General features: G+C 36.5%; 1 protein-coding gene across 2 annotated transcripts; it reads left to right on the top strand.

The window, feature by feature from the left end:
• Positions 1-17,314: 17,314 nt before the first annotated feature.
• Positions 17,315-128,645, top strand: HEG1 (heart development protein with EGF like domains 1). Of its 2 annotated transcripts, XR_007951911.1 has the most exons (19): positions 17,315-18,097; positions 61,887-62,168; positions 65,211-65,534; positions 73,206-73,553; positions 75,156-75,497; positions 81,142-81,408; positions 82,054-83,412; positions 90,404-90,520; positions 91,481-91,600; positions 95,611-95,714; positions 98,345-98,403; positions 98,862-99,022; positions 104,947-105,081; positions 112,710-112,752; positions 112,863-112,900; positions 118,466-118,553; positions 121,440-121,614; positions 127,628-127,762; positions 128,175-128,269. XR_007951911.1 is itself a non-coding variant. In XM_051985471.1 (18 exons), the coding sequence occupies exons 1-18, from the start codon at positions 17,710-17,712 to the stop codon at positions 128,322-128,324; spliced, it is 4,500 nt and encodes a 1,499-aa protein (XP_051841431.1). In that variant the 5' UTR covers positions 17,315-17,709; the 3' UTR covers positions 128,325-128,645. The 2 variants fall into 2 exon arrangements, 1 of the variants encoding a protein (XP_051841431.1); XM_051985471.1 differs by lacking the exon at positions 127,628-127,762 and having other exon boundaries at positions 128,175-128,645.
• The last annotated feature ends 10,022 nt before the right edge of the window (positions 128,646-138,667 follow it).

Here is a 138,667-nt window from a genome sequence, read left to right as displayed (position 1 = left end):
CACATGACCCCATGTCTTTATTGACCCCATGAAATTTGTTTGGCCTTTCTCCTTAAATTTTCTTCCCTCAGATATCTCCCTACCTTTCCTTAATACTTAGGAGTTTTTCCTTTAAAAACCAATTAAGTTATTCCACCCTCCAGTTACTTTAGAATATATATATATATATATATATATATATATATACATATATATATATAATATATATATATATATATTGCTGTTCTAAAGTATGTGTATATATATATATGTATATATATATATATATATATTAACAAAACCACCAAATTTTTCATTTATTTCTTTCCCTGAGGGTCAATTCTGCATGCAGGTGGCAAGAAGAGAGGATCAGACAAGAATTTCCTCAAAAAGCAGTGGAACCTACGGGATAATCAGCATAGTTTGTACTTTTCTAGAGGGAAAAGGGAACAGCAATAATTGATATCCCCTAGATGCTCTGTTGACTGACTTAATATTGTGGATATAGATGTTCCCTCCACAATGTATTTACTTTGTGCAGGGGATCCCATCATAAAAAAGCTGGGAAGAAAAGTTGTCCCTCCCTGCTCCCCCCAAAAAGAAAGAAATAAAAATTCAGGAGCACAAATAAATGTCTCTTTCAGGATCTGGGTTAAAAAGTTGTAGGTTTAAGCTCTTGACTGTTATGAGCACACTTTTCTAAAGAGAGAAATTCTGCATAGGTCAGAGGAGCATAGATTTAGAGCCAGAAGAAACCCTGGAGGTCATTGAATCCAACTCTTTTATTTTATAAATGGGGAAACTGAGGCCCAGAGAGATTAAGTGATTTGTCCAGGATCACACAGCCAGGAAGTATCTGACACAGGCTTTAAATCTATGTCTTTGTAATTCTGAGTCCAATGCTCTAGCTTCTATATCACAATTCTTAGAAAAGAGGGAACAAAGCAGATGGTAGGAAGATTTCTTAATAATAATAATAATTTTAAAAGCCTAAAAATTTAATAAAAGTAAACCTCTCAAAGCAACCACTTTGATGAGGAGAGCACTTCATTTGTATGAATATCTATCTATCTATATATATTTAATTTAATTTAATTTTTTATAGCTTTTTATTTATAAATATATGCATCGATAATTTTTTAGCATTGACAGTTGCAAATCCTTTTGTTCCAACTTTTTCCCACCTTCTCCCCACCCCTTCCCCCAGATGGCAGGTTGACCAATACATGTTAAATATGTTAAAGTATAAGTTAAATACACAATATGTATACATGTCCAAACAATTATTTTGCTGTATTAAAAGAATCGGATTTTGAAGTAGTGTACAATTAGTCTGTGAAGGAAATAAAAAATGCAGGTGGACAAAAACAGGGGGATTGGGAATTCTATGTAATAGTTCATAGTCACATCCCAGAGTTCTTTCCCTGGGTGTAGCTGGTTCAGTTCATTATTGCTCTATTGGAACTGATTTGGTTCATCTCATTGCTGAAGAGGGCCATGTCTATCATAATTGATCATCATATAGTATTGTTGTTGAAGTGTATAATGATCTCCTGGCCCTGCTCGTTTCACTCAGCATCAGTTCACATAAGTCTCTCCAGGCCTTTCTGAAATCATCCTGCTGGTCATTCCTTACAGAGCAATATATATACATATATATGTTTTATTTCTGTGTAGTCACAGCTTATATGCCTATATTACTTTCTAATTGTTTAATGTGCTGTAGTCCTTCTTTCCAAGTAGATTGCAAACCTCTTGAGGACAAGCCCTATGTCATACACTTGAAAGGGAATAATTCTCCAGTCCCTGCTTGATTGCTTGAGGCTGATCACCAAGAAAGAATCCCAGGTACCTCTCCAGTTTAATAAGGATATTACACAAGCATGGCATGAATTGTTGGAACAAATGGCTAACCAGGGAGCAGTTGGGCACTGCTACAACCTTTAGGATGGGCAGAAGAATCCAGCCATCAGCAACCTTAGGCGCAGCCATTGGCACTGGCCTGTGAGATGACTGACATTGAATACCCACTGAGCCAAAGCTGATTATTTCTCCAGCAGGAGCACATTGGAGTTCAGAATGAATATGCAGGAATTCTCAGCTGAGGACCAGTCAAGAGGAAGAAAGCCTACATCTTTCTACCCCAGATCATCAAAGAGACATTTATTTCTACTCCTGAATTTTTGTTTCTTTCTTTTTTTGGGGAACAGGAAGAGGCAAATTTTCCTCCAAGTTTTTTTTTTTTAAATGATGGAATCCTTTCCATAAAGTAACCTCTCTCAACCATCCTCAATTCTCTTCTTTTTAAAGAAACCATTGGTTCCAAGTAAGTTGGTGAATCAACCATAGTTTTCCATTTTTGGGAACTCAAGTATAGCAAGAGGAAACACATCCTTTGGGATGACACCATCAAAACAGCACGAGTTTGTTTTGGCTTTGAGAGAAGGAAGAACATGGGTGGGAGCTCATTTCTGGTGCCCAGCCCATCTCTGCACGTTGAATGGTTAAGGGTTCCCATCAGCCACAAACAGCATGTTGGTTATAGCATGGAACACAAAGGACTCGGACCCTGTTCCATGCATCACCAGTTTGCTGTCCTATACCCTTCTAACTTCAGCTCAGTGTTCAGTGTCAGATGTTCTCTGGAGCAAAATGAGAAGAGGGCTGGGCAAGTTAGGCAGTGTCTTAGAGCAAATACACAGAAGATGCTCTGTGGGTGACACCTTAATACTCTCTATAAATAGCCTTTTTTTATTCCTCCAGATAACTCCATTGTCCAGGCTACATGGGCCTTTTATTTTGTGATAAGCCAAATTGTTTATGTTAGTGCAGACTATGTATAAGCATCTTGTCTCTGCTGTCCTGTAAATTACTGTTATTTAGACCAACGAACTTGAATACTTTGCTCCAAAAACTACTTGGGTATTCTAAAACACCTCCTGTGCCACCCTAGGGTGTTTGATTGAGTCATTTCTGTACTAGCTTTAATGATGGCTCTAAACTTACTCTTGGACTTGAGTCTAAATGAGGAAGCCAACAAGACTATCAAAATTCCAGAGAGAGAACCGAGAATAGATATGGGCCAAAGAGTAGACTGGCTCTCTTATCCAAATAACTCTCCCTTTGGGAATTACTAGTTCCCAATGATGTCACAACAATGCAAAGAAGACTCCAAGTCTGAGCCTTCTGAGGAGAGGTGGACACCACCAAGATCCTGGTTCCAGCTTTCTGGAGAGACAATGAGCAAATACATGACCTTGGGTCTAGAAAAGCAGCATGGGACTGAACTGTGGCAATGAAATAGGTCTGGATTGAGTCTAGAGCATAGGACTGAACTGTGATATGGAGAAGCAAATCTAGACTTTTCATCCATTGCTACTCTGAGTCACGCAGACTGAGCAGCTCTAACAGTAAAGGGCTGACTCTCTAGACACCACATGGGAAATACATCATTTTTGGAGCAACTCTACACCTTAGGCTGGTCAATAAAAACTTTTGTTGTCATTTAGTCATTTTTCAGCCATATCTGACTCTTTCTGACCCTATTTGGGGATTTCTTAGCAAAGATATTGGAGTGGTTTGCCATTTTCTTCTCAACTAACTTTACAGATGAAGAAACTGAGGCAGACAGGATTAAGTGACGTATCCAGGGTCACACAGCTAATAAATGTTGGAAGCTAGACAATTTGAACTTAGGAAGATGAGTCTTCTTAACTCCAGACCCAGAAATCTATTCAAAATGGAGAACAGTGAAGAGGGGAAGAGAAAAAACATTCACTAAAAAGGGGAAGAGAGAAAACATTCAGCAGAAGGTGAGAAGTTGACTTTTTTAACAACCACAAGAGCAGCACCTATAGGAATTTGTAAGTCACTTCATCGCCCTGAGAGAGAAGGAGGTATATGGGATGGATGAAACAGGAGATGGAAAACAGGAGGGAAGAGCTCTCCTCTCTCCAGCCCTCTGTATATATATGAATATATTCATAGGTATATGAACATGTATATGTATAGAAATATACAAACACACAGAGAAGCACAGACATGCAGAAGAAGAAGAAAAAAAAGATACACAGAGCTGAAAAGAGACATGAAAGAAAAGTCAAAACCTAAACAAGAGACAAAAATGAGTCCAAAAAAATTCCGAAATAGTAAGGTGAAGACTTATCCAGAGACATTAAGAGCCAGTGGGGAAAGGACTCTGGAAGAGTCCCCAAATCTACTGATGTGTTCCTGTCATATCCTGTTCTTTATTTGGACTGTGGGACTTAGTAAGTTAACACTGCCTGTTGTTACTGCCCTTTGAAATTCAGATGAGGTCTTCCAAGATTTAAAACAGACCTTTCCTCTCAGGGAAATTGGTTTTCTGCTTATATTTTTAAATTTTAAATGTTTATTTTTAAAATAAAAGTTTATTTTTTCATGATATTCTAAAGATTTTCCATGTGTGTGTATTAAAGAATGACTTGGGTTTTAGAAATTTGCTTTTAAAGCTTAAAGCTATTGGGATAATTTACTAGCAATGCCTGAAAGTTTCCCTCCTCTCCCATGTCATTCAAATACTGTCTGATTGCCATATTCTTGTTCTTTGAGAGATGAGGACTGTCTCATTCCAAAATACTTGAAAGTTAAATCTTGAAATCAGTACTTAGGATGCTTTGTTCCAAATCAAATCCAATTCATTTTTTCCTTAAGTGAGACTAATAAAGAGAAACAAAAACAAAAAAAAAATTGAGTTCAGTCCCAAATTTTTTATTTCTGAGTGAATTTTGTATCCCTTGTAAATTTTCTAATTTTTCTGGAACTCGCCTAATTTTTGTTTGTTTTGTTTTAATTTAAAAGATGAACTCCCATTTTGAGGGTTAAATAAATGCTTGTAGTCCTTGCTTCTAGGAAGGCTAGGGTTCAAGGATCACTTGAATTTGTGAATTCTGTGCTCAAGCCATTTCTGAGCCATCATCAGTGTGATGAGCCCTTGGGAGCAGAGGGCTACCAGACTGCCTAAAAGGAAGGAAACTAGCCTTGACTGGAAAAATGGAGTAATTTCAAGGTTTCAATGGACATTATACTTTGAGCCTGGGTCAATAGGGAAACCCAAATTTAAAAAAAAATTTAAATAATATAATTTAAATTAAAAAATAAGGTATCAAAATATCACTGATGTCTTAGTGTCTCAATTCTATAACCATAGTCTTATCATATTAGAATTATCTTAAGATCCCCTTGGACAACAATATCCATTGTGTCAAGAATAGGGATATCATTATACCAAGTTTTTTATCCAAGAGGAGAACTGATAAGTCAGTCTTGTCTGTTCTTTATCATTGGATAGCAAATGTTCCCAGCCACTATTGGGGGAGACATGAAAATACAACCTATGCATGAATATATATCTAAAGGTAAATTTTTTGACAGACATTTGCAGTGACAAATGACTGGGCTGGGAACGGTGAGACTAAGAACACGACTAGTGGTTCTCCCAGAGCTTTCCTCTGGAAGAGATATGCTTTCTGGTCTGTGGTGTTACCAAGTACTATATAAGCACCTCTTCTGAACCTTTTTTGTGTCATGAACCCCTTTAGCAGTCACTCTATACTTCTCTTCTAGAAGGGTGAAGAGTCCATGAGCCCTTCCCAGAATAATCTTAATGGCATACATCGGATTACAAAGTCACTTATTTTTGTTTCCCCATTTAAAAACTCCTGTACTAAATGTTGACCTACTTATAACAAAGCACAACATGTGGGGCCCGATTCATAGGATAATAATGAAAGCAATGATGAGACTTCTCAGCTTTCCCCTTAAAAGCAGAAAAAGTTCCATCTCCGATGTATAATGCTGTTTCCTCATCGGTATTTTTCTCCATCTAACCTTGGGCTCTTCAACATTTTAAGTGCTGGGGATACAAGATGTTTGCTTTGGATCCCATGGAGCTGTTTTAGCATTAAAGTTGGAGAGAGCAAAGAAAGGAAGAAAAAAAAAAAAAGATGGTTTTGGAGGAACTGAGCTTATCTCAAGGTCTTAGACTAGCTAGTGTTGGCGCAACATTCTTATCTGCCTATTCCCAGAACCAAGGGGGCACACACCCTTCCATCTAGACGGTCATTGGGAATTTGGACAGGGGCCTCTTGGCTAAGAAACATATAACTTAGGTTATAAAAAGTTAGAGGCATAAATAATATGATTTTATGTTTTTTGCCACAAATGCTAAACAAATTTGGATATATGCCTTGGTTGAAGGTATTTTGTATCACTTTTCCCCCACATAAAGTGGTGAAGGTAAAGTAGAAGATCAGATCTGCTCCCAACGAAGCAGAAAAAACCCTGAATTTGAAATCAAGAGAGCTGGATTAAAGCCAGATTCTGCCATCTCCTTACCCTGTGACTTCAGGGTAATCATTTCTCGTTGAGGGTAATGAGGAACTGAGGAGCCTTAGTGTGCTCATCTTTCCCTCTCTCCTTTTTTATGGAGACACTTGGGATTAAGTGACTTGTCCAGGATCACACAGCTAATAAGTGTCTAAGGTTGGATTTACACTCAGGTTTTCTTGACTCTGGGTCAGAGTCACTTAATCCATTGCCCTCTCCCACCTTCCCAAAGTTTTCTAGCTAATTTTACTAAATTGTGTTACCTACATCACGGGGCTGCTATAAGGAAAACAACTTATAAATCCAAAATACTAAAGAAATGAGATCAGTTATTATTTAGGGGACATTGAAATCCCATCTCCAACTCTCTAATAATCTCTCTTAGTTGGAAGCTCTATGCGAACAGTTCCCTTGTTTTTTAGACATTTTAATCTTTTTATTAGAAGCTATACCTCACAAGTAGGGAAGGAGAGAGATATATTCTGAAATTAAAATGATCTAAAAGCAAAAGCAATAATATTTTTAAAAAAATCAATTCAATACAACATTTAATAGAGAAGCTGTGTGATGTCATAAAAAGAGGGCTATATTTGGAATCAGACGTTCTGAATTTAAGTTCCTCCCACCCTCCTCTTCTCCCTTGCTCGTCTACTATTTACCACCTGGTCAAGTCATTTGACTTCCCTTCTACCTCAGTCTTCTTATTTATAAAATGAGAGGACTTGAACTAGCTGATCACCTGGTTCCCATCCTGCCCTAAATCTATGTTCTTAATTTTTTCTAGACATTGGAAATACAAAGGCAAAATAAGATGGATTCTCTGCCCTCAAGGAACTATTTATTATTGTTGTTCATTTGTTTCAATCCTGTCGGACTCTTCACGACCCCATTTGGGGTTTTCTTGGCAAACACACTGGAGTGGTTTACTGTTTCTTTCTCCAGCCCATTTTACAGATGAGGAGTTGAAGCAAACTGGATTAAGTGAGTTGCCCAGGGTCACACAGCTAGGAAGTATCTGAGTCTTGATTTGAACTCAGGGCTTTCTGAAGCTATCTACTACATTACCTAGGTAATGACATATTTTCCCTATGTATATGTAAATTAATGTCCACAGATCCTCTGCTGAGGAACTTCTACCTGAACAAGTTTAGTTGCATCTCCATTGGGATCTTACAGAGTTCCTTTTCGCTTATTTTAAGAACAGGCTAAGATTTAATGATTCCCAGGGTTATGTGCTCCAGAGAGAATGGAGGTGAGACTAGGGGAGGGGCAATCTGCTTTCTTGGCACAGGGCCCTGGTACCTAGTGGTCTGGCATGCTAGGAATTTGCAGGGCCTGCTATGGAAGGGTGTTCCACTCTGGGAAGACTTGGCAAAATAGACTTACTTAATCAGGCTCCTGTCCAACCTGGAAAGTGTTCCTGACTCATTGGTGTTTACTGCATATAATAGATTTTTATCAGAAAAATGTTCTTTGGAATGGTCCGCAGAGATGGGCAGACAAGACGCAAGAGAGGTCATCCCAGGATCCACTCTAACCAATGCCAATTGGAGCTCAGAATTACTATATGTGACCAGTAGGCCCATAGCCAAGCTCTGAGCAATCCTTCCTCCCTGGATGGAATCCTAGCTCAAGCCTGTGGCTGTTCCAGAGGGGTTGGGGATTTAAACTCTCATCTTGGTCCTCCAGGAAAACCAATAGTAAGCATTATGGAGGGGGAAATAAGAGTTTTGATCTAAAACTTGGAGAGAGCGGTCCAACTGAGCCTGAAATGATGTTCACTTTGAGTCTTAAAAGGAACTCTGTCTTTGTTCTAGATAGAACAGAAAAGAGAGACGCTGGCTTATTTCTTCAGTTCTTTTGACAAAATGCAAAGGCACTCTGGATGTCCTGATTTTCTCTTTCCCAGAGTTCTCCAAACAAAGACCAAATTATTATATTGGGGATATTATGGATATGATTCTTAATCAATTTATTAAATGTCTACTCTTGTCATGGAATGGGAGATACAAAGACAAAAATATGAGTCCTTTTTCAAGGAGGTTACATTTTAAGAGGATAAACATTATTATATGTATTGCTGTATTGTTGTTATTCAGTAGCATCCAATTCTTTATGACTCCATTTGGAGTTTTCTTTGCAAAAATACTGGGATGGCTTGCCATTGCTTTCTCCAGCTCATTTTGCAGATGAGGAAACTGAGGCACACAGGATTAAGTAACTTGCCCAGGAACACACAGGTAGGAAGTGTCTGAGGTTGGATTTGAACTCATGAAGATGAATTTTCCTGACTCCAGGCCTGGTATTCTATCCACAGTTTCACCTAGATGTCTTCTTATATGAATATTCTGTGAAAAATACACAAGGTAGTTTTTAGGGGCAAAACACTAGTTAGCTGGGCAGGAATCAGAGAAGGCTTCATCTGGGAAATGGTACTGGAACTGAACTTTGAAAGAAATCAGGAGTTTTAAGAAGTAAAAATCAATCGGTGAGGTACGGATTAGACTTCATGGCCTTCTAGATTCCTTACAGATCTATAATAATAACAATAGTAGACTTTTATAATATTGACTCATTGGACCCTTGTAACAACCTTGGCATGTAGGTGCTGTTATTGTCCTCACTTTACAGTTGAGAAAACAGAGGTAAACAGTGTTAGATGACTTGCTCATGGTCACACAGCTAGAAGTATTTGAAGCAAGAATTGAATTCAGGTTCTCCTAGACTCTAGGCCTAGCATTCTATCAACTGTATTCCCTATTTGCTCTCTGATCCTGCCTTTAGTAGTCTTTAAATTTTAATTCTACAGTCTTTTTAAAAATTTAGCTTACAAAAGTTTTAATTTAAGTAATCTTTAATATTTGTTAAAAATGAATTACTATTTAAAAAATACAAAGACATTTTCTTTCCTAAAGATAAAAATAGGAATATTGCAAGGGAATAGACATAAAATTCTTCCTACTCTTTGGGGGCTTCTTTCCCCATATATGCATGGCGTGGGGAAGATTTGTCTCCAACTTTTGGAATGGATCAGAAGCCTTTGTACCATTCAGAGGATGGTCTGAGGGAATCCTGTTTGGCTTGGACCTGGATGTTCCAAGATAACAGGGGAATGTTGGTGGACGTGCTCTACTCCTCCTTCAGAAACCTTCCTCTCCTTAATTGACTCCACCCAGTTCTAATCACCACACATTCCCTTGGCATATGGTACATATTTCACACCAATTTCATTCTTACTCGATTTGCCTGGGATTCCTGATTTCAGGCTCAGCACTCTATCTACTCTGCCATTTTATAACCTTATAATCCTCTTATAATAAAAATAATTTACATTTACATATTCAGTGTTTAACACTATATCTGGCATACAGTACATGTTTAATAAATCCTTGTTGCCTGATTGATAGGGCTCTTTAAAATTTACAAAGCACTTCCATCAGTTAATGCAAGTATTGTTACCATCACAAAGAGCCAGCTGTCAGAAGTTTAATGGTCGGGTAAGGGTTGGAGTTAGAATTTAAACTCAAGTGTGTCAACCAACAGCTAGTATGTAGTCAGGTGGTACAGTGGATAGAGTGCTGAACCTGAAGTCAGGGAGACCAAATTCAATTTCAAACACTTCCTAGATGTATGACCCTTAACTTCTGTTTTCCTCAGTTTCCTCATTTGTAAAAGATATATAATAATAGCACTTACTTCTCAGGGTGTTTGTAAGGGTCAAATGAGATAATTTTTGTGAGAAAATTCCCAAGTCTTAAATGCTAGATAACATTAATAATTAATGTACTAATAATTACTAATACATTCTATGTATTATTATTATTAACATGTCCAACGCTTTTGAAATTACACTAACTCTAAGGTCTGGCCCTAATGATCTGATCTGTTACTAGAAGGCAAAAGTTATCCATCCATTGATTCATTCAAAAATTATCTCTTCTATTTCAACTACTGTGAGAGTTCTATAATAAATAAGCCACAATGTCCATCCTCAAGGAGTTAGCAGTTTAGGAGAGCAGCTAATATATACCTACAAGCATGATACAGAATAAAATAAGGCAAGTACTTGAAAGTTATGGAGAAGATACTACAACAGCTCATAAAAGGAAAGGATCATCTCCCAATGGAATGGATCCTAGACTGCTTCATGGTGGAGAATTTGACCTTGACTTTGAAAGATGCTTAGGATTTTAACAAGTCAAAGGAGCTTGCTGATGATCTGATGATAGGTCATTAACTCCCAGGAGGTATGGATTTAGGAAACTTGACAAGTTCAGTGTATACAAAATACGGTGTTTTTACAGGCTTTTATGGTAGTAATAACATTTACATTGCCTGTGTGTGTGTGTGTAGGGTCTGAAGAAATTTCTCCACAGTGATCTCTTTTATATCTCCCAGTGATCCTGGAGAAGGCAAAAGAATAAAGAATGTTAAGAGTGCTGAATTTAAAGATCTGGGTTCAAATTCCAGCAAGTCACTTAACCTGTTTCCTCTTCAGTAAGATAAGATAGTTTACCTCTAACTTCCTTTCCTGCTCTAAATCTATAATCCTATGTTTATTTCTCTCATTTTATAGATGATGGTGTGGAGGTTAATTTCCACAGAAACTAAGTGATTTAAGCCAAGGTCACATAATAATGAGCTGGGTTAGACCCCAGTATGCTTTATACTAGCTAAAGCAGTACATAAAGGAGAATACACAATCAGCTGAATTGAACTGGCAAAAATAGCCTGGATGGTTTATGAACTTTGCTGATAGAAGGACATTTCATCCTTTCTTTTTTCCCCCACCTTCTCCCCCACCCCTTTTTTCCTTTCTGATTTCCAGGTGGGTGGTGAAAAATTCCATCTGGATTTCCAGTTCTGTGATCTCTGTCTGGTATTTTATCTTCTACCATTTTGGCATATTTCCACATATCCCTCTCTACCGAATTGGCAGCAGAGTGAAGCGAGATAGACTTCTGCTTCCTAGGATGCCCAAGGCCCAGGAGCATCAAGGGACACTTTAAAAAGCTATTTTATATAAATGTCTATATTTTTAGTGCCAGAAAATTTTGCTCTCCATAGCACATATTTATTTTGGGGCAAGTCATGTTGTGACTATGCAGGGCTATAATTTTTAAACCTTGCTAATGATATAAAAGTGACTTGTCCTGGCTGTGTCTCACTGAGGAATTAATGATGGCAGACTCTGAGGTATGCATACAATCCATTTTTTTCCTAAACTAGTAGCTCCCTCTTTTCTCTAATCTTGAATTATGGAACCTCAAGTCTAAAATGGAGACTGAGAAGTCATTCTATTTATCCCTTAACTACTTAGATACCTCTTAATCTCAACTTTCAGACATGAATTGTTTAGAGCTTCAAGAAAGGAAATCTCCTAATGTAGATATGTATTCCCTCATTGCAATCCTTCCCTGCAGTCCTCTAAAAGAGGAATTTTAGAATATATTTGGGAGTCAGTATGCATGAAGCCCAGTCCCATCTATTTTACAGATAAAGAACCTGAGACTCAGAGATAGAAAGTAAAAGGCTGGGAATAGAATTCAACACTTCTCATTTCTAGTTCAGTGCCCTTTGAAAAAGTTTTATTGATTTTTTTTTTTTTTTTTTTTTTTTTGCTGAGGAAATTGGGGTTAAGTGACAGTCACACAGCTAGGAAGTGTTAAGTGTCTGAGGCCAAATTTGAACTCAGGTCCTCCTGAATAAAGGGCTGGTGCTCTATCCACTGTGCCACCTAGATGCCCCTATTGATATTTTTTTCTTTTATCATTGTCTCTTCCTAATGGCTCCCTTTATCCCTAATAGGACCCTTCCTTGTAACAAAAAAATACAATCAAGCAAAAGAGATCAATCCATTATCCACATCTGAAAATGAATACCTTATTCTGCATCCATATTCCACCACTTCTCTCTCAAGAGATTGGAAGCATGTTCACCATAGTCCCTTGAAGTCAAGCTTGGTTACTGAATTGGTCAGAGTTCTGAATTTATATATATATATATGTGTATATATAATATTATCTTTTTTATATTTTTCATTTTATATTACTGTCATCATCTCATAATTTGTTTTCCTAGTTCTCCTTGCTTTGCTCTACATCTGGGCATAAGAGTTTTTGAAAATTCTTTGAATTCATAGATGTCATTTCTTATGGCATAATTATATTATACTCATATACTACAATTTGTTTGGCCATTCCTCAAATGATAGGAACTCACTTTCCATTTAGTTCTTTGCTACCAGAAAAGTAATATTAAAATACCATATAAATAATAAGTATATTGTAAATAAATATTTAAATCATGTATACATGAGATTTTCTCTTTTATATTTGACCCTTTTGAAATACACACTTATGGTGATATCTTTCCCTCCAAGACCCTTCCCACTATACAATGCTGCTTATCTTTGGGTGCTGTTTGAGTGTGGTTTATCTTATTATTTTCTCAGGCAAGATGGAGAAGAGTTGGCTTCTGTTTTTGACTGATAAATCTTCATAGAATCTTTCTGCGTCTCCGCACACGAACTCCTCAGATTAACTATACTTATGGGACCACCAAACCCCTAGGATTTACTATAGACAGGGCTATTATCCTTTGAATCCACTGTCCTTTACCTCAGATAACAGAAAGAGGATTGGAAAAATCTAAGCCTTTTTAATGCTTAATGGAGAGAGGGGGCAGATGGCAATCACCAGCAGTTTTATATACAACAATTTCTTGCAGCCTGGGATTTGAGACATTTTCTTCTAGAGGGATTTCTGAGTGTGTATCTAAAACCAGTAACTTATATGTTGTTCTGTCCCTGAAAACTATAGGATACTTCCCAGGAGCCAGTAGAAATAAAATGAAATTATTTATACTTTTCTATTTTGAGGGAAGGAGAAGCAATGATCTGAATCCTTGAATTTAGGGACTTGACATTTTAGGACTCAACTTGGACAGACTTGAAGAGGTTATTCTGATATGTTTGCTTGTGAATGAAGAGATGTAGATGAGGGAAAAGGGCAAAGAAAACTAAATTTTTCTTCCAACTTATTTGCAATGATGGTGATGTCAGATGTGGCCGTGCTAAGGACAGTGATTTGCACATACAGTAGACATTGTTCAAGGAGTATTTCTTAAATGAAGGAAAGAATCATCCTATGGATTGCATGGGGCATTGCTTTCTTACCTGATGAGTTTATGTCAGGGTTCTGGAATGTTTTAAAGAAATCTATTAAATCTCTTTCTTTCCCTTTCTTCTTTCCTACCTTCTCCCTTCCTTCCCTTCCCCTTCTCTCTGTATTGTTTGCTCTATCTACCTGTTTCTTTCTCCTCTTGTCCCCTTCCCTACCCCTCACTCCATCCCATGTTTCCTTCTGTTTCTTCTTTAAGACTTTTTGTGAAGAACACCCTTTATCTACTAGTAGATTTAAATTCATATGGCAGAACCAAAAATTGCAGCCTGTGCAGAGTTGTAAATTGATCTAAAGATTTCCTGAACCCCCATTCTGTTTATTCATGCATGCTAAGGCCCTTCTGCCAATGGTGGGTCATGGAATATCTGCAGACAGAAAGAATGACACAGAGAAAGAGACAGATGGCAGAGTTGTGAATTGGTCCAACGGTTCTGGAAAATAATTTGAAATTATGCAAGAATAATGATTAAACTGTTCATACCCTTTGACCTAATGATCTCATCTGTTAAACAGATACCCCAAAGAGGTCAAAGACAGAAAGAAAGAGGCTATTTATGCCAAAATATTTATAGCAGCCTGTTTTGTGGTAGTGAAGAATTAGGGACAAAGTGAGTATTGATTAGCGAAGTACAGAAGAAACTGTGGCATATGACTAATGGAATATTATTATGTGGTAAGAAATTATGAATATGAAGAATTCAGAGAAACTTGGAAAAATTTTTAGGAGCTGCTGCTGAGTAAAATAAGCAGAACCAAGAGACAATACTGTAATAACAATAATTGGATTAAGAAAGCAAAAAAAAAAACTAACTCTGATGAACTATAATGACTAATCTTAGTCCAGAAAACAAATGATGAGTCACATCTCCTTTCAGTCAGTCAAGAGGTGAAGGACTAACTGTGTAGAAAATGGCATTCCACTGACAGCTGTGGCCTCTTTGTCCATGAGTCTTGCCCACCTCCTTTCTTTGTTAAAGGGAAAGGCTAATGGGGGCAGAAATGATTGTAGTGACAAAACTGAAAGCATCAATAAAACCTTTTTTTTTTTTTTAAAGTAATAGAAATAGATCCTTATAAAACAAAGTAGAGATGACAAAGAGAAGTCAAGAAGATAGAATAATCGCCTGCAGTACTGCCCATTCCTGAACCTTTATTGTTGTAATTACCTTGAAGTTAAGTTGTTTGTTATTCACCTATTCTGTCCTATCTGGCTCTTTGGGACCCCATAGACCATAGTGTCCATGGTTTTTTTCTTGGCAAAGATACTGAAGTAGTTTTTCATTTCTTTCTCCACTGAGAGTGAGAGAACCATCTTAGTCTTTTTTGTATTTCCCCTGGGCCCCATATTATGCTTTGCATATAATTAGCATGTGATCAATATTTTTTAAATCAATGATTGGGCAAAATAAGGCTGAGAATCATTTCTCCCAAATGAGCTTCAATTTCTGTTTTGCCCCAGATTCTGTGAATGATTATTAATTTTGAATCATTCAAGCTTGAATATTGTGAACGGCTCATCATCAAGAGTTTGGCTGCAAAAGTGATAATTTTTCCCCAGCAGTGACTCAGGAAAGGACATTGTAATTTACAGAGAAGTTATTTCATACTCTAGCACCTGGCTAAAACTTAGTCTTGAGGGGTAGAGGAGAGGACAATCTCTAATTCCTTTGTCTGTGGAGCTGCTTTAAAAGCCTGGGGCCATTAACCCTTAATTTCCCTCGAATTTTTCTGGTTTCCTTGAAGCCAGTCTGTAAGGACTATGCACAGCACTGAGGAAATTATACCACCTGGACAATCACTCTAGGTCCCAGCCTCAATTGCTACCAGGGCTAGTTAGAGCTCTCTGTCTCCTGAAGTTTATATTTACTCAAATGGAGAAGCATCACTGATTTGTACATTAGTGGAATGAAAGCTCCGTGAGAGTAAGAGTAGTTTGGCCCTTGCTTCCTTAATGCCTAGCACAATACATTGCAGTAAGGAATATTTGTGGAATTTAACTAATTAGAGTCCCCAATTCCTTTCCCTCAAAGATTCTGAGCTCTGACAATCTAATTAGCACCAATCTCTACCTTTCCTTTCCCTCTTCATCCCAGTCATTCCCCGGGGTTATTCCTGCCTCCTTTTCCCTATCTTCCTTCCAATTTTTACATGCTCTTCTACTTTCCAAATTTTCTGGCTCCCTCCCTCCCCCCATCCTGTCTGTATCATTGTGTTCAGTTCTGGATACCGAATTTATAGGAAAGCCCTGGATAAACTGAGGACCTGGGAAAAGGCAACCAGAATGATGAAGGACCCTTGAGATAAAAAACCTAAAGATCAATTGAAAGAATTGGGAACATTCATCTTGGAAAAAAGAAAATTGGGGTTTGGGTCTGGGGAAAGTAATGCATGACAGATGAGTTTAAGAACTTAAAAAAAATGGTTGGGGAAAGATTAAATTTGTCCAGGGGGTCAGAACTAAGAGCAATGTGTGGAAGTTTCAGAGAAAGGAAACACTAACAATAAGAACTATTCAGAAGTGGAAAGGGCTCCTTCAGGCTGGCGTGTTTCCCTTCACCAAAGGTCTCCAGGCAAAGGTTGTTGGAGCATTTTTGTCTACTACTTTGTAGAAGGGTTTTTTGTTCTGGCTTAGATTGGACTTCTCAGGATTTTTTCAATTCCCAGATGCTGTGAAGTTGCCTGGTTTCATGGAGTGCTGGAGCTTAGAAGGAACCTTAGAAATCCAACTGCCTTCTTTATCAAAAGAAGAATATTTAGACTTGAAGTCATTACTGGGGGGAAGGGAGGCTGCAGAACTGGCACCTCTCCAACTGTCAGACCAGTCAGTAGTCTTTCCATAGTCACTCAAGTGATAGATGTGTGTGGGAAATCCAGGAATAGGCAATAATCTGGTACAGTAGAAAGAACGTTGATTGTGGAGTCAGAATCTATACTTAGGGCCAGCCCCATCTGGACACTGTCATGCCATTTAATCTCTCTGGCACCCAGTTTCCTCATCCCTAGAATGAGGGAGTGGCTGAGGTTGATTGAATTAGATATTCTCTGAGGTTCCTTCCAGAGTTCTAGATATAGTGATATAGTTAAAAATTTTCTCCTATCAAAGCCTCCTATCAAATAATGGGAGAGAGAACCATAACCTAATGGCTGGAGAGCTGGCCCTGAAGCCACCAAGATTTGGATTTAAGTTCCCAGCTCTTGTCCCACACCGGCTTACAGTGGGACCCTAGGCAAGTGAGTTAAACTTTCAGTGTTTATCTTGAAGCAAATTTAAAATTGCAGAGAAGTTACCGGGGAGTTTTTCCACATTCAGGAATTCCTTACACCAATGAAATCACAAGTACTGTGTCATTTCTATTCCTACAATCACACAAAGCCCCTGCCTCCATTTCATGCTCACTTGTCTGCTCGAAGAGAGCTTTGAATTTCGGGACATTTGCCTTGGAGGGGCTCCTTCCCCAGCAAGTCTCTAACACTCGTCTAGTTCCAATATTTCCCGGGGGAGTGGGGGTGGGGGCTGCAGTAGGTGAAAGTTACATTGTCAAAAAACCTCCTTTATTTACATCATCAGCATCATTCCAAAGCCGGGTGGTGTGTATAGGGAGTCCCCGGGCGGGGTAGGGGATGGAGAAGAGGCCAGCCAGACTGCTTCCACACAGCCCCCCTTAACCCTCCCCCAGCCGGGGCCGGGCTCTTCCCCTGCCCTCTCCCCGCCCCCTCTATGTCTAGGTCGGGCTGGGGAGAGCTGGGGCCGAAGCAGCCCGCCCCGCCGCCCGAGTGATGTCAACCTCTAGGAGGAGCTGGGCCGGGACCCTGGAGGGCTCCGGCTAATTAGCATGTAGCTGAGCCGGGGGCCGCCTTTCCTCTGTTCCGTTGCTCTCCTAGCCTCGGCCCTTAGCTTGTCCCGCTGCGGTCCGGGACAACTTTTGAAGCGGGAACGGTCCTTGTTCCGCCTCTGCAGCTCTTCCTTCTTCCCCGGGACCGCAACCCCTCCTTCTCATTCCCCCCCGCCCCCCCCCCCCCACTTCCCTGCATCTTTCTCCCTTTCTCTCTCGCACACACGCACACACACCCGGACACACACGCTCGCTCTCTCTCTCACACACACACACGCGCGTGCACACGCCCCTGCCCCAGCCCCAGGCCGGTTCGCCTGGGCATGTGAAGCTTGGGCGCCGGGATCATGGCCACGCCGTGCGCTCCGCTCTGGCCGCGGCTGCCTCCGTTCCTGCTGCTGCTGCTGCCACCGCTCCTGCTGCTGCTTGGGGTCTCCCAGACTCGGGGTTCGCCGCCTTTGCTGGTGCCCAGCGCCTCACCCTGGGGCCAGCTAAGCGGAGCTCCCCTCCCAACGGCGGAGCTGGAAGCCCAGCGGGAGCAGGAGCCGGACCTGGAGCCAGAGCCAGGCCCCCCTCTCAGGCTTCCACCGCCTCTGCTGCCTGTGTCCTGGGAGCGGGAGAACAGCACCCGGGCCCCGGCATCCCCCGGCCCCGCCGACCCTCCTCCCCGCCTGGGAGCTGCGACGCCGCGGGGAGCGCTCAGGCGAACCTCCAGGGGCCGGAGCGCGAGCACGGGTGAGTGAGGGAGCGCAGGGGCATCGGCGGGCTCCGGTTTTCTGCTTCTCCACTAATGTTTGGGAAGCGGAGACTGGCCGGGGAGGGGGGCATCCCTCCGCATCTCCGAGCCCGCGGCTCACTAAACTCTGGGTGCAGCAGGTTGCATCCTGAGCTGAAGGTCACCCATTCAGAGTTCATTTTATTTGTGGCAGGACTGGTCTGGTGGGTCCCAGGAATGGAAAGTGGAAACTGGAGAAACCCTCCACAGCCCCCCACCCCCACCCCCACTCTTTGCATCGGAGTACTTTGGGCCAGTGGACCCCAGTGGAGTTAGAGTGGCTCTACCTTTTTAGACATTGCACTTCTATGGAGGCAGCTCGGTAAAGTTAATCTGCCCGGGGTAGGTGCCCCCTTTTTGCTCCCAGAAGCAGTGAAGAAACTGGGAGGGGGTTTGTTCTTGTTCTTTATGTGTTCTATTTGGCAACCGCTGTTACAGTCTTTCCAAGGTCACTGTCTTTAAGCCATAGACCGTTTGACTTTTTCAGGCCACATACAATTTACAACTGATCCTTTTGAACTGGTCTTTAAATAGTTTTGAATTCAAATGTTATATGGTGCTAACATGTTACTACTTACAAATTGTAATAGATGAGGTTATTGGAATTTGAGAACGGAACTTGTTTTGTTTTAAAAGTGCCATTTAAAAATATACATATATAATTATACTTACATATAATACACGTACACACATGTGTTTATCTCACTAACTAATTAGGAGATTAGAGGAATTAGGAAAGAGTTGAAAGGTTGAGGTTGATCAAAATAACCCTGTCGTCATAGGGGGATTATACCTCCTTTGGGCCTCCCCATCTATCCTCTACAAACTTGATACTTCTTAGAGATTGTTTATCAGCTCCAGAAACTGGAAGGTAGAAGGTTTTGATTTCTCTCCTCAATCACATCCCAGATCTCTCTTCCCAAAAAGAGGCATTCATTTTTCTTCATCCATGAAACTTGAAGGAGAAGTTGCCAAACTGTAATTTCAAGTACTTCAAACTGGGCAATAGTGTTCAATCAAGCAAACTGATGGCCACACAGCACATCTCATCATCCACATATGGGGGAAATACAATTATTCACTTAAGCCATAGGTCCTCAACAAAAGGCAGATGTTCAAATCTTACCTTTATTCAACAAACATTGCTTTAGCATCAACTGTATGCAAAACATTGATGGAAGAGACCTCGGAGGTCCTTTAGTTCAGTCCTTACCTGACAAGAATTTCTGGTAAAGCAGAGATGATTGACTTTCCCTTCTTCCTACTTTCTGCTGTTTATCTACTTCCTTCCTCTGTCTGGTGAAAAAATCTGACAGTCATGGTTCTTGGACTCTAGTGATTACCTATCCTTTGAGACTGTCATTTCCCCTCTACTCCCTGGTAATTTCAGCTTCTCCATCCATTAACTATACCTTTCTCTTTCTTGCCCACAAAGGAATGATATGTAGGTAAAATGGACATAAGAATGGGCAGGAGGTGCTTTGAAAAGGATGCAAGGGAGTTCTACCTAAGCTTACTCAACTTTCCTGACCTGCCTAAGTATCCTTCCTGTGAGTGACACATCTCTTACATTTATGTAGCATTTGGTGAATGATTGGAGTACTTGTTGTAACATTGTGACCCTTTTAGTGAAGGTAAAACTCTTATTTGTCTCATTGAGGCTCATTGTGCACTCAACCTAAACTTTTGGGGTTTACCTGACCAAGGCTATATATAGTTCTTGCCTTGGATTAAATAATAAACAGTAGTGTTTCTTTTATCATGATCAGGCTCTCAGCAAAAACTCTCCTATTTGAGAAACTCTTTACCCTAGGCACTGCAATGTATCTTGTTATGTGAGAAATAGTATAATATAGTGCGAAGTATAATACAGTGCTAGAGTTTGAGTCATCTTACCTCCTATAATGACCATATATAAGTCACAGAATTTCAAAGATGAAAGAGATGTTAACATTGTAGTCCATCATGTCATTTTTTTAATTCCCTCTATAACACACCGGATAAGTGGTCATTCACCTTTTCCTGGAAGAGAATCTACTACCTCCTGAAGTTGCCCACTTTTTGACAGTTGATTGTCAGGAACATTTCTCTTTTACTAAATCTAGTTATCTCTTTGCAACTTAAATCCACCGCTCCTGATTTTATCTTTTGAGGCCAGAATGGAACAAGTATAAATATATCCTCCAAGACTAGGTGATAGTCCTTCAAATTCTAAAAGACTGTTATCATGTGTGCCTAGATAAACACAGACTGGGCAGAAAGGAAAGAGAGAATCAATGAGGAAGCCTTTATGAAACATGAGCCTTCTTTTCCACATATTTCTTTCTTTGGTAATAATAGCTCCTATGGCTTCAGTTTTCACCCATAGACCTATCTTTTCCAAATTTAGCTAGCCAGACCCTTTGCTCTAGATCTATATTTCTATCTGCCTGTTGGATATCTTTACCTATATATCCTTGCAACATCTTAAACTTAATAGAACCAAAATTAAATTTATTATCTTTTCCCTCAAATCTTTCCTTGGTCCATTTAAAAAATTATTTTAGTGATACTATCATCCCCTCACTTTCAGGTTCAAAACTTTGGAGCCATCTTTGACTCTTCCCTTTCCCCTAAACCCCTTGTGTTTAATCAGTTGCCAAATCTTGTCATTTCTGCCTCTGAAATGTTTTACACACACACACACACACACACACACACACACATGTATGTGTATGTATGTGTGTATGTATGTATATATATAATCTCACCTCTTTTCTATTCACAATGCTACCACTCTAGATTAGGTTCCATATGGACTATCTGTATGATCATAGTTAAGTCACTCTCTGTCTCAGTTTCTTTACCTGTAAAATGAGGATGTTGGATTAGAAGATTAGAAGATTCCTATGAACTCAAAATCTATGATTTTATGACTTTTAAGAACCTTCTAATTAGTCTTTATATTTCTAGGGTCTCTTCAGTATACCTTTCACATAGTTATTAAGGTAACTATTACATTATGATTCTTTTGATTCCCCCAGTTAGTACTGTGTTCTCCTCTTTGCCCTCATTTATTATCTTTGTTTTATATCTGTGATTCTTATTTAATATCACATATTATGATAATCTGTATTTGTGTCTTATCTCCTTCACGAACATAAGATCCATGAAGATAGGGAATTTGTATCATCTAAACTTTGTAACTCCCTAGTAGTTAGACACAATGTTTTGTACACAGTTGGTTCCAAAGTAATGTTTATTGAATAAAGATAAATTTGAAGATCTGCCTTTTGTTGGGGACCTGTGGTTTAAGTGAATGATCGTCTTAACCCACATCTGGGTGATGAGATCTATTGTATGGCTGACAGTTTGCCCACTTTGAAACACTTGAAATTATAGTTTAGGAATTTCATGTTAAAGTTTCATGGTTGAAGAAAAATGAACCCAATTTTTGGGAAGAGAGATCAGGGATGAGACTGAGGAGAGAAACCAAACCTTTTACCTTTTCATCTGATCTGAACAATTTGCTTTTGTGGCATTCAAACAAAAACTTGCTGTTCCCACACCCTGAGACTAAACCTTAGAGGCTCATTGTCAGAAAGGTGAGTCCAGAAAATAGTGGAACAGAAAAAGCACAGGCTCTGAAAGCAGAAAACCTGGGTTCAAGGCCTGGCTCCTCTTGCCAACTGAGTGATTATGGACAAATCACAACTTCTCTGATTTTAATTTTCCCTATCTATAAAATAAGGGGGTTCACCTATGGTCTCTCTAGGTGGTCCAGTAGAGGAGTCAGGAAGACCTGAGCTAAAAGCTGGCCTCAGGTACTTACTAGCTGAATGAGCCCAGATAGGTCATTTAACCATTATTTGTCTCAGCTTCCTTCCTTGCAAAATGAAGATAGCTGTAGCACCTACCTCCCAAGGTTGCTGTGAAGATCCCATTTGATAATAATGTTTGTAAAGTACTTAGCAAAATGTCAGAAACATAGTAGGCACTATAGAAATGTTAATTATTATTATAGCCATCATATAATGCTTATGTATTTATCCCCCTCATTAGAATATGAGGGCAGAACTTTAAGGACAGGAACTGTATTTTTGCCTTTCTCTGTGTCCTATGTTCTTAGCACTGTGCCTGGCATATAGTAGATGCTTAATAAATATAGGTTCAATTAGTGCCACTTTTTAACCTATCTTGGATGATTTGGTTCCTCATGGATATCCTAAGATATCCAAGAGCTGGCCAGGGCTCTTTCTACTTGGATCCACTTGGATCACTGGAAGGGGTGCTTTGTGCAAGCACCTTATGAGATCCTCCAATTTAACCTCCAAACCAACTCAGGAACTATTGTCAAAACAGTGTCTTTGATGGATGATCACTTTCTTGTGCTTGAATTTGTTCACTGTCACACAGTAGGTGCTTAATAAAGGCTTGGTTTACTGATTGTCAATTTTATCAGCAGTATAGGATGCTAGTTTTTAGGCCTGTTATAGTAAGTGCTTAATAAGGCTTGAATGACTGATTGTCAATATTATTAGAAATCTAAGCCATAAAGGATGCTAGTTTTTAGAGTTTGGTGGCTTTGTCTTTGAAGACAGTTTAAGCATGAACTACCTTGAAGGAAGATCTGAATAAGCTGGTATTTGCAGTCCCTTTTGCTCAGTTCCCTCTGTTGTACAAGGAAGGGATTGGAGTATATGACCAGTAAGAATGCTTACAGATGGAAAATCCTACATAGAGTAATAGATTTAGAGTTAAAAAGGACCTTGTATAGTGCCCATGCATTTTACAGATGAGAAAACTAAGGCCCAGAAAGGCTAAAACCTGAGACAGGATTAACAGCTCTTCCTGACTCCAAGTCTAATTCTCTACCCACTGCATCATCTAACATAGTACCTATATGTATCCTACAAAGCCAATGTGATTAGATCTATTAGAGTTTAGAGCAGAGTATGAGCAGAAAGTAGGAATAAAAGGGAAGAGGAGAAATGTCAGTTAGGAAGAATGAATATAAGTACATAGAGTTGTCAGGTGATTTGAGATTTGATGAGTTGAAATTGCTAGTTCAAATGAAATGTTTGGATTTTCTAGATTGAGTCACCAAGTCAGTCAATATTTTACTGAGTGTTTCATGTGCAAGACACCATCTATTTTCCTTATAGAAAATAAGCTCCATAAAGAGCTGAGAAGGTATTCTTTCTCTTTTTTGCAAATATGGAAGACCATTAGCATGTGGTATCCCATACACTGTCAAACATAGTCATTCTGTTATTTGCTTTTGGTGAATTTGTCTTTGTTGTCTAATCTTTGTTTCAAGGAATGCTTCATTGGGTTTGTGAAAAGGGGGGGGATATACATGTACATATATATTCAAAATGAATAATATTAAAAACAAAAAATATCAACAAAAACATTTTTGTAAGAATATAAACTTTTTGAATGTGGGGACTTTATAATCTTTCCCCCATCCCCCTAAGAACAGTGCCTGGTACATTGTAAATGCTTTTATAAATGCTTCTTTAATTTAGTTGAATCGAATTGTGATTAAAAATGATCATATTTTCATTCTCCATTTTGAGGTTCAGCATCAATCTCAAGTAGGAGGTCTCTTTTAAATGTCCATTTCATAGAAATAAGATTTATATCAGGATTTATAGCAAAGGCAGAGAAACCTCGGAAGCACTTTTTTTTCTCCCCAGTTTGCATATTCTTGTGCTCTTTTCCTGCTGTTGGTAAAGTTCAAGATTTTCATTGTTGATAAGTAAAAATGTTCTGTTATTGTTTCCTTTTCCTCTGCCCCCATTAGGTTGTAAGTCCCTTTAGGGCAGGCACCTTGTTCGATTCAATTCAATAGAACAAACATTTTTGTGACGTTTTCGATCCACTGTACTGTGCTGGGCACTTAGTTGTTATTTCATTAATGTGGGCTGGAGCTACTGATGCTTCGAGATGATGCTCAATGAAAAAGTCTCCGTTTATTGTTCTGCCCTGCCTGTCTCTGTGCACTAAACATAAATGGGGTACTCCTTCCAAACTTCTCTAATTTCTGAACTTTGACCCCGGCTATCCTTAGCCTTGTTTGTTTGCGTGGGAGATCCCTCCCCCCCAAAGGAGACTGAAATCATAATAAGACTCTAGTGCAAAAGGAAAAAAAAAAAACTTTCCCACCCAAAAGGGAAATGACGCCGTGTAGCTGAACAGTCAGCCCAAGGAATAATAATCTTAGAAAAATGCAACTCCCTGGAGTAAAAGAAGCCGGCCCGGCCCTAGGCCCCTTACTGGGAAATCACTGTCGCCTGAATTGCTGCCTGCCGCTCTCCCGGCCGATTTACAGTCATTTGGGGCGCCTGCCAGGGCAATTACATGAAGCCGAGAAGGCATGGGCTGGGAGAGAAGTTGTCCCCTGCCAAGGGCGTGGGGAGGGGCAGCAGCTCTTCACCCCAAAAGTGACCTGACCTCGCTCCCTCCTAGCTAGTCGCTCAGGCGGGGGAGAGAACAGTGAAAGTCTTTGATGAAGGCGGGAGCCCCTAAATTGGAAAAGGGGCGTGGGGAAAAGAGCTAATCCGTGTTGGGTTCTTCCCTTTTGAAAGCCACATCCTTTTAATTTTAAGGACTTTTATTGCTTCCCTCAGCATGTACTGTACAAATGCTGAATTGATATTTTCTGCTTCGAGTACCCGAAGGACGAGGGTGCTGGGCGGGTGGGGATGAGGAGTGGGCGCGAGGGGAGAAGGAGAGGATAAGAAAGACTGGGGAAGAGGAGGGATTTAGAAGTCGCGGACAGTTAACGGGGGAAGAGGAGGGGGGCGGGAAGAAGGAAAGCAGAATGGATTCTGTGCCCAGATGGGTAATAACTATTTTTTCATATCCTGAAGAGTGGTATGGACGTTTGCCCTCCCAGTGATCCCTTGCCACAAGCACTTTGTTCTCTTTTCTAACAGCTGGGCAGGGCTGGCTGGGAAAAGTTGCCCCTAGGGCCAAGCTTGTGGTTACTTCTTAAGGACTCAGAAGGAGAAATGAGGGCCAGACAGCAATCAGACTAGAGAAAGAGTTACCACGATGCCCCCACCGTTGAGAAACTATTTTAAACTTTGTCTTTATGGATCTATCCTAAAGTTTTAGGCACTTGTCTGAGAATCTTACAGATGTCTGCTATTCAATTCGTAGGATCATAGAATCTGTCTAGAATTGGAACATTCCTTAAAGATCATTTAATTTAAAATCCTCATTTAAACAATACTAAGATAGTGTCCTAAGGTTCCCATTTGAGTCTCAGAATCATCCTTTGAGGTAGTTATCAACTTCATCTCACAGAGAAGGAAACTGAGGCTGAGATGTTAAGTGACATGTACAGGATTCCACAGTTGGCATTCCTCAATAGTAAGGAACAGAGATGAGATTGGGACTCTACAAGATCCAGTGATACAGAACTGAAGGACATGTCTACTGTGTAGCATGTTACCTCCATGTTCAATTTGACAAGAGTTTATAAGAGCCTCCTACCAATGAGGCACAGTACCAGGAGCTGGCCATACAAAGCTAAAGGGACAACTGTACCTTCATTCACAGGTGTTCTACTGAGAGGAAAACAACTTATATACAAGTTTTATATATAAAGTATATACAAAGTTTATACAAAAACATTTCAAGAGGGAAGGACCACTGGGAACCAGATCAATAAAAGTCTCATATAGGAAGTAGCAGCATTGTGTGTCGGGTATTGAAGGAAGCTAGGAAGGCAGGAGTGAGCAGGATCTGCTTCCCAGGCATGAGGCGATCAGTTATATAAGCCCTGCTTTTTGGGAGTTTTCAATGCCAGACCAACCAACAGGCTAACGGTGATGCATGTGGAAAAGACTCAGACAACAGAAGGTGAAGAGGTAGTTTTCTCTCAGCAGCATGGTTTGGTGGAAAGAGCAATAAATAAGTCAATTTAATTTCTGGTTTTGGCTGCCACATTCTAACTACCTTTATAACCTTGAATGAATCACCCCCCTCTTTGCAGTTCCTTTTCTTCATCAATAAAAGAGTCAGGGGGTGTTGGAAGCAGTGAAAGAATAATCAAGTGTTGAGCTTTGAGTTAGGAGGACCTGAATTCAAATCCTGCCTAAGTTATATTAGCCACATGAGCCTAGGTACCTCTGTGAGCTTTAGTTTCCTCATATGTAACATATAGATATATCTACCATCCAGTATTGTTATACGGCTCGAATGAGATAATATAGTAAAACTTTGCTCAGATTTTAAAGTAACATATAAATGTTAGCAATGATGGCGATGATGAAATAACCTCTAAGTTTGCTTTCAGCTTTAAAGTTTTAAGATCTTACAAGTTTGAGAGTGGAGGACAAGGCAGGATGAAGAAGTGCCTTTTTAGACGTGCTCCTGTCCATAATGGACCTTCTTCCAGCCTAACTAATGTATCTGTAGTGCTCTGTTCCCCAAAGGGCAAAAAGGAGGTCATTTGAGGTGGAAATTTAGCTTGCCCAGCTGCATGCTGTACATTAGGCTCCACGGTGCTGACACAGGTCTCGAGAAATAGGCTGAAGTAAAATCCTTTTATGGGGCATTCAAGGTGGAACAATATGGTTAAGCAGATAACTATGCCATACTTCAGCAAGAGAATCATGAAATGGTTCCTTTGCCATTTCTTCTAGGGTCTAAGGCCCTTGTATTTATTGAGAGGAACAATAACCATCTCTAAAAGTCTCTGCAAAGTTTGAAGTTAGATGAAGAGAAGGAAAGCAAGAGTGCACATGACATCAGCTACTTAAAGACAAATCCTCAGAAAACATGGAAAAAGTGATTAAAGACTCTTGGTATTTTTCTAATTAGTGAATGAGTTTTAGGTGACGTGATTAATGAAGCTGAAGGGAACAGAAGAGACTCAGAGCCAGCAGTGGGTGGGATGGGGGCAGAGATGGGAATAAGAAAGGAATATGAGCTAGAGAATAGTTTCTTAAACTGTGGATCTTAACCCTATGTGAAGGATTTAAAATTTGCAGAACATTTTACATATACAGAGTTTCCCAAAGGTCTTAGTGTAAGCCTTAGTGTAAGGCTTTAAAAGATTAGAGGTCTTCAGTTTAAATTGAAGATCCTAAACCTTATATCACCCTTTTCCTCATTTGGTTCATTCCACTACTCAATAATGTTGGGAGTAGAAGGCTATCATTATAATACCCATTTTAGAGATGAGTCTCAGTCTCTTGAGACTCAGAGAGAGGTTAAATGACTTGCCCACAATTACATCCCTAGCAAGTTTTTCAAGCAGAATTTAAACTTGGGTTTTCCCTGACTCCAAGATCTGTGCTGTCTTCACTAAGGCATACTTCCCTTCAGCTGTATTATTATAAACTAAGCTGAAAATTATAAATAGGACAGGTACTTGAGTGTTTCCTCATCCATTCCTCCTCCTCCACCCCTTCCCCTCTCCCTCAACAAGGAGTATTGGTTAATGATCTGAATGTGTTGTTATGAATACTTTCTCAGTGGGAAGAGAGATTCCATGGTATCCTTGCTCAAGTTTTGGGGAAGTTGCTTTATTTTTAGCTTACATGGATTGGACTTATTCTAACTCAGCTGTCATGTTTTTCTCTCCTTGCATTCATTAGTCTTACCTCAGTCCCAAACTGTTTTACTGACTTGAGAGTCAGAAGACCTAATTTTACATCCCATTTCAGCTATTAACTATCATTTCGTCAAATCACTTACTCTGGGTCTTGTTTTCTACATCTATTTAATGTGCAATTAAACTAAATTATCCCTAACCTTCAGCCCTAAAGCCTATGATTCTATGATTGCTTTATCAATCATCAATGAATAAATATATATCAAGTATGTACTGCCATGCAAGAAGGGGTGTGCTGGTAAATGCTTAACAACTAGATCTCTGAAGAGGCAATGGGGGGGAATAAAGGTAAACTGAACATACTTTTAAAGTTCAATCTGTATTATCAAAATATTTTCTCCAACTTTCTTAAGAAGAGTCAATTCATAAGACAAAAAAATCAATCCTAAATTTGTACCTATTTCAGATTTCTGTGTATAAATGCTCACACTGAAAATTTAATAGCTGGCTCTTCTGAACTGGCTTGAGCTGGCTCCAACACACTCCTAAATGCAAAGTATTTTGATGGGCACTCTATAGATACAAAAATTGTTAAGACCTAATTCCTGCTTTTAAGGAGGTTACAGGTTTAGGACCCAAAGAAGTTGGAATTTGAACCCATGTTTTTTCTTTTCCAAACTCAGCACTAGCTCTATCAGATTCTCTCTCTCTCTCTCTCTCTCTCTCTCTCTCTCTCTCTCTCTCTCTCTCTCTCTCTTCTCTCTCTCTCTGTGTGTGTGTGTGTGTGTGTGTGTGTGTGTGTTTGTGTGTGAGATGGACTCTTCTGGCAGTCTACTGAAGCTTATGGACTCACTTTCTAAAATAATTTTTTTAAACATTTAAAAATAATCTTCTGGAAAGTATTTCTGTAGGTTTTTTTTTAACCCATTTTGTAAATTTAAATCTAGATTTAAAATAAATTTAAGTAAAAGAAAATTTATTTTACAAAAAATTTACACAATAAAATAAATACATTTTTTTCTTTACAAAATAAAAGGAACCAGTTATATTGGAATATAGTTATTTATTCAGATATTCAAAATGAAACAAATTCATGGATCTCAGGTTAAGAATCCTTGTGCCAGATTATCCTGCCTCCTTATATCTTATATGGTAGCCCATACCATTGCTGAGATGTCTCTAAGGGTTTGGAAATTTCTCATATTGAGTTGAACTGTGCCTCTCAGTAACTACTCCTCCCCCATTCCCCATTGGTCCTAAAAATAAATAGAGATTCAGCTGTTTCTAACTGCTTAGAAAGATTTCAGAAGACACAAAACAAGGTTAGTAAAATGTTCCTAATTTTCCATTAGGCTTTAAGTCTGGCAAAGCTTCATCTTAACATGGGTGGTAGATTTAAAATCTCAATGCTGGGCTAAAGATGAAATATAACAGATCCTAGATCACCAGTAGCAAGGACACACTATTTTTATGAAAATTGCTGACATGAGAGGAACAGGTAGAGATTGTGTGTCCCATTTCTGAATCTTTGCTTATGGAAATATAGATGTCTCTGTAAATCAGTAGTGGTCACAGAAATGGAGTGAAGGACAGCTTCTCAATTTCATTCAGGACTGAGAGTGGTATGAAATGTATAAGACCACAGAATTCTAGAGTGGGAAGTTATTTAAATAATTAAGACAAACTTCTCAAAGAATCTCCTTCCAGCAAATGGTCATCCAATTTTTGTTTGAAGCCCTTCAGTGAAAGAGAGTTAATTATAGTAACTCCTGAAGCATGCTGGGTCAATTTAGCTGGGTCTAATAGTTCTAATTGTCAGGACATTTTTCCTGACATCCATCATAAGTGTGCCTTTTTTTGGTTTCACCTGTTTTTCCTAATTCAGGCCTCCAAAGCCAAGCCAAACAAACAGAATCCCTCTTCTAAATGACGTTCTTTTAAATCCTAGAAGATAATAGCTATTATCTTCTCACCACTCTGAGGTTGTCAGTCATTCACTTAATAATTAGCTATTATGCACCTACCTTAGACAGACACTGTGCTAAATGCTGGGGTTACAAATAAGGGAAAGAAAAGACAGTTCCTAGCCTCAAGGAGCTTACACTCTAATGGAAGAAAGACAACACAGGAAAGAAAGCTAAAAAGCAGGATTTATAGGGGTAGAAGAGAAAGGGAAGGCATGATGGAATATGCAGGAGGCCAGAGGTATGAGAACTGAAGAGATGGCTGGCTTAAAAGTCCTCCTTAAATAGAGGTTTGAGAAGGAGTTCGTTGCCTCTAAGTCTTTCCCATCTGAACATTGCTAGTTTCTTTAACTGCCTCATGTAGCATGAACTTGAGACCCATCACCACTATATACAATCTCAAGCTTATCAATGCCCTTCCAGTTGGTAAGAAGTCATCATTGCATAGGGAATGGGTTCCTGGACTTGGAATCGATAAGATATGGATTAAAATCCTACCTCAAATACTTTCTGGCTATGTCCTGAACATATCACTTAACCCCTCTGTGCTTTAGTTTACTTGTCTGTAAAACGAAGAGCTCGGACTTAGACTTTTCCAGCTCCAAATTTAGGATCTTATGAATAGATGATATTCTAAGCCACATGGCTCAAAAATTAGGATAAGACTATATGAGATATAAATATAAAGGAGAAAAATAAATTTTTGGATCATATTTATGAATTCATTATATAGGGAAATCCCAGTAAAGAAACTGCTTTTAGTGATGCAGATTGGCACCATCATTACAAATTATAGATTTAGAGAGTTGGGAGTGAGGGATGAGGTAAAGGTAGTGAGCCATAATAAGAAATAAAGTGACTTGCCCATGATCAAACTCAGTATGTATCAAAGGAAGACTTTGACTCCCAGCTATACTTCCTATTAATATGCTATGTTGCCTCACTTATTCAGGGTCAAATCTCACTAATTTATTATTCCAGAATATAATTACTGTTTGTACACCTTCTAACAATCCAGACTGAAATTCTTCCCTACCTGTGTAGGAGGTTTTATAAGTCACTGAGACCCCAAAATTCAAAAACTGGTGGCTTTCTGGTGATGAACCTTCTCAGTTAATCAACTTCGCCCTCAGGCAATAAGTATAGATAGTTCCATCCTTGGTCCAGGATTCCAAGTTTACTTGGATAATAAACAATCTTGATTTACCAGATTTTCAGGTTGCTTTGACCTGTGCTGAGTCTGCCAGGCTTTCAAGAACCAAGGGTCTCCTCCTCATTACAAAGAGGCATTTACGAAATAAATACTAATTCAAGAAAGCAATGTAAGAAAGCAATCCAGAGCAGCACATGATTAATTATCAAAAGAGTGGTGCAGTAGAGATTTTTTGATGATGATTTTGCTGTGTAGATCTAAGCAAGGTTGATCTCTAGTTTTGCTACCTGCAAAACAGAGGTGATGTTGAATAAAATTAGTATCCCTAACATCATGAACCCTGTATAATTTTCAGAAAATCAGAACTCCTTGGATTCTCCTTTCCCCAGGAACTCAGGATCTTAGAAATAAAGCATGTTATATTATTTGTGATAATCTGTGAGGTGATTAGAAATGGAGCCTGGATTCTTTGTTTTTAAACAAATGGGAAACCTGAGGCAAGTTAAGTTTGAGAAACATAGAAAAGAAATAAATATGAAAAAAGGATTCATAATATATAGGCATAAACTCTCCATATATTTGACCTCCAATTTCTTTCTCCTGGATCATATTTTCTAACATTTTCACTCACTTTTGCACTAAAGCCATTTAATATTAAAGCATATATAATATTCTCATATCTATTGTTTTGTTTCCATCAATCTATTGTTCATACTACAGCTAAACTACTCTATCAAAAATACCAATCTGTTCTATCACTCACCTACTCAAAAACTTTTAATGCTTTTCCAGCAACTACAAAATAAATCCCAAACTCTTTAAATTTTCTTTAATAAGATGTCTCATTGCACCCTTTCAAATCTCTTGTCAACTAATCACTTTTTAGGTTTTTGTTAACCCATTCAAATCAGCACACTCTCTTTCCTGACAAAGAATTTTTAAGCTTTTTCTTTTATTTGTTTGTTTTTTGTTTTGGGGTTTTGTCTCCACTTTTTGTTATGCCATTCCTTTAACTGGAATGGCCTCCTTTCTCGTCTTTTACCTATTCCACACTTACCTGTTCTCACTGTTAAAATCCTTCCTCCTTAGTGAAATCCTCCCAGACCATTCACACAACCTCTTCTATGAATAGATAGTAAATGATTTTCACCTTAGAAGAAGCTTAAGATCCAGCTTTAACTTCCCATCCAGCAAAAAAATTCCCTTTTATGATATAAGAAAACAGTGTGAATTGGTGAAAAAAATAATAGATTTGAAGTTGGAATACTTGCATTCAAATCTGAACTCTATTCCTTATTATATGACCAACAGCAAATTTTCCTGTAAAGTGAAGGAAATGGCCTAAATGACAGTTAAGGTTTCTAAGAACAATCTACAAAATATTGTATTAAGTCAAGTATGATGTAATAAAAGACTGAACTTGGGTAATAGTGAGGAGAATGGAAAGGAAGGGAATCGGCATAACAAATATCTCAAAGGACAAATCAGGACTGATTAGATTTAGAGTTGAGACTGAGGCAAAGGAGAAGGAATGAAAGATGATGGAAAACTGATGGTACTATTGAGAGGTAAGTCAGAAGTAGAGTTAATTTAGGGAGAAAAAAAGATGAGTTAAGCATTTTAATTTTCAGGTGACTTCTTCCTCATGAAGCACATCAGGGATCACGGTTAGAGTTAAAATATGGTAACTCTGTTTTTATTGTTGGAGGCAAATTTGTTATAAAAATCTTGACAGATCTTTCCCATTTTTCATCTATTGTCCTCTTTTCAGTTTCTTTTTTCAATGTCTCTAGGATGACTTGGCTGAATAGCATCTCTCACTAAGTTGGATAAAAATTTTTTTTTCTTTACTGAATTTTGTTTCATAAGGTGATACTGCTTACAACTTTCCATCATGCACCTTATAAGATTCACGAATGAATTTGTAACCTAGTGGATGAAGAATGCCTGCCATGCAGTTAGATATTTAGCCCATAGACTTGATCTCTGAATACATATATCATAGACAGACACAACAAATGGCTCCAGACTAAAAAAAGAGGAAGATGAATTAAATGACACTTGGGGAATTGCTTTTAATGAATGTAGGTTTTTCCTTGAAACAAATACCTCTATTTCTAACATCAGTATTATTCCTGGGATATTTTGTAATTGGGAATAATGTAAACTCATAACCTCAACAGTATTAGAATTGCTAAGGGGATAATAGAGGGGTGTGTGATGACAATGAATAGGTTGTAGCATATTATCAGAAGAGAACTATGCAAATATTTAAGGGGATGGGAAATATTTAGTGAATGGCATTAAAAAATTAAAGAATTGGCACTCAGAACAGAGATTTGGGCTAATGATAAAATTTGGGAGTCATTGGAAGCATGGGAATAGATAAAATGTTGCAAAGTAAGAATACAAAAAGAGAAGAACTAGAGGAGCATTCACATTTAGTTCATGGGAGGAATCCAGTCTAATGCACCAGGCACTATGATAAGCACTGGAGATACAATTAATAAAAAGAAAGTTCCTGCCCTCAAGAAGCTTACAATCTAATGGGTGAAACAATACACAAAAGGAATTAGGAAAATGGGATATCTGGCATGGAAACATTTAGTTCGATGGAGTTGAAACAAAACAAGGCAGCAAATGCAGAATGGAGTGAGAGGAAGAAGAAGAGCAGAAACTGAAGAGCTAGAATAACATAGTAGATGGAAGGTTCATGGAATTGTGGATTTAGAGTCAGAAGGAAATTTAGAGCCATCAGGTTTTACCCCCTCTTTTCATTATATCAATGAATAAACCAAAGCACAGAGAGAATACATGTTTTATGTGTTATCACACAAGGAATAGACTTTGAAGGGAGGATTTGAAGCCATGGTTTCTTGAATGCAAATCCAGTGCCTTATTTACCAAGACATCCCACATTTCCTGTAATGCCAACTAAAGAGATCTAAACTAATTAAGAACTCTGAAAACAAATTATTGTAAATTAAAATGTTATAAAATGGGAGTTATTATTGTTAGTTTTTAATTTGTTTATAATAATATTTATCATTAAAGGATTGTTAGTATTACAATATAAAGAACACTAGATTTGGAATCTGAAGACTGTTGACCTTGAATCCCAGTTTTGATATTTCTTGCTTATGTGTCTTTAACTAACTCCCTTTTCTTACTTGGTTTCCTTAGTTTCTCCTTTTGTAAAAGCAAGGGATTGACTAGATGAGCTCTAGGTCCCTTTCCCTTCTAAATCCTATGATCTAATTAATCTTCTTTGTTGGAAGATTAGCAGGAAACAATTATGAATGTCATCATAAGCATCACAATCATTAATGGTGGAAGAGGTACTATGAAGTGCTTCTGCAGAGCATTATATAAGTTAGAAACCTGATTCTGTCTGCAGATATGCAGTTCTCCCTGTCACCAGATAGCAAGATAATAATCAGTCGTTCATCCTATCTTGCTTAGATGGCAGCAGATACATTATAGACCACAGGGGTAGGTAGTATTTTAATACACTTGCAGAAAAGGAAAGAAATACAAAAGTGTGCTAGAAAGAGCTGAGGTGCAACATTTTGCTCAGATGTAAAGCTATTGTTTGCTACTCACTTGTTTTTAAGTTGTGGCCAACTCCTCATGATTTCATTTGGGGTTTCCTTGGCAAAGATGCAGGAGTGGTTTGCCATTTCCTTCTCCAGCTCATTTTACAGTTAAGGAAACTGAGACAAACAGCTACTTGCTGAGGGTCATACACTTAGGAAGTGCCTGGTGGCAGATTTGAACTCACAAAGATGTCTTCTTGGCTTCAGGCCTGGTACTCTATCTACTTTGCTACCTAGCTGCCCCTATGGCTGTTACATTTTCTCTATAAACTGTAGCTCCTTGATGGGAAGCCCTGAGCAGTATACTGTCTCTTCTGTTTTGTGGGCAATACTGAATTTTTATTTTAGATTTATGAGGCCAGATTACAGATAAATGCAGCTGATGAAGCCATTTTAGAGAATCTCTTGATGCTTATAAAGCTAAACAACAACAATAAAAACACTTTGTTTCCAAAAATAAAGGCAAAAATAATATCTTTGCATTATTTCTGGTACCTATATCTGGTTGGATTTGAGCTACTGAATATTGCAAAATGCCACCCAATATTACTTCTTCCATTATTGTTGTTGTTGTTAGTATTAATGATAATAATAAGTCTCACTCTCTGCTCAAAGACTATTTGCCTCTTTATCTGGGTCAGAATGAGATGTAGTATTAGTTACTCAGCAAATAAAGGCACTGCTTAGAGACCAAGGTGGAACCATTCTAAGTTATTTTCAGAATGGAGCCAGGAACTAGTGTGGGTGTATGAACACAATAAAAGTCAATTTAGACTGTAGCCCCGAAGTAAGGTATGACATGTACAATTCACATATAGATTTATTGAGAACACCATGGTGATGATGATAAAGTCATTCTGGGAAGACAGACCTTTAATAGTTGAAAGAGTACTGTTTTCAATGCAAACGACTTGAGTTCCTGCCTTGACTCTTAAGTATGTGACCTTAGCCAAGTCATTGAATAAAGTTTCTTCATCTGAAAAGTGAAAAGGTAGCTAGATATTGCAATGGATAGAGGGTGAAATCTAGAGCCAGGAAGTCTTATTTTCCTGAATTCAAATTTAACTGAGTGACCCTGGACAAGTCTCATAACCTTCATCTTTAAAATGAGGTGGAGAAGGAGCTGGCAAATCACTCCAGTATCTCTGCCAAGAAAACCTCAGAATAAGGTCACCAAGAATTGGACATGACTGAAATGACTGACTTTGGCTGAGCTAACACTTAAAATATTATATTTTATTGTATTATGTATATATTATGTTACACATGTTTATTATATTATAAAAATCATTACTTAGCCTAAAATCCAGGATCATAGATCTAGAATTGAAGAAGATTTTGGAGATCAGCTAGTCTAGCTCTTTGATTTCATACATGAGTAAACTAAAGATCAGAGAGATTAAATGAGTTACAGTTACAGTAGTATCAGAAGCAGCATTTCAAACTGAGGTTGTCTGACTCTAAAGGCTCTTTAACTATAGTAGCTGTATATCTGTATGCTTTAGGGAACAAGGGCAGTTGCAGTAAGGAGAGGACAGTGTTAGGTGATTTGTTGTGCCCAAATATAGTGGTGGCAAAGTCTGCAAAGATATCCTTGTCAGCTCTTTGTCTCCCTGGGGATCTCAGCTGCCAGACCATGCTCTGTTCAGTCCCCTCCCCCTATATCCTACTTCCCCATCTCTGGCCCCATTCCTCTACTTAAGATCTGGAAAGGCCATTACAGAAAGAGAAAAAAGAAACAATCCAATACATTTTGCTTGCTTTAAATTTAGTTCTAATACTACCTAAAGATTATGATACTATTCTGCTTAAAACAAGACGGTCAGCTTTCTAGACTTGGGTTAAGAACTTCATGGTCCCTGTAGAAACACAATGATAGCCTTGGTGAATAATAGTAAGGTAATATCTTCCATATGCTATCTCAATTTACAAGCATGACAACTCTATAAGGGAAGTGCTCTTATTACCCTTATTTTACACACATGAAAACCGAAGTTAAATAAGTTACTACCCTAATAGTTATCTGAGGCTAGATTTGAAATTCGGGACTCAAGTCTGGTCTCCAGCCACTATTGCCTAGCTACTTCTGGTGAGCTATGAACCCTGCCCCAAGTGACTTATCTGATTAGACAGAGAATAAACTCTAGGGAAAAATGCGAATTACAAGGAGATACAATAGATAAAAATAGGAATTATTTCAACAGCACCTCTGGCCCTTTTTGGATTGTGGGGAACAGAGCAAACAGTATTGTGCTTACTGAGCAATTATTAAGCACTTACTATATGCTACACACTATATCAAGCAGTGGGGATTCACACAAAGGCAACAATTATAGTTCCTGCTCTCAAGGAGCTCACCATCTCATGGCGGAAACAATATGAATGAATGAGCTATGTACAGGATAAATAAATCGGAAAGAATCAACAGAAGGGAGAAATCAGAATTAAGGATTCTGATCCTTTCAATTAAGGAATTGTAAAGGGCTTCTAGAAGCAGCTGGGACTGGAAGCCACAAGACCGAGGAGATAGCAAAGGGACAAACTGAAGGGAGGATTAGTGAGTTCAAGAGGGAGGGAGCCGGCTGGTAGGGATCCTTGTTGCTGTGTGTGTTTGCAGCTTAGCGATGATCTCATGTCAGGCTGATACTGAAGAAAGTGGCTTAGTTGCTCAGGATATCATTAGGCTGTTTTTCTTTCCCCTTTGGACTGGAGGGGATGGAGACTCTAGTGCTTCAGCTTAGGGAAGAGGGACTGCCCCGCCTCCACACTCCCGCGGGTCCAGCCGTGTGTGCTGTGGACTGACGGATGGCGAGGTTTGGTTGAGGAAATTGCAACGTGCTCATCTTCATCCTTTGCCAGGATGTGGGGGGAGGGGAACCGCCTGTGCTCCCACCACACCTAATCCCAGCTCTGCCTGCTGTGTATCCTGGTGCTTCCCCCAGATCTGTTATTAGAAAGGGCAACAAGTGTCAGAGCTAGTATTCAGACACCTACCTTTCCATTGCAACTTCATCTCTTATTCCTCCCATTTGGTTCCTTCCTCATAGCCATACTTCATTTGAAAAAAAAATTCCATTCCAGAGTTTAATATGAGTTTTGACTTTACTTCTGAGGTAGATTATCCAAACTTTCCCCTTTGTTTTCTTCTCCCATGAGTCTGTGGGGGTGAGGGAAACATCATGGAGTCATAAATTTGGAGCAAATAGAACCTTCAAAGTTAGCTAGTACAGCCTCCTTCGTTTAGCAGATGAGGCAATTGAGGTAACTTGTCTAATACAGGCAGTAAGCATCAGAGTTAGTGTAGAACTGTGAAAGGAGTATTGTGACTAGTCAGAGAACAACAAGGTTCGAATTCTGCCTCTGCTACTTTAATACCTTAAACAATACACTTAATCTCTATGGATTTCCGTTTCTTTATTTGTAAGATATTCATATAACAACTTACATTTTAGAAAGATATTTACCCTAGATGGCCAAAACAAAAAGTTTTGGCACTTAGAATAGTACATTTTTGTTATTTGGAAAAATCTCTTAAAACAGCTAACAGTGCCAGATAAATGAGGTGTCTGTAACAAGTGGCTGAGAGATTACTAAGAAAAGAAATGGGAAGGAAAAAGGGAAGAGACCTAGTAGCGGTCAGTTAATAAATATTTCTTAAGAATTTATTACATGCTAGCCACTGTGCTAAATGCTTTTAACACAAAAATGAAAAAGAAAGTTCCTGTACTCAAGAAGCTTATGATCTAATGAGAACAGTCAGAATTGGATCAAAGAAATATATCATTATTCTGAGGTAATACAGGATAGGGATTAACTGGACCTTTGTTTCAATTCAGTTCACTTCAATCTGGATTGAGTATCTGCCATGACCAGCAGTATGGTACTGAGCGAGCCATTGGGTATTAGTGGAAAGATCACTTAACTCTTTTTAAAAAGGTCTCTCTAAAGAGCTTTTTCTTTCTTTCATTTTTTTTTAAATTAAAGCTTTTTATTTACAGAACATATGCATGGGCAATTTTTCAACATTGACACAAAACTTTCTGTTCCAAATTTTCCCCTCCTTCCTCCCACCCCCTCACTTAGATGGCAGGTAGTCCAATACATGTTAAATATGTTACAATATATGTATATATAGTTATACAGTTATCTTGCTGCACAAGAAAAATTGGATCAAGAAGGAAAAATAACTGAGAAAGAAAACAAAATGCAATCAAACAACAACAGAAAGAGTGAGAATGTTATGCTGTGGTCCACAGTCCTCTCTTTGTGTGTAGATGGCTCTCTTCATCACTGAACAATTGGAACTGGTTTGAATCATATCATTGTTGAAGAGAAATCAAAATTGAAGATCATTTAACTCTTGAGTTCAGTCAATAAGCATTTATTAAACACTTTCCATATGCCAGACTAACCTTGGGATATAAAAATAGATAAAACAAACAAACAAAAAAAAACCCCATCAGTAACAGAAAACAATCCCTTACTTCACATTCTAATGGAGGAGACAATATAAGAGCAACTAAGTACATACAAGATACATACCAAGTAGATGGAAGGTAGATGGGGATGGATTCTGGGTTTTTTTTTAGTCTTAAATTTAGGATATTTTGTGCTGAAAAATTACATGCCAAGTGTTGTAGGAGATTAAAAATTTTTTTTGATGTCTCCCTACTTTAGAATGAGTACATAGAGAGATAGTCTTCCCTCACATAAAACACAAAGGTATTGTGGTATGTATGTATATGTATGTGAATGTATGTAGTATGTGTGTGCACATGCGTGTATGTGCATGCATATATATACTGGGTATATAGATTGATGAATTGGAAATCAAAGGATATGACAAATTAATTAGTCTTTCCTAATTAATACCTGCATAATCTTGAGTATAAACTCCCTGGTCCTCAGTTTCTATAGTGCAAAATGAAGGAGTGGCACTACATTACCTCTGGAGTCCCTTTTAGCTTTAAATCTATGATCCAGTAATCAAAAACAGAACATAAAGATTTACCAAATGATGCTATGATTTAACATCAGTACTTGCTATTCAGTCAGAATCATCATGATTCTATTTGGGATTTTCTTGGCAAAGATACTAGAGTGGTTTGCATTTCCTTCTCCAGCTCATTTTTACAGCTAAGGAAACTGAGGCAAACAGAGCCAAATGACTTGCCAGGGTCACACAGACAAGAAGTATCTGAGGCTTGATTTGGGGGAGTATTGCCAGGATCTCAGAGACAGCTTAGACTAAGGATTTATAAGCTTTCAGTGCATCCAAAGTGGTTTGATCCAAGGCTTATTTGGTTTGATTTTAAAAAGCTATGGCCTGAGTTTGGGTAACTCTCTTGTGGGTTTGATCCTGTATAGAGGAAGTTCCAGTAGACTGTTTCTGGACTCAGAGACCATCAGACAGCTGGGAAGCTTTGCAGATTCAGAGGTACAGAACCTTTGTTCTGATATTCCTACTCTGGTTATTCCACTATAGGCATTAGGTTGAGCTGAAGGGTACATGGGGATAGGTACCTTTCTCAGTCTGTCCTAGAACTGTGATCATTAACTGGGTAGTGACAAAGCTGCTAACTGGCACCTTTTCCCATATCCTTTATGAGGTCTTAGTGCCCCACTGTGATTGTGGGACTTTGCTTCATCCTGGTCTTCTTTTAGTCCTTGGGTGTTCTGCATAGGACACTCCCTACCAGACTTCCGTCTCATTATTAGAAGACCTCACTGTCTGTCTCAATATGCTCATCTGGACTGATTCACTGTGATTTTGTCTTGTATTTCTTGATCACAATTCAATTCTCTTTATCTCAGTTTTTCACCATTTATCTCTTTCTTTCTCTCTCTCTCTCTCTTTTTCTCTCTCTCCAGTATATTTCCCTAATAGCATCCTTTATTCTGTCTCTTTTAAAGGTTATTTGTCAAATATTTGTTAAATTTCCTTTATATAGTTCTGTGCACTTCACTCTCAGTCAGTTCATACAAGTCCTCCTAGGATCCTCTGAATCTGACCCTTAATAAAAACTTATTAATTGAAAAGTTAATTAACTGAAATTAAATTAATTAATTAAAATTAAAAAAATCAACTTTTAAAAGTAAAATACTATATCAGGAACTTTTCCTAGCAATAAATAATACTTAATGACCACCTGTTCCATGCCCAATACTGTGGGTAATTCAAAAGAAATACTCTCCAATCCTACTAAGCATCTCAGAAATCTTTGCAGGAAAATCCAGTTCTGATGTGTTAAATATGGCTCTAAGGTTATGAGGAACTTTACATGTAATAACTACTCTGTTCTTTACAACAATATTGTGAGATAGATACTATAAGCAATTATCATAATTTTAGATATGAGAAAACTTTTTTTTAAAAGCAACAATCAAGGTTGGTCCTAGAGGCAGTTATTTCCATTTTACAAATGAGGAAACTTTAACTTAGGAAAGCTAAGTGATAGTGGCCATAGAGCTATTAACTAGATTTTCCCCCTTCAATAATATTTTATTTTTCCAAATACATGTAGAGATAGTTTTCAACATTCATTTTTGTAAGACTTTATATATTCCAGCTCACTCCCTTCTTTATCTCTTTCCTCCCCAAGACAATAAGCAATCTGATATAGGTTAAATATGTGCAATACTTGTAAGCATAATTCCATATTTGTAATATTGTGCAAGAAAAATCAGACCAAAAGAGGAAAAAATCACAAGAAAGGAATAGCAAACAAACAAAAAATACTATGAAAATGTGAAAATACTATGCTTCAATCCATATTCAGTCTCCATTCTTTCTCTGGATGCAGATGACATTTTCCATCCCAAATCTATTGGAATTACCTTGAATTACCATATTGCTGAGAAAAGCCAAGTCCATCAAAATTAATCATCACATAATCTTGCTATTACTGTGAACAATGTTTTCCTGGTTCTAGAGTTAATAACTGTGAGTTGTGAGAAACTTTTATCTTTTCAGACCATGTTCAGTATAGTTTCTACTTTACCACATTTCCTGTATATAATTGCTGTGATTTTTATTTTTATAATATCTATCTACTTTATTAGTGGATATCATTGATAAACATTTATCCACAAAGGATAAATGAAAAGGATAAAGGAAACTTCTACCCCTCCAAAAAAATCAACTGTACAAGCCTATAAAAACTTCAGAAAGCAGACCACAGTTTGTTTCAAAGCTTCAGTATTCTTGATTCTTCATCTTATGATAAATGTCTATTGACATCTATTAAATGTCATTTTCTGTTTAACATCTTGTATCATGTGATTGGCTCCAAGCAGAAAGGGCTCTGCTTTTTTAACAAGAAGACTCAGTTCCAGCATAAGTAGAAATGAGTGAGAGGTAAAAAGTTTGCTATCAGCCTTTTGCATCTCCTGGAGGTCAAAGACAGTATCTTCAATCAATCAATTAATTAGCAAATATTTATTAGATACTTATTAGGTACTAGGCATTGTGCCAAGTGCTCAGGAAACAAAGAAGAAATGATAAGAAAACCTCAAGGAACTTACATTCTGATGAAAGAGATAATGTGTGTGTGTGTACTCTCTATATATGAAGTGAATACAAAGAAACCTTCCTTAGAGGGAAAAAAACTAGTAGCTTGAGGAAGAAGGATTTTCTCCAGAAGATGGTGTTTAATTTGAGTCTTCAGACACAGAATATAAGAATATCTTATAATGTAGCATACACAGTACGTGTTCAGTCAATATTTAGATGGATGGATAAATGGATGACACAGGCTAATGTTTGGCAGAACACATGGAAAATATTTGAAACTAGGAACTTGGATTTTCCTATATTAAATAAAGCCCTTACTATCACCTTATTATCATAGAATTTGTATTCAGTTTGAAGAGATAAGACCTATAATTATTAAATAATGTATAAATTATATATATAAAATGTATAAAAGATAGTGATTATAAGTCAACTAAGCTGAGTTTTTACTGGATATCTGTGTGATGACAGATAAATAATTAAACTTCTGAGCCTCAGTTTCTTCATCTCTAAAATGGGGATACTAATAGTTATACCACTTGCTTCACATGGTTGGTTTGGGGAAAGTCCTTTATAGATTCATATAATGCTTATAGATATATGAATAGTTATTAATGTTGATATTGATGAAGTTTGTTGCAGTGCAGAGAGTTGTGGGAATCCCCTTCTGGTCAGTGCAGGTCCTTCGTGAAAGAATTCACGGACCCGAAAGGTTTAAAGGGGAAAAAGGTAAGTTTGTTTTAGGATAAGAAGTCAGCTTTGCTAGGAGTCTGACTTCCTCAGTGGGAGAGAAATAACAAAAGGTTTTTTGCTGAGAAGAAAATGTCTTCATAGTGGACAGGAGTCCCTGACAGGCAGCTGTGCCCTATTCCAGACTTCTACAAGGACCAGGAGTTTAGAAATATCCTTTATAGAAATCTGAGGCTCAGGTTTCAGGATGAAAAGAAAGCCAATACCCCCAGGTCTAGAGGTTTATCAATATCAGGCCCAGATCTTCAATTGAATGGAAATCACTTTTAAGGCTTCCTGAATGAGGATCTGGCTATCAATTGGGGGAGGGGAGGGGAGAGCAGCATGCGGTTATTTGCCTTAGAAAAGGCCAGCCAGGAGGATACGTTCTCTGTCATAGACTCTCTGGAGTCTAGGAGGCCAAGAATCAAAGGGGACAGAATTTCAGAGTTTAACTTTATAGATCAAAAGGGGACAGTTTTTTTTTTTAACAGAGTTTACCTGCATCAATATTAATCATTATTATTATTTAAAATATCACATCTAGTTGAGTAGTGTCCCTTTCAAAGTAGTTAGTTGGAAGGAAACAAACATTTATTAGGCACCTACTATGTGCTAGGTACTGTGCTTAAGTGCCTTAGAAATATTATTTCGTTTGAGCTTTACAACAACCCTAAGAGGGTTATTATCCCCATTTTACAGATGAAGAAAATGAGGCAGACAGAAGTGACTGGTGCAGGGTCATACAACTAATAAGTGTCTGAATCTAGATTTGAATTCAGGTCTTTCTGAGCCCAGTTTTCTATGTACCAAATAATCTAGGAGTGTGTGATGTGTGATGTCTATTCTAGTACTATTTCCATTGAAAAGAACATTCTTGGAACTTTTCTCTGGGAATTACTTTGAGACCTAGTTTAGAAATTACATAAGAAAACAAATCCTAAGTGCTTCATAATCAACTCTTTGTTTTTTTAAATAAAAACTAGTGACAGATCCTAAAATTGCCTTTTGAGACTCTTCTCCCTGATTCTTATGATAGAAACCTTAGAGTCATCTTTAATTCCTTACAGGGAGAGAATCTGTTCAATTCTGGACATTAATTTTGAGCTGTCATTTGGAAGAGATATTAGTAATCATTCTGCTTAATGTCAAAGGACAGAACCAACAGCAGTGGATGGAAAGAGGCAACAATTGGGCTGCATGTAAGGAAAAGTTTCCTAATAAGTAGAGCTGTCCAAAAGTGAAATGGGATTTCCTAAGAGTACAAAGTTCCCCTTTTGGTCTTCAAGCAGATGCTCAGTTGTCTGGAGTGTTGCAGATAGGACTTTTTTTTTTAAGGTATGAGTTGGACCTTCCTCTGATGATCCTCCTAGTTATATTTATAAAATGTAACTTCTATCCCCTTTTTCTCTTTGATTTTTAAAAATTTGTTCATTTGAAAAATATTGTGGTATATGATTTGAGATTCTGGTTGGAACACATGCTTTGCCAAACTGTTTTGCCTAAGGCCATTTTTTAGTTCTATTCTCTATGACAATTTCATTTAGCCAATGGGGCAAATATTTTTTCAGTATGTAACATCCCCAAAGATATCTGTAATCATGAGAATGCAAAGTATCTTTAGAAAATTTTGGTTAGATGTAAAAGGCAAAAATATGGGGTGGGGGTAATCTCATGAAAGATTATTATTCTCTCTGGGTCAATGTTTCTGTCTGGAACATTGTTTCATCTGCATGTGTGTGTCTTCTCTCTCTCTCTTTCTCTCTCTCTCTCTCTCTCTCTCTCTCTCTCTCTCTCTCTCTCTCTCTCTCTTCTTTCTTTCTTCCTAACTTTCTCTCTTCTGCTCTCTCTTCTTTTTTGTCTCTTCCTCTCTTCTTTTTCTTCCTTCCTTCCTTTTTTCTTTCTCTTTTTTGTCTTTCTTTCTTTTCTTCCTTCCTTTCTTTCCCTTTCTTTCTCTCTCTCTTTTTGGTCTTTCTTTCTTTGTCTTTCCTTGTCTTTGTTTCTTTGTTTCTTTCTTGTCTTTCTTTTCTTCTTTCCTTCCTTTTTTCTTATTTTGTCTTTCTTTCTTTTCTTCCTTCCTTCCTTTCCCTTTCTTTTTCTCTTTTTTTGGTCTTTCGTTCTTTCTTTGTCTTTCCTTATCTTTGTGTTAGTTTCTTCTTTCCTTCCTTCCTTCCTTCCTTCCTTCCTTCCTTCCTTCCTTCCTTCCTTCCTTCCTTCCTTCCTTCCTTCCTTCCTTCCTTCCTTCCTTTTTGATTCGATTCGATCAGGTCAACAGGCAGTTATTAAATGTCTGTACTTATTGACTGAGTTCTAGACATTATGTTGAGTGCTAGGAATAGAATGACAAAGAATACTCTAACTTACATTCCAATGGGGGTAATATAACATGTATTACATATACAAATGCATGATCATTTGAGGGAAGAAAGAATAATAATAATTAGAATATGACTCATAAGCTTAACCTCAAAGGAAACCAGATATTTTGAAGAAGTAGAAGGGAGCAAGGAATGCTTTATAGTCATGGAGGATAGCTTGAAGGTGAACTTCATTGAATTTGGAAGAACAAGTAGGGCAGTTTTGACAGGAACATAATGTGGTTGATGGGGAGTAGTATAAAATAAGCCTAGAAAGGTAGACTAGAGCCAGTTTATTAAAAGGCTTTTAATAACAAGCTCAGGAATGTATGTATGTTTGTATTTTCTCCAAATGGTAATAGGGAGCATTGAATATTCCCAAGCAAGGGAATAACAGAGTCAAACTTTTTTTTAAGGAAGATTATTTTATCTCTTGATATGGTTTTTCTTTCCCTTCACCCAGCTTATTCTTCTGTTCCTCTCTCTCAATCTGCCATAGAACAGATTTTGAGAATATGTCTGTAACATATTATTTGTTATATTTAAGGCTATTTATATTTTTAGATTTTAATTTAAAAAACACATGGAGCAAAACTTTTTATATTTCTTTCTCAAAAAAATAAAAACAAATAAGCAAGGAAACCTTATCCTATAATAAAATAATCTTATCTTAGATCTATGAACTTTTAAGAAAAAATTCTTGATAGTTATATTTCAATAAAATGAGTTTTCTTTGTTATCCTTTGTATTTCATTTTATGCAATAAGATCGTTATTCTGAAAAGGAGTCCATAATCTTCAGCAGACAGCCAAAGGAGATACATGGCACATATTTTGTCTTGCATTTCCTGTGGATCAGATACTAGTCCTATTCTTTGCCTAGTAGAGAATTAGGGGCAGATTCAGGAATCTTTGCTCCAACTGGTTTTTTCAACCAATAATCTTTAACCTGAAGCCTTTAAGCTGGACTTCCATCCATTATGTATGGTTTTGACAATCATAAACTTTCTAAACAAATTGTGTTTCTATTATTTCCTTACAGTTACTGGGCCACTATTATGCAGAGGTCTGTGGAATAAATTAGCTTCAGAACTTATAAAAGTCTACTGCCAGAGTTGTTCAAATGTTTAAAACCCTGGACCATATTTCTCTAAATTCAACCTGCAGCTGCTGGATCTTTTTTTCTTTTTTTCTGCCTCTCAATCCTGCTCCTCCCCCACTCCTCTCATCCCTTCATTCCTCTCTCTCCTCCTCTTCCTTCTCAGAACCAGGATGTTTTTTCTTGCCTTTTTATTGTTTCACTAACCTAGTCGGTCTCCTCTGGTGGACTGCTGCCAGCCAACTTCCTCTCTTTGGGATGTAAGCTCAAGTTGAAATGACAGCACACAGGAGATAGTGGGAGCACTGCTCCCCTCCCTTCTTCCCCTGACAGCTCCTGGGGTGGAAGGTTCCAATGAGTGCTTTCTACCAGGTTAAAGAAGGAACTGCCAGGATTTTTGTCTTTTTTATAAAGCAGCAGGAGAGAACGCCTAGCTCTTTGCTAGTGAACTCTATCTTTTTATCTTCTTCATTGGCAGCCCCCCAGGGTATTTGCATGTGTTACTCCCCCTTCCTCTGTCCCTCTTCTGTCCCCCTCAGGGACCTCAGCAGGTATTAAATGGGGGGGGGCAGTGATGCAGTGCAAGACTGAACCAGTAAAAATAAGGACTCAATAAACTTAAAAAAATTTTTTTTTAAATTTATTTTTAATTTATGGAATAAAGCAAACATTTCCATGATATAGTACAATAAAAAAGGTGATAGCAAATGGAAGTGCAAATCTACCATGCACAATTTGCTATTCCTTTTAAACATACAATAAAATTATCATTTAAATTTCTTTTTTCCCTTTTTTTCCTCCTCTCCCACCCCTACCCCAGATGGCTATCATCGGACATAAATAGGTATGTGTGTAAATGTGTATACACACAAATATGTAAACATACATGTAACATTATTCTATATTTACTTCTGTTTATAAGTCCTTTATCTGGATGCAGATAGGACCTGGAATCGTAAAGACCTGAGTTTGAATCTTTCATCAGACATTTACTTGCTGTGTGACCATAGGCAAATTACTGTGGGTCTCAGTTTCCTTAACTGTTAAATTAAATCCACATTCTTGGACTCCTTTCCTTCCTCCTCTCCTCCCTCCTTCTGTCTCTTCCTCCTTTCTTTTCTTCCTTCTTATCTCACTTAGGCTGGAAGTTCAACGCCACTCATGGCCTGATCCCAATGCTGATTGCCATGGAAGCTTTAACCTATTCTGTTTTTCCATATGGACTAGTTTACTTTTCCCTAGGCAGCCTGGTGACCCTCTTCTTCAGCGTCTCATCATATAAGTGTCTGACTTCACATAGAAACTTGATCAGCTTTATCCCTACTGTAGCTTAGAATTTCGAAATCCAAGTGATCCATCAGCCTCAACCTACACCATTAACGAGGATTACAGGCATGTGTCACCACACCAGTAAACTTGTGTCTCTTGGAAAATAATCCTCTGTGGTTGTATGTATATGTGGTGTGTGTATATGTGTGTCTCTCGGTGTATATATATGTCTGTGTATACATATATGTGTGTATTGAAACTATACATATCTATATGTATCTAGGTACACATATATAAGCTCTAAGAAACTTTGACAAGCTCTCTCCTCTCTGTTTCTGTCTCTGTGTCTTTTTCTCTCTGTCTCTCAAACTCTATATACATATATGTATACATATAAAACTTCCAATAAATTGACTTCACATTAAACATAAATTCTTGAGCTCTCCTATCAGTAGCTGACATTTATAGAACCATTCCTTCTTTATCAGTGAAGCAGCCTCAAAAGAGAACTAAATGTGTCTGATTACATCCAGTAATCCCCTTGACAGAAACTTTGGATCCAAAAGAGCTGTTCACACTGGAAGGGACATTTGGAGGTCACCTAGTTCAATAAATTGAACAATTTATAAAACTGAATTTTATAAATGAAGCATTTCAGATCGGCTGAGGGTCCCAGTCAAAGTGACTCAGTTTCCTTTAACTATTAAATTAAAATGACTCATTCATAGCTAACAGTTGGCAAAGGTTCACAGGATCAGGACTGGAAGGGACTACTCCAACTCCTTCCCTTTACAGAAGAAGGTCAGAGAGATGAAATGATGTGGCTGTGATCACATTAGTAAGTGACAGTAAGTAAAGCAGTAATCAGAGCCTTAATTCTAAGCCAGGTCCTCCGACTTCAAATCAAGGGCTTTTCCCACATGCTTCTCCAGACAGAATGCTGTCTTAATCTTACCCTTTTCTCCTTCTCCAGCTCAGCTTTACAAAACTGGAAAAGAGCCCTGAATTTTTGGCAAGATGTTCCCTCCACCCCAGGAACACTACAGAAACGGGAGCTCTAAGATGGAGAGCAAAGTGGGCACCCAGTAGGCATTTAATAAATGCTTGTTTGACTGATAAAGCCTCCTCCTAAAGTTTGTACTTTACATTTTCAGAAGCTGCTCTAGGTTATGCTTTTTTTTTTCCCCAATCAGGGAATAAAGCCCCAAGTCTCAAATCTTTTCACATTCTTGACTTTTCACAGCATTGCTTCTTTGTAGGAGTAAGAACAAGGAAGGAAACTAGAATCCCAGAGAGCCCCGGACAGTCCAGATTGAGGCCCAGGCTTTTGTTCACACAAACTCACTTGGCTTCCAAACGTTCTCCACCCAAAATCATTACATCCGCAGCAGAGTTTCAAAACACACCAGAGCAGCGGAGCCGAGTGGGCGGCTGCCTGCACAGTGTGATTTGAGGGGCCCCCACAAAGCCCTGGCTGACCAAAAATGTTCTACCGGTTCGCCACCATGCCTGAAATTCCCATCATTTAGAGAGATGCTAATTTAGTCATGACCACACCAGAAGACTCCCAGTATAACATGCTTATGTCACCAGGAGGGAAAGAAGGGAGATTATTAGCACCCTTAACACATTAGAAGGGATTTGTTTATCAGATCTGCCAGCTGTTCCTCTGGAAAGCAGAAAATAGGACCCTAAGGGAATGGAATATGGGATATAGGGTGGGGAGGCTGTCTCACTAACTAGCTAGTGGTCCTTCGGGAAGTTACCTCTCCCGTCTGCTCTTCATTGTCTTCATCTGGAAAAAGAAAGAAGTGGATTAGAAAGGGATTCTTAACCTGGGGCCCTTATTTGGGTGGGGGAGAGGGAAGGGAAGTTCGTGTAAAAGGCAGGATCTGTGAACTTGGTTGGGGAAAACATGTACTTTATTTTCATCGACCCCCAAATGAAATTTAGCATTTCTTTTGATTAAATTTCAATAGCTGAAATTTAGCCAAATACCATAGAATTAGTAGTATCTGTGATCTGGTCACCTGTAGAAACCACAGATATTTTTATTTTATATAATATTGTAGATATTTTGAAATATCATTTATGGCCACTGCTACTTCAATAGCTGTTAGTCCCACCTCTGGATATATTACTATATCAAAATTTTTAAAAATCATTTTGACAACTGTACTTCAATATGATTGGTTTTCTCTGTGCTTCTTTGTATTTTATTTTATGAATTTAAAAATATGATTCTGAGTAGGGATCCAGGGACTTTCCCATCTTGCCAAAGGGATCTATGCTACACACAAAAAAGATGAATAACCCTTGGCTTCTATGATTCCCTAAAGCTTTTTTGAAATTTATGTTTCTAGTTTTGGTTCTAGGTAAGATTTGATGGGAAGCTATATAGAATGTGAAACGAGAGTAAGATGTGGTACCTGGCTGAAATAAGGCACATAACATCCCAGGACCTTTTATACCTCTTATCGCTCTGGAAATAATAATTAAATTAGTCACCACCATTACTACTACTACTGCTGTTGCTGCTACTATAACTTCTACAACTCCTCCTCCTCCTATTTCTACTGCTATTACCACTACCAATACTATTGCCATTATTTCTATTCCTGCCACCACTACTATTACTGCTACCACTCTACTACCACCACCACCTCCATTACTACTACTATGAGAGCTATGATACAGTTATAACCTTTGAGTTAGGAAGACCTAGGTTCAAATCCTCAGACTCTTAGAGTAGCTCTGCAAGTCACTTAACTGCATCTAGTCATAGTTTCCTCATCTGTAAAATTGGAATAAAAATACCACCTGCCTTACAGAATTGTTTGAGGATTCAATGAGATAACATAGGTAAAAGGCTTTGAAAGCTTAAAAATACTGGATCAATGCTTGCTGTTCTTGAAAATGCTAACTATTATGCTCATGGGGAATGAAAGAAAGTTCTTTTCCCAACCTTCCCCCTTCCCCACACCAAACATTAGCTCATTAATTGGCAGCACTTGGTGTGTTTTTCAGCCACAAATTTGATTGACTCCTTGTTACACTGTAAGGGTGGGGGCGGACCCTCTGGGAGGAAATTGTCTCTTTGGATGACACCATGCACTCCCCGTACACACCCACTCCACAGCTCAAAAACAATGCAAGTTAAAAACCCCCAGTCATTGGGAAGTGGCAAGGAGGTTGCCTCTGAGCAGCTGCTAATTAGGACATCCTATTCCCAGTCTGTGCTAACATCCCCGATAATGCTGGTGTATAAACAGATGTCTTGGCACATTAAATGCTGCAGACGTGGAAGTTGTCAACTTGAAAAAAAAATTGTACTCAAATTGTCCTGTTAATTTAATCTGCATTCATGATGTGAGGGGAAGTGAGGGACTGACACAAAAGACTGAGAGGTCCTAGAGAGGATGATATTTTCCAGCTCCAAAGATGCTGTAAAAAAGGGACTTTTTAAAGAAGCAATTAGCTAGTCAATTTGGAGCTTTGGATTAGAATTCATGAGAGAATGTTTCCTTTGGGGGGTGGGAACCATGTAAACAGAAAGAGTAATTTGTGAAAGGGAAGGCACCTGAAGACTAAGGGGTAGGAAAGAGGCAGTTCAAGGGACCCTATCTTCAATTGCCTAGTGGGGATTTTCTGTCCAGGAGTTTCTTTTTTCTGTTTCTTTTCCCTTTTCTTCCCATATCTAAAACTAACCTCTCTCATTTCCATCTTTTCTCTTGGAAGAAAGCACACCTGTTTTTGTTTGTGTCCCATCCTTCTAGAGTGAAAACATTGGTAGAAAAGGAAATATGGCACCCCTGAACTTTGTTTAATCTTCAGCTCCTAGCCTAATAGTTTGTCATAGAATTGTGGAGCTAGAGCTGAAAGTGACCTTAAAGGTCTAAATCTCTTATTTTAAAGATGGGAAACTGAGGGCCAGAAAATTAAAATGATTTGCCCAAGATCATACAGGTAGTATCAGAAGGAGGATATGAATATATCCTATATGCTATATATAAATATAGGTGTGTTATAAATATTTTTGTACATGTGGGTCCTTTCTCCTTTTTTAATGATCTCTTTGAAATATAAATTTAGTAGCAGTATTGCTGGATTAAAGAGTATACACAATTTTATAGCCCTTTGGGCATAGTTCCAAATTGTTCTCTAGAATGGTTGGAACAGTTCACAACTCCACCCAGTTTTCCCATGTCCCCTATAACATTTATCATTTTCTTTTTCTGTCATTTTAGCCATTCTGATAGGTGTGAGGTAGTACTTTGTAGTTATTTTAATTTGCATTTCTCTAATCAATGGTGATTTAGAGCAGTTTTTCATATAACTATAGATGCCTTTAATTACTTCATCTGAAAACTGCCTGTTCATAACAGGGGAATGTATTTGTATTCTTATAAATTTAACTCAATTCTCTATATGTTTTAAAATGAGGCCTTATGAGGCATTTAGAAACAAGACAGTAAAAATATTTCCCAGCTTTCTGCTCCTCTTGTAAATTTGGCTGCATTGGTTTTGTTTATGCAAAACCTTTTTAATTTAATGTAATCAAAATGATCTATTTTGCATTTCATATTGTTCTCTATCTCCTGTTTGATTATAAATTCTTCCTTTGTCCATAAACCTGACAGGTAAACTATCCCTTTCTCTCCCAATTTGCTTATAGTATCATCCTTTGGGTCTAAATCATGAACCCATTTTGACATCATCTTGGTATACGAAGTGAAATATTGATCTATGCCTAATTTCTGCCATACTCTTTTCTAGTAAAACTATATCATTTGTACCTACTGATCTTGGGTCTGTTCTTGAAATGCCACAGAATAAATCAAGTCAATTTCCTCTCTCTAAGAACTTCTAGTTCCTCATCTGTATAATGAAGGGATCAGACTAGATAGCATCTTTTTTTTTAAAAATTTAATTTTATTTAAAAATAACTTTGTATTGACAGAATCCATGCCAGGATAATTTTTACACATCATTATCCCTTGCACTCACTTATGTTTCGTTTTTTCCCCTCCCTCCCTCCTCCCCCCCCCCAAGATGGCAAGCAGTCCTATATATGTTAAATATGTTGCAGTATATCCTAGATACAATACATATTTGCAGAACCGAACAGTTCTCCCGCTGCACAGGGAGAATTGGATTCAGAAGGTAAAAATAACTCGGGAAGAAAATCAAAAATCAAATAGTTCACATTCATTTCCCAGTATTCCTTCTTTGGGTGTAGCTGTTTCTGTCCATCATTTCTCCAATGAAACTCAGTTAAGTCTCTTTGTCAGAGAAATCCGCTTCCATCAGAATACATCCTCATACAATATCGTTGTCGAAGTGTATAATGATCTCCTGGTTCTGCTCATCTCACTTAGCATCAGTCCATGTAGGTCTCTCCAAGCCTCTCTGTATTCATCCTGCTGGTCATTCCTTACAGAGCAATAATATTCCATAAAGACTAGATAGCATCTTAAAGTCTCTTGTGGCTCAGATCTATGACCCTATGGTTATATAATTCCTCTTCTACTTCAAATATTTGAAAATGTATTATATTTCTTCTATGTAATCTCCTTTACAGGCTAAAGAACTCTTTATTGAATAATATTTTGGGGTAGGGAAGACTTCTTTTCCATTTTTGTGTTCTAGTCTCTCTTTGGCAGTCTGGTGGATTAGCCTATGGACCCTTTCTGGGAATCATGTTATTTGATGTATAATCTAAGAGATATAGAATTACAGTGGAAACTGTTTTATTTAAATATGGTAATCAAAATGTTAATAATTTTAAAAACATTAATAAATAAGCTCACAAACCCCAAGTTTCAAGAAGTTCTCTTATAATGCAGGTTGCCTTTCTCCAGATTTTCACCAGTGGATCAGGAACCTTTTTATAATATGACATCCAGAACTGCACACAATGTTTAAGATGGGATCTGACCAGGTCAGTGTACATTGGAACTCTAGGAAGATCAAAGGAGGCCACAAACAGAGCCTGAGATTACAGTGGGAATTTTGGCTGCCATATAAACCTGTGGAATTGGCAGTTGATTTTTTGCTCTCTGCCTCCTTCTCTACAGGACTTTTTGTTTGTTAATTTTTAAAAATCAAGGCATTTTGGTACAGCTGCTCAATCAATGCTAAATTCACTGAATTATAAAGTGTCATCCAAAACACATTCTTCCATCTTTGTCATCAAGGGAATTAGTATCAGATGGTTGATTTCTTTAGGGGACTTTTTTTTTTTTAAATTGAACTCATATAGGACTAATCTAATCTCTTCCTGCCCCCTAAAGTCTTCACAGACTATGTTTTATGCTCCATTCTTGATGTCAGAATTCAGGTTATACAGTACCTATCTTGATACTGAAGAATTGCTCTCAAGAGAGGTGGTGGATTATAGTAGCAGAATAGGGTATGTGCTCTCAGAAATGGTCAAAGAGTTGGCTTGTTTTGCTTAGCTTCTGCATTACGTGGGAGGGTTTTGTTATGAATATTGGAAAATGACAGTAATGGGGAAAAGCCCTGATAAAACAAGGTTTAGGACTTTTTTTTTTTTTTAAGTGGGGAGGTGTTTGTTTTTAAGAAAAACATAGGATCCTTGATTTGGAATTAAATGGATCTTGGAGTCAAGAACTCCAAGTCCAACCACTTCATTGAGTAATGAGGAATCTGAATTACATAGCGGTTAAGTGACATGTATGGAGTCACACAGGTGGCAAAGGATAAATTTGAATTCAGGTCTATCTATTGTATGGCATTATCTCTCCAACAGAGGTCACTGGTAATGGGGATGTTGCCATTCTTTTCATTTTTCAAAGTCTCTCTTCACAGTGAGATTGAGCCTTTCTTATACAACAAAATACCGGGTAGTCAAAAACTGAGTAGTAATACATTCTGAAATATTTCTAGGAATTTCCTGAAGTTCATCATTTCTGGAATTTGCCTTTTTTCTCCTTTTTGAAAATTGGGACAACATTCTCTAACTTTGGTCTCTGACAACTCTCTTATTCTTCATAATTCCTTAAAGATTATTTATTTGCAGTAATTTCATGATTAATCTGAAAGTTTTTTCATTACCCTCATCCTTGAGATTTGGAAAAATTAATCTCCCTTGGAACTATTTTTCTTCTCTAAGAAGCTAGAGTGAAACGCAGAATTCCTTAAGCAGAAAAATTAGCTTAAATTTATATTAAGGATTGCCCTAGGCAGTAGAATAAATATTGCTCATATCCTATAAATTTTTCTTATACAATTCCCTTGGTGCCCTGTTTTTTTCAATATTTTGGGGCTGACTCTCACATCTTGCTTAGTAAAACTACTTGTTGTGTCCTCATTGAAACACTATAGTTTCTGGCATTTTTAAAAAGGGTTTCTTTCTTTCTTTTTCCTCTTGATTTAAAAAAAATATTTTCTTTTTATTCTTTCCAATAATTCAATTTTAATTCATTTTCAGTTCTGAATTCTATCCTTCCCCTCTACTCTTCCCTCATTTTTGAGACCAAAACCAAAACACACAAAAAGCCCTTAGAAATATATAAAATTGTGCAAACAAATGTCCACAAAAGTATCTAGAAAGAAAAAGAAGAGAAATATGCTTCAGTCTGTACTCTGAGTCCATCATTTTACCATTTGGAAGTACATAGCATGTTTCATTCATGAATCCTTTAGTCATTGTGTTGATCAGAGTTCTTAAGTCTTTCAGAATTGGTCATCTTTATAATAGAAATGTTCCTATAGAAATTATTCTCCTGATTCTGCACAATTCTTTCTTTATCAGTTTATAAATATTTCTGGAATTGTTCTCTTTCATAATATTGATGATATAGTACAAATTATTCTCTTGGTTCTGCTCATTTCATTTTATATCAGTTCACATAAGTCTTTCCATTTTTCTTTGAAATCATCTATTTCTTCATTTCTTACAATGCAATAGTATCTTGTAATATTCATATGCTACACCTTACTGAACAATTCCTCAAATGATGGGCATACTTTCAGTTTCCAAGTTTTTGTGGCCATGGAAAGAATTGCTGTGAATATTTTTTGTGTATAAAATCTTTTCTTCTTTCTTTGTTCTCTTGGGTATACGTCTAGTAGTGGTATTTTTTAATGTATTTTTTAGTAACTCTTTTGTGTATAATTCCAAATTCCTTTGCAGAATTGTTTTTATCTATTCACATGTCCCCAGGCCTCTTTTTCTCCTCTCACCCCGTTATAGATCAATGTGCCTGGTTCCCTACAACCCCTACAACTAAAAATGTATCATTTTCCATTTTTAGTCATCTTTGCCAACATGAAGGACATGAGTTAGAATCTCAGAATTTCTTTTAAGAATTCCCAGTTGGGAGGGAGAATACAAACAGCAATATCTCTTCTCTGATGCTGATCAGGACTTTGATGTCAAATCTCTTCTTTTCTTTCCCTCCCAACAATGAAGCTATAGGGGTCACAGAACCCTCACTGAACACCAAAGCACTCGCCCTACTTTGCTAGGGTCAGAAAGGTTACCTTCATAAAGCAAGAGAACAACTTATGTAGGTATTTGCAATTGGATCTTATCATGTGCTTGAGTACAAAAAAACTTCACCCTGATCCCAGCATTATCTGGAAGTAGCAGATCAAGTAATTGCAAAAATCCCCTGTAATTTTATGTTTATCATAGACCCAGATTGTGTAACTGTGCTACACATAAGTAGTAGATTTTTATTTTTTTCAGAAAGCAAAATAAAACAACCAAAAAGCACCAACTCTTCCCTAATACTCAGGTCCTCATCATTCACAGAATGGAAAATCATTGATATTTATCCTGTATATATATTTGTTTGCATTGGATTGTCTTTTGCTTTGTCTTTTGCTTCTTTTTGCATTCCTAGCACTTAACACTTGACACGTAGTAGGCACTAAATAATTGCTTACTGAATTCTAGACTAAGGGACATAGAGCTGGAAATGACCTCAGAGTCCATTTAGTCCAGCATCCTCCCTTCTGACTTAAAACTGAGTAAACTTAGGTCCAGAGACATGAAGCCAGTAGTCCAAGGTCACATAGCTAATATATGATACAACTGGGATTTGAGTCTATGTTCTATGATACTTTTCCTACTGCACACCCTTTGTGTTACTATGGAAGGACCCAAGGCTTTCTTAGCGTTCTGGGTGCATTGGCAAGAGAACTCCACAAAGGAAAATAGCCTGAAGCAGCTTTCACCTACTTAATCATCCACTAAGAGTGGATGGTCTTGGGGACCACAAGAGCATGGTCTAGATACAGTGGTTCTCAAACTTTTGTTTTCAGTATCTTTATCCTATTAAAAATTGTTGAGGATCTCTCCAAAGCGTTTTTGTTTATCTGGGTTATATTTATAGACATTTACCGTATTGGAAATAAAAACTATTTTTGAATTTGTAGACCCTCTAAAAGGGTTTCAGAGATCCCCAGGATTCTCTAGACCATACTTTGAGAACCACTGGGAAGCTGTGGATTGCAAATGGTGTCTTAGTGTTCTAAGAGGGACTGTTCCTTTCCAAGGGCCTCCCTGATCCCAGAGTATACTCTGCCTTATTACAGTGACTTGACTGGCTTAGAGCTCAAGTTGTAGACACAGCCCTCGACATTGCTCACGTATCTGTTTTTGGTTTATACATCCTGGGTAGATGGGTATCTTTTTCCTCTGTAATCACATAGCATCACCTCTTCCCAGCCTTATCTCATACAATCTTCTCAATCTACTCAACATTTTTATCCAAATATACTCTGTAGTTTCTACCTCCTTATCTTTTTTTTTTTTTTTTTGCTATTTCTTATGCTCAGAATGTCTTCACTATTTTTGCCTATTGAAATCTTACCCATTCATAAGCAAAACCACATAACAGTGTGATTGCTAGTGATAGCATGTGTCACTTTTCACTTTTGTAATTTATTGAATACCATGTGCTTGAGTTGGATCACATGATGCCAGTTCTGATTACTGTTTGTTGAAAGTTTTCCTCAGCCTCTAAGTGTTAGTTTTATTTCTAATCAGTCAATTAGCAAGCATTTGTTAAGTGCTTACTCTGTGTCTCAGACCCTGTGCTAAGCCCTAGGATGCATTTGTGTTGTTTCAGGTGTGTGTGTGTGTGTGTGTGTGTGTGTGTGTGTGTGTGTGTGAGAGAGAGAGAGACTTAGTCTAGATTTTCCTACATTGGGTTTGCTTTGAGCCTCAAGATCAGGTATATGTGTTGTATAGTTTATATTCAAGGTTTGTTGATTTCTCCTCTGACACGGCTACTCTCTTGTTCAGGCCCTCATCTCAAACCAGGATTATTACCATAGCCTGCTGGTGGGTGAGCTTGCCGGCCTCCAGTCTCCCCTCCCTCCATCCTTTTTTCAGTCAATAAAATGATTTTCCTAAAACGCATGTCTGATCATGTTAAATTTCAGGGACTTCCTATTGCTTCCAACATTAAATACAAAATTCCCTGATATTCAGAGCATTTTATAACCAATTTCCACTCTGTTCCCAACCCTCCCTCTGCCCCTTTTAGTCTTCTTATATCTTACCCCCAACACATATTTTCCAATCCAATAACATTGGCTTCCTGGCTATTTCAAGAAACAAATTTCTGGGCATCTCCTCTGATTGACCCCTATGCTTAGAATGCTCTCTTCCCGTTAAAGTCCCAAGAAGCCTTTCCTAATCCTTCTTAATTCTAGTGTTTTCCCTCTTTTAATTATTTTCTGTTTAACTTGTATGTAGTTTGTTTGTACATATTTATTTGTTTGCTGTTTCCTCCCTTATATTGTTAGCTCCATGTGGACAGGGACTGTCTTTTGCTTCATTTTGTATTCTGAATGCTTAGCACAATAACATAGTAGTGCTTAATAAATATTTATGACATTGTTCAAAATAATGAAATGGACATGGTACTTTTACATTATTGCCTTGCATTGACTTGCATGGAAATAACTGATATAAGCTCATAGAATCCTGAGATATTTATATTATATTATATTTAGTCAAAGTTGAGATCCATGTTATTTTTCAGATGACATCCCTTTAAATATGAAGAAAATCAAATTATTTGCATATCAAAAATCAACTAAGAAATGGATTTTGAATTTTTATGATATTTACCTTAGATGACTGTATAAAAATACACATTATAACTTAAGCTGTCTTGTAAATAGTTAATATGCTTTTAAAATTAACAAGTATAGACAAGATAGTCTGCAATGTTCTTCCTGTTCTTCCTATTCTTGTTAACATTTGTTAATCTGAAAGTATGGTAGATTGGTACTAGTAAATGGTGCAGAATTACAGAGCTGGAAGGGACCTCAGAGTATATCTAAATATTGCTCACTGCATCCCCCTATACCCTTGTCATGGCCCCAGGAAACGAGCATCCAGTTTCTACTGGAAGACCTCCAGCACTTTATTAGTTCTTTATAAGGTAGGCATCATTTCATTTTTAGACAAACTTTAACTATCAGGAGATTTTTCTGTAGGCTAAGCTAAAATCCATCTCCCCAGTTCTTGAGTGTTTACATTATTTTAAAATTTGATTAATTTCTTTGAGTATGATGGAGCTAAAGATAGTAATGAAATCACAGTGGGTTCATCCATAAGAAATATGATATTGAGCTAAGTCACTGTACGAAGCAAGGTCTGTGTCACAGATTGGCTCAGTTACTCCTTCATTCTGTGTCTGTATGGCTTTCAGGAAAGAAGAGATTTTGTAGTCCGTTGATAAATTGACTAAATGTGTAGAATCAGCTAGATATCTATCAAAGAAGACTTTGACTTGCTGACTAGCCATAGTGTGTGTGGGTCTCATTGTGCCATTTATCTTGATTCACCCAGTTCCCTTTGTGACAAATAGGGCAAATATATAAGATCACTGAATGGAAGGGAAAGTATTATCTGTTGCTGTAGTACTGAGTTTTTCATTTTGGAGTTGACAGGAGGTTGATACAGAGATTGAACTATGTTGAACTATACTAACCTGCTGGACACAGGAATCAGAGAGTAAAAATGGTGCTATGACTTTCTACATTATTTAAGTTAACTGTATAGTTGCAAAGTTTTTTTTTCCTTCTTGTTGCTAGGACACAACCTTATGGTCAGAGAATGTTGGCAATATGATCATCAGGCCCTGTGCAGAATAAATCTAGTGATGGTCCTTGGGCTATATTAATGGCATTCTTCACTGTTATTCTGAATAGACAATGGATCCTTTTGGTCATGAGGCCTGAGCTCCTGGCTGCCTCCTTCTTACTCTATTCTTAAAAATTTTGTAAACTCACATTTTTTTTCCTGTGGAATAATTTTATTTTGTTCTTGCTTTTACTTATTTTTTAAGTAAACATTTATTTTCTTTCCCTCTAAAATGTACAATTAAAAAAGAGAGAAAAATAAAACACTCATAAGAATGCACATAAAAATGCAAACAAATTCAATTTAAAAAACACTCATAAGAATGCAAAACAAATTCCTATATTAAACATGTGCAAAACTCTACATTTTACTGTGTATTTCATATGTATCACCTCCAGAAGGAGGATATCATGCTTCATCTTTATAGAACTATGGTTTATCAGTAAATCAGTCAGTCAACAAGTATTTATTAAGTGCTTGTGGAATACCAGAAAGTATGCTAAGCAATGGAGATACAAATACAAGCAAACTGAAAGACAAGCAAAATAGACTTGAAAAGTGCTTTCTGTATTTTATCTTATTTGATCCTTAAAATGACCTTGTGAGGTAGGTGCTATTATTACTTCCATTTTACAGATAAGAAATTTTGTAATCATTAGATAAATTGTTCCTTTGGTTCTGCTCACTTTCTTTTGCATCAAGTCACAGAAGTTTTCTCATTTTCCCCTGAAACCTGCCCATTTTGTTTTTTCTTATTGATATATTCCTATACCACAGTTTGTTTAGCCACTTCCCATGAGGTGAGCATAATTTTATTATCTATCTGTTATATTTTTATATATATGCTCCCCTTTTCTCTTTGATTTCAAATGGAGTTATTGCTGGGTCAAAAAGAATACACAGATGAATTTATTTGGGACATAGTTCCAGACTCTTGGCTTTATCAACAATGCTGCAGGGTTCCTGTTTTCTGTAGGGGGGATTTTTGATATTTCTTAGTCCCTAGTAAGGCTCAGGACTTCCTAACATTTTACTGGTTTGTTGGGTTAAATTGTATCCATTTTCCATTACAAATAGACAGTATTTTTGTTTTCTTAAACCCAAGTTGATAATGTCAGTGTGTTCCTTTGGCAGTACAGTAAATAAGATAAAATCTGAGTCATCTTTTACCCTCCCCTCCTACTTTACCTATTATTTCTAATCAGTCAATGAATCCTATTGATTCTCCTTTCAAAACATCTTTTCTCCATTATCTCTTAAAGGATCACAGCATGCTAAGATCCTAGATTTAGCTAGAAGGGACCTTAAAGACTATCTAGTCTAATGCTTTCATTTTACAGATGAAGATGTTGAGGCTCAGAGAGGATAGGTAGGGGACATAGTCAAGAACATATAGGTAGTATAACATGGCAGCAACTTCATTATTCTCCAGGCTTCCATCAAAATTAGTCTTCCTACAACATCAATTTTGTTGTAGACACAGGATGCTAGAGCAGGAAGCAAATTTAGTGGACAAGACAATATTGTCCCCTCATTTGATGGATTGAGAAAATTAGTTCCAAGCTGATCTTCAGTGAACTTCTTTCTGCTGTTGAAATGTTTCCACCTCCATTCTTTCTGTGGGAGAACTATATGGATGACCTCTCCCTCCTCCCATCATATACACTAAGAGGAACTTTGGTGCACCATTTTTGAAAGATGGTCCATAGAAGAGTTGAACCTAATTCTAGTCTCCCTCCACTGCTCAGTTAGTGGTACATAGGTGTCCACAATTTTATCCCACTTTTCCCCTGACATATCCCCTTTCCCCACTCTCTGAAGGTGTATATACTACAAATCCCTCCTTCTCCATGAATCCCATTTTGATTTTCCTTTCTTTGAAATCCTCTTGTATGTAACTATTGCTTTGGTATTTAATCATATTCATCCTCCCATAATGACTTAAACAATGCCATGTGTATTTATTCTGATATAACTTTTGTCTTTGTAAGATTTTTACAGAGGGAAGAGGTTGGATATAGTAGTAGGAGAGACCTGAGTTCAAATTCTCATTCTTTACATATAAAATAGAAGAAATCATTGTTCTTACTGTTTCACAGGTGTGTTGTGATGAAAGTATTTTGTAAATCTTGCAAAACCTTGTGTTCCAAATTTTTCTCCCTTCTTTCTCCCCATCCTTTCCCCTAGACAGCAAGTAATTCAATATATGTTAAACATGTGCAATTCTTCTATACATATTTCCACATTTATAAGACAGAATTTTTTTCACATGTAGCCAATACTTATGAGCAGTTTCATTTCAATAATCTTCTTTCTGAAGACTTATATTATAGACCTGCTGGAAAACAGAAAGTTTTCACTTAATTATTTTCTTATTCTTTCAGCTGCCATGAAAAGTCACAAGCCAGATAAAAGTGCTGAGCTCCAAGGAGAAAATTTCACTTCCTCCTCTCTCAATTACAAAAACATTTCAACTATGGTCCTCAAAGGTCTTGAGAAGTTTCAGAATTTCAACAGCAGCAGAACCACACTGGATGCCTCAGGAAGCACCAGTCTAGCATCGGAAATATCTGAATCCAGAGGGAGTACGATCTCCTCCAGTGAAATGAATGCTACTCTTTATTCAGAGACACCCTCTGTCCCATCCTCTCAGAAAAATTCTTCAGGTGTGTGCAAGATGTCTGAGTTATGTGAAAAATGGTACTGGGTGGAAGTGGGATTGGGGAAAGGCAGGGGAAAATGTTCTGTATTTAGGGTTATGAAACAATGAAGTGAACTGGCCCAAACTTAGGTGAATCTGCAATTTTATTTTGGTTCTCCCTCTCTCAGAGCTGATTTTAATTAGCTCCATTCCTTCTTCTCTTGTGCAATCCTCATCTATATTCTCAAGTTCCTAGCATGATGGATGAATTCCTTTTGGAGGACTTAGAGAAGGGCATGAACAAGAGGCATGCATGAGTTGTGATCTGCGTTGTTGGAGGGAATATCCACAGTGATGTGATCATAGAACCATTCAGCCATTTTAATTCTTCCTTCCTTATGCCCAATGTGTTAGAACCATTAAAGTTTTTAAAATAACTTGAGTATACCAAAGCTTCTTAAACTATGAGTCATGGCCAGGGGGTTGCAAAATTATGATTTATATCAGTAAATGATTGGTTTTTATACCTATTACTTATATACCTGGAGTTGTATAAAAATTTCTTGAGTGAAAAGAGGTCATGAGAAGAAAACGTTTAAGAAGCCCTGAAATATATCATTGATGCAAGCAAGAAGTTCATTGTCCATCTTTCTTTTTTGGCCATACTTGTCCTTAATGATGTCTTTCATGCAACTTCTCATGTGACGATCATTATAAATGATATACTGTAAGCCTTTTTACAGACATTGTGCATTTTCCCCTGTCCTTTGGGTCACTTGCTATTTTGATTTGTTTTTTTAAACAAATTTACAAGTTTAACAAAAAACAGTTAAACAAAAAACAAGTTATGGTGCTTCATGGCTCACAATCACATATTTATAGCAAGAACAATAACAGTATTAGTAATAAAATAACAATGTCTCATATTTCTGTAAGGCTTGAAAAGTGCTTTATGTACTTTATACTTGATCCTTAAAATGACCTTATGAGGTAGGTGCTATTATTACTCCCATTTTACAGATAAGAAACTGAGGTTGACTGTTTAAGTGATTTATCCAAGGTTACACAGTTGTTAAGTCACAGAATCAAGATTCTTTTGTTGAAGAGAATGAATTTTGTGGTAGCAAGTAGCCTGGGATCATTGAAAGTTCTGTACCATTTCGGAAATGTGATCCCAACTAATTTTCCTCTTCTATTCAACTTTGGATCCAACTCATTGTCTGCCTGAAATATCTAAGATACATACATGGATAGATGAACTCAATGAGCTGCATGTCCAGATTCATGTCACAGAAATGTACACTTTTCATCCACTTTGTTTTTTAGATATTAATAATTAAACTGATCTCTTTTGAACATTGGCTTAAATGAGGTTATAATCTATGACTGGGGCTTCCTTTTATCCATGTGCTACTTAACTGAAGCAGGTCTTCCAAACTGATAGAGCCCTCATATGCAGAAAGCACAGGTTTCAGGGAATCAGTAGTTCAGAGACAGTATATAACCCTAACTGCATTGAGACATCTTGCCACATGTTCTTTTGGTCTCAGAGGGACCAGATGGGAGAGTGTGGACAACCTGGGAAAGCTTCCAAGAATGTTCATTTGATTTTGTGTGATTGTGTTTTGTGATTTTTTTTCACCCCTTAAAGACAGCTTAAATGTTAACTGCTGGGAACATTGCCACAGAGATCTGTGACCTACACAGCTTGATGGATGTGGTTTTTTAACAAAGAATTTTGTCAAGGAAGCACTGAATGATGGGTAGGATTTGGATAGGCACAGAGGAATGGGGAAGGCATCCAAAGGCAGTAAGGATGGGGAATGGGGATACATAATAAAGATATAGAGGTGCTATGAAAACTTGGTGGTGGTGATGGTCCTTAGTTCTTGAAGAGGACCAGTGTTGAGTCAGAAATGTGATGTGTTTGTAGGAAAGTGAGGAGAGAAGCCTGATGACAAGAGCACAGTTAATAAAGAACATTTATTAATTAGAGAGTGTCCAGCAGAAGGTCTTTGATTTTATGTTCTTTGAAGATCAGTTGTAGGAATTGAGCATGTTTCTCCTTGAGAAAAGATTTGGAGAAATGGGAAAGATGTGCAGCCACGATACCCATATTTGAAAATCTAGTTTCTGTCTCTCTCGGTCTTGTTCTTGTTCTCTTCCTCTTTCTATATATGTACAATATATAAGTGTATATACATAAATACATATAGATATTTATATATATGCTGTATACATATATATATATATATATATAATATGTACATACATATATATGTATATGTGTTTGTATGTATGTATGTATAAAGAAGCTGAAAGAGGTAGATACTGAGCCAGAGAGATAGAGAGATGGAATGAGGAATATTTTGAGTGGGAATCATGGCAGCATCTACAGGGTGCTGGAATGGAAAAGGACCATATTTCATGTCTCAAATTATATATCACCTGGAAAACTGTAGCTGAAAATGTCCAGCCATAAAACTTTCTCTTCCTTTTAAAAGGCCCATTGAGTCAGTAACTTTCCTATATCAGAAGCCTCTTTGAAGGCTCTTTATTATTTCAAGTTTTGATTCCAGTAGCTTTGAATCATATATGACTGGAAGCAAGTTACTGAAAAGAAAAAAGAAAAGAAAATTAAATAAATTGAAATACATAAAAAAAGAAAGTTCAGAGAGGTTACAAAAAGGAAATTTTGCTACTACTTTGTTAATAAATATACTTTTTTTGAGGCAATTAGGTTGTGACATGTTCAGGGTCATATAACTAGTAAGAAGTAAGTGTCTGAGACCAGATTTTAATTCAGATCTTCCTGACTTCAGAACTGGTGCTCTCTCTCCACTGCAACATCTATCTATTCCAATAAATATACTTAAAAAAACAAATATGCCATAGAAATTTATTATTTCATATACAATCCAGATTTTTTTGTTTTCCTTTGTGTATGTTTGTGTTGTGAATAATTATTAAGTTCATAATAAAAAATTTCCAAAAAAAAATCTATCTGTAACAATTCTGGAGTTTTGGTAAGCTGCTGAAATATTCATTTTTCTTTATCTGATTTCAGCCCTGGAAAGTTTCCATCAGGCTTCTGACAGTTTGGAGTCAGATGGGCAGACCACCACCTTTGTGACTATCTCAGATTTTCTGACAAGGGAAAAAGAGAGGACATTGAGGTCTCTAACTGACATCACTCCCTCTATGGAAACTGAAAAAAGAGTTATTCCATCTACAGAAACATCCACTCCTTCCAGCTTGATACATTCTTCAACTTCTATATTAGAGACCAAAACAGCAAATATCTTCTCCCAGGGGAGAAATCATACAAAACTTCCATGGCCACATTTCTTCAGGACATCAACTTACCCATCTCCCTCAAGCAAGTCTTCATGTGAGTATTTATTATAGTCACAAAGAACCCACACTGCTTTTCCAAATCTAATTCCTAGACCCCATAAAGCCTTCTTGGACTAATCAACCCCTCAGTAAGTTTAATATATATTATTAGCAATTTTCTCCACCACTTTTTAAAGCCAATCAACAAAATAAACTATCTAACCATTATTAATAACATTTATCTTTCCCAGTTGGAGATGCTCATGTTAAAATTTAGTAATTCTCTCTTACAAGCCTATTTGAGTTTGCTTCAGTTTACTCCTGGTTGTAAAGCAGTAGTAACTACAAAGAAGTAATGTATGTTATTTTAAGACAGGTGTTAGGGTGGGGTTGGATCTAAATTTATATCTTCTGTATCTACCACAATGCCATGCACACAGTCTTTTTAAAAGGCAAAATCATAAGATTTTAAGGTAGACAGGATCTCGCACTTGGAAGGACTTTGGAGCTCATATAATCCAACCTCTTTATAATACAAAACAGAAAATTTAGAACCAGGGAAATGAATGATTTGCCCAAAGTCATAAAAGTTGCGAGTTCAAGAGTAGGGATTTGAACCCAGGTCTTAAGCTTTCAAATTTTAATTCCTTTTCATTGTACCCTGTTATTTTAATCTTGAAAGTACAGTTGGAAGGGTTCTGATAAAGGGCTTATTTCTAAAATCCTGGAGAACTGACTCAAATTTATAAGAATACAAGTCATTTTCCAATTGATAAATGATTAAAGAATATGAATAATTTTCAGATGAAGAAATTAAAACCATTTCTAGTCATATGAAAAAATGCTCTAAATCACTGTTCATTAGAGAAATGCAAATTAAGACAACACTATATACCTTTCAGATTGACTAAGATGACATGAAAAGATAAAAATAAATGTTGGAGGGGTTGTGAGAAAACTGAGACACTAATGCATTGTTGGTGGAGTTGTGAACTGATCCAACTATTCTGGAGAGCAATTTGAAACTTTGCCCAAAGGGCTATCAAACTGTGCATACCCTTTGATCCAGCAGTGTCTCTACTGGGTCTGTATCCCAAAGAAATCTTAAAAGAGGGAAAAGGACCCACATGTGCAAAAGTCTTTGTGGCAGCTATTTTTGTAGGGCAAGAAACTGGAAACTGAGTTGAATGCCCATCAATTGGAGAATGACTGAATAAGTTATGGTATATGAATATTATTGTTCGGTAAGAAATGACCAGCAGGATGATTTTAGAGAGGTCTGGAGAGACTTACATGAACTGATGCTGAGTGAAGTGAGTAGAACTAAGAGAACATTGCACACAGCAACAAGATTATGTGATGATCAGTTGTGATCAATGTGGATCTTTTTAACAATGAGGTGATTCAGGCCAATAGACTTGTGATGGAGAGAACCATCCACATCTAGAAAAAAGACTATTGTTTGCTTGCTTGTTTTTTCCCCCTCTTTTTATCTGATTTTTTCTTGTGAAGCATGATAAATGTGGAAATATTAGAAAAATTGCACACCTTTAACCTATATTGGATTATTTGCTGTCTAGGAGAGGGAATTGAGGAAAGGAAGGGAGAAAAATTTGGAACACAAGGTTTTTCAAGGGTGAATATTGCAAACTATCTTTCCATCTATTTTGAAAATAAAAAGTTATTAAAAAAGTATAAGTTGAACAGGGTCTAGAATAGTTGTTATCCATTTGACTCCCCTGTGACTGCTGAATAAACGAATCCCTGTTTTGTAGAAGAGATCTGATAACCTGCACAAAGTCTTAAAGTTAGTGTCTGGGACTTGAACCCAAGACTCCCAAATACAAATCCATTCCCTATTTCCCCTTCCTTTTGTTTTTGTACAAGTTTTACACATGTTATTGCTAGGTGCCAAGGTGGATAGCAAGTCAGATCTATAGTCAGGAAGATCTGAGTTCAAATCCAACCCCAGATACTTAGTAGCAAGTCTTGACCAAGTCATTTTAATTTCTATCTATCTCTGTTTCTTCATTTGTAAAATGGGGATAATAAGATTATTTATCTTCCAGCATTGTTGTGAGGATTAAATGAGATATTTGTAAAGCCCTTTGCAAAACTTGAAGTGTTATATAAATACTGTTGCTATTCATAATAAATTATTAATAATATGTAAAACAAGTTACTTAGCTATTTAATCTAGTTATTATTTATAAACGTGTTCATAGACTCTCAAAGGACAGTTCAGGAAATGGGCATAAAAGAAATCTTATACATTCTCTTATTTTTCTCTCTTTATGATAATTTAGTGGGAGGGAGTTGTGATGTGTTTATGTTTATTAGGCAGCTAGGTGGTGTACAAAACCTGGGTTCAAATCTAACTCTGTGAGTCTAGTAAGCCAGTTAACTATGCTCTGTCTCAGATTCTTTGTCTATAGAAAGGGGATAACACTATGACTTAACTCATAGGTCTTGTTGGAAGGATAAAATGAGATGGTTTTGTAAATCAAGAACCGTGTAAATGGTGATGATGGTATTTTTAAATACTTAATAAAAACAAAAAATAAAAAAAGCAGTATATAGAAGGCTGGGCCTAGAATCATACTCATCGTCCCAAATTCAGATTTGTCCTCTGACACTTCCTAGCTGTGTGACCCTGGACAAGTCATTTAACTCTGCCTTGGTTTTCTCATCTGTAAAATGAGCTGGAAAAGGAAATGGCAAACTGCTCAGAAATGACTATATAACAAACACAAGAATAATTAATAACACACATTTCCTAATGACCCTGGGAACAGAAGGGGGGGAATAGTAGGAAATATTATTGTGATGGGCTTGGGCTAACCTAGGTTTTGAGAAGATCTTAAGGTCAAAGCATCTTGAAGTGTGTGGGCTTTTATTAATCCTACAACTCACCTTCCTTGTTCTAACATGAAATCCAGAGGGGGCTGTTTTGCTCAGAATCACACAGGGAGAAGGTTCAAGAGCCAGGATTCATACCCAGGTCTGCTTTGTTCCAGTGTCCTGTCTGTAGAACCTAGTAACTTGGATTTACATCATCAAAGCAAAAAGCAACTGCTGAGTTACTTAACATAATGATTTGGTTTAAGCAGCTAGCTCCTCTCATATATAACTTGAACCTGCTGCTTCAGTTAAAGGGATAATTCTCTGATACCTTCCAGTCACTCAATGTGCATTTATTAAGTGCTTGGTTTCAGTCATGTCTGGCTCTTCATGATACCCTTCAACTACTAAAATGGTTTACCATTTGCCTTCTCCATTTTACAGATATGGAAACTGAGGCAGACAGGGTAAAGTAATTTGCTCAGAGTTACACAGCTAATCAGTGTCTGAATCTAATTTGTACTCAGGAAGATGAGTTTTTCTGATTTTCAGACTCCACACTCTTAATAATTAATGCTTACTATGCTTAATAATTAGTGCTTACTATGGCCAAACACTATTTAGGAGAATATTTTTACAAATTGTTAATAAGTAGCTTTTGGACTACATGATGCCCAAGGTTCTTTCCTCTGCTTTAGTTGTTTTGATTTCTAATTTATAAACCAATCTTATTATTACTAAATTCTGGAAGGGAAGCATTTGTTTATTGAGCTGTATTTGGATTCTGCTTTAGTTCACAAATCCTGGGATCATCATTTCTGTTTGCCTTTAGCCCATTCATTTGGCATGATTTTTTTTATTAAAGCTTTTTAATTTTCAAAACATATGCATGGATTATTTTCAACATTAACCCCTGCAAAACTCTGTGTTCTAGTTTCCCCCTTTTTCTCTCTCCCTCTCCCTCAGACAGCAAGTAATCCAATATATTCAAACATGGTAAAAATATATGTTAAATCCAATATATGCATACATATTTATACAATTATCTTGTTGCACAAGAAAAATCAACTCAAAAAAGAAAAAAAAACATATCTGACATGTTTTCAAATAACTTTATTTTGTATTCAGACAAAGCTCATAACTTCACTGAGTATTACTCTAGATTTCATTTGTACCTTTTGGGACTTACATGTGCACACACACACACACACACACACACACACACTCATTTTCTCTGTTTCTCTGTCTCTCTCTGTCTCTGTCTCTCCCTCCCATCCTCCTGGACCAAGTTTGAATCCTGGCTCTTTATAAGTAGCATTTCTAGACCATTTTAAGATTTATAGGGCTCTTAACATATATTATTTCATTTGATTCTCATACCAACTTTGGAAGATAAGTTCTCTTATTATCCCCATTTGACAGATGAGAAAACTGAGGTATATAGAGATGAAGTTACATAGCTAGGAATTGTCTGAGGCCGGATTTTTAATCAGGTCTTTCTGACTCCAAGTCCATCCCTCTAGTTGTATATAGCATTTATTGCTATATTTGGTGAATCACCTTACCTTTCTGCAATGTAGTTTCCTCATATATACAATAAAGGAGTTTAGATTAGACGGTCTCTGAGCATCACTTCCAACTTTAAATCTATAAACTGAAAACAAACTGTAAAAAACTGACATGATTCATAGACACTTTGAGGGTTAGTTCCTGAGGTTTAGCTCTTTAAAAGTCTCTCAACCACATTTTCAAAATTTTTTATGTGTGAAATGAGGGAATGCTTTCTATTTCTAATACCCTTATTGAAGATGGCCAAAATTTGGTTAGAAGTTTTGACCACAATTCTTGATTGTATTGATGTTGTCTAGAAATAGTGTAGATCCTTTCCTGGCCTATAATTGATAGCTATCTTAGAAGGCAGCTAAGTGGCACCATAGTGCACAGAGATAAGACTTATCTCCCTGAGTTCAAATCCAGCCTCAGAGTCTTATTAGCTGTGTGATCCTGGAAAAGTCATTTAACCCTGTCTGCCTCAGTTTCTTCATCTGTAAAATGAGCTGAAAAGGAAATACTAAGCTATTCCAGTATTTTTGCCAAGAAAACTCCAAATGGGATCATAAAGGATCATGCGTGACTATAAAAGAGATTTGTACTTAAAGAAAATTACTTGGGAGCTCTCTGTGGAAAATAGACTGGAATGGGAAGAGATTTGAGATAAGGAGGGCAATTAGGTGGATGCTATAATAAGGGAGATGAAAAAGATTGAGTAATTGGCTTAAAGTTGTTGTGTGGGAAAATTATCTAAGGAAAGTATGTTGTAGAGGTAGAAACATCAGCAATTGATTGGCTATGTGGAGTGAGTGGGAATGAAGACCTAAGATTGATATCGAGATTTCAATAGCCCAAGAGAAAAAGTGTTGAAGCAACTCTTTAAGACTGGAAGGTTAAACACGAGCCTCCTGCTTACATTGGCAGAGGGAGTTCTCCACATTAAGAAAATACTAGCTGGCATCAAAAAAAGTAGCCCGATGGCTTAATTTTGAAATGACACTGAAATTTTATATTTTTCAAAAAAAAAAATCAACATTTCTACAAGTTATATTTGATTTATTGTCTGTTGACAATTCTAGTAAGAGCATTAAGAATTTTTGAACAGCTGTTTTTTGTTTGGGCTTTTTGTAAGTAGTATTTTCTTTTTTTTCTTTCTTTTTTTTTTTGCAAGGCAGTTGGGGTTAAGGGACTTGTTCAGGGTTATACAACTAGCAAGCGTTAAGTACTTGAGGTCAGATTTGAATTTAGATCCTCCCACTTCAGGGCAGGTGCTCTATCCACTGTGTACTTCCCCCCCCCCCAATTATATGTAAAGATAGTTTTCAATACTTTCTTCTTCTTCCCCCTTCTCCAAGACAGCAAGCAGTCTGATATAGGTTATACACGTGCAGTCATGTAAACATATTTCCACACTAGTCATATTGTGAAAGAAGAAACAGAACAAAAGAGAAAAGACACAAAAAGATGAAAATAATATGAGTCTCTCTGCATTCAGATTCTATAGTTCTTTCTTCAAATGTAGATAGCATTTTTCATCATGAGTCTTTTGAAATTGTCATGGATTATTGCAATTCTGAGAAGAGCTAAGTCAATCATAGTTGATGATTGCACGGTGTTGTTAATGTGTACAGTATTCTCATTCTGCTCACCTCAGTCAGCATCAGTTCATGTAAATCTTTCCAGTTTTTCTGAGAGCATCCTGCTCATCATTTCTTGTAGCAGAACAGTATTCCATCACAATCATATATCACAACTTGTTCAGCCATTCCTCTCAATTTCCAAATCTCAGCCACTACAAAAAGAGCTGCTATAAATATTTTTGTACATTTAGGACTTTTTCCCCCCTTTTTGTAAAAATCTCTTTTGAATAGGTTTAGTAGTGGTATTGCTAGATCAAAGGATATGCACAATTTTACAGCTCTTTGGACATAGTTTCAAATTGCTCTACAGAATAGTTAGATCAGGTCATAGTTCCATCAACAGTGCATTAGTATCCCAATTTTCCCACATGCCTTTCAAAATTTATATTTGCCTTTTCTGTCATATTAGCCAAGATAGATGTGAGGTGGTAGCTCAGTGTTGTTTTAATATATATTTTTCTAACTAATAGCGATTTAGAATATTTTTTCATATGACTTTAGATAGCTTTGATTTCTTCATCTGAAAATTGCCTGTTCATATCCTTTGACCATTTGCCATTTAGGAAATGACTTATATTCTTGTGAATTTGACTCAGAACTCTATGTACCTGAGAAAAGAGGCCTTTTTCAGAGAAACTTGCCCTAAATTGTTTAAAAATCAACTTTCTGCTTTCTTTTTAATTTTTGTTTTTTATTTTTGTTTGATTTTGTTTATTAATGTACTCTTTAAGGGTGGGTATCATATCTTCTTTGTCTGCCCAGACATGACATCTTGAATTTATTTAAATGTTTCAAGAGATTTTTATTTCTTTGGCATAGTTAATCTCTCCAATGACACAGATATTAGCCCCTCCAACTGTGTTAATAGATTATGTTTGTTGATCACTCTGGCAAAAAAGAAGCTAGTACTTTTTGTTGATGGGCCCCTCTGCATTTTGCAAAGCTGGGTTTGTCAAATTCATTGCCTTGGGAAGACCTGCCAGTGCCAGGATTCGCTAGAATGTCTTATTGGATAAGTTCATTTGTATGCTAAAATGAACTCTCAGAATATGGTTACACACAGTAGATGCTTAATAAATATTTGCTGAAAGAATAGACAGTTAGGTGACAAAATGAGAAAAGTCAGGAAGATGTGTTTAAATCCAGTCTCATATGTACTCACTGTTTGATCCTACCACTTATCTTTTTTATTTGTTTTTGTTTGATCATCAGTAAAATGGGAATAATAAGAGCACTTACTTCTCAGAGTTGTTATGAAGATCAGATAAGATATTATATGGAAAGTGTATTGTAAATTGTAAAGAATTAAATAAATGGTAGCTATTACTTTTCTTTTTAAAATTATAGCTTTTTATTTTCAAAATATATACAAAGATAGTTTTCCACATTCACCCTTATAAAACCTTGTACTCCAAATTTTCTTCTGTCCCCCTTCCCCAGATAGCAAGTAATCCAATATATGTTAAATATGTGTAATTGTCCTATACATATTTCCACAATTATCATGCTGCACAAGAAAAATCAGATTAAAAAGGAAAAAAAAATGAGAAAGAAAACAAAAAGCAAGCTAATAACAATAAAAAAATGAATATGCTATGTTATGATACATATTCTTCTCTCTGGGTGCAAATGGCTCCCTTGGAATTGGCCTGAATCATCTCATTTTTCAATAAATTTTCCTTCTTTTATTTCAGCCCTTGAAATTAGGACAGAACCAAACAACTCAATTGCTGTAAATACTTTGGTTAGTCAGACAGACAGGACAAACATTTCTACCACATTCATCCAAGATGTCTCAGAGACTCTTCTGTCAACTAATAGAAGTTGGTTGGCAAATGGAACTGAAGACTCAACCAGGTATTCTGGAATGACCAGCTTTTTAGGCTCAACTCATGCTTCATCTTCCTTAGGGAAGGCCAGAAGAAAAAGTACAGTCACAAGGGATTCGAATGATGCAAAATTCATTAAACCTTCTACAGATGGCACACTTGGACATCCTTCTTCTGGGACCTCTGCTCTGTCTGTACAAAATGACTCCCCAAGTGAGTACCCAATTCATCACATGTTATAGAGCAAAGTCAAATCCAACTAAATTGATATTTCGGTAATAGATAGAACAAGGTATGTCAATGCTCATTCAGTTGATATATGTTAAAACTTGAGCCCAAGATTTCTTGGGCCAGCCTTCTATTCAATTTTGTGTGTCTTTGTATGTGAATATGTATTGTGTATATTTATATATAGCTACACACATGCATATATATGTATATATATAATCTATGTATAATATATATATTGTATGGATTATTTTTAAAAATTATTTTATTTTCAATACATGAAACTAAGCATTTTTACAACATAATACAGTAAAAAAGATGATGGCAATTAAACTACAAATCTACCATGTACAACTTGCTATTTCTTCCAAAGATACAACAGAGTTATCATATTCATTTCTTTTTTTCCATTTTTTTCTTCATCTCTCCTTCCCTTATCCCCCTCAAACCCCTCAGAGATAGTGTGGTGTAGTAGATAGAAGGCAAAGCCTGCAGTCAGCTGCCCAGACTTCAAGCTTTGTGTTAGACACAAACTATTTGTGTGACCATAGGCAAGATGAACCTTTCAAGGCTCAGATAACTAAGATTAAAAATAATAAGTGCCATTTGTATACTCTGCTAAATGCTTTATAAATATTATCTCATTATATTCTCATAATAATCCTGGGAAGTAGGTGCTATTATTAGCCTGAATTTATAATTTTACAGATAAGGAAACACAGAGAAAGTAAATGATATGTCCAGAGTCATAGAACCAAAAAGTATCTAAAGCTGGGTTTGAATTGAATTGAATTTCAAGTAGGTCTTCCTAACTTCAGGTCCAGCCCTTAATTCACAGTTATCAACTTTTCAACCTGAACCAGTGAAGAGAGTTTCTATACCAGGAGTTTTTCTCTGTGATAAAAAAAAAAAACAAAAAAATCACAGGTTCAAAATCTCCTTTTCCCTAATGAATAGACAAACCTATTTATCTATATGAGAAGCAGTATAGAATAGTGACTGGAGAGCTGTCCTGGAAGCTAGGAGAGCAGGATTAGTCTTACTTCTGACAGCCATTGATGATTTCGCCAGTCATTCTTTAGGAAGCTTCTGTATAAGTTTCATTGAGGATGGCAACTAGCATTGGTAGAGAATTTCATTACGGGAGTTCCCTATGGTAATGAAATCCTAGATCTGGTCCTTATGCCCCTTATACACACACACACATGCATACATATACATAAATATACATGTACACATATATACATGTTACATACACATATGTTGAAAGAGAACAAAATCGTTTCTAAGGAAAGCTTAACTAATGTTAATTTTTCATATATCCAGGTGATGCAGTGAACAAGATTCAATGAGATAGCTGATTTTTTAAAATAGTATTTTATTTTTCCAAATACATGTAAAGATAATTTTCAACATTGATTTTTGAGACTTTGTGTTCCAAATTTTTATACCTCAAGTCCCTTACTTCCCCTCTTCCCAAGACAGCAAATAATCTGATATAGGTTAAATATGTGTAATTCTTTTAAATGTGAGGCATATTGATTTTTGCAGGCAGGATTTATCTTTTCCCTTTTTTTTTTCTTGCAGCCTTTGAAGGAGATCATCAGCTGCCCTTTAGTGACGCAGATGTTGAGAATGATAATTCTAAGACTCAGACTGCGGCTGGGCTCTATCTTGAGACTTTTACCAGAGACGAGAAGAACACATCCCATTGGTCCATCACCAACAAAAGTGCTTTTGTGGATGTGAATGAAAACTCCACTATGTATCCTGAAATTATGAACCCTTTAGTCCTGACTCAGATCTCTAAGCAGTGGACAGGAAATCGTACAGGTCCAGATGATACACATCTCTTTGAGCCTTCCACAGAATCTTCATCAGCGTCTTCTTCAGAGATGTCAGATTCTTCATTGCACCATCATCCTTTACGTAAGTTTTCTTATCCTGAAATTCAGCTGTACACTTAACAAAGGCTGAGATTATTTTATTCAGGATAACTCTGATCTCTGCAAAACCTAGGTCTTTCTATAAAATCCATTTATCAAGTAACCAGTATTTATTAAACACCAACTCTTTGCGGGCTAAAAGCTGGGAATAAAAATACCAATTTAACATTGAGTTCAATTCCCATTGTTTTCAGGATTCCTTTCCAGATCCTTCCAAAACTAGTATCTTCTCTCTGATATTACTTTTCATCTATTCTGTATTCATTTTATATGTATTCATCTTATCTTATATTCTGTACTCATCTTATATTCAAGTTGTCTCTTTGATTAGAATGTAAGCTACTTGAGTATAGAAACTGTTTTTGCCTTTCTGTGTATACTTGGGGCTTAGCACAGTACCTGGTACATAGTAAGCACTTAATAAATGTTTGTTGGCTCTCTAATTTAATGAAATGACTCCCTGTTCATGAGGATCTTTGAGTGCTCCAGCTTGTTGGCCAGTCATCTGAGTCTCTCCTGGTCAGGGATTCCCACCAATACATGACAATACTTGACAATCATTCAGTTGCCTTACCTGGTAGAATCCTCTTGCCAGGACCTCCCTCTACCACCTTCCCTCTGTCACAGTGCCTCCAGCCTTGCTTGGTCAGTGCTCTTCCTCACTTGAGATCCTCTTCTTTGTGATCTCAAGACTTTAGGGTAGTGAAAAGCCCCAGAAAGTTGAAAACTTCGAATTATTTCTCAAGGAATACCTTCATTAACTACCCTGACATTTTTTCTCTTCCTTTTTATTTGTATGACAGCCCAACTGTGTTTCTAGCATGCTCATTAGTATAAATCAGAGTGTAGGGGTTGCATGTTGAAGCTATGATCTTAATCGTATAGGGAACTCCCAGAAGGAGAAAGCCTTTTTACCAGTGCAGGTTGGCACCTTCTCTGCAAACTAACAAATATTGCATAGAGCCCCTGAAAGGTTGGGTAACTTTCAAAAAGTCAGAGAGTTAGTAAGAGAAACAGAATTTGAACTCAGTCCTTCTGAGTCCAAAGTTAGCATCCTTTAGCACAATGCCGTGAGAAATTACTTTATCTTTTGTATTTGTGTCCCCAGCATCTAACTTATGCTGGCACATAGTAATGCTAGTTTGTTGATTGATGATTGACTGAAAGCGTCTTTACCAGAGTTAGCTCAGAGCTTCCCCATGTACATGTGTTTTGCCCCAACACCGGCTTGTTCACTCCTTGTGCCCATTCTTGTTGGGGACAGAAGTTTCAGACCCACAGTCTCAGTTTCAGATCAAAGCTGCTGCCTCTCCAGATTCCTAAACCTAGTCTGGTGGCTCCTGTGGATTCTGCCCAGCACTGCACAGTCAAATCTCAGCAACCTGACTCTTGTTCCTTACCTGCAGAAATTTGCTGAGTTGTTATTTTCTGCTTCTAAGGCTTTATTCACTTTCCTCCCACTGGTCAGTTAGTTGGAATTGCAGCCATCCTTCAACCTGATTCAATCATTCTTTTTTATGGCCCTTTAATCTCTCCAAAATAGCTTCTATGTGCTTGTGTTCTCTCTCTCTCTCTCTCTCTCTCTCTCTCTCTCTCTCTCTCTCTCTCTCTCTCTCTCTCTCTGTCTCTTTCTCTCTCTCTCTCTCTCTGTCTCTCTCTCTCTCTCTCTCTCTGTCTCTCTCTCTCTTCTCTCTCTCTCTCTCTCTCTCTCTCTCTTCTTTCTCTTCTCTCTCTTTCTCTCTCTCTTGTTTCTTTCTCTTCTCTCTCTTTTCTCTTTCCTTTCTCTTTCTCTCTGTCTTTCTCTCCTTTCTCTCTGTTTCTCTCTCCTTTCTCTTTCTCTCTTTCTCTCTTTTCTCTGTTTCTCCATCTCTGTCTCTCTGTTTCTCTGTCTGTCTCTCTTTCTGTCTCTCTCTCCCTCCTTCCCTCTCTCCTTCTTTCCTTCTCTCTCTCTTTTCCCTCTTCTCCTTCCCTCCTTTCTCTCCATCTTTTTCTGTCTGTCTCTCAGTTTGTCTTTGTCTGTCTCTCCTTATTTCGGTCTGTCTCTCTCTTCACCTCCTCCCCTTCCCTTTGTCATTCATTCCATTCCCAACCCTCTTCCTAGTTCTTACCTTTTAACTGCCAGGATTTATCACAGAAATTTGTTTATCATTTTAACTCATCATGAAAGGGCAGCAGTTCTCAAAGTGGATCTAAGACTCTCTGAGACCCTTTCAGGGCATCCATGAGGCCAAAACTATTTTTCATAACAATTATAAGACATCTTAATATCTAATAGGTCAGTATCAATAAATATAACTCACCTAAACAAAATCTCTTTGGGGAGAAGAGTCTTAAGTAGTTTTAAAGTGTATATTAGAACTGTTAGGACATGTATGTTTGTATTGTATTTAATTTATACTTTAACATACTCAACCTGCTATCGGGGGGAGGGGATAGGGGGAAGGAGGGGAAAAATTGGAACAAAAGGTTTGGCAATTGTTAATGCTGTAAAATTACCCATGCGTATAACTTGTAAATAAAAAGCTATAATAAAAATAAATAAAATATTGATAACAAAAAAAAAGTGTATTGGGATCCTGAGACCAAAAAGTTTGAAGACTAAGATTCTCTGAGACTTTTTCAGGGCATCCATGAAATCAAAATCATTTTTATAATTATGCTGAGATATTTTGATGTCTAATACAGTCAGTATCAATAGCTTCCACAAAAGCTCTTTGTGGAAAAGTACCCTCAGGAATTTTTAAGAGTAAAAAGGTTAGTTAGACCAAAAAAATGTGAGGACTGCTGAATTAGTGTATCTAAGTAAGTCTGCCTCAGTTTTCTTACCTATTAAATGAAGATAATAATCACTCTTACCTGACAGGTACTGTAAGGATCAAATGAGGTAAAGCACTTTGTAAACCTTTAAATACAATATAAATGTTTATTGTTATTATTAGCTCTAATCCATCCTAGATTGTGTCCCCAGGTTAGTATTTTTATTTGGCTACTGAACAATATAATCAATCAATCAATCAACAAACATTAATTAAGCACTTCCAATGTGCCAAGCTCTGTATAAGGCAATGGGAATAAAACGATAAAAATGAAACTTTCCTTGTCCTCAAGAAATATAGAGTCTATATAATTTGACTGGACAGCCCTGACCCATATCAGTAAGCATATGCCTTAACATAGTGAATTTTTAATTGTAATTTTAAGTAGAAACAAAAATATGCATTTTTGTAATAAAAATAGTGTTTATAAAAATAGCGTATGATAAAAATAGCATTTCAAACTATAATGTCAACAGAGCTTCCTTGTTATCAAAAATTCACAGGAATTACTTGTAAGACTTCCAGCTTTCAGTGTCTTGTCTGTTTTTGGCTTCTCTCTTTCCTGTACTTTTATTCCCCTACATAGTCACATTCTTCATGCCCCAGGCAAGACTCAAATTCTGAGTTATTGAGCAGGTGCTGAAGTGTATTGGAAGTGAGAGTTTCCTCACTGTCATCTGTAAAACAAGGGGATGTGGTGATTCCAGAGGACCAATAAAGAACATTGCTGTACACTGCCTGCCTTAGAGGTGGTGGACTTAAGATGCAGGATCAGACATACATTTTAGACATGATCAATGTGGGAGTTTGTTTTGTTTGGTTGTGCATTTTTATTACTAAGTTTTTTTTTCTTTGTTTTTCTCTTTCAAAGATAGGCACGGTAAAAGGAAAGAAAAACAAATTTTTGGTTCATTGAAAAAAAATTTAAATATAGGGTAGCTAGGTGGCACAGCAGTTAGGACTCAGGATCTGGAATCAGAAAAACCTGAATTCAAATCTGGCCTCAGATATTTATTAGCAGTGTGACCCTGGTCAAGTCACTTAACTCTGTCTCAGTTTCCTCATCTGTAAAATGAGCAAGAGAAGGCAATGGCAAACCGTCCAGTATCTTTGCCAAGAAAACCCCAAATGGGGTCACAAAGAATTGGTCACAATTGAAATGACAGAAAAACAACAACAACAACAACAACAACAAAGTTAGGGATGAGGGTTAGATTTCATGCTCTCTGAGATCCCTACTAGTTCTGGCTATGATCCTATTATCCCTATACCATCCACCATTGATAGTCATACCAACTCACTGAGTTGTAATATTGATCTTGATCCCTAAAAATTTGAGATTTCCTAAGACACAAATCCAGCTCAGCAGAATGTAGGATTATATGTCTAGAGCTAGAAGTAATCATGGAAGTCATTTAGTCCAAGCCATTTTTTTAGAAATGAGGAAACTGAAATAGAGGGCAAGTAATTTATCCAAGATCATAGAGATAGCGAGTATCAGAGTCAGGTCAGAAAACCAGGCCTTTGACTCCTAAGCCAACTTTTCTACCTATACTGTGAGGTAGAATTATGGAACCTAGAGATCAACTAGTCCAGGGGTTCTTGACATTTTTTGTTATATGGCCCCATATTCTAATATGTTTGGATTGTTGTAAACATTAATTATCAAAGAAAACACTAAATTTTTTCTCAATTACATGTAAAAACCACTTTAAACATTCATCTTTACAAATTTTGAGTTTCAAATTCTTTTTCTATCTCCTTGAGAAGACAAGCAATTTGCTAATTTAGATTGTACATATGCAGTTATGAAAAACATATGTTCATATTAGCCATGTTGCAAAAGAAAACAGACAAAAAAACCACAAGAAAAATAAAGTAAAGCAAGTATGTTTTACTGTGCATTCAGACTCCATAAATTCTTTCTCTGGAGGTAGATAACACTTTTTATCTTAAGTCCTTTGGAATTGTGTTGGATGCTTTTATTGCTGAGAAGAGTAAGTCATTTGTAATGACTTATATTGTACAATATTGTACTTGTATTATACTTATTATTGTATAATATTGTTACTGTGTATGATGGGCTCTTGGTTCTGCTCACTTCATTTTGCATCAATTCATACAAGTCTTCTCAAGTTTTTCTGAAACTATCCTGCTTGTCATTTTTTATAGTGCAATTATATGCCATAACTTGTTCAGAAATTCCCCACTTGATGCTCATCCCTTCAATTTCTAATTCTTTGCTACCACAAAAAAGCTGCTATAAATATTTTTGAACATATGGGTCCTTTTTCTTTTATCTCTTTGACATACAGATCTAGTGGTGATATTGCTGGGTCAAAGTTACATGCAAAGTTTTATAGCCCTTTGGGCATAGTTCCAACTTGAACTTTGGAACAGTTGCATCAGTTCAACTTCATCAGTTGTGCATTAGTGTCCCAATGGGAAATACCAAATTTTGCTTAATAGTGAAAATATAATGTAATTTTCTCCTATTAATTCTCTATTAATTTATAGATCCTCTGCAAGTTATCTACAGATCCTTCTGGGTCCCTGGATTCTGATTAAGAACCCCTGATCTAGTTCAATTTAAAGTTTTCAAGATTGTAAACTTATTAACTTTGAATGTTTTGACTACTGATTTTTCCATTGCAGCTACAATATTCATTTTGGTTTTCCATATACTTAATTTCCAATGAAAACGCTGTGTAAACCCTTAGAATTTTTCACACAGGAATGTTCCTTACCTAATTTCAGAGTTAGATATTATTGACGTCTAAGTTTCTCTCTCTTCTTTAATTTCCATTTCAGACACAGAAGATAGCCATGAGCTAGGGAGAAGGTCAGGTTCAGAAGAAAGTACTTCCAGTTTTCTTCATCCCAGTCCAGACACCTCAGCTACTTCATCTAAGAATGGAGAGAGAACATTGCGATCTCTTACCAATAGCAGCCTGCCTTCTGATGGAATGGAGCACTCCACAATGCATCTCCATGGCACAGAGAGCATTCCTCAGATGGGAGTCACAGACACCACAGATTCAATCTCAGCTTCGTCAGACGCATTGCAGACCCAAGAAGGTAAGCTCTCTTCTCCAGGATCATTGCCTCCACATTTTCCTGACCTTCCTGGTTTATCCATAGTTCTAGAATAGCTAATATTTACTTAACATTGTAATGCTTGTGAAACACTTTGACACATATTATTTCATTTTGATCTTTACAACAAATCTCTGAGATTGGTGCTGGCACTGTTCTCATTTTATAGATGAGGAAACTGAGGCACAGAGAAGTTAAAGGACTTTCTCAGCATCACACAACTAGAAGGGGCTAATGGTGTATTCAAACTCAGGTTTTCCTACTTCAAGTTAGTTTTCGATTCAGAAAGAAATTTTACCAGCAATTCCAGGTCTTTCCTGACTCTATGTCCATTTGGAGCTATCACTTTTTTAAAAGACATTTTACCTTCATTTCCAAATAATTCTTTCCCCTTCTACACAGTGAGCAATCCATTATGATGAAGAATTGGTTAAACATACACACACATACATATACACACACAACAAAGTATGATTGTATGCATCATTCTATACCTATATCCTGCTTACCATCTACATAAAGGAGAGAGGGGTACACTTTCTAAACTTGGGTGGTGACATTTAAAATCAGTCTCATGGGAGGTTTTGACTTGTTTGATTGACCTAATTTCTATTCTTACCATTTTAGCCACTGGAAGTAACCATGGACCAATGGGCAGCACACATATAGGAAAAAGGACACCTAGTTACCATACAGACAGCACTTATATTTCATCAACTTTCACCAAAGTGAAAGACAGGACATTATTGTCTATTACAAATAACAGCACCTCTCCAGACACCGTTGAAACCTCAACCATTTATCATAGAACCTCCAGCTCCTCGGCTTTAGCACAGTCTCCTTCTGTTGCTGTTGTTACTGATAGAAACAATATCTCATCAAGTGAAGGGCAATTTGTCATTCCTTCCACTGAACCATTGGTTGTGACTTCTTCTGATTTATCTACATATACATCTACAACCAGTGTTCCCCCCAACACAGTGCTACTTCAGGCATCTGAATCTGTGTCCACTGGTGACTCATCTTCATCTTCATCATTGCCATCTTTGCCATCCCCTTCAGGGTCACAGCTAAGTCAACCATCTTCCTCAACCCCATGGCCAACACTGGCTTCTTCCCCACTCTTGTTTTCTATGGATGAATCCTCCAAGTCCATATCTTCCTCATCGTCACCTTTATCAACCTACGGGGTAGAATCCACCCCATCCCCAATAATATTTCAACAGTCATCTTTACCACTCTTGTCTTCTACCTTAGTCCTCCCCAGTGGTGATCTCTGGACAAGAGAGTCCTCTGTAACTTCGGCTGATACACTGAAAGAATTATTCACTACTGTGGTTCACAGTAGCCCATCAGTAGATCAAAAGAATCAAAGTGTCTCCTACCAGGAGAAAACCAATATGGAGTCAAAGTTACAACCTCCAAGTCTTCCACCAATGGGATCAAAAGAAGTGGAAAATAATAATTCTATAGCCAAGGCCCCTTTACCTCCAATCCCAACAGAGTCCTTCAGAGAGCCAACCCTCCTGGCCACCAGCACCAATTCAGCCCTGCCATCACCAGTTATGACAACCACATCCCATGCAACCATTCCGTCTTCAACAATTTCAACTGATCTCCCACCTCCAATAAGTGTTCTTACAACTGTGAAAGCAACAACCAAGAAAACCATCCTGCCTATTGGACCCAGGACTACGATGTCTCAGAGAACCACAGAAGGTCCTATAACCTCTGAAACCAGCAGAGTGCAGACAGAGGCTACTACCAAAGTGATCCCTACCACTGGTATAGTCACACCTGTGCAAGAACTGAGCTCAACAGGAAGAGATCAAGAAGAGGCAATTCCCACTGTCCATTTTCCCACAGAATCATCTCTTTCCCCCCAAATTACAAAGGCTTCTACTTCTACACTTTTGACTCTTAAGCCAACTACTATAGTCCCATTAAGCAGTGTGAAACCATTGATGACATCACCCTCAACAACAGGTAAATTTCATTATCAGCTACCAGGGATGAGTTAGAGCCCATTCTTTGCTAGGTTCTGGATACGGGGAAATTTTAAAAAATTTGTGGTTTCTAAAGTATTTGATAGTTCTAAACATAGGAGCCTATCTGCATTTTTAACCTCTGGTCTACATAATAAAAAATGCTGTATAGGGCTGTATAAATTCATTGATTTGTTTTGTTTTTTGAAAAGGGTCATTGAATTATTAATTCATTTAATATTGGGGTTGGCTTAGTGGTGGGCTCTTTATAAAGAATTTCTGGAAAGTGCTTGTTTGGGAATCATTTGTCTTAAAATAAAATATAGCAAAAGTTATGAAAATAATTTTTATACATATATAGAAGAATTGATCATGAGAGTTGGAGCTCAAGAAAAGGTCACTTTACTCATCTTTTTTCTTAGGGCTTCTTCAAATTTTCTTCAAATGATAAAGGCTTCCTCTACAATTAATTGTTCTTATCTTATCTTATTATCTAATAATAGCCTAATTCAATTATTCTTTCTCCTCAAATAATTGAATGATATAGCCCTAGAATTTGCAGGCCAGAAGCAGAAGATGAGGGCTGATAGGTCCATAGATTTAAAATTGTCAAGAACTTAGAGACCAATGAGTCCAACTTCTTTATTTCATGAAATTGTTCTATTTTTCATGTATTTAAGACTTCGCACAAACAAACAAAATAAATGGGTCATTTATACCCAGCAGTATATAAAATCATGTACTAAGGCAGAGAGGGTTTAAATTTGCATTGGTGGGTGGGTATAATAATTATTTCTTGAGGGATGTTGTAGTGATTAAAATTCCCTTCTGTTCATAGGGCCATAGGGGTAATGGATCTATTAGAATAGAAAGAACTCAGACATCATTTGGTCCAATCTCTTCATTTTACATTTGAGGAAACTGAGATCCAAAGAGGTTAAGTAAGCAAAATCACACAGCCAGGAAGTAGCAAAGCCAGAATCTGAACATATATCTTCTGGCTCCAACATCTGGTTTTCTTTCCACTGAAACATTTTAAAATTTTATTTTGTAAGTTTTTTTAAATCTACTTGAGTTTTTTTCTTTTTAGGAAGATTTTTTTTTTTTGCTTTAAAAACTATTTTGATAATTTCTATTGACATTTATTGTGATGCAACAGATAATTCCCAATATTGTACTACTCCTCCCAACCCTTAAAAAATCAATGGCATTTTAAAATGCAAGTGGAATTTCGGGATCAAAATGGACATGTTTTTGTTATTTTATTTATGTAATTCCAAATTGCTTTCTGTAATGGTTGTAATAATCCACAGTTCCATCAACAATGCATTAGTACATGGTCTGTTAAAACAAGATAAGACAAAACAAAGAAACAAATCTTTCTAAAGAAATCACCACCAAACTGATCTCATCACTAACTGAATTATTAATTATTAGCAACAAGGAGAGATGGGTCCTTTTATTTTTATGATATGCCCCTAATATTGACTAAATTAATTGCCCTGATTTTTGTTTGTCCTGTATTAGTATTACTAGTGGGAGCTGTTTGTATTCAAAGTGAATAAGTGGGGTAGGGATTTTTCAAGAGATGGTGACTTACTTTATCTTTTAGTAGCTTCTTTTGGCCACATACTTTTAAATTATTGTTTAACTTTTTGTATAAGCTATATTCTATGTCTCTGTCTCCATTCCATCCTCCTGCCTTCTAGATTCCATGATCCAATTCATGTGGCTGTTCTGACCTATTAGAACCAGTTATGAGCAATCACAAAATCAGTTTATCTGTGTTGTACCCCATTTCCTAGAGGGGTAGAGCCTATCAGACAGGTTCCATAGATTTAGAGTGGAGACTTTAGAGACCATCAAGTTCAATCCCCATTTTACAGGTGAGGAGACTTGAGACATAGAGGAAGTTAAGTGATATATTCAGTGTCACAAACCAAAGTGGAATTTGACTGCAGATCTTCTTGAGTCCAAGTCCAGAGCCCTGTTTACCACTCAGCATGGCTTCTCTGATAAGAGTTTTTATATTGTTGGTTATTAATATTAGTTAATGCTATTAATGCTTATTAATATTATTATTAATGGAGACAGCTAGATTATAGTGATTGGAGTATTGGACCTGAACTCATCTTCCTGAGTTCAAATCTGGCTTCAGATACTTCCTAGCTGTGAGATCTTGGGCAGGTCACTTATCTCTGTCTGCCTAAGTTTTCTCATCTATAAAATGAGCTAGAGAAAGAAATGAAAAACTATTCTAATATCTTTGCTAAAAAATACACAGAAATAAACCAAAATAGGGCTCTGAAAAGTTAGATATGACTGAAAAACAACTGAACAACATTATTAATTGCTGTTGTTTAGTTTTCTTCATGACCCCTTTTGGAATTTCTTTGGCAAAGTGCCTCTTTCCTAATTCATATCATAGAGTTTCTACATCTGAGTCCCTTCTTTACATCCATGGCTTGTGTTGCTTAAGGTCAAAAATGTGACTGGTGGGAATTCCAAACTATAGAAAGTCAGCAAGCTTTGGTGAATAGCGCCAACCTTGGAGTATGTGTGTGTGGGAGGTAGGGAATCTGGATTCAAATCCTCCTTCTAGTAATTTGATAAATCACTTAATCTCTCAGTGTCCCAGGCAGCTCTGGGACACTGTAAATTATAGATCGGGGCTGATCTACATTGATTGTTGGGATTTCTTTACTTTATATATCAGCAGATTGCTGATAAATATTTCCAACTGGCTCTATTTGCTAAAAAAAAAAAAAAAAAAAAAAAAAAAAAAAAAAAAACACCTCCATGTGCCACATACTTTTAAGTTTAATTAACATTACTAACATTCCTTGCTACTTTCTTCCTTCCTTTCTTTTTTTGAAGTTACTTGGGATTAAGTGACTTGCCCAGGTTCACACAACTAGTAAGTGCTAAGTATATGAAAACACATTTAAATTCAGGTTCTCCTGACACCAGAGCAGTGTCCTTATTTCTCCACTTGGTCATTTTCTTAAGTCTAAACAATTAGCAAAAAAAAAAAAAAAAAAGATAATTTCTGATTTGTAGCTTTTGATTTACAAAGTGTAAATGCTCACATAAAACTGAACAGTTAGTTCTCCAATCTGTAGGAGCTGTCTCCCCAACACCCTTTCTGCCCCCTATGCTAATGAAATATAGGTCTGGATCAAAATAACAATCATAACAAAAAAGGTATGCAATGTATTAATTCATTGATTAATCAGAAAAGTCACATGACTCATAAACAGGAATAAACTGTCTTTTGCACAATAACCATTTAATTGAGGTCTTTTGCAGGAAGTTTGAAACTAGCATTATATTCAGTTCAATTCACTAGACATTTATTAAGCATTTAGGTTTGAAACATTTTTTGTTGTTGTTGTTCAGAATTGTGTGTGATTTCATGACTTTAGGGTCCTCTTGGGTTAGGACCCTATAAACTAATCTCTGAAGTCCCTTCTAATCCTAAATCCTACTATTCAAGTGTTCTAATTTCCAAAGTCAGCCCTCTATCTATCCCATGGTGCCTTTCAGTGAACTTACCTTCTCCCAGACTGGCCCTGAAGTCAAGCCAATTATATTGTTTTTATTGAGAAAAGGGGTGGAGCACTGTTTGAGATATGACTTGACTCAGTTTACCCAACTGTCCTCAGTAAAGGACATATGCTCAAAGTAAATGACTAAAAGGACATTTAAGATTCTTTTACATCAGTAGGGAGGAGGGAGGTTGAAAGAGAAACTATTTTCAGTGACTAAATTGATGCTTGATGGGTCAGTCATTTTGAAGCCTGACTTACTCTATAAGGGGATTTGCAGCTGTTGCCACACCCCACTAATAATTGACATTTTCAGCAAAGAGTAGGATGTGCCACTACACTCTATAGCTTTCTCTTGCTGCCCTCTCCCTCATCCCCCATGGTAATTTTCAGCTCTTCAGAGAAATGAGAAAAATGAATCTTCTAAAATATTTAGAGATCTATGATTTAGAACCAATGCAATTAATTTTACCAAATCATTAGCAGCTAGCATTTCTATAATTCTTTAAGTTTTACAAATACTATTTCATTTTATCCTCATAACAATCCTAGGAGATAGGTGCCATTATTACCCCCATTTTATAGATGAGGAAAACAGAGGCACAGAGAAGCTAAATGGCTAGTCTGTGTCTGAAGCTGGATTTGAATTCAAGTCAAATTGATTCTAGGTCTAGCATTGAGCCATCTAGATGCCTTGAAGCCAAAGGAATTTGTATTTATGTTGGAACAAAAATGGAATTCACATACTTAAACCAAGAGTGATGAATCATTTATTTAGCGCCATAAGGAACCTTAGAGATCTTATCCAGTTCCTTCATTAGATTAGGAAAGCCTTATTGCAGTTACTGGGTTTGCCCAAAGATCTCATAGGAAGCAAACTTGGTAAAGTTAGAATTCGAACCCCCGTCCTTCCTAAAAGTGATCATTTAACTACAGAGTGAAGTCAAGCTAGACATTCCCATTCTCTTTATCATTTGTCAAACATCTTTATTAAGTAGAGTAGTGCCTGATGCTTCTACAGAGAACAATAGACAAAATTATTGAATGCTGAGGATGGGTTACAATCATGTACACACATATATTAAAGGTCTATATGATAAATGAATATTTGGAAAAATTTTTTTTAGATCTGATACATTTACGTGACATCAATCATGAGTGCAAGGAGGTATGGGAAATTCTACCTCATTTTCAAAGCTGTCTTCACAAAGTTATAAAGATCTCACTAATTTTTGGAAACTTATTTGTGAGTAGGGGGGCACTATGGCCTCAGTAAAGGGAAGGCATGAAATAACAGAAAAAAATGGATGATTGCAGGCTATAATTCTTTCTTCTCCTCCAAATTTCCTCATTTCTGTTGAGGATGCTAACATCCTTCTGTATCCTTCTGTTTACTCAAGTTCAAAATCCCAGAGCAAGCCCTAACCTTTCTTCTTCCTTCTCTCTCCCTATATTTCACTACTTGTAAAGCCTTTCTGATTCCATTTCCAAATCTTTTGCATCTATTCTTTTCTCTTCATTCATATGACTGCCTCCTAAGTTCAGGTCTTCATTAGCTGGACTATATTGCAATTGGCTTCCGATTGGTCTCTCTGTTTTGGCTTCTCTTCTCTCCAGTCTATGATCTACATAGCAATGGAAATGATCTTCCTAAGACATGTCACTCTCCTTCTCAAAAACCTTATATGTCTTGCTATTATCACTAGTATAAAACATGTATTCCTCAACCTCATATTTAAGGTTCCCCATAATCAGGTTTTAGTGTGCCTTTCTAGTTTTATTTAACATTGTTCTTTTTCACATGTGCTAGACTTTAACCAAATTGGACTATTAGCTCTTCCAATGAATTCAACATTTCATTTTCATACATGGCCTTCCCCTATTCCCCCAAATCTGGAATATACTCCCATCATATCTCTGTCTCTCATAACACCTCATATTTCCCCAAGGTTTAGCTTAGATGTTACCTCCATCATGGAGTATCCATCAAGGACTATCACCTTTATGTTCTTAATGACTACAACATTGGAACTATTGAATTTGATATACTTAATTGTATATATTTTGTGTTCTCCCAATTGAATATAAACTCCCAGAGATTCAGCATAGTACCGTATACAAAATAATTCTTAATAAGTGTTTGTTGAATTAAATAAAATTATAATTCTGAGCAGCAGATTCTGCACTGTATTTTAATTTATATTTAAAATAATGTTTTAATTTTATTTTTTGTTAATTACATGTTCCAAATATGCTCCTTCCTTCTCCTCCACATTCCTTGAGAAGGCACAACACTTTGATATAAATTATACATGTATAGCCATGCAAAGCATATTTCTATATTATCCATGTTGCAAAAGAGAACAGAGGCCAAAAGGAAAAAAAAAACAAACAAGAAAAATAAGGAAAGGAAAAAAAAAAGTGTGCTTTTATTTGCATGCAGACCCCATCAGTTCTTTCTCTAGAGGTGGAGAGTATTTTTCTTCTTAAGTCCTTTGTAATTGTCTTGCATTATTGCATTTCTGAGATTAGCTAAGACATTTACAGTTGATCGTTTTACAATGTTGCTGTTACTATATACAATGTTCTCTCTTGGTTCTCCTCATTTCACTTTGTATCAGTTCATGTAAGTCTTCTTAGGTATTTCTGAAAATGTCCTGTTTATCATTTCTTATAGCATAATAGCATTCAATCACAATCATTTACTATAACTTTTTTGGCCACCCTCTTCCAATTTTTGATTCTTTGTTGCCACACACACAAAAGTTGCTGTGAATATTTTTGTACATATAGGATCTTTTCCTTTTTCTTTGATTTTTTTGGGATACAGACCTAGTAGTAATATTGTTAGGTAAAAGAGTATCCATGATTTTATAGCCCTTTAGAACTATAATATAGTTCTAAATTACTCTCCAGAATGGTTAGACTGGTTAACAATTCTACCAAAAGTACATTAGTACCAATTTTTTCTGTGGTATATATATATATATATATAAAATTGTATATTTATATAAATATAAAATATTTATATATATATAAAATTGTGCTTGTTTTATTTTATTCATCACTTGATATCCACACTGATCCTAACAGGATTCTCCAGGTATTATAAAAGAATCTTACTGCTTTCAGTGTGCATATAATTGTTATTATCACAATCTTAGTTGATTTTGACAGATTTTAAAGAAGATGGCAGGTTATATAGAAATATTTATTTCCCTCCCCCCAAAAAAATAAATATTTATTCCCCCATTCTCACCATCCACAGAGAACCTATGCTCTGGTTTCACCTGTGTAACTCTTGGGACTTCACTTCATCCTAGTGTGTCCCTTAATGAGTAAGGAGACAAAGTTAGGTAGGATGCACTGCTGCTTGGGAGAACTGAATATTTCTATCAGCAACTAAATTGTTCATCTTGATTGATTCTCAAAACCTGGTTTTAGTCAACAGATGTGCCACAAACCCTTGTCTTCATGATGGGAAATGCATTGTAGACTCCACTGGTCATGGATATCGCTGTGTCTGTCCCTCTTCATGGCAAGGTGATGACTGCAGCATAGGTAAGAGCTAGAATAAGTGTCCTTCCTTGTACCTCCCTCCCTCTCTTTCTTCCTTCCTCCTTCCCTCCCTCCTTCCTTCTCTCCTTCTTTCTCTCCCTCCATCCATCCCTCCCTCTCTCCTTCTCTCCCTTCCTTCCTTCTCTCCTTCCTTCCTTCCTTCCTTCTTTCCTCCCTCTTTCCTTCCCTCCCTCCCTCCTTCCTTCTCTCTTTCTTTATCTCCCTCCATCTCTCCCTCTCTCTCTCTCCTTCCTTCCTTCCTTCCTCCTTTCCATCCTTCCCTCTCTCCCTTCCTCGCTTCCTTTCTTTCTTTTCTTCCTTCCTCCATATCTTTGTCTCTCCCTTTTCCTCTCTTTCTGCCCCTGTCTCTCTGACTCTGTTTCTCTGTCTTTTCCTATTTTTCAGCTTCTGTCTGTTTTTCTTTCACACTATCCTTTCTCCCCTTCTCCTAACTACTCTGACACAATGTCAGAAGGCCAAGGCAGTATGAGTTAAAATCTTACTTTTGACCCATGTCAACGTGTGACCTAAGACAAATCACTAAATGGCTCTGTACTCTAGGCAAGTCTCTAAGATTATTATGTATATCAGTTGTTAATCTGTATGGGTACAGGGAGTTTTCTCTGTGAGAAAACCAATGTAATCACGTGTGTGTGTGTGTGTATGTGTGTGTACACATGCATGCTCATAGGCTTATATATTTGTGTATACATACACATGCACACATGATTAGAAACACAGCCATTGGAGAATCTGGTTCAAATACCAGTGGGGTGGTATAGAATGATGAGATTGAAGCCATTGTTTAGATTTACTTTTGAATGTTATCCTTTGATTCTTAAACAAAAACTAGGACAGAGATATAAGGCAGCCTGCACCAATATTGTAATTGGTCATCTGCTTTAATGTTATTATGTCACTCCCACCCTCAGCTAACATGCCATTCCTGCCTTTTCTCCTTAGATGTGAACGAGTGCCTATCAAATCCCTGCCCACCTCTAGCCATTTGCAACAACACCCAGGGATCCTTCAACTGCAGATGTCCCATTGGGCACCAGTTAGAAAAAGGAGCCTGTAATTTGGGTAAGAGTTAGCAGCAGTTGTTCATCTTTTATCCTGATTGTTCTTTGGGGTGACAAGGTGGTAGTGAGTAGAGTACTGTACCTTGATTCAGGAAAATCCAAGTTCAAATCCTGCCTCAGATATTTCTTAGCTGTGTGATCCTGAGCAAATAAATTATATTCTTGTTCCACTCTCTAAGCCTACAAATATCAAAGAATGGATTGACCTGCATTGGTGTAAGGAATTTCCTCATCCCCTAGAGTCTAGTTCTTGTTGGTATTTCTTATGGGAAACAGGAATTAATTCTTGAAATTAAAAAAAAAAGCTTAGATACTTTTAAAACTACATTGAGCTTTTGTAATTATTAGCATAGGGGCAGCTAAGTGGTCCAGTGAGTAGTGTACCTGGCCTAGAGGCAGGAAGACTCATTTTCTTAAGTTCAAATGTGGCCTCAGATACTTCCTAGCTGTGTGATCCTAGGCAAGTCACTTAATTGTTTGTCTCAGTTTCCTTGTCTGTAAAATGAGGAGAAGAAAGACATGGCAAACCATGCAAGTATCTTTGCCAAGGAAACCTTAAAAGGGGTCACAGAGAATCAGACATGACTGAAAAAAACTGAAAGGTTGAAATCATTTTAAAGATAATTGGGTAAATAGATTTGTGAATAGGAGAAAAATATGTAATCACAGAATACCAATATTGAAGGGACTTCCTTAGCTATCCTATCTAAGCTATACCTGGAAAAAAAGACTTTCCACTAAAATATATCCAACAAATGATTATCCAGACTTTGCTTAAAGAACTCCAAGGAAGGGTCCTTTCTAAATCTGCCTGTCCTACTCATGGATAACTGTTACTGTTAAAAAGTTTTTCGTGACCTCAAGCCAAAATTTGCATCTTTCTTATTTCTACTCCTGACTCCTGTTTTGGTCCTCTGGGACCAAGCAGAGCAAGTCTAATCCCTTGTTCACGTGATAGTTAACCTTTTAAATATGTGAGCACAGTTTTCATTTTCACTGCTGTCTTTTCTTCTCAGTGCTAATAAACATCTCCAATTCCTTCTGTCCTCCTTTTATGACATGAGTTAATGACCCTCCACCATTTTGATTCCCCATCTCTTAGGTTTCCCATTAGAAGAGACAAAAATGACTTATTTCTATTATCTCCAAGGCTATCTTCAAGATGTATTTTGCAATCTGAGGCCTTAGCAATTTCAGAGCCCTTCCCCAATTTCAGAGAGAGATTTGAGCACCTAGTATTTGATAACACATTTTTTTTTCTATTATTGACCTCCTGATTAGAAATGTGCATGTTCTTTGTGATCCCAAAGATGGGGATGGGGGAGAATAAATGCAGCTGATGATTGTTCTTGAGTTATATATAATGGATGTATCACTATTAACAATGGAATCTTAGGAAAGCTGTCCCATTACATTAGCAATCATCTTTCCATTTTCGAGTCATTTAACTCCATTGTTCTTAAACACAGCAGAGGAACATGCAAATTAGCATGTGCCAAAGAGGGCTCATTTGGCTGAGATTGTTTTCAAAGAGCTCCCTGCTGCTTGGAAAGCTGGCTCCACTGAGCTGTAGAACAACCAAAAAGATGAGGGATGTATTAAATAAGGATTAAGGGCTTCCGTCATTAAGTATAAGATGTAAAATATTTTCCTGTCTAATTCCAGGGCCCTTTGCTTTAGCTCAGCCCATGTGTTTTTCATGAAAGAGCAGCAGCATAGGTTTCTGCTTCCTTCCCCGCTTCTTTCTCATTTAGACAGAAATTTATAGCATGGCCTAATACCAAATGGTTTTGCACTGATTCTTTGTTACTTTTTTATAAGTAAGAGGATGCTAGCCAGAATTGTATTTGATGAGTAAAAAGTGAAGAGAATCAGATAGTATTTCCCACCTGTTCTATATGTTCAACTTCTCTCCCTCCAAGGAATTATAGAATTACAGATTTTTAGAACTTCAAGGGTCATCTAGGCCAAGCTCTTTCATTTTACAGAGAAGGAAACTGAGAATCAGAGATATTAAGTGACAAGAGTCAGTAAGTATCAGATGGAATTTGAATCCAGGACTTCCCTATTCTAAATGCAGTACTCTAAATCCTAAATGGTATTTCCTTGCCTCCAAAATAGTAGATTTTTTTATTTAACTGGAAATAGCAGTGACACAGTGGACTCTACCAGAATTATCTGACATTTATTCTATAGCCCCTGCTTTTCCCAAGGCATGCTAGCAAGGATGATGACCTAATAATCTCTTTCTGCATGGCTGAAATTCCCATATAGGCTTAATGCTTGTTGAAAGATACATGGGATTAGAAGAAAAATTGGAAAAAATCGAGCAGGACTCATTGCTTAGTCAGAGAGATAAGGAATTTATTATCTTGAAGATCCAAGTTGGATTTATAAAAATTTGGATTTTTATAAGCACTTTTAGGGATATGTAGCTCTCCTCTCTGAAAAACAAGAATCCCTTAAAAAATGACATGGAAAGCCTTTTGTTGTTGTTGTTATCTTTTTTGTTGTTGTTGTTATTGTTAATTAGTCTTGGGTGTAGTCATTTATCTTCTTGATTTGAAGAGGGGGGTAAATGAGTCCCTATTCTATAAGAGAGTCACATTCTAGGGTCTCTAGAGGAAATAAAGAAGTTTTTTCTAAGTTTTTTTTCCTGACATTTCAGCTAAACATTGCATTTTTTTTTTTGTAGCTCTTCCATGTAGGTAGTCACCTAGCTCTCTTACTTAAGAATGCAATAGGATGGAGAAGCTAGGTAGTACAGTGAATAGATTACAAACCCTGGAATCAGAGGGACTTGAGTTCAAATGCAGCCTAAGACACTTAATAGCTATATGACCCTGGGTAAATCACCCAACCCTGATTGCCTCTCTACTCTCCCTCCTCGTCCACTCCCCTGCTAGGAAAAAACAAAACAAAACAGGACAGGAGTGTTATAAATTGGATTGTACCACTGCTAGGCCTATATCTAAAAGAGATCAAAGAAAGAGGAAAAAGTCCCTTATGTACAAAAATACTTCAAATAGCTCTTTTGTGGGGGCAAAAGAATAGAAACTAAAGAGACATTCATCAATTGAGAAATTGTTGAATAAATTGTACTATGTAAATATGAATATTGTCTTATAAAATTGAGGAAGTAGATAATTTAAAAAATATATTGAAAGACTTATATGAATTCATAGAGGTTGCGGTGAGAACCAGAGAAACATCTTGTACTAAAAATCACTATTATAAAGGTAAACAGTTTTTAATATAAAATATAAAAATGAACGGAATTTTTATAAACTGATAAAGTTTGAAATGAACAGAACTAGGAGAACAATTTATATCCTCTAATAGCAATATTGTAAAGACAAACAACATTGAAAGCTATGATCAATGAAATGACCATTCATAATTCCAGAGGATCAATGATGAAACATACTATCTATGACAGAGAGTTATGGATGTAGGATTCAAAATGATAAATCCATTTTTATATTCATCCATTGAGAAACTTAGTTTTGCTTGACAATATATAATGTCACAAGAAATTTGTTTTTTCTCTTCTTTCCAATGGAGTGGGGCATGGAAAGGAGGGAAAATAGATTTCTGTTAATTTTTTTTAATAGAGAGGTTATAGGCTACAGATGTTAGGTGGTACAGTGCAGTGAATAGAGCACAGATCTTAGAATCAGGAGTACTCATCTTCTTGAGTTCAATCTGGCTTCAAATACTTTCTAATTGTATGACCCTGGGCAAGTCATTTAACCCTGTTTGTCTCAGCGTTCTCATCTGTAAAATGAGCTGGGGAAGGAAATGGCAAACGATTCTAGTACAGATGTGAAATGTTACATGTACTTTCAGATGTGATCACTTTTTTTTTTTTACAAAAAACTTCTCACAAAGTGTGAGTAATCTGTATAAGTATATAATATAAAGTGAAACTCATCAAAAAACCCATAAAGAAATAGGATTGGGCTGTTGGTAAGTGGGGCTAATGGATAACTTTTATTCTTTCATTTTCAGTTAGAACATTTGTGACAGAAACTAAATTAAGAAAAACTTTTGCTAATACCACTGTTGAAAAGCATTCAGAACTGCGTCAAGTTGAAGACGAGATCATCAAAATGGTGAGTTTCCTGAGAGAGATCTCAGTGGTCTTCTCTATGTCAGCCTTGGAACTGAAAGGACCAAAGAAATTATTAGTAAATTCCTGACTCTCTTAATTTTACAGATGAAAAAACTGAATCACAGAGAACTGAAGTGTTTTGCCCAAGGTTACACACTTAGTGTTTGAGGTAGGATTGTCAGATCTTCTAGATTCCAAGTCCTTAACCCTATTCATAGTACCATGTTGCCAAACTATTCCTAAAGAACACATTTTTTCTTTGACCAGGAATCATCCCAGTATAGTCAGTTCCCTTAAATGCCTTTACTTATTACATATTGAAAACAAATTTGTTCATAAGATATGGATAAATCCAATTTAAAATGTGAGGTTGGAATTTGAGATGGGCATTAGTGTTATATTTCACTTATTGGTGAACAGTGTCTGTGTGTCTGTCTCTGTCTATCCTGTCCTCACATGCCCTTCTGGGCTATGCTTCTTACAAAGTTCAGAAATACATTCACAGGGATACATCCCTCATAGATGCCTTCAAAGGGATGAAATGTGTTAGTAAAAAAACCTATTGATTAAAGCATGACTGGATACCAGAATATTCTAATTAGTTTGGTTCTGTCATTGACCTTGCCACTTCACTAAACCTTTCCTTGCTGTAGTGTTTTCATTAGGAAGAGATACTCTACTACTTCAAAGGGATGCTGTGAGGAATTGTGGGTCACTCTTATTTGGAAGGGAAAAAGAGGAGCTAATGATTCATTGTCTAGATGCCCAAAATATTTCTTCCTTTTGCTATTTCTTCCTTTGTCTATTCTTCAGCTATTTTCTTTTCATTATAATTTAATTCACACACATCTGAGATTTTAGTCTACAAAGTACTTTTCCAGTATGGTGTAATGAATAGAGGGCTAGGTTTGGGGTCAGGGCCAGAACTACATTCAAATTTTGCCTTTGATATATACTAGCTGTGTGACTATGGGCAAGCCTCTTAACCTCAGTTTCCTTTTCTGTAAAAATGAAGAAATGAACATTTATAGTACTGCTATATAAATGTCCCACTATCATCTCCATTGTTATTATCATCCTCTTTTTATGGCTGGGTGAACTGATTATTGGAGCAGCTGGGAGCAAAAATCCAGGTCTTTTAAAGGCATTTTTAGTCATTTTCTCCCTGTTCCATGAGACTTTTTTGTGTTAGTCAAAAACCAGTATAGAGGAATTAGAAAAAATCCACTCAGTTTAATGGAAAAAAGTGGTTGAGGTTGTATCAATTAAATTGGGTTATAAGAACTATCTCTAATTTCCAGTTATCTATGTCCTCATGTTATGATAGAGGAGCAAGAGTTGGTTTCATTTTATAACTTAGAAAACAATTGAGTTTCATATGACTTGATGGTTATGCAAAGCCATGAATAAATGTTTACTTCAAAGACAACAAAATTTGGCTATTGAATTCTGAGTTCTAAAGAGTTTCCCATTTCTTTAAAATCACAAAAGAATTTTTTACCTGTCATGAATCTTAGAATACTGGGCCTAGAATGATCATACAACTTGTATATAAGTATCTGAGGTAGGATTTGCGCTCATGTCTTCCTGACTCAAGATGAAGCCCTTTGTCTACTTTTCCACTAGCTGCTGGAGCTTTGGTGGGAGATCTGTGCTACTCTATGACCTCTCACATTGCCATCTTGACTGAAGACCTCCAAGATCACATTGCCTTTAAAGACCACCAGCTTGTTGTAAAAAGAACTAGACTGACAGAAAAAAAAATAATTCCTTTATCTAACAAAACAAAAAGCAAGGTCTAAAAAGATGTCTTTTTCCTTTGCATGAGCTAGAGTGACATAGGCATAAAAAATTGGCTCAAATGTTGAAAGATTTTGCACTGGTGAAGATGTCAGAAGCTTCCTCTTTGAATGGAAATAACCTCTCTGGGAACTTCTGTGAACTTGATTGTGTGTGTGTGTGTGTGTGTGTGTGTGTGTGTGTGTGTGTGTGTTTCCTCTCATGTGTTATTTTAAAACTTCAAAACTCTCTCAGAGCTTTCCAGGTAAACCTGGATCTAACAAAACCCTGTTAATCCAAATTTCCTATAATTTTCCACGAAAGATTTATAAAAAAGACTTTAAGCCTACCCACCCATACCTTTCTTTGTTAGGAGTGGGGCTAATTTAGTGCCATTTACAATAGTTCTCATTTCCCCAGTAGGGTACATCCTTTGATCAGGCAGGAGAAGCAGTTAGAAAGCCCATAATTCCAAGATACTTTACTATGTATAACCCAAATAAACAGCTGAATCCAAGTCTTTTGAAACTTGGGGGGTTTAGGAGGCTGCCACTCCTTTGAAGATGTCTGGTATCTCAGGGTGCACTAGTGAGCATTATTTCCTGCTGAGATATTCCCCATTGATGTACACTCTGCTTTTCTCCTTTGTACTCTGGGAACAATAGGGCAAGAGTTGAAGAAACTCATTTGAAAGGAAGAAAAACAAAACAAAAATAAAAATTTTTCTTCTGTGCAAAACTGTCTCTACTTATTATAGCTCTGAATAGGAAACTGATGATGAGTCTAAAAGCTTTTGCTCTTTGCAAACATCTTTGCAAAATGTTGCTTACCAACATTTATTCTCTTTTCCAGTTAAATATGTCTCTTTCAACATTACCTGGTTATGCCAGATCTACTGTTCAAGCTGCCAGGTAGGTAAAACACTTAAAACTAGCCTAAGAATCAGCTTCTAGAAATAGGAAAAGATGCCCATTGTGAAGGTGGGAAGTCCCCAAGGATTACACATTGTACATATTCTTACACTTGTTCATTTGATCGACCCATAATTTTTTTCCTTTCCCCCAAAAAATGCTGTTTGTTATATTGGATGGCTCTATTGGAGGGAGAGAGGGAAGGATACTGGGGATAACGATAGTTATATAAGAAATAGATAATATTAACACAAATTCTTTTTAATCAATTCCCAGAAAGAAGGAAGGGTCAGAGGGTAACCCATGGCCAAATACTTAAAATTGTGCTCTCTACATTTCTCTCTCTGTAAAAACAACAATAACAATTTTTCAGCAATCTCAATCATCTTTAAATGACAATTGCAAAGGATTGATTTGGGGGGGTCCCATTAAATCTATGAAGTGTCCTTTATTTCCAGGGATTCCAGCACCGTAGTTGTTTCACTGCAGACCACATTTTCCTTGGCATCCAATGTGACGGTGATTGATTTGGCAGAAAGAGTACAGAAATATGTTAGCACCTGTACAGCCCCTGTAGAAACCTGCCAATTCTTGAAGTCTCTGGGAGGACTCTTTACAAGTAAGTGTGAAACTGTTGTTCGACCTCAGGAGAATTCTATGCCCACTTGTTTCGATACCACAGCTGTTTATTAAACACCTTATTATGTCTAAAGCAGTGTGCCAAGTACTAGGGATATCAGGATGAAATAGTAGATAGACCCAGCTTTCAGATTAAGTGGCTCAGTGGATAAAGCACTAGGTCTGGAATCAGGAGAGATATATGTCCTCAGGCTCTAACTAGCTGTATGATTCTAGGCAAATCATTTAACTTTGGTTTGTCTTAGTCTCTTTTGTAAAATGATACTACTATAATAGCACCTACTTCTCAGAGTTTTTGTGAGGATCAGATGAGCCAATATTTGTAAAGCTACAGTGCCTAGCACATAGTAGGTACTTTATAAATGTTAGCTTTTATTCTTTTTATTATGATGGAGCTTACAGTATTAGAGGGGAATGAGAACAAAATACAAACTACAAATAACTATAATCAAATTACACTAGGTGAAGGATATGAAGAAGAATAAGGCTTTTATTAACTAATGCTCCTGGGGCTGTGTACCTCAGTTGACATCAATTGTTCTTTTGACTTTGTGTAATCAAAAGAGCAACACCAACAATAAAAATGGGAAAGTGAATTCTAAAGGGGTAACTTTACTTACTAAGCTTATACCTGAAGAAAGAAAGAGAAAATCCATCATCTTCCCTTTGCTGCAAAGTGGGAGACCATGAATGTTACACATGTCATGTATTGTCAGATTCAGTACATGTGTTGGTTAGTTTTTTTTTTGAATTTCTTTTTCCTCTTTCTTTTTCATTCTTTGTATTTGAAAGAATTATTAAAAAATTACAACAAGATAGATATAGGCTTTTATCTCTGAGTTATGAAATGACATCAATTTCAGAATATTGTTCCTCACTGCCCCCCCCTCAGATAAAGGAAACTTATTCCCATGACTTACTTCCAAATGTTCAAAGTGGTTTTTGTTCAATTTACTTTACCACAGAATTGGAGTGAATTAAAGGGATGAAAACCACCCCTTTATCTTCCCATCTGGTTCCCAGATGCAGGAGATAAATTATAGGTATCATCCTTCAGTGGTCCATATGTAAATAGTTCTGGGAAATTCCTAGTGGACTGGTTGATATCTGACTCCTGAGTCTACAAAGGTTCCTTAATTGTGGACCTGGGGAATTGGTTAGCTTCTTGCACAAAGGATGGATTGGTTCCTTTGGACACTGGGGAGGCACAAACACTTCACCAAATTGAGCACTGATGGCATTCAGCTTGACTGGGAATGAGTAAGATTCAGTCTTTATCTTGTATTCTAATGTTGAGGATAAGAATGACACTCTTACTTTTACCTTGCTTGCCAGGGATTAGAAGGTTAACCTTAAAAAAATTATTGGTTTTCTTTCCTTTGCAATATTATTGACTACTTTTTTTTTTTTGCATTAGCACAATGCCTGGTACATAAGTAGATTCTTAAGAAATGCTTATTGATTGATCATTTGTTCATGCCTGGCAAAGAAAGTCCCCAGATATTTGGATCTGTGAGAAACTACCCCATCGAGGTAGTTTGGTATGGAAGAGAGAAGAAGGGTTTTATAGTTGGAAGACCTCAGTTGCTACTTCTGATATTTATGATCTGAATGACCTTAGATTAATTACTTGACCTTCCTGGGTCACATTTTTCTTATTCATAAAATGAGGGCCTTGAACAAGAGACCTTTAAATTGTCTAAATCTGTATTCCTTCTTCTTCTTCCCTAACAATTTCTCCTTTTCTCAAGTACTCTTGGGAGTAGAGCATTTCCTTTCTTTCATTTAACATAATATTTAAAAGTTTATCTTCTAAGGAATTGCAGCTTTTACTTTGACCAAAGTCTTGAGCCTATGACATTGTCCATTCTTTGTTTTATACTGTTTTTTGTCTTCTAGACATTCTTTAAAGTTTTTTTGCATATATTTATTTATTTACATGCTGTCTCCCCTAATAAGAGTATAAGCTCCATGAGGTCAAGGACTAATTCTGTTTCAAATTTAAAATCCTTTACAATCTACCTCCAAACTATTTTTTAAGGTTTATTGTATATTTTACTCTTCATCCAGTCTTCTTTATAAAATATAAATAACATAGGTCTTGGTTAGTGTAATGAGTCATTGAAATTGATATTATTCAGAGATGTAATTAAGTAAAAATATGGTTCCAGCTCAATGCAATATACAGTGGGAATTCAAATGAGACCACGTCAATACATTCATGAGGTACTTTTGTTAGTATTATGAAACTATTTGTTTGTCATCTTGTCAATTGGAAATTCCTAAAGACCCTAGTCTAGTAATTATGAACCATGACTCCATCCTGATAAATTGATAAATGAAAAAAAAACTCCTCTGCCTCATCCCTTGTTCTACATGTATACTCTTGCCCTGTGGCTCATCCACATCATGCAGGCCATCGGCATATCCTGGATCTGTCCCCCTGGGTAATATCTGATAGGTGAGAACACTCTGACTATTGTTTGTTGACTGGTGGATGGCTCTGCCTGGGAACATGGAGATTATACATATAACAAAAAGTCATCAATAACAAGTTGGCTTTCACGTGGCTCCACAGGATATTCTCATTTGAATGCTTTTGCCCCATTGACAAAACCAATTTTTTCCCCATGTGACTGTACATGCCAGTATATGACATACTAAGAACATTATTGAAGGATACAAAACACTTCCTCATAGCTCATTAGAGAGAAACTAGAAAGAGTCTATTTCTACTTAGAGAAAATTTCTAGTCACACTATCTGACTCTGATTGGTTGTTAAATGAGCCCCTCCTAGGGGTGTATGGAGAGCAACTAGCCCATAAGGCTAGGAGAGATGATTGAAAACTTCTTCCAAAGGATATTTATGGGTGGCTGTTTAGACTAGCAATCATATAGACACATTCACCTTCCTGGTGCCAGCTCCATGGTGTTTGTGTGCAAAGATCCCCCCTCCCCACTCAATACAGCCGTCTTCAAATAAACAAAGGAAATTCCAACACACACACACACACACACACACACACACACACACACACGCACTATGACTTAGAAATCCATCTTCCACTGATAAAGACAGGAAATTCAGAGTTAAGACCCAAAACTGTGTCCTGAATTCACCCTTTTTATGACCAAGTCCAACATCCTGATTCTGAGTTTTCCTCTCTGGATTCAGAAAGAAATTGGTTTATTGCAGATATCACATCAAGTATGAGGTTATGGTCTTTAATCTGATAATTCATGTGAGTTTAATTCAATAAACAAAAAAAAATTAAATAAATATTTATTAAGCTCTTGAAATGAGAGGAAAGCATAGTAGAGTAGAGAACTGGTCTTAGGATCAGGAAGACCTGCATTCAAGACCTGCCCCAGATTTACTATATGCCCCTAAATAAGAGACTTAACTTCTTATTGTCCTCAGACAATTCTCTAAGATCTATAATAGATTGAAGAATACATGAAGAGTAGCTATAGGAAGATATCTGAAAGAAGTTGGTCATCTGGAGTTCCCTCCATCCATTTCCCCCATCCCCCTACCCTATCCAGATTTAAATGGCATTGTGTTAATTACTGGAAATACAAAGATGAAAGATACCATAGTCCTTTTTTTTTCATGTCCAACTCTTTATGATCCTATTTAGGGTCTTAGCAAAGATACTGGAGTGCTTTGCCATTTTCTTCTTCAGCTCATTTTTCAGATCAGGAAACAGGCAAACAAAGTTAAGGAACTTAACCAGAGTCACACATCTAGGAAGTGTCTGAAGCTTGATTTGAACTCAGGAAGGTGAAAAGCAAGAAAGTCAGGTGGAGATATTCAATAGACATAAAGTTATACATTTAAGATCATTAAAACTATAAAAAATAAAGGGGGTCACTAATGGAGAGAACATAGAAAAAGAACCAAGAAGAGAGCCTTGAAAGACCCCCAGTGTTTAAGGGGTTAAGAAGAGAATGGGGATCCCATAAAGGAAGCAGAAAAATGATCAGAAGTAGACTAAGTACCAGTAAGAATACAAATCATTCTCTTTGTAAGAGATTCTACTGAGTACCACCCATCCTCAGTAATTCAAAATGGCTATTGAACAAAAGGGCAATTAGTGATGGTTTATCTAAGAAGACTACAAGAGATTATTGAAGACATTCTAAAGGATATTTGTCCCTTGCTGTTTAGGCACATTCACCTCCCTGGTGCCAGCTCCAGAACTGACATCTTTTCATCCTTTAACACAACATTTTTAAATAAACAAAGGAAGTTCTCTTATATATACACATAAGTTCTTCTTATGTAGCACACCACCTTCCACTGATAGAGGAAATTGTCTCTATAATGCCTTTTAAATATAATAAAAATATGATTCAAGTCATTCACAACATTGAGCGCTGCCCAGGGTTTCAAAGAAATCTGTTGGATTTGAGAAAGGTCAGACATTGGTTCAAGTGAAGCCAAACTTAAAATGAGGCAGTGGATCTGAAAAAAACTAAATACATTTTTTTGGGAGATAGACACATTTTGATTACCATGGATAACTACTTGCACCCTTCACAGTCATCCCTTGTGACTTGTGGCTACAATCTTGAAAAATTATATCATTGCCCCTGCCTTCAGTGTAATACTTCCTTCTCATAATGAATATTCACAACAGCAACATATTCAAAGGCTAGTCATCTTGAGTGCCCTAAAGCAATATTTGTTTATAGGCAGCAAAGATGAACAATTACAAAGGTCAAGAGTTATAGTTATAGAATATTTAGACGCCAGTTTAGGAGTTAAACCTTATAGAGATTTCTTGTTCTAAGTTCCTCTGTCCAATCTACCAAATATAATCCCTTCCTGTTGTCAAGGTCCCATGTTTTGGCTCCCTGAGAATTCTGTTTTCTTGCTTTTTGGCCTGAGCTGAGCTTTCTTTGCCCTTGATATCTGAGATATCTGTATTTTTTCTGAATCCTAATCATCTGGCCTTCTCTTTTTCTTTAATTACTCTGAAAATGAGTTCTCCTTGAGCTTATTCTTTCCTAACCCAAGAAGCGCTTGTCTTAGATACTCTGGGAAAGGCAGAGGCATCCCTTTACCCACAAACAAATGAACCAGAAGCCATTTAGCACATTGGCACAGAAGACATTGTGTAATTTCAATAGACATAGTGTTCAGGTCCCTGCATGCATTGGGGTGGGAGAAAAACAAAGAGAGTTTATTATACTATTCTGTTCTTACCCATTCATTGCCTTTTGATTCTCTGTATATTTTCTGTAGACAAATGCTTATATACTTTTTAATCTAGTGAAAGGAGGGGCTAGCCAAAGGAAATGTTATCAGGAACCAGCGAGATGGGCAACTTGAAGAGAATATTGAACTCCCTAATACTTTTACTTAAAAAAAAGTTTGAAATTTTATTGATGTTCTTTCTTTCTTTTTATGTCACTGGAACTTCCCAGTGATTACTTCCCAGTGATTCTGTTTCCCCCATAAAATCCTCCCTCATAACAAATGAGTACAATCAAACAAAATAAATCAGCTTATTGACCATATCTGAAAATACATTTTTCATTCAACATCTACCATCTATCACCTCTCTGTCAGGAGTTAGAAGGCATGGGTTACTACTAGTTCTCTGAAGTATTGATTAGATGGTGCAATGATCAAAGTTCCAAAGTCTTTCAACATTGTTTTCTTTTACATTATTGTGGTCATTGTATAAATCATTCTTTTGATTTCAAACAGTTCACTCTGCAGCAGTCCATATGAGTCTTTTCATCTTCAATGATTTTTGAAAACTGCTCACAAATAAATATAAGGTCCTCACATGATACACAAGGCTACTTTTGACTCTAAGTTAATTCCCCTCAAAATGATGATGTTTTAGAAGTCTCTTTGCTCCACTGACATCTTGTTTTTCTTTTATCAGTTGGTAGTTTATGTAAAAAGAAAAGTCCGGAATGTGACAAAGAGACCTCCATCTGCACCGATTTGGAAGGCATTGCCCTATGTCAGTGCAAGGCTGGGTACTTCCAGTTTAACAAGATGGATCATTCCTGCAGAGGTACAGTTCTTGACTCAAACAGATTGGCTGAGAGGGAGTTCTGGGCAATGTTTCAATGATGGTTAAAATCCTTTCTTTTGGAAGCTCACTGCATATCCCTGCTTTAGAGATAACTATTAAGAACTTGGGGGTCATAAGTCCTTGTGCTTATACTAATGTCAGGGTGATGTATATTGTCTTGTTGCAATAATAATAATATCATCTATCACTGGTGTCTACTGTGCCTATTGACCAAGGGAAGGGAAAAAACAGGAGATTGTGAGGAATACCTGTATTCCAGAAAACCCCAAAATAGAGTCACAAAGAGTCAGACACAACTCAACAACAAATCTTTTTGTAGAGGTGTGATGGATACTATGAATGAGGAACATGAAAATACAGTCATACTTGGTCGATTCATTGCTTAGTTTTGTTGACCTTTTTTCCTCTCTCTCTCAATTCTTTTTGCGAGGGATGACTCCTTGGGGAGGGTAGGAGTAGAAGGCTATATTTGAACATGAAGGTGATACTCACCTGAATCAACTGGAAAAATTAGTGAAACAATTAACAACTTTAGACCTAATTCATTGGACCTATTCTTCAGTGAAATTCAGTGAGTTCAGCTTCTGATATTCTTTTCTTTGTAATCATCAAGGACTTGTAAAAACCTCAAAAGTAGCATGAATGGCAACTCATTCTGTTTAGTTTTTTTTTTTTTAAAGTTCATGATAATGTAGCACAGTTTTTCTGCTCAAGTAAATATTCTCATGTTGACATATGAAATCCAAATAAAAAAAAAGATAAGTCATGAAAAGAGTTATCAGACATTTATTTATAAAAAGAAGCATTTTCTGAGGGATTATTGGATTTAGAATATTTAAATATATTCCAGAATCATCCTGAGATTGCTTTAGCTCTTTAGAAAAGCAGCTGTATATATGGTGCCTGTTACGTTTTTATGTAGAACCCTTGTTAAAGGTTAGAAATCATATTTTCTTTCCAGGGCTGGAATACTAAAGAATACATTTTGGCTAGGGGACAATTGAAAGGTAGATGGGTGAGCCAATAGACTCTTTATAATATGAAGTTATCTGCCACGCATGTTTAGGCAGCAAGAGGGTAAACTGAAATCATTGATGGACTAAGAGTCAGGTTACCCTGAGTTTGAATTCTGTCTCCAAAGATTATTTACCTGGACAAAATTTAACTTTCTCATCTGTTAAATGCCTCATTTTTAAAATGGGGCTAGTAACAACTTTTATCTCATACTTAGCAAACCTTAAAGTGCTCTATCACACATGCTAGTTTTTATTACTATATAAGATATGTAGCTGGTTTGTAATGGCTTCCAATGTCCGCCCAGACACTGTTTTTGATTTCCTAAGTATATGGGTCTTATATTTCCCTCCAAACCAAGACCTACATAAAGGGACCTATACAAAATATGAGAAAGAAAAGAAGGGAAGGAAAGGGAAAGAGACAGTCAGGCAATCCTTCCTTTTCTTAATTCATCTCTCTTAATAAAAAAAGCATTTCCTGTGCCATATAAAAAGGCTTTTTTGTCCAGCAGGGTCTGTTAGGCCCTGTTTCAGAGAATAAGTTGACTTGTACTGAAACCTCTCTGTTGGCTGAAAGATTCCCAGAGGGCCAGAGGAAATGAGGAGGAAGGATTGACCCTCCTGCCCTGACTGACCCTCCCCATCCCCCCCCAAAAGGAACCAAGCAGGGTCTGAACAGATTTGATTCTGTTAATGTGTACATTGTTAAAGTGTTTTTGACAGCATAATTAGCCATTTCTATTCTAGTTTTGATCCCCATCAGCCATAACCATTTCCTTATGATTCTAAAAATCAGCTCTTCTCAATTTTCACCAATCAAATGATGATCCTGAAAACAACAGAACAGTGAAATAATTTCAGAATTATATAGAAAGCAGGAAGAGGCAACTTTGCAGCAATATGAAGGATGGGAGGGATCCTGGGTAAGAGAAAGCTATATAAAACCTCCACCAACTTCTTGTCTTGCTGCCAAGGCAGTTGATGTGTCCCTTGAGCAACATCTTTAGTCGATAGTTATTAAATCTGTAGTCATCCTTTGATAATATTGTTCAGTAATGGAATGCCAAATTCAGAGCTGCGACATCCCAGCCCAGCTATATTTTGGGTGGATTTATAGTGACACCTTCTGGCCACCTGTGTTAAGAACTCATGGGCAGTTCCAAAGTATTTCCTTAAGGTGCTTCAAATCAAGGCTCCGAGACTGTTCCAAAGTGAAAGCCTTCTGGAATTAGGATAATTTAAAATAAGGTATTTAAGTGTTTTAGAAGTTTCACTTAAAAAAAAGTGCAGGTCTCCCCAAATTTGTATGATCCTTGTTTTTTCTTTTCTTTGCCGAGTTTTTCAGTAGCTGCTCTCAGTTTGGATTTCTTCTCTCTCTCTCTCTCTCTCTCTCTCTCTCTCTCTCTCTCTCTCTCTCTTTCTCTCTCTCTCTCTCTCCAAGAAAATACAAGGAAAAAAAAAAAAAAATTACCATATACACAGCAGAACATGATTCAAAATAAAACAATAAATTTCCATTTCAAGAAAACTTATATAATAAATATTATACATTGTTTTCAAAGCTTTCTTTACTTCCTTATAGGTTTATTTTTATTCTCTGCTATGCACTCTTTATTTTTTTTTACTCTCTTTCCCCTCTTCCCCTGCTCTAAAGAAGACTACAATTAAGTTCAGATATATATTTATATCTACATATGTAGATATAAATATATGAATGTATATATGTGCACATATGTATTTATATGCATATGTATATAGATATCTACAAACATATACATATAACACATATATATGCATATAAGCATATTATGATCTTATATATGTATGTAAGATATATGTAAGATCATAATATGCTTATTTCCACTTCTCATTTGTTTCTCTGAAGGTGGATAGCATCTTCCATTATAAGTCCAAGCCTTTTCATGGTTTTCTAAATCAACCAGTTCATCATTTCCTACACCAATATTCCAGCTATAATCACTTGTGTATTTTCCTCTTTCCTGTTTTGTTTCAGTATCCTTCTCATCCTATTTACTCTATCCTTCCTTACTTCTCTGTTTTACTTCTAACCACCATCTTGTCTTTCTATTCCATAGCCTACTTATCCCTCCAAAAATCCCTCCCTTGTCTTCTCCCTCAACCCTCTTCTCTTGCCCTCTTATTTCTTTTTGAATCGAGAAGACTTGTAGGTCTGTCTGTCTGTCTATTTATCTATCTATCTATCAGATCCTTCAATGTAGGATATATTAGGTGTAATCCTTTTTGTAGTTCCATGATATTTTTAAAAATTGTTTTTTTCTTGTTGCTTCCAACATTTTTCCTTAACCTGGGAGCTTTGAAACTTGGTTATGATATTCCTGTAAGTTTTCCTACTGAAAAAGATGGTGATCAGTGGATTTTTTTTTCCTATTCTGCCTTGCCTTCTTGTTTTAGAACTTTAGGGCAATTTTCCTTGATAATGTTTTATAATACTGTATCAGGATTTTTTTTTAATCATAATTTTCAGGTAGTCTGACTATTCTTATATTATTTCTCCTCAATCTGTTCTCCAGATCAGTTGCTTTTTTCTTATGAAATATTTTCACATTGTCTTCTATTTTTTCATTCTTTTGATTTTGTTTTTATTATTTCTTGGTGTCTCAGAATGTCATTAGCTTCCCCTTACCAAATTCTAGTTTTCAAGGAATTATTTTCTTCTTTAAATTTTTTATTTTCTGTTTCAAGATGATTGATTTTTTTTTCATGATTTTCTTGATTTTCTTGGATTGCTCTTTTTTTCCTTCTATTTTTTCCTTGATCTCTCTTATTTTATTTTTAAAGTCCTTTTTAAGTTCATGGGACCATTTGATGTTTTTAATTGGAAAAGGAGTGGCTTTTTTTTTTTTTAAGCTCCATTATCTTCTTCTGAATATGAGCTCAGATCTTTTCCATCCTCATTGTAAATATCTAGGATTGGTTACTTTTTCCTTCCCTTGTTCATTTTTATTTCATTTTTGTTTTTAGCAGCTATTAGTGCAATCAAGTTCTAGTCCCTAGGATTAGGGAATGATGGCCCAAGGCTCTGGTCCTTTTTCCTGTTATTTTCTGAGATGTGTTCCCAGGCCCAATCTTGGGCTCTCCTCTTCACTCTTGAGCCACAACTAGGCCCCTTAGCTACACTATTCAGGGGTCCTAAAACTTTTTAAATAGGGGGCCAGTTCACTGTCCCTCAGACTGTTGGAGGGCCGGACTATAGTAAAAACAAAAACTTTGTTTTGTGGGCCTTTAAATAAAGAAATTTCATAGCTCTGGGTGAGGGAGATAAATGTCCTCAGCTGTCGCATCTGGCCCGTGGGCCGTAGTTTGAGGACCCCTGCGTAAATGATCTTGCTCTCTGTGGTCTCTCTAGTGGCTACAAACTATAGCTGTCCTCTCTGCCTGGAACTGAAACCAGGAACTTTGCTCTCCTGCAAGTGCCCACAACCAGCAGAGTCCCTACCTCTCAATACTGTACTCACCAGGTGTGTGCTAGCTCTTCCCCCCAGCCACAGCTGGGGACATGTGTGGTCAGCATAGCTGTGCTTGATGTCCTTTGAAAATGGAAGGTCCTTCAGTCTTCTACACAGCAATTAAAACTCTAATATGAAAGTTTCTAGTCTGAGTTTACTTCTCAACTCACCTACTATCATAGTTGGCCTGAAGGTGTTTGCACTTTCACTCAAGTCTACCCTGGTGGTCAAGTCTTTCCTGAGGTCTTCTCTGATTGTTTTAGAAGATCAACTGCTCTAAATAGTCTTTTATTTCCTCTGCTGTAAATTCCCCCTGAGGCAAAATTTTTTGTTTTCGTTTTTGATTTTTTTTTTTTTTTTTTTTTTTTTTTTTTGTGGAGGAGATCTGAAGAGCTGAAAGTTTTCTGACCTGCTCTGCCATCATCCCAGAATCCTTTGATCTTTTTTTCTTTTTTTATAACAAGGGATGAGTTCTTGGGGAGGGTAGCAATGGAAGGTTATATTTAGATAAGAAGGTGGTACTTAGAGAACCTAGGAGAATCAACTAAATAATTAGTGAAACAATGAACTGTATTAATAAAGTTGCAGAACATAAAATAAGCCCACATAAATCATCAACATTTCTATATATTACTGACAAAATCTATCAAGAAGAAATAGAGAAATTCCATTTAAAATAATTGCAAATATAATTAAATATTTTATTATAAAAATTAAATTTTAAATTAATACTTTATTATTTTAAAAGAAAACTGTCATAAACTATTTTTCACACAAATATAAATCTAAACAATTGGAGAAATATTAATTGCTTGTAGGAAGGTGGAACCTATATAATAAAAATAACAATATTCCCTAAATTAATTCACTTATTCAATACCATGCCAAAGTATCAAACATTTTTTTATTAGAACTAGGAAAATAAATTCATCTGGAGGAACAAAAGGCCAGGGATATCCAAAGAATCAATGAAAAAAAAGTGAAGAGAGTCAACCTAGCAATACTAGATATCAAATTGTACAACAAATTGGCAATAACCAAAAAAAAAATCTACTAGATAAGAAATAGAGTTGTTGATTGGTAGAAGAGATTAAGTATACAATATTCAGAAGTAGATGACCACAATAACTTAGTGTTTGATAAACCAAAAGATCCATCTTATTGGGGTAAGAACTCCTTATTTGACAAAAACTGCTGGGAAACTTGCTGTCAAAAACTTAGCATAAATCAACATTTCACATTAAATACCAAAATAAGGTCAAAATATATGAGTTAGACATAATTAGAGGAATATAGAAAAGGTTCCCTCTCAGATCTTTGCATAAGAGAAAAACTCATGCTTAATAAAAAGTTAGAGAAGATGAATAATTTTTATCATGTCAAATTAAAAAAGGATTTGCAAAATACCATTTTTTCAATCCTGCCAAAATTAGAAACTAGGAGGGAATTTTATAGTAAGTTTCTAGTAAGAGTCTCATTTGTCAAATACATAGATAACTAAATCAAATTTATAAAATAAGAGCCATTCTCTATTTGATAAATAGTCAAAGGATGAGAACAAACAGTAAAGTTAACAATAGCTATATAAAAAAAATGCTCTATCACTAATAAGTAGAGAAATACAAATTAAAACAACTCTGAGATATCACTTCACATTTATCATAAGTGACAAATGCTGGAAAAGATATGGAAAAATAGGTACACTTATGCCCTATTAGTGGAATCATGAACTGATCCAACTATTTGGGAGAGCAATTTGGAACTATGTCCAAACAGCTATAATGTGCACTTTGACCAAGAATACCACTTCTAAGTCTGTATTCCATAATGATAAAAAGGAAAAGTACCTATCTGTAAAAAAAAATATATTTGTAGCAGCTTTTTGTGGTGGAAAAGAATTGAAAATTGAGGGAATGCTCATAAATTGCGGAGTGACTATACAAGTTATGGTATACAATCATGATGGAATATTATTGTGTTATTAAAAATTATGAAGGGATTGGCTTCAGAAAAATCTGGGTAGACATATGAGCTGATGCGAAGTGAAATATTTTACACAATAACAGCAATACTCTGATCAATACAATGATCCATGACAATTTCAAAGGAATCATGATGAAAAAATGTTACCCACTTCTACAGAGAGAACTGATGAATTCTGAGTGCAGACTGAAGCATAATTTTTTTTACTTTATTTTTCTTGTTTTTTTAAAAGCATAGCTAATGTAAAAATATATTTTACATGACTTCATATGTATAATGAATATTATTTCTTGCCTTTTCAAGTGGGTGGGGGAAGGGGTAGAAGGAGTGAGAGAATTTGGAACAAAAAAAAAAAAAAGACAAAAAATAGAAGCTGCCATCTGTTCTTCAGCTACATAATAGTTTTAAAAATCAGCTTTACTGGTTCCCTTTGAGGATACCTGAGATTTATTTTCTTCAGAGCAGAATGTTTCCTTTTTATTATTATTCTATTAATACTTTTTTATTGATTATGTACTATGTCTCAAGTGTTTTGGCAGTAAAATGCTTCATAAATTTCAAAAATAAAAATCTAGAAGTCCAGAAAACGTAAATGAAAGTGGTACAAAACAAAACAAAAAAGGCAGCAGTAACTTTTTTGAAAAATTTTTAAGAAGTTAGTGGGGAACTATTATGTTGTCAGAGTAATGTATCATGGTGGCAAAGATCATCTTAAAACTCCTTTGGTCCCAAAGAATCTATCATATTTTTGGGAGCCTTCAGTCATAGAAAGTTGGACAAGTAATCAATGAATAAATGAATGGTAAAACATTTTTAAAAACTTTTACTGTGTGTCAAACAATATGCTAAGTGCTTTGGATGCAAATTTGAATAAGGAAGATTATAATAAGAGGATAAGATAACATAAAAGACAGTCAGAAAAGAAGGAGTTTAGATATGACTATGAATTGATATCATGACTTAGTTCTTGGGAAGATGATAATGTTCATGGGTTCCTGTCAATGTTCCCTACCAGGGACCTAATTGTGGAATCCAGGTGGTTTTAATGGGAGATAGCTGAGAACTATGGCCAGAGCTGTCATGGCCAACTGCTCATGAATTGTAACTTATTTTTTTTTAGCATGTGAAGATGGATACAGACTTGAAAATGAAACCTGCATGAGGTAGGCTCAGTACTTCCCTTGAATTTTGTTAGATTTGTTCCTTCAGAACATTTCTTGGTTTATGGTTAATTTCCTAAGATCTTAACTAGTTTTTCTTTGTTGATTTGTAGTTGCCCATTTGGTCTTGGTGGTCTCAACTGTGGAAACCGTAAGTTTATGAAACTCTTTATTTCCTTTCTGGTGAGTTGTCTATTGATGGTTATATCAGATGCTTGACCATAGCTAGGCTAGTAATAGGTGGTTACCAATGCTCTAAATAAGTGCTTTGATTTTTTTTCAGTAAATATATTTTTTACAACAGCCCATTTTCATAGGACATCTTATATTGTAAGGTTGTATGAATACTTATATACATAAATGCCCACTGAAGGTGTTTATAAAATCAACTCTAGAGATGCTCTTCTTGTTATTATACAAACTCAGGGTATTTTCTGTCAAAGCAGTTGAGTCACCTGTTAGATAAAGAGATGGCACTTTATACTTAGAACCTCAGAGTTGAGAGTTCGCAACATCCTTTCAAAATAATTAAATATTCATCCTTCATTTAAAGACCTGGGGAAAAAAAAAGACAGGGAAGTCATTGCCTCTCAAGACAATTAGTTCCATTGTTGGAATATTTAGGATGGTCTTTCTTCATTTAGGATTATTCTTTCTTGTTAAAATCTATTTTCCTGAAACTCTCATCAGTATTAGTTCTATTCTCTATAGAGTCAAGTAGAGGAAATCAGTCAATTTCTTTGTCAGTAAATTCCTAGGCTTAACAATATCAAATGTTGTAGCTTTAATCCACATTAGGCATAATCATGTATAAGAGAGAAAACTCTGGAGTAAGAGCCAAAAGCTCTGGGTTTAATTGTGGCTACATTATTAGCCAGTGATGTGATGTTTGTCAAGTCACTTCACCAAACTCTGAGCTCTCATTTTTGTACCTGTAAAATGAGAGGTAATGGTATTGTATTGCATATTGTCATAGATCTCTAAGATTAAATATTCTAATTCTGATTAAATTTTGAGATGTAGATAAGAGATCTCTTTCTGTACAGTATGAGTTTTGGACCTAATAATTTTATACCCTCAGAAAGTATTAACCATTGTTTGTTAAACTGGCTTTTACCTGAAATGCTTATCATATTCACTAGTAACCGAAATAATAAATGAGATTAAATAAAAAATTAAACCTAGGACTCCAATGAATGCCATGCTTAATTAAGAATATTGTTTTAATGTGGTCATCATTTTTTTATTCAGTGATCTTAAGGCAGTCTTGGAACTCTAATCAAGTTAATTAGCACTCATTTTTCTAAGAGCATTTATATGAACTGACATCAGATACTTCAGTAGAATTGAAATTCTATTTCACTGCTTCACCTGCCTGAGTGATATTGGAAAAAGTGTCCCCAAGTATTAGAGTGATTTGATAAATCCTGATTTATTTCTTAACATTCAATATTCCATTAGAATTTCTCTCCTTTAAAAAAGCTTTTCATTTTACTAATTATTGATATCCATTTATTTGGAGAATGATCTTTAGCTTGTTTTTCTTTCTTTCTCTTAAATTGGTGTTTTTGTATTAGTTCATGCAAGTTTTTGCTTGTTTCCTAGTATTCTTCATATTCATAATTTTTTATAGCACAGTTATAGTCTATTACATTTATGTACCACAGATTGTTTAGTGATTTCCCAATCCATGAACATTTACATTGTTTTCAGTTTCTTTAACATCCCTAAATTTTCAAAATTACTTCTTTATCTTCTTGGTTTATATATCATTAGGGATTCATATTTATATATATATTCACACTTTTAAAAGAATTTCAGCCTACAGTTGTCATAAGGTGCTCTTCCTTTCTTTCTAATTGAATATAACATGCAAATTCAATCATTTGGAAGATGTCATAAAGCCAGGTCTCAGAGCATAAGTAAAATAGCTGTCAGCATGAAATCTTGGAAACTTTCATCAGCTAAAGCCTAGGAATGTAGAATTTCATGTAAAATTAGAATTAGTGGTTTAACGAGTTTGGTTCTTTAGTTTCCTAGTTTAGATAGAAACTTCATTTCTATCTAAATTTTAGTGGAGAATAAGTTAGACATCTTAGGAAGTGAGGTGAAGGTGTACTTGTAGAAACATAACTGTATCAGGAAGAGATGTTATGCAGGGTAGAAACAGCAGGATCAATCACCAACTTATAAAAGCACTGAAGTATGAGACCACTTAATTAAGGGGCATATATAGCTGTGCATACTTAAGTAGAACTTAAGCTATATTCTACCAGTTATGGTAGGTGAAGTTCATAATGATGAATGAATTTTGAAGAATATTTTTAAATGTTATTATATTTTTATATATGCATATAATTAATGTTTTTGTTTTAAAAACATTGTTTTTATATTTATTGATATATTGTTTTTGTATCACCTACATTAACTAGTGTTTCCCATGTGCCTATTCCCCTCCACAAGAGAACCATTCCTTGTAATGAGGAATAAAAAAGAGGGAGAAAAACAATTGAGCAAAACTAATTAACATGAAAATGCCTATTATATAGGTTTTCATGCCTATAAACATTTTTAATCTCTTCCTTCATGAGTCAAGTTTAGTCAGGACAAGTGTATATAACATTTACTTGTAATTTTTGTTCTCTCCATTTATATTGTAGCTATTGTATATATTGGACAGTGTGATGGCACACTGAGTCTGGAGTCAGGAAGACTCATCTTCCTATATGGATTCTGACATTTAGTAACTGTGTGATCCTGGGCAAATCACTTAATCTCGTTTGAAGTGATAAACCACTTCAGTATTTTTAACCAAAAAAACCCCAAAAGGGGTCATGAAGAGTCAGACATGACTGAAAACAACTAAACAGCAAAAAAAAAAAAAAAAAAAAGAAAAAAAGTATATATTGTTTTCCTGGTTCTGTTTAGCATAAGTTCCTTTACCTTGCCATGCTTCTCTGTGTTCTTATGAGGCAGTAATATTACATTACAGTCATGTACAGCAATTTTTAGCTTCTTCCCCAATTTATGTGCATCTACTTTATTTCCAATTTTCTATTCCTACAAAAACATGCACTTCAGAAACATGAGGCTGTCTTTCTTTGGAGAAGAAAAGCAAGCTCTTATTATATTTGAGTGCTCTATGTTTTACTTCTCACCGCTGGATTATGTCATTATCATTTCTCCCATATAAGATGGAGGTTTGCTTTGAATGGGTAAAGAGTATTAGATGGCCTTGGGTAACCAGTTATTAATACAAAGTATATCTTTAGTGCCTAGCTGAGCCTTGTGGTCTGTGAAGATTTAGAATATGATTTTGATGACTGGTAAAATAATTTTCAGTTTTTTTAAGCATTCAATAGTGACTGTATAGCATTTATATTCTGATAAATCTTTGAACATTTAGGAAAGCCTTTGCTAGCTCCCTTTTTTAAGCTTATAAAGCAGATAACTTAAAAAAATTATAATAGCCTTTTATTTTTCAAAACATATACAAAGATAATTTTTAGTATTCATCCTTGCAAAATCTTGTGTTCCAAATTTTTCTCCCTACCTACCTTTTTCCTCCCTCCTCCCTCCCCTAGACAGCAAGCAATCCGATATAAATTAATCATGTTCAGTTCTTCTAAATGTATTTCCACATTCATCATGGTGTGCAAGAAGAATCAGATCAAAAAGGGGAAAATGAGAAAAACAAACAATAATCAAAAAAAGGGTGAAAATACCATATCAGATAACTTTTTATAGATTCTTGAGATTCCAACAAATAAGACATAAATGATTCTTAGAGTATAAGATGGGGAACTAAGAATTCTAGGGTTCTCTTCTTCCTAAGAAGGACTCATGGGAAACCTGGATCTCCTCACTTAATCTTAAGCCAAATATCAATGTCCTTTCAGGCCAATTTTCCCCCAAAGCAAGGAAAAAAGCTCCAAGGCAGCTAAGATTTTTAAAAAGAAACAGCTGGTCAATGACATTTACTTAATGTAAAGTGAATGCCAAGAGAAAACTAACAGATTTGACAAAAAAAGTCATGGGTGGCTGTGGAGAAAGCAATTTCAGTATAATGGTAAGGTAGAAACCAAGTCTTCAGTAAGTGGATGTGAAGCAAGGAATTGAAGAGCATTAACAATACACCCCAAGTTCAAAAATTTGGGCATTGGGGATGGGAAGGATGAGATAATAGAGAGGGAGGGAGGAAGAGAGCAATGGAAAAAATAATAGCCGAAAATTCTTAACCTGGAGTTCATGAATTTTTAAAAGTATTATAACTATTTCAATATAATTGATTTCCTTTGTAACCCTTGTAACCCTATGCATTTAATTTTGTGCATTTAGAAACATTATTCTGAGGAATCCATAGGTTTCATCATACTTCCTAGGAATCCATGATGCAAAAAAAAGATTATGAACCCCTATGATTGCTAGAAGAGATAGCAAATGCAAGACAAAGGTTATGGTTTAAGACAGAGGAGACTGATTTTTTCAACCCAGAATGGAAGGAGAATATGGAGGAGAGATTAATGTCCCCAGAAAGGGAAGAAAAAGTGGTAATATTAGCTAATATTTATATAGCACTTTAAGGTTTGGAAAGCACTATATATATATTATCTTGTTTGATTTTTACCACAACACTATGAGATAGATGCTATTGCTCTACCTATTTTACAGATATAGAAACTAAGATTAGGATGTATTAATGTAACTTGCCTAAAAACAAGTAGGTGCCTGAGGATATGAACTCTGGTCTTTCTGGCTCCCAAGTCCAGGTGTGCTTATATCCACTATACCTCTCTAATTGTGGGAGCAAGATCGGGCTGGAGATATAAAGTATAGTGAAAAAGGGAGAAGTGAAATCACTTTTTCTCCTGAGGCTAGAAAGAATGAAGGGAGTTCTAGACAGAAAATTATGGAGGCAAAAAAAAAAAAAACCCAACAGACTATTTTTATATTCTGGGTGAATTAAAAAATAAGTTATTTGATGAAACTGAGGGTGGACAATGAAAAATTTTTTTTAATCAAAAAATTGTCTGGTGTAAAACAATTTTTCAAAGTATGGTCCAGAAACCAATAGAGGACCCCAAGATCCTCTCAGGGGGATTATGAGGTCAAGACTATTTTTATAATATTACTAAGATGCTATATTTCTAGAACATATATTTATATGTAAATAAATTATATTATAACATTAATGCATCATGTGTACTTATTATATATTGCTATATTATATTTTATATCATATATTATTCTATGATCATGTTAGATGATTACCATATACATAATATATTATATAATATAGTAGTCTATAATATATTCTATAATTATAATATATTAATATAATGTACAATTAAATGTATAATTATATATTCTTAGATTAGCTTTTATAACAATTATATATCACAATATATTTTATTATAATGTTTATATATTTATAACATTTACATGCATATATGTGAATATTTATGTATAAATATATACCCAATAGTTATAACCTATATAAACAAAAGGTTTTTTGGGGAGGTCCTCAATGATTTTAAAAGTTTGAAGTTCCCAAGATTAAAGGGCAGTACTCACAAAAACCAAGAGGTCCATGTTCAAGTCCAGGCTAGTTAGCAACATTTTTCTAATTGTGTGACTGCCATCAAGTCATCTCTACCTCTTATTATTAATATATTTATTGATTAAATTGACTGTTTATTGTTTCCTTTATATTTAGCTTATCAGCTTATCACTGTGGTGATTGCAGCTGCTGGAGGTGGGCTCCTTCTCATCCTAGGAATCGCATTGATTGTTACCTGCTGCCGGTAAGTATCCTGAATGCAAGTTTTAAGACTTGCAAAAGCAATGGCCTTTGGACTGTGTCACTGGTGATGATAGCTTGGGTAGAAGTTGGCCTAGGCTTGTTAGCCCCTGTTGTCTATGATGATCTATAATCAATCAATCAGTAAAATTTATTAAGTGGCCCTGTGTGCTAGGCACTGTGCTAAGTGCTGGGGATACAAAAAGAGGCAAATGTTTTTGCCCTCAAGGAGTTTACAGTCTAAAGCAGGAGACAACATGTAAACAAATATATACAAAGCAAGCTATATACTGGATAAAAAGAAAATAATTAATAGATGGAAGGCATTATGAAATTAAAAGGAGGTGGAAAAAACTTCCTGTAGAAAACCATATTTTAGATGGGATTTAAAGGAAGGCAAGGAAATCAATATTTGGAGTGGAAGAGGGAGAGCATTCCAGCTATGGGGGATAGCCAAAGAAAATGCTTGGAGCAGAAAGATGAGGGAACAACCAGGGGAAGTCATTGTCAGTGGACTGAAGTGATAAGTATAACAAAGTAAGAGGGCTAAAGGGGAAATCCTAGTTTGAGATCTGGGAAGTAATTATGGTAGGAAAATTTAGAATTTAAGAGAATATGAACCAATCAAGTGCTAAGAAGACTCATTGCCACCTACTAGAATTTATTGAGGGAATTGGTGTTAACTTGAAATTAATTCCACCATTTCTTGGAAGCTTGTCTAGTACTTTCAGCCACTTGTCACTTTTTGCTAAATTCCCTTTCTAATATCAGAGGTTACATATAAAAAAAAGATATGAAAAAAAAAAAAGATTATGAGGCAATGACCTGGACAGATAAACGTTGGCTATTCAAAAGGAAAATGAAACTTATGTTTTAGAGAATCATCATCATTGGGAAAAAAAAAAAAAAAAAAAAAACTTGCATCCCTTATTGAGAAGGAGGGTGGTTAATCATTGGAAGATTCAGACTGCCCCACCCCCAAGAGAACAGTGACAGAGCTCAGTGGTATGTTGGACATTGCATTTTATGATCCAAGGTTTGGTGCATATTCCTTTCCAGGCCTTTTTCCAGAATAAGAAATTAGACAAGAAAGAACTTCCACAAAAAGACAATTTAAACTTTCTAACCTTTGTTTTAAGTCTCTTAAATAGACCACATCATTTTCCTGTTTAACTATTTGTATATTGGATTTTATAACCCAAGATTTAGTTCAGATTCCTTTCCAGGCCTTTTTCCAGAAAAAGAAATTTGTTAAAAGAATGAACTTTCAATCAAAGATAATTTAAACACTACAACCTTAGCTCTTATGTAGGCTGAATAATGACTATGCTTAACAATTTCTCCTCAGAGAAGAAGATTCCAGGAATGCCTTAGCAGACAGCTAAGTTTTTTTTATTGAATATATATGATATATGCTTATGACATATTGTATATATTATCAATAAACAACAGTTATATATAATTAATAGTTAATAATAATTATATAGAATATAGAATAATGAAACCATTTTTTAGGGGAGCTAATAAACATTCAGTTTTCAATACCTTAATGTGATGTCAATTTTATTACTTGAAAAGCATAGGTAGGGGACTAGACATGATCATCATTCCTGAAGTGCTTTCACATTTTTTATTTTAAATCCTTCTTCTCCTCCCTCTCCGCAGTTGTACTCAACAAACAGCCACCATCATTCTCTAGTCTACTTACACTCTTGTCTTAATCTATCCCATGTGTAAAATGGAAATAATGTCTGTCTTGAGTACTTCAGAAAAAAACCTTGCTCTGAGATAGAGACCATTAACACAATTAACACAATACTTGTATATAAAGAAATGTCTTCTACCAAGTCAGAACCTTCTCTGTAATTCATAGCCTTACAGGGATTGTTGGGGACAAGAGGAACAAGCATTAATTAAACATTTGTTATGTGCCAAGGACTGTACTAAGTCTTTTATAAATATTGTCTCATTTGATCCTCATAACAAACCCGGGGAGGTAGGTGCTGTTATTAATCTCATTTTATAGTTGAGGAAACTGAGGCAGGCAGCAGTTAAGTGATTTGCTGAAAATCATACAACTAGGAAGTGTATGAAATTGGATTTAAACTCAAGATTTCCTGCCTCTAGGCTTGTTGCACTTGTCTCTTTGTCACCTAGCTCCCTTGCATAGAACTGTGAGAACTTAAGTGACCTGTCCAGAGTCACACAGATAATCTGTCATAGGCAAGATTTGAACTTAGATTTACCTGACTCCAAGCTAGTTCTCTATCCATTATGTCAGGCTGCCTTTCTGTTCTGATATTTATTAGATTCTTTATGAGAAAGCTCTTTTTAAGACATAGAGCACACTGCACCTATAAGACAATATCACTGATGAGGCTATGTATCATAGTGGATGCTATGAGCTGATATATGTTTACAACAACTCATGTATATTACTAATATATTATAAACAATAGTTAGGTGTAATTAATAGTTAATAATAATTATATATAATATATAATGATAAAGTAATTTTTCAAGGGAGCTAATAAATATCCAGTTTTTTTTGTAACCTAATGTGAGCTGACCTTGTGGTTAGTGAGATTGAGGTCTAAGCTCTGCCTCTAGTACACACTGACTGTGTGATGCTGGGAAAGATCAGTGTGTATTATACTTAAAATCTCAAATTAATATCTTTATAGTCATTTCTGAAATTGAATTAACTAAGCAAATATATGCCTTCATTTGTGATTACTGGGCTATTGTTTTAAAAAAATGTACTCACTTTTCCAAAAACAGTATGTAGCTTTCTACTCAATTTGCCCCATTAGTGGTATCTGGTACTTTCGTCTCAAAATTCCTTAAACTGAGATTTGATTTCATCAGTGTTATCTTTTTCCTTCCACAGAAAGAATAAAAATGACATAAGCAAACTCATCTTCAAAAGTGGCGATTTCCAAATGTCTCCATATGCTGAGTACCCCAAGAACCCTCGATCACAGGAATGGGGCCGAGAGGCCATTGAAATGCATGAAAATGGAAGTACTAAGAACCTCCTCCAGATGACAGATGTCTATTATTCTGTATGTATTCACAAGCTAGGAATAAACTCATGTCAGCTTGATTTGGGTTTAGAGTGGTTGGGTCTGTCTCATATGTTTTAGTCCTCAAGTCACCTCAAGTGTTTTAGTCCTTTTAGTATATTTTTAGACAGAATATAAACTTCACTGCTATAAGAAGAAAGAGAGAATGGCACCATGGGATTCATATTTGCATGCTTTTTAGAGTTAATTTGGTTATGATTATTTGTATTATATGGGCTATATTTGGAGATTACAAAGTTAAAGGTTCATATAGCCATCCAGTATGTGCATTTGCAAGATACAGCACTAATAAAAGTAGCCAGATTGCTTATGTCCCTCTGAAGATTGAGTAGATTGTTTGGACATTTTTTGTTTCCATATTAGGATCACAAAATTACAGACTTACACAACATAGTATTTTCACCTTTTGTGGTTGTTGTTTGCTAGCTTTTTTCTTTCTTATTTTTTCTTTTTGATCTGATTCTTCTTGTGCAGCATGATAATTGTGGAAACATACATAGGAGAATTGCACATGTTTAACATATATTGGATTACTTGCCATCTAGGGGAGAGGAGGTGGGGGAAAGGTGGGAGAAAAAATTTGGAACACAGGGTTTTGCAAAGGTGAATGTTGAAAACTATGCGTGTGTTTTGAAAATAAAAAGCTATTACTTAAAAAGTAAAATAAAATTACACATTTAGAACTAGGAGGGACTTTAGCGGCTATTAAATCCAGTTTCCTCATTTGATAGATAATGAAGTTGAGATCTAGAAAGGTGAAAGTGCCTTGATCAGGAACACACAGGTAGTAAGTGAAGGCAGGATTTGAACCCCAGCCTACCCTACTCCAGTGCAGCACTCTATCCACCACTAATGTCTTTCTAACACAGCATCCATTGCTTAAATCAGCCACTAGTAATACAGATCTCTTACGAGATCTTAGAAAACTGTATTTCTGGGCTTAAATGAGGAGGTTTTAGAGTATCAGTATGGCTTAATAGAAAGGTCCCTTGGAAGTAAGGAGAACTGCGTTTTATTCTGTGTGACTTTAAAGAGGGCATGTTAAATATCTGAATTTCAGTCTTCTCTTTGGTTAAATAGGGTAAATTATCTCTATGAGTCCTGTATGCTATGTATAATGACATAGAACTTAGCAAGTAGCAATTTTATTATTCTATTGCCCCTCCCTACTTTACAGATTCATTCTCATGTCCCATATGGGAAGTGATAGTTTCCCTTTTGTATATGAGATTGAGATTTCTCAGAATACCAAAAGATAATCTCATCATCAATAATAAATGTTACTCACAGCAGTTTAGAAACTCACATTCTCTGTTATCATCCTGTTTCTTTTCTGCCCTAAAGCAAAAAAGACTGTCTACAATAGGTGCCTCCACTTTCTCATCTCTCACTTTTTTTTTTTTTTTAAACCTTGTAGAGTCTGGCTTCTAACTTTATCATTCCACTTAAATTGATTCTCTCCAAAATTACTAATGATCATTTAGTTGTCAAATGCAATGAAGACTTTTTCTCAATCTTCATTGTACTTGGCTTCTTTACAGCCTTTGACACTACTGATTGCTTTACTCTCTTTTTTCTAAAATTTCTCTCTCTCCTGGTTCTCCTCCCACTTATCTGAGGGTTCCTTCTCTGTTTCGTTCCCTACCTTTCCAAACTGCTTACACCTTAATTCCTGACATATACTCTTTGATTCAGTAATGCGGACCTCCTGGCTGTTTCGCTAACAAAAGCCTCTGTCTCTTGGCTTTCATCCTATTCTTTGGCTGTTTCCTGTCTGGAATGCTCTCCCCTCCTCTCTTCAACTACTGATTTCATTGCCTTCCTTTAAATCCCAACTAAAATCACAATTTCTACAGGAAACCTTCACGTACTCTTCTTGATTCCAGTGCTTTCCCTTTTTAAATTATTTCTTATTTATTCTATATATAGCTTGCTTTGTAAAAAAAAAAAAGTGTTTGTACATGGATTCCCCTATTAGATTGTAAGCTTCTTGAGGGCAAGAACTTCTTTGGCTTCTTTTTGTAGCCCCAATCCTTAGCACAGCAACTGGCACATAGTAATTAAAATATATGTTTATTGAATTGAATAACAAAAGGAATAAGGAAGTACATAGATATTTATCTATCTATCTAAATATTTTTGCTTTTGGAGACAATTGAAGTTAAGTGACTTGATCAGAGTTATTCAGCTGGTAAGTATCTGAGATCAGATTTGAACTCAGATCCTGATTTAAGCATTTATTAAGTCTTTATTATATGTTAGATACTGTGCAAAATGTTTTGCAAGCATTATCTCATTTGATACTCAAAATAACCCTAGGAGGCAAACACTATTATTATCCCCATTTTACAACTGAGGAAACTGAGGCAAACAGATGAAGTAATTTTCCTCGAGTCACACAGCTAATAAGTATCTGAAACTGGATTTGAATTCAAGTTTTCCTGACTCCTGGGCTCCATTGTACTACCTAGCATCTACAGATACATGATTATAGCTATATATCTAGATAGATAGCTAGTTAGACTGAATGAGAGAAAAAGACTGTCAGAGACAGAGAGAGATAAATACAGATAATTTAATTTTAGAGGAGAAGCCACTTCTGAGAGACTGGGGCAGAGAAAAAATTCATATAAAAGGTAGTGCTCGAACTGTCTTGAAGGGATTCTAAGAGTTGGAGGTAATTAGAGAATGTTTGTCAGTCATGGGGAGAATCACTGAAAAAGCACTGAAACTGAGTTATTCATGTATGAGGAATAAATAGCAAGCAGTCCAGTGTGACATAGGAAGAACAAGAAGGAAATTCTTGTATCATAAAGCTGATTAGGAACAGGAAAGGGCTTTAAGTTCTAAAAGAGTTTGCATTTGATCCTAGAGGCAATAGACTTAGAGATAAGATATTTTAGGAAAATCTTTAGCATCTGTGTGAAGGGTCATTTGGAGTGGGGAGAAACATGAGGCAGGGAAAATAATTAGGACCCTATTGCAGTAATTCAAATTGAGGGAGAGGGCCTGCACTACAATAGTGGTCAAATGGATGAAGAGAATAGGAGGCCATTGTCCAGTCTCTTTCTTTTTACAATTGAAGAAATTGGAACTGAGTTGATTCTTAAAAGCTACATTGCTAAATATATATATATATATATATATATATATATATATATATATATATATATATATATGATAAAATTATACTACTAATAAGAAAAGAGTCAGAATTGATACATAGGTGCTTTAACCTCTAAATCTTTTCACTGTACCATTCAATATGAAGGAAAATTCTTCAGTAGAGTGACGTGACCAACTCCCTATCTCTGGACAAGATGGTTTAAAAACTGTCATAAAAATATATCAAGCTCCCTTTCACATATGATTATCCTTATGTATGCTATCCAAGGATCATTTTACATTGTACTGCATGAAATGAGAAATGAATACACAGTCAGAGAGCACCAGAGCTGAAAATTAGATTCTACATATGGCATGGGATTCTTAGCTAGAGGTTCAAGATAACAATGATGAGACCTTGCCCTTCTTGGCTCTTAATAGTACCCAGCAATCTTATTCCAAAGGTCATAATCCTGTAATTGTTATGGACGTAATTATAAAACTTTGGACTTTGGATGGGAGGGGATAATTTTCAGGATCTGGAAAACTATTTGTTTTGATCAATTATTTTTAAAAGTCAGAACTGAGCTGAAAGTGAAGAAGGGAGTTTGGGGCAAAATTATTTCTAGATTACAAATTTCCTTTCAAATTTTCCAAATAAATATTTTAGTGATACTTTACAAAATCATAACTATCATTTCCCAACAAGATATATAGAAATATATCTTTTCAAGACACGTATATTTATGTATTGATATTTTTATATATGTTTATCTGTATACATATATGTAGAAATATCTATACATATCTATACATAATACATTAGATAAATACCTAGGTATAGACAGACAGATGTAACTTAATTCTGGCTGGAGTTTACTCCTCAGAGGCCTCTGGAAAGTCTTCATATGGAAGGTGGCTCTTGAACCTTTTCTTGAAGGAAACTAGAGATTCTAAAAGTTGGTATTTAGGAAGGAGTGTGTTTAAGACTTAGAACCATCACTTTTTAACAAAGAAATACAATTAGGCAAGATAATCTGATATGTTGCTCATATCTACCAGGATAAGACTCATTCTTCACACATAGTCTACCTTCTCACTGAAAGGACATGCTTCTTAAATGAAAGAACGAGTTTCACCATCAGTCCTCTGAAGTCACATTGGTCATAGTGTTGACCTCCTGATATTTTTAGTGTGATTTTCTTGTAAATTATTGTACTCATTGTGTAAAGTGTTAAGTTCCAACTTACCTGATAAGTTTCTTTACCTATCATATTTTCCAAGAGAGCTTAACCCTTCTTTCATAAACAAATTATTTTACAATCAAAGAACCTGTTTATAAAACATTAATTTTTTTAACTACATTCTTTCTCTTCTTTCTTCTTTTCTTTCCTCTTTTCCTAATAATAATAACTAACATTTTATAGCATTTTTGTAAAGTAAGAAGTTATTCTATTGAGGAAAACTTACCCCTCCTTTGGTTTTCATCAGACACACACACACACACACACACACACACACACACACACACATACACATACACTCACACTCCTAGCGAGTCTTTGTCTGTGACCTATCTCAGCAGTGTTCAAACAGCTTGATCATCTATGTCAGATAAAGTTATAACCAATTCATCTGTATGTTGCCATGGAATTAGATTTAGAGTTACTATAAACAGATTGTTAGCATTAACAGTCAAAAATGTAAATGAACCCAAATTTTCAGTCTTCTGCAATAATCTTAGCAGTGACAGAAACTTGAGTCATCTGCACAAAGCACATTCAATATCAGTCAGCCAGCAGACACTTGTTAAGCACCTGCTCTGTGCCTGCCACTGTGCTAAGTGCTGGAGATACAAGGAAAGGTAAAAGTCCTTTTTCCCTAGTGTGCTCAGTCTAATGAGGGAGATAACATGTGAATACTTATTTACAAATAAACTGTATGCAAGAACTATGTACAATGTGACAGTGACATAGTCCCCACAAACATGAAGTGCTTTGAAAGCCAATGTGTCTCACATTTGAACACTGCTAGTTCTTGTAGCGTAGCATGGGCCATCAATGTGTGGAGCTGTTGTATTGGTAATATTTGTGTTAATCATAGGATGATGTTTACATATTTTGGTTTTCCAGCATGAATTGGTAATTTACAATGAATGTTACATCATATTGTTTCCTCAAATACAAAGCCAACTTCCTGACTCATTCAGGGGAGATAATTGTGACCAAAAAAGGGGGATGGGGAGAGGGAGCAGATATGATGAGTAATTGTAGTCTGTGTGATCTTTGACTTCACTCAAATAGGATGGTGAAAGAAAGCCTCAAAATAACCAGTCCCTTAAAAAAGGAACACAGTTCTCCGTCTTGGCTTTTGGTCCTATCTCTACTTTTTAATAATTGTGAATATTTGTGTCCTAATTTTCCCTCCTGGAAAATGAAAAAATATATGTGTCCTAAATGGCAAAAAGTGAGTAGCATGCATTGTACTCCCCCAGTAAAAAAGAGTTCTGTAAATTTAAGGTATTCCTATATGAAGAAAAGCAGCATGGCAGAGTGAATAGAGAGCCAGTCAGGAAGATGTGAATTCAACTCTCCCTTAGTACACATTATGACTGTATGTGGCCCTGGGGATGTCACTTTACCTCTTCATGCCCTAGGCTACTCTCTAAGACTTTAAATTGTCCATAAAGGGCTGTCTTATATGTTAGTAGAAAGAGTTTCTTCAGCTAGAAGTTTTTTATAGCAATGAAATCATGGGTCCAGCCCCTCTCTTAAATGTGGTGCCATTATCACACCTTCTATTTACACCAATGCTTTTCCTAAAGGTACTTTACCAACATCAGTTGTGTTTAAGGATTCTAATGTTATTGTCACCTCGATATTATCAGGAGAGCTGCATGGTGTACCAGGAGAACAGTGCGGTATAGTGGGAAAGCTCTGGATTTGGAGTCAGAAGACCTGGATTTGAGTCCCAACTCTACCACTAACTAGCCATGGGATCTTGGGCAAGCCTCTTAAACCCTGTGAGCCTCAGTTTCCTCATCACTAAACTGGCTAGAATGCTATTTGCACTAACTAAATCCTAGGATTATCATAAGGATCATTTAGGATAAATCCATCTGTATATATAAAAGCATTTTTTAACTTGTAAAAGGCTGTATTAATGTAAGGTACAATTCCATCTTAAAAATGGAAAAAACAAGACATGGAGAGGGTAGAAATCTTGTTGGAGGTATTGGCTTTGGGGAGATGGTAGTGGCAGATCTTGGAAGAATCCTGACTTCTAGCTCCCTGTCCTGCACGTTGCTACCTTGTCTCCCCACTGAATTTCATAAAGTACAAAACTAAGTGTTTGGAATAATTTGATTATTGAATTTAAATTCAAGAATAAGAAATTGATTCTTTCTCTCTCTTTCTCTCTTTTTGGTGATGTAGCCCACAAACATCAGGAATCCAGAACTTGAACGAAATGGTCTCTACCCTACCTACACTGGTTTGCCAGGATCTCGGCATTCTTGCATATTTCCCGGACAGTATAATCCTTCTTTCATCAGTGATGAGAGCAGGAGAAGAGACTACTTTTAACACCATGGGACAGTGCATAACCACTGCTGTTTTGTGTTATTTACACATGAATTCTATCTACTCAAGGAACAGAACCAGGAAGACTCCCCAAACACTTGCTGCTCTGCAGACCATTCAAAGCTGAAGGTTACATAGCAGACAAGGGATGGGACAGAAGATTTAAAGATGGCAAAGACTGAAAGGAATTGCTCATTTACAGGCTGCTCATTCTTTACTTTTCAGTGTTCATATGTGTTACTGTGAAATGTGTTAATGGGTCAGTGAGAACAGATTTGCTTTTAGTGACATGTCATGAATGCTACCACTAGGGATGAGTGTAAATTGGTTCTGTGTCATTTCAGAGATCCAGTTGTTGCTCAATTTAGGCATTAATGGTTTGGGTTGTTTTTTTTTTTTTTAAATACATTTTACCAGGCCCAATTTTAAGACTGCTTCAGAAGAATTCTGGCCACTTTGGACAGCTCCATTGGATGTTGCCATTGGATGGTCACCTTGAAAGGATTGACTGTTTTGAACTTATTTATATCTCCATAATTACAGTCTGCCTCAGTGCTGAACTATGAGTGTGTTCTGGTCACACTCAATAAGTGCTAGGGGGCACTAAGGAAATCTTAGTGTAATGTATAGTCTTATAATTTGCTTCTAGATCTTATTCTGTAGTTTCGAGCCAAACAGAAAATGAGCTGTGAGCCCAGAATTTACTATATCACAGAAAGTGACACAGGAAGTGAAGGCACTGAAGTGCCACAAACTGTTAGATGAAATATGAGTTCTTTCCCCAGTAGGTTTTTTTTTAATCAACACAATATCCTTTCAAAAATTTCAAAAAATGATTCCCTCTTTATTGAATTTAAGAATTTCTTCCACCAAACTAGGATTACAATAATATATTCTAGAGATTGTATCAATCATAATGGCCTATGGAACTAGCTTTGAAATCAAAATATCAGTTCATCTTCCCTTATCTCCAGTGGGGCCAATGCATATAATTTGGGGCTAACAATAGCATAGCTCCCTAAAAGAGAAGCACACTGACCTAAAAGTTTGTGGTTACTATCTCATGCTTGCTCCCAGTCTGTGAGAATGGAGCCATTCAAAATCATCTATTTTATTCCCACTGGCATTGCTCTGAGCTATGTTCATGACAGAGATCAGCTCTACTGAGTCAAGCTCTTGCTTATGGATTATAAGGATTTTTTTAAGGTGGAGATGGAGTGAGTGTGTGTGTGTGTGTGTGTGTGTGCCTGTGTGTGTGACATATTTGGGTTTAAATTTGATGTTTCATTTGCTTTGGGGAAAGAAGCTGGAAGCAAATATCTTCTCTAATTGGATATTGACAATTGCTGGAGAAATTGGCTGAATAAGCAAGCTAGGTTCACTGAAATGTCCATGCCATTGGAAGCCAGACCTGCTCTTTGTAAAAGAATAGGTGGGCCTGATGGCGTCATATGTAAGTTCTCCTTACATCTCTATGCTGACTGCATCAGTAACCTTGTCCATAGGGATCAGTGTTAAAGAGTTGATCATTGAAAGCTGTTTCTTCATTGAAGAAGTAGTAAGTAAAATGCTATCTCTTGTCTATCAATCTGCCCTTTTTAATACTACTATGTAGTTTCCCTGAAAGCTGGTAATATTTCAGAAATGTTATCAGACAATTAAGGATTTCTAAACAAGTAAAGACTGCAGTGTCTACCTTTTGGAAAGTAATTTCCTACATATTTATTATGCCCATGATTTAAAACTTGCATCAATCACCTGAACAGTACTTAATGTCTGGAACTAATACCTGGAACTAATGTGGTGATTCTATTCCCAAATAATATCCTAGTGTCCAGATTAAGTGAAGAAAGAAGAGATTGGAAAACTATTGTCATTACAGAAGGCTAAGTCTTACTAGCAACATGCTTTTTTGGAAATGGCTTAAGCCCTTTGGAAGCAGTTACTTCTGGGTTATCACAGCTCTTCAAAAGATAACATGATACGACAAGCCACTTAAGACACTTTCATTAGAGCATTATATTATTCTGATACCCCTGTTTAAATGACTGCATGTGTTTTTCCATTGGTCCCAGATGCTTTCTCTCATTATTACAGCTCTGCTATTGCAGAGAATGTTAGTTGGGTGCAATGCACCTTAATAGTTAAAACAAATTGGCCTTCATCTCACAAGATACAAGCAGAATTAAGGTACCATTGATGGATGCTAAAAATTTCCTTCTGAATCATGGATGAGATCTTCCTGGCTTTGTCAGAATCTAGTAATGTTTTCTGCCTTATCTCTCATGCTGCTGATCCATCCACAGGTTAGAGTTATTACCATTCTCTGTGCCCATGTTTCTTTGCTCTACTCCAGCCTCACACCTGAAATCTCTGTGTTAGGACCAAGCAAGAGAAGTCATTAAGGGGCACAGAAAGGGGAGAAGGGGCACTATACTAGATCCTACATAATTACGAGAACAAACTGCTGTTTCTGGGCAATCTGGTGATCTTAATGGCCTCTGACAGATGGAGTGAACCACCGCCTTCCGGGGAAGGGCAATGAGCTAGGTATTCTACTACATGTCAACCTTGTCCCATCTTAGAATCATTCTTGAGAATGGCCTCTGGGAATCTGAACTTAAGTTTAACAGACAGAACCAAGTGATTTCAAGGATTTTTTTCTCCACTGGAAGAATTTTACAGAGAAAGATGTTTCATGTTTCATTTTCATAAGGGCTTTTAGAAAGTATGTTTAGCATACTTAGGAGATACTTAGTATCTCCACATATCTCCAAATGATCTAAGGAAGTAAGTGTGTCTAAGGAAGTTTACTCTATGTTAATTATACGGAGAGAAATATGTTTGTGAATGGCGGAGCTGGGTTATCCTGTTTGAGCCTAAGAATGTAGCTTTAGAACCAGGAGGGAATCGTAGAGGAAGTGAGAGATTAAGTCATTTACTCAAGAGCACCCATGTATTGAAAAGAGAGGAAAGAACATTTGCTAAACTCTCTAAACTTGGAAGTAACAACTCAAAAACTGATTATGAGCTTACTATGTGCAAAACACTGGGGGTGGAAGATGGGGACAGTCTGGTTCTCCTGCTTTTTACTGATCCAGATCATACAAGGTTAGACAGTAATAGTTTATTACAGGGTGAGCCTGTATCAGGAAAAACAGTCACTGGTAGGATATGCAGGTACTTTCTCTCCTCTGTCCTGATTGCCCTCAATGTCACTCCTCTATTCCAGAATTTGTGACTCATATTGGGGAAGGTGTAAGGGAATGAAGGGAGGAGATTATCAATAGTCACATGAGAGGAAAAGGGATCCTAATCTGTGCCTGTGATGCATCTACAAGGCAAGAACTGGATTAAATGGAATCATAAATCTTTAGGTTTAAACTGACTAACAAGCAGCAAAACATTTGCTTGGCAAAGACTCTCCCTTCCTTTCTGTAATCCCAGGGCCTGCTGGGAAAAGGAGTCCTTCATGCCATCTGATTTTTATGGGCCCTAGTCATTGTTTACCCAAAAGAGATGAGACTAATAAACCAAATACATTTCTTGGCAGAATGTTTGCCTTCTTTTTTTTTTCTTTTAAAGAGGGCAATTATGGCATTCTAGAAAAAGGAAATTGTTACCAAGAAATTAATAGGAGCAATTTTAGACTACTTTTAATAATCACAACGTGTTATTGGTATTCTATCCAGCAATAACCAAATGATTATTCTTAAGCATAAGAAAGTTAAGAAGTAATCACATTGTGAAATTTTTCCATAAAGTGTTTTAAAATTTGAAGACCTTTTTTCTTGATTTTTGTCATTTAAGGCCATTATGAAAATAAGAACCTAATTCATCCTTACTGGTGAACATATTGGCACATAGATTTATTTGCCAGGAGTCAGTGTTATGCTCTTTTGTTTTGTTTTTTAACAGGCATAACTTCTACAATCAAATGAATGGAGTCTCCTTCAAAGTAATCAGCTGAGTAGGATATATTCTTAGTCCAGTGTTATTGTCAGGAACTCCTTTTTCAATTGCCTTCAGAATTTAACAGCACATTCTTTTGACTGGTTGCAGTGATGGCAAATAGTCATCTTTCAAGAGTGGGTTTAATTTTTGGAAACATCCAACGGTCTTGTGAATTGTAATTTGATGTTTAAAATGGGTGATCAAGCTGGGTGATAATCAAGAAAAAGTATAGTGTGACTATGAAGTAATAAAATTGACTTCCTGGGGTGATTCATGCTTTGACTCTAAAAATAGTTTCTAAATACATATAATATAAGATTGAACAATGGTAATAATTAAATGTACACTCTCAAGGTTACTACTTTGAACGGGACACAATTCTTTTGGACATAGCCCTCTGGCCATGTTAAGAATAAAAATCAGCTGTAGTATTTTATAGTCTCAATTCATGTTATACATTTTGGCATTTTTCTTGTGTGACTATGCCCATTGGTAAGGTATTTATATGGACACAGTTCCAGTGCTCTTGGCTTATCTTAGTCCAACATAGCAATGCAACAACAGGACCACTGGCTCATTATTAAAATTATTAAATTATTAAAAACTCAGTGATTAAATGACACCTAAAATTTTGGTGATAACAGCTCAAAATGGATTACAAAATGGAAGCCAGCTTCTAACTGTTCAAGCAATACTTCCTCATTGTTGAGCTGATGTGCTAGGCCCCACTGGGGGGATAGATCAATACTCTTCAGTTTTTCAGAAAGACAACAAATGCATTCTTTGAGCTTCCATTTCAGCATGCCCTATCATTTCCTAAATATGCAGGATCTTGGACATCTGAGAACCACTCGATTCAACCATTGGTTTCCTATACAGCTTTTTGCTGCATTCACAGCAAAAGCCTTCCTTATGTGTGATGGGCATATATGTGTACATATATGTGTGTTGATTTTGAGATTTGAGCTGTTATGAATGTGAATTTCAATGCCAAATGCTTGTTTTATTTGCCCTATAAAAGACATCTCTCTTATTATATGCAAAATATATACACACGAGGAGAGAGAAAAAGGAAAGGAGAAGGAGCGAGAAAAAGAAAGAAAGATACATATTCCATCCTCTGGATTTTGTGTGTCTTGCTAAGATATGCAAATACATGCACTTATTTTTGTTCCCAGATCCCCTAAAGAAATAGGATATAATAGCCCATAAAAGTCATGGATCTTGATTAATTTGTTTAATTAAAACAAGCATTTCTTTTAATGGGGTCACAATTTATCAGTTCAGGTATAAATGTCTTGCCCCAGATTATAGATGTGAGTCAAGGGGTGACTAAGATGGGGGGAGTTGATTGTGAGACTGATTTCAGAAATAACCTTAACATCTGAAGCCTTAGTTAGATTATTGTTTTTTTCCCCTCCATGCATATCTGTCATTCATGTCCTTACCCTATTCCCTCATGTCCACCTCTTCAAATCTGATCTTCTCTCCTCCATGATTGTACATTTAATAGGAACATGATGTGATAGTCCCTGGGTTGACATGGATTTTTGGTTTGTTATCTTTCCAGTTAAATTAAGCATACAATTAGAATATATGCTTTGGGGAGTTGATCCCCACCATCCTGCTTCTCCTTTGCAGACCAATGAACTTTGAGCTCCTGATTTGTCATTTTGAAATCCTTCTCTGAGGTTATTTGTTATTTAATGTTATATCATAATTGCAACCTCCACTAATAATTCAGTACTGTAGCAGAAAAGTGTGATTTGTAAGAATTGGGTTATTTTTATATTTCTATCCACTATATCTGGCGTTCTAGTCAGTAATATGATATAATAAAAAAAGTTACTATTACATTCAGTGTTAACTGTTGTGTGTTGAATAGATAACAGTACTTCTTGTGCAATGTCTGCCATTTCATCTACATGGGGATATTACCTCCATTGACATACAGCCTTTGGAAGTAAAAGGAATTTTCAAGGTCATTTAATGCAAGCCTCTTGCATTATTTTATAGAGAAGGAAACTAAGATCTGAAGAGGTTATGTGAGTTGCCTAAGGTCACATTATACTGGGAGTAAAAGACTAGAGGCAGAATTCAAACTAAAGTCCTCTGACTTGAAACCCACTACTTCTTCTATTATCCCAAGCTACCTCTACTGATCATTTGCTCCCTTCTTAATACATCTGATTTCTTTTTAAAAAATTTTATTTATTTAACTTTTAATTTATGGAATAAAACAAATATTTCTATAACATACTATAATAAAAAGATGATTGCACATGAAACTGCAAATCTGTTATGTACAACTTCCTTTTAAATATACAATAAAATTATCATGTGAATTTTCCCCCCTTTTTTTCTTTTCTCCTCTATCCTGCCCTAGAGAGAGCTATTATTAGACACAAATATGTACATACAGACATATGTAAAATCATTCTTTACATACTTCTAGTTATCAGTTCTTTCTCTGGATGCAGATAGCATCTTCCTTCATATGTCCCTTTGTAGTTAATTTTAATTTAGCTAATTTATAGTTAAAATCCAAAATCTTCCATACAAGTGTTACCCAGCATTCTGGAAACCTTCCTCCATGACTTTGCATGTGTCCACAGAATATCTAGCCTACACATTCCTAAGAAAGGTGTTGATAGGAGAATAAATTTAGAGCTAGAAAAGATCTTAGAGACCACCAAGCCCACCCCTTCTTATTTTACAAACCATTTCTCCCCTAAACTTCTCTGATACCTTAGAGGAGATTGGGATGAAGATGTCCAGGTTTTCTACAAATGGCTCCAGTCCCTGCCAATGGTCTTCCCTCATGTGTAGGGGTAGCTTCCCTATTCCTCAATGCCACTCAACCACTAAGAGTTATATAAACATTAACAAAGGAATATTTACTTCAGAAGTATAATCACAAATATACAAACTTATTCCCCCAACAATGTAAGTAACATATGCTCTCTCCTCCCTCCTCTTTATCCCTCCATTGTACTCCTCAGTCTCTGGCAAGGGGAAGAGAATTAAGTCCATGGATTAGCTCTCTTTCTAGACAGGACACAGCAGGTTAACTATTGTATGGTAAATTACATCATAGCATCATTGCTTCAGAATTGGGAGGAAACTCCCATTGACATTCAGGTCAAATTCTTTTTTTTTACACACAAAGAAACTAAAGCTGAGGTGATTCACCCAAAGTCACACATAGTTTAAATGGCAGAATAGGTTCTATAGACTTGTTATTCATTCATAGCTTTTTGGCTGTATGTAATTGATGAATTCATAGTATATAGCTCTGAAGTTGCTAGTTTTTATCTGGTCTCATCCAGAGATGGGGACAGGGTCAGGACCTGCCAAGGAGGAGTCCCTGGATGATCATTGTGGTAAGGGAGGAAAAGCAAAGGAGGTGCAAAACTTGGCAATAAGGAGCCATGGGTCACCAGAGATCACTTAGAGTCCTTATGAGTCCTTATTTCATAAGATAGCAACTCAGTAGCTTTTTTTGGGTTCTCTTCAGTTTCCCTCGGAAATAACATGAAATCAAGACTTTAAACAGATTCTGGAGTGAATGAACATACAAAGTGATGGAATGAAACAATTTTCCAGCTCAAGATACCTTGGAAGAACTTGTTTCACTTAGTGAAAGGGCAGCCCAACTTAGTATCCAAGGAAGGCAGAGGGAGGGTCTTAGCCAAAGCACAGATCAACAACTGAAACCCACAGTCCTGGTTCAAAAGAATAGTAGCACAGCAGACCAGTGAAGAAGTCCCCAGTCCTATTGCAAAAAGCAAATTGCTAGCCCAGGAAACCGGGCAAAACCAAATGAGATTAGGTTGGGCTACCTCCAGCACTGTGAGCAAGTTACCAAATACAGGGACCCCCCTGTTTTCAAAGTAAAAGTTCAAAGCTGCACAAAAAACTTGGTAGAGTGCTCCATGTCCCCCAAGAACAGAGCTAGACTTTAAGTCAGGAAAAAGAAAGAGGAGGAAGGGAGAAAGGAAAAAAGGAAGGAGGGAAAGAAGGAAGGAAGGAAGGAAGGAAGGAAGGAAGGAAGGAAGGAAGGAAGGAAGGAAGGAAGGAAGGAAGGAAGGAAGGAAGGAAGGAAAGAGGGAAGAAAGAAGAAAAGGAAAGAAGGAAGGAAAGAAAGAAGGAAGGAAAGAGGGAAGAAAAGAGGGAAGGAAGGAAGAAGAGAAGAAAGGAAGGAAGGAAAGAGGGAAGAAAGGAAGGAAGGAAGGAAAGAGGGAAGAAAGGAAGGAAGGAAGAAAGAAGAGAAGGAAGGAAGGAAAGAGGGAAGAAAGGAGGGAAAGAAGGAAGAAGGAAAGGAAGGAACAAAAAAAAAAATCTTCATCATGAAGAGCTATGGTGACAGAAAAGATCAAAACACCAACCCAGAAGAGAACAAAATATCCACATGTGAAGCCTGAAAGTGGGATATGAATTTGTCTCAAGCTCAAAAAAGCTTCTTGGAAAAGCTTGCAAAATTTTAAAAGACAAATAAGAGAGGTAGAAGAAAAATTTGGAAAAGAAACAAGAGGCATGTAAGAAAGAATCAACAACCTGAAAAAGAACAAAAATTGAAGATCTGAATATACATCAAAACATATATTTTCACCTTTTTGTTTATTTTTTTCTTTCTCATGGTTTTTCCTTTTTGTTCCAGTTTTTCTTTCACAACATGCTAATGTGGAAATGTTTTAAATGATTGTACATATAGAACTTAAAAAAAAAGTTAAGGCCTCATGCAGGAAGTAGCTCTGATATTGGGTTTTAAAGGAAATCAGAAAATCCAAGAGTTCCAAGTGAGAGGAATGCAATAAAAGCATAAAAGTGGATTTTAAAAGGTCATGTGTGAGGAACAGCAAAAAAGGCCAGCCTGACTAGACAGAAGAATGCACAAAAGGGAATAAGTAATAGACAATAAGCTTCAAAATACACTATAAGTTGGAGCCAGTTTGTGAAGGCCTTTAATAAAGCCAAACAGAAAAAAATTGTACTTTATTCTAGGGGTAATAGGGAGACACTACAGTTTCTGGGGCAGGAAAGCAATATAGTCAGACATGTGTTTTGTCTGGAATGGAGTAAGACTTAAGACAGGGAGATAAAATAGGGGGTAACTGCAATAAGCTGATGAGAGTTAATGAGGACCTGAACTAGGGTAAAGTTCCTGGGAGTAATGGATTACACAACAAGCTGAGTTTCTATCAGGTTTCATTTGAGATATGAAAGATCAACAGTAAGACAAAGAATTTATTGGGTTCCATAAATTCCCAGGATACTCCTCATATCCTGGTGGTAACTGGTGGTTCCATACTTCCTCCCTTCTTATTATTAGATTTGCTTCCATCATAGGATCATAAGTTCAGGATCAAAGGGATTCTTAGAAGTCATGTGGCATCCCTTATTTTACATTAGGGAGGACAGACACCCCCCCCCCCCAAGAGAAGTAAAGGTATTTATACAGGGTAACAGAACTAATCAGTGACGGTCAGAATTGGAGCCTGGATCCTCTCACTGAAAATGCATTTTTCCCACTGTGACACAATATGGGACACAGTGCTAGAGCCCTTGATTCATAATTTCACAATAACACTGGCTCCTTTTAGCCGGTGGCTGAATATTCAATGGTGATTCCTGTTCTAGGGGATTCAGGGTGCATTTCTCTGTGTTGGCTGAAGTATTTTTTTCTATAGTATTTTATTTTTCCAAATACATGTAAAGATAATTTTCAACATTCATTTTTGTAAATATTTGTGTTTCAATTTTTTTCCTTCCTCCCTTACTTCCCCCCTCTCTGAGACAGCAAGCAATTTAATACAGGTTGAATATGTGCAATTCCTTTAAACATATTTCCATATTTGTCATGTTATACAAGAGAAATCACATCAAAAGGGGAAAAAATCATAAGAAAGAAACAATAACAATCAATCAAATAATAATAACAAAAAGTAAAACTATGCTTTGATCTACATTCAGTCTCTTAAGTTCTCTCTCTGAATATGAATGGCATTTTTCATCCCAAGTTACTGGAATTTTGGTTAAAGAATTATAAGTTCATGGTGTACTTTGTTGAGTCTCACATATGATATTCAATCTTCTGACTCCATGTCAATTTGTATAGGCTCTTCTCTGTGCCCAGAAAGCACTACTTCCCTAAATCCACCATCTTGAATCTCTATGTTCTTTCAAAGCTTGATTTAAATTCTTCTACAAGGAGTTTTCTTCAAGTCGCTGTCAAAATTGTTCCATATGTATTCCATAAGTATTTTGTACCTGCTAATAAGTGCTCATATTGTCTTTACCAAAGGGGTCAAAGATAAATCTTCATCCTCTAAGACTGGAAAATAAGAAAGGAGGATCAATGAAAATATAGATTCTAAAGTTTGAAGGTAGAG

Source organism: Antechinus flavipes, chromosome 3 (genome assembly GCF_016432865.1).
Source record: "Antechinus flavipes isolate AdamAnt ecotype Samford, QLD, Australia chromosome 3, AdamAnt_v2, whole genome shotgun sequence".
NCBI classification, from domain to species: Eukaryota; Metazoa; Chordata; class Mammalia; order Dasyuromorphia; family Dasyuridae; genus Antechinus; species Antechinus flavipes.
Note: the sequence above shows the minus strand (reverse complement) of the source record. Positions and strands in the feature narration are given on the sequence as shown.

What these genes read in the sequence shown, in the direction of transcription:
- HEG1 (XM_051985471.1), top strand. Translation starts at nt 17,710, where the DNA reads ATGGCCACGCCGTGCGCTCCGCTCTGGCCGCGGCTGCCTCCGTTCCTG. An exon ending in GACATCACCCTCAACAACAG is followed by an intron (nt 83,413 to 90,403) that starts GTAAATTTCATT and finishes ACCTGGTTTTAG; the next exon opens with TCAACAGATGTGCCACAAAC. An exon ending in TCTACTGTTCAAGCTGCCAG is followed by an intron (nt 98,404 to 98,861) that starts GTAGGTAAAACA and finishes CTTTATTTCCAG; the next exon opens with GGATTCCAGCACCGTAGTTG.